The 144,179-nt window shown below is 40.1% G+C and overlaps 1 protein-coding gene across 2 annotated transcripts; it reads right to left on the bottom strand.

Moving 5' to 3' along the window:
• Nucleotides 1-81,875: 81,875 nt before the first annotated feature.
• Nucleotides 81,876-140,064, bottom strand: LOC136860905 (trypsin eta). 2 transcript variants are annotated; one of them, XM_067138786.2, is made up of 7 exons: nucleotides 139,960-140,064; nucleotides 135,106-135,182; nucleotides 126,008-126,114; nucleotides 112,308-112,473; nucleotides 102,025-102,141; nucleotides 98,193-98,339; nucleotides 81,876-82,298 (listed from the first exon to the last, which is right to left on the bottom strand). In XM_067138786.2, the coding sequence occupies exons 1-7, from the start codon at nucleotides 140,021-140,023 to the stop codon at nucleotides 82,131-82,133; spliced, it is 846 nt and encodes a 281-aa protein (XP_066994887.2). In that variant the 5' UTR covers nucleotides 140,024-140,064; the 3' UTR covers nucleotides 81,876-82,130. The 2 variants fall into 2 exon arrangements, with proteins under 2 accessions (XP_066994887.2, XP_066994889.2); XM_067138788.2 differs by lacking the exon at nucleotides 139,960-140,064 and adding an exon at nucleotides 133,958-134,012.
• Between the last annotated feature and the right edge of the window lie 4,115 nt (nucleotides 140,065-144,179).

The following is a 144,179-nucleotide window of genomic DNA, read 5'->3' as shown; positions in this document are numbered from 1 at the left end:
CCTTGAACTAATCTGTGGAGTTTATACAAAATAAAAACCGTGATTTTGCGCTCCCACAAAATATTTACAACCAGACTTAAAGTAAAACCACCTGCCTTAATGGAAATCAATTTCTAAACCATTTTTCTCATGTGCTTCATTTCGATCCGAGGATTAGTAAGGGAGACATCATTAACGGACCGTTTTATGGTACAAGTCCCACCGGACTTAACTCAAGGGCGGGTGCGTCTAAAGCGTATTTCTTATAACTTGAAAACTACTGAAGATATTTTAACCAAACTTCGTATTTAGCATCTACCTGTCCAAAGGTAGTATTTAAGGTCCGAACATTTCAAATTCGCGGAAAGGGGCGTGCGTTTGTAGGGAACCGGAACAGTGATTTTACTCTCTCACAATATATATAAAACCGGGCGAGTTGGCCGTGCGCGTAGAGGCACGCGGCTGTGAGCTTGCATCCGGGAGATAGTAGGTTCGAATCCCACTATCGGCAGCCCTGAAAATGGTTTTCCGTGGTTTCCCATTTTCACACCAGGCAAATGCTGGGGCTGTACCTTAATTAAGGCCACGGCCGCTTCCTTCCAACTCCTAAGCCTTTCCTACCCCATCGTCGCCATAAGACCTATCTGTGTCGGTGCGACGTAAAGCCCCTAGCAAAAATATATATATATTTATAAGAGACCAGCCTGACTGGAAATCGACCAACCTTGATGAAAATCAATTTCTAAAACATTTTTATGTAAATTTTTCGATAGGAGGATTAATGAGGGAGATATCATGAACGTTCGGTTTTGAAGGCTAAGTTCAGCGGACATAGCCCAAAAGGTGTTGTACTTGAAGCAGATTCCTTATCTACACTTGCAGTTTAAGAAAATCGTATTCACTGCATGTACAATAATTTACTTCGATGTCCGTATACAATGTAGAATACCGTAGCGAAGCACGGGTACATTTTCTAGTAAGGCCATATTTGGTTATATTTTTAGCATATTGTTTAAATTGAGGCGTCGTTTTTAACAATGTGCATGTTATCTGGGTTGATTTTTCAAACACAGAACTTCAAAATATTGCAGTAGATGTATTTTTCTTTCTTTTCGTGAAAGCAGGTGGCAGGTTTAGGGGGCATGATTCCGAGAATGAGATGCTGTACGAACGTACGCCGAAAGTTACCTGAAGGCATGCTATTACTTAATTTTTGGCATCCGGGAGATAGTGAATTCCAACCCCACTTTAGGCGGCCCTGAAGAGGTTTTTTTCGTAGTTTCCCAGCAAAATGTTGGTGCTGTACCTTAATTACTTAAATGGCCGCTTCTTTCCTACCTTTGACAAATTCCTACCTCATCGTCACCGTAAGACGTAGGTCTGTCGGTGTGACGTAAAGCAACTTGTAAAAATACTTCATTTTTGGTTATTTTTTAAGAAAACAGAATGAGAACTGCTACTCATTGGTATGATACTTAATGAAAGTATAATGTTTCAATTTACCTACTGGAGCTCTGTCAGTTTGCATGATTAAATGTGTCCGCTGTATTATCGCTTATAACTTTTTGACAGGTTTAATGTTAGTATCACTCTAAAGCTTGCTACCTATCCCTAAAATGCTTCTATCTGTTTAGGACATATTGTACCTCTTCCTTGGTCATATTTACCTAGCTTCGAGGGCATATTTACTCTTATAGTTTGCACTTCTTTAGGTCATGAACTTTAGAACCCAAATTATAATTTAACTTTTTAAAGCTAATGTATGATTTTGAAGTAATACAATGGAAAATAACCTTCAAGTATAACTTACGTTCGTATATTACAGAAGATAAATCCTGTACATGCATTTGGAACAAAAATGATAGCAAATAATATTGTATGTATGTTAAGTATTCAGCACGGAGGCTGGTTTGATCCTCAGCAGTGCGGTCTTGAACAAATCAATATCGACACATATATTGAATCGAAAATGCTCGAATGGAAAGTTATGTATCCGAAGAGGAAACATGCAGGTACATACATACTTACTGGTGATGGGAAGAATCGAATACTTCCCAGAATCGATTACTATGCATCCGAGAACATTTAAGAATCGAAACTTGCATTCGAAACCAAGTTGATCTCTTACTGAACAGAGAATGCATGTGTTTGACTTTGGCATCTCGGATCGCGAGTTTCGTTTTATTACGCAAAATGCGAAAGGTTTCAAAGTCTCCAGGTTTCCCGGTTTTGATGTGCTTTATTTTTGCATTTCCCCGCGCAGAGATTAATTTCCTAATTGTAGACATTAGCCACGGGTTAGTTGGTTGTTTGGCTCAAATTAATTTTAATGGGGCATGCATGTCGTACAACGCAAAAATTAAACCATTAAATTTGGTGACGATATTACGCTGAGAAAATACTTCATACCACGGAGCCAAAATTACGTCTTTTCGAAACTCTCTAGGATTAAAACTGCAGAAATCTCTAAATGTAATCCATTTTATTTCATACTTGCGTTTTGATATCGGGAAGACAGCGTAGAGCATATCATGTCCAAAAAATTCACTCGTTGGGGTCTGCCCAAAATTTTAGAAGGGTATCATTACAATTTGAAGCTATGGCATCGAGATTAGAATGACAATATGCAGTGTGGTATGTGCCATCAAATGGTATTCTAGTCAAATTGCACGAGTGAAGTGCATAATCGATTACTACAGTTACCGACGACCCTGATCCGATAAGTCCCTTCATATCACCTCCAAGTATAACATATTTATAATGAAAAACGTACTTATACATCGCCTCTACAAACGAATCCATGAAACCAATTTTGGCAGGTCGGTAGATGCATAAAAATAATATTTTACCCGCAGCTAATTCAAGCTTACGGGAATATTCTGCAGGGGAGGTGTGAACTATTTTACATTTTATGTTGATCTTCACGTACACAGCTACTCCTCCTCCTCTCTTGCCAAATCTATCGTTTCTACATAAATTAAAGCCCGGAATGCTGGTCTCCTGAGTCTGGTGTGGACTCCTTTAAAAATGATTCAATTACAGCAATAACATTAATATTTGAATCAGCAAAGCAGACAAAGAACTCATCGAAGTGTACCTGATCAACTAATGACTGTGCATTTAAGTGAATTATTTTAAAAACAGAGGGATGGATTTCTGATAGATTTTCAAAGATTTTGTGAATTTCAGAAGACGTAAGTTTAGAATAAAAGCATGAATTTGGATGGCTACAAATATTCCAGGAAAGTAGTATTCAATTATAGGTCCTAATAACATTACATGGTATTTTAGGTTACGTGAAGCGAAAGAAGAGAAGAGAATAGTGAATAGAACATACTGAACCCTTAAACTTACCATTCCATCGTTGGTCGGCCACGGCTGCTACAGTAGAACAATATAGAACTCTTAAATCATGGGTCGTTACGGGAATAAATTCGGTCACGATCTTAACCAAACGATGGGGTTCAGAAGAGAGCCTAACTACTTGAAATGAGGAGCAAATATGTGCTTTTATTAATTCTAGAAATGGCACGAAAACATTATTATTTTAATATAAATCCTTGAAAAAAAAAATAAAAAATCATTTTTTATTGAATGTTTCAAACGCAGTCACATCGCATAGCGTTGATTTATATCTCACAATATCGAAGAGTTGCTTCGGAGAAAGTAATAAATTAGTGGACAGCGAAACTGAAAAACTGAAAATGGGAAGACCTGAAAACCGGGCACCCATTACTCCAAACGAGAACTGAGAATTAATCCACACGATCCGTGGAAAATCTGACTTTCAACAAGTAGAACGCCTGATTTCCTCTCAATTAAGTTTATCCACCAGTCGAATACCCTTTACGGATACGGAACACCCGCCGAATGGACCCTTAATCGAACCAAATTGACTATCAGTTGCTTTGGATTGGTTGCGAAATATTATGGGAAAGCATCGTGTTCACTACGAGTTAACAGCGTCATTCACAATTGAAATAAAATTCCACCATGTATTTGTCATTCATGACACCCTTAAGTGATAAGGTAATCCCGATGCTAAATGTGCATCACCCAAACAACTGTTCGGAAGGAACAAACAACAACATGATCCACGAGGATCTTACGTTACGTCGTTCTGAAGGAACAAAAACTGCGAAATGCGGGAAACACTTAATCATCACGCATTTAGAAGAAATGCCAAACACTGAAGTTAATTAAAAAGTGGTAAATCACTTGAAAAGTATTATTATTGAACCGATTTTCAGGTTAGAAATGGTTATGTTACGCATAATAAAATTACCAGTCCACATTGAAAAATACAACAAAAGGAATTCTTTCCTTTCTCAAACAATGACTACCATTACAGATCCATCTACTTATTGTTTGTCCCAACACACTACCTATAAAGTGATCACTTAATCGAATTCAACTACGTATAAAAATGAAAGAACGACAAAGATTGAAAATAAAATAATAATACTGGCTGACGAATCGAAACCACATTCGCAGCTCAAGTCTCACACTAATACATTGAGTGTCAATATGCACACTATCAAAACGAAACGGACATCAGAACGACAAAACAATTAAATCCGTAAAATAAAATAACATATCGAAGTCATTTAAAACTCAACATGCATGGAGAATTACAGTAAAATATTTAATCTCCATCAGGTCGATATCCAAATGTTTGGGCAACCCTCATTCGCCGATCACGGTCCCGTTATCTTAAGGAGCACCTTCCAACTGTTTGGAGCTGCGCACAAGTTGGTCTCATTATTACCGATCTAACCCTCTTCATATTTCGTATTTTACTGTAGATGCTACCTTCGTCCAAGTCACTTCGCGAAAACAAAAGAAACATCTAATATGAGACTTGAGTAGTTACAGCTGACATCCCAGACCTATCGTCGGGCTCACTTAAAATCTGTACATCCTAACACTAATATCTATGTACACGATACCTTCCAAATTCTATCGTCGGGCGTGAACTAGGACGTCGCATCATCAGTAACTCCAAGGATAACATGTGACGTCCTAGATCTATGGTCGGGCGTAAAAATTGGTCGTACTATGCATTCCCTAGCATATCAGGCGAAATAGCAATTTCAAACAAACTCTGACATTTCAATTGTAAACCTGGTCAGACTAATAACACACACGGAACCACGTCTCTTACCATTAAACGAATGCAAGTGGGAAAGTGCAGTAAGTCTCTATCTCGTTACAGAACGTGAGCTCGAAAAATAAATATACGTGACGAACAATTCTCCAACTCAAACACAATCTCAGCCTGTGCAATGAAGTTTTTAGGGAAGAAATTATAATTCCCAACACACTACCTATAAAGTGGATGTATTCAAAATATTAATAATCACTACCGCATTAGAAACTCTCAAATCGCCTACCGTCAATTCCAAATATTTATATCAATGACATATCCAGTGAAACGAAATTCAATACAACACCAACCATGTATTCTAAATGCTCTTTTATCCTTGAGATCACATTATCTTAATATTCATACGGGCTTTACGTAACTAGTCACTTGACTTTTACTACCAAGATTTTGAACCTTTACTAGAGTCGTTTTCACTTGGGATCTTACTAGAAATCTACGGTGCCTCACACAGTAGTCGTCTCAAATTTCGGATTGGTAGCGGAAAACACTACAGCCTGCCACAATACAGCCTGTCTCACAACTCATTCTCCTCGCCTTATCCCAGCGGTATCACTTAAAATCCAGGCTCCCTTTCATCTTTAGTATTCCTATCCCTCTCATCTCCACATATATAAATTCTTCGCTCTCAATCCATTTTTCTTATATTTCCAAGACCCTTTTCATATTTCAATCCTCTTGTGAAAACAACAACCATTATAAAATACACCTCTTTACTTTACTGTTACTACAACTTTTGGACCTCGAGAATACAATAACACACCGCGATTTTTCGTATGATCGACATACATGATGTCACAAAATTTTTCTTCCCATGAATAAATATAACTCTATCGAATTTCACTGGAATTTTCAAAATGCCTGCGATCCTTGTAAAACATACTGGTTAAATGCACTTTTAACAGAGGACAATTTTATCCCGCGGTAGACATTATTATTATTATTATTATTATTATTATTATTATTATTATTATTATTATTATTATTATTATTATTATTATTATTATTATTATCAAACACTTCTGAATTCAACTGATATTTGAAATTAAGACATTCGCCACGACTACTTCACCATTATAGCTTTCCTGATTTTCCTCACTTTGGACAATCTCTCATAGAACATGAACACCAGATTTAAACGTCGCATTTTACAGTTTCTTGACGTGAAATTTTACAAACTAAAATTCTCACACGCTGACCAAAATTATAACACTTTTCGCCTGATAATTACAAATATCAACCCGACAATCATCTTGAAATTTTTGTTGGGACAGAAGATAAAATCTAACTACAACATAACACAAATATAGACAGACCTGCAAGTGGCGTCATCTCCAGTATTCTGGCTACATTGTCGGCAGCTGACCTCGTGCTTTTAGCCGCACATTGGTACAAATAACATCATCTTCTCCAACATATCAATCTTACAAACACTGCCTTTTCACACGATATTAAATTACAACACAAATCACGCACTTTCCTCGTTATAATTTGTACAACAAACCTCCCTCATTCTGCAGTCAACCGCGACTGTCTACCTTCTTCCCAGAGTCGTCTCTCTGTTTCACCCTAACACAACAGGTGTTCAACAGATAACGAAATCAGAACTACTCTGACTAGCTTCCCAACTCTCTTGACACTTTCAAACGCACATGAGGTGATACAATAAAATCTGCTGTGTACTTTAACAGACGCCTATGCTTTCACAGTTTGTCGGCAAAAGTTCAGAAAAATTTCTATCTCCTTCCCTTTCTAACAGATGTGGACCTCAGCCACGAACATGTACTAAGTTATTTGTAGATCAATCTCGTACAATTTTCTGCTGCTGACGAAGGACGTAAGCTGCCGCTGCTTCAAAAACCAGATCGACACTGAGAAAAATGCAGAGGGGGGTTTCTTTTATAGTCTTATGAGGGACGCTACACACACTACTAAGCTTGATTGCGTAATCTGCTAATTTCGCGTCCAATAGTCCGATTTTCATGAAACTTGTTCCAGAATTCCGGACAGACTTGTAATTATTTTAGATGTTAATCTCATAATTTTACCACACTCGCAACAGGTGAAATAAATTATTTCTGCCCGGGCGTTTCGCGGGTTTTCTTCATCCATTGACCTTGGCACGTGGAGCTAGTCCACTGATCTGACGCTGATATGTACTTAGGCTTAACTGCATTTATATTTTACCCTGGGGATTCTGTCTTCACGTAGGGTTTAATAATAATTTAGATTATTTATTTCTGTGTTTACTGTGTTGCCAAAATCTCTCGTTACGCATAATTCCGTGAATTTGAAGAATTATTATGTGCTCGAAGTCCGCCGAGGTGTCACGGTATTTCACGAACTTGCCGCGGGTGAGATCTTTCCCACGCGACAGCGAGGCTCTGGGAGCGCAACATGGCTGCCCTCAAAAATAAAAGTAGCTTGTTGATTTGAAATAAATATTGAGAAAAATAAAAAATATTTTTCTCATCGTAGAATTATAGGTTCAATACTAATTTTACTTCAACAAGGAGTGATCTTTTTAAGTTCAGCAGTATTTTTCACACGTTGTTTAAGAGCCCCTTGTAGAACGACAATTGTGTCATCAGAAGTCCACAGCTGCTTTTCTCCGAAGATGAAAATTGCCTGTTTCAAAAGGTGATGTCTGCTGGAGGTAAGATCTTCAGGAATTGTCACCTTGGATCCATGTAACCGCCTTTTTGCACGGAAACCTGCTTATCTCTTGGTGTAGTAGACAAATTTTCATATAATAGCCCTTCAATTCCCAGACCCAGGGGCTCCAACCCTAAGCGAGAGGTCAGTATCTTCCGCGCTTAAGTTGACCTTCAATTTTTGGGCCACATTGAGCACTAAATGAGTTGTATCTTCACCAGATTCTTCGGGCAATCCAAAAAATTCGAATACTATTTCGCCTTTGGCATTGTTCAATTTCGTGCATTTTATGATTTAATAAAGACTTCAACTCCATATTTTCACTTTCACGAGCTTTCAACTCATTTCCTAAATCGCTGATAACTTTAGAATTGAAGTCTGTTGTTTCTTTTAGTTCTTCACAAATGTTTTGTGCAAGAACTGTTACCAGGGGTTGAAGGAAGTCCCTATTTTGTAATAAGTTCTCCAGTATACCTTGCACCAAGGTCACAATCTTGTCCTCAGTTAAATTAGTGTTACCTGTGGAGCAGGAGGGCGCTGTGCTCAGCATATTGGTGTTGCCGCTACTTGGTGGTGTGAGGGAGAGCTGCTCACTAACAGTTGACGATCGTGAGGCACGGATCGAGCCAGATGGAAGAGAAGGCGCGGCTTCCTGCGAGGTGGTGGTGGGGGTGCCGTTAGTCTCCGAGGGACAGCGCTTGCAATCAGCCAAAGGTACAGTAGCAGAAGGGAGGAGAGTTGACCGTGTTTGTGAACGCTGTCTAGAAACAGTTGACAAGCGTGATGTAGTAGTCATAGCTGCACCCTGCCCCTGGACAGCTGAAGATCGCGCCACATTTCTTCTGTTTTTCTTACTTCCGGCCATACCTAACCTTACTTCTAAAATTCTTTTGATTTGAACGAAATAAATGCTATATTTCTACAACGAAATACACTGCTCTAACACATTCACACGTCACATTCACTTCACTAAATCAGTGCTTGGACACAAGACCGTACTGAGAGACCTAAGAGTACTATACACCTTCAATTCGCCTGGAATTATGAGCCGCAAAATACGCCACCATGAAACTACCAGAGTAGCACACCTAGGAAGCTACGTGTAGAACGAATGAGTGAATTACTTTTAGATAGAACAAGGGACCTGACATCAGACTGAACACAAAATAATTACAGGTCTTAGTTTTTGGTACCAGGAACATAAAATTACGGTAATTTACGTGCACAGAAATGAAGAGAGGCAAAAGAAAATTGGTTGCATGACGTATGCCTAAGCGTAGAGAATGATATGAAGGTTCGGAATGTTTAATGAGCTTACAGTCAAGTCAAATGACTACAATTCAAGGGTAGAACGAAATCCAGTCTAATGAAAGGAAAAGACGCAAATCTGTTAATGAATTGGAATGCTAGTTGCTTCACGTCGCACCGACACAGATAGGTCTTATGGCGACGATGGGAGAAGGAAGGGCTAAGATTTGGAAGGAAGCGGCCGTGGCATTAATTAAGGTACAGCCCCAGCATTTGCCTGGTGTGAAAATGGGAAACCACGGAAAACCATTTTCAGGGCTGCCGACATTGGGGTTCGAACCTACTATCTCCCGAATACTGGATACTGGCCGCAATGAAGCGACTGCAGCTATCGAGCTCGAGCTGTTAATGAAAGATGACGACTTAGTGAAGGGATAGAAATAATACCTCCAGGAGCTCCATAATTGTGTTGAGATTATTAACGTGGATGAGTACACAGAAAAATATGAACTAGTCCCAGGAGATGAACTAGATCCTCCTATCATGAGAAGTGAATTAGAATGAGCACTGAAAAAGCTGAGTAGCAACAAAGCACCATGACCTGATAAAATACCGTCCGAACTATGGCAAAACTCGGGAACGAACCTCAAAGGTGAATTTTCCCAGATCATAGGACAATGCTATCGAACTGGAAACTTGCCATATGATTTGTAGAAAGCAAAGCAGTGCTGTTGCACGAAATAGGAGATGCAACATAGTGCTAGAATTATATAATGTTATGTCTTATTTTACATGCTGCGAAAATATTCACATGCATAAAAGTACAGTATCAAGAGGAAAATAAGCAAAACTTGGAGGCTGACCAGTTTGGATTTAGGACAGGTGTAGGAACCAGGGAAGCCATCATTGCACTAAAAACTATCTTGGAGTGGGGATCCTAGGTGAACAGAAATACCAACATAGCTTTCATTGACGTAGAAAAGGGCTTTTGACAATATCCAATGGAAGAAGAAGTTCATCATTTTGAAACAGGTAAATTTGGACTGGAAAGACAGAAGAGCAACACTAAACCTCTACATTAACTAGAGGATAAATATTAAGAATGATGAAACGATTTGCAAAGTCAAAATCAGGAAAGGTGTGTGGCGGGCTGTTCCTTATCACAATTTCTGTTTAATCTATGCAATGAAGCTGCCATTAAAATAATAATAATAATAATAATAATAATAATAATAATAATAATAATAATAATAATAATAATAATAATAATAATAATCGTAAGGCCTCAGCAACCGTGTGCAGACATTTCAATTTGACGCCATCTGGCTGTTTGCTCATCAATTTCGACGTTCCGTTTTACTCTAGGCCCAGTAGATGGCATACCGAGTAAACCGAAACTCTCTTGGGAGTCTATGGCTGAGTTTTAGTTAATTTTGTCGGGTGAACAGCAAACGTGTCACCAGAGATCTTTTACATGCCGACATCGTACGACATGGAGTGTCGAATTGACTTTTTTCCGCCCTTCAAAAGTACGACTACCTCTGCTGGGTTTGAACCCGCTATCTTGGGATCCGGAGGCCGACAATCTACCACTGATCCACAGAGGCAGCTTCCATTAAAATATTTATAACGAACACCTGGAATAAAACTAAATCTAGAAACTATACATTGTATTAGATTTGCTGATGATATTGCACGTTTGGCTGACAGCCAAAATAATATGTAAATTATGCTGATAAACTAATAACCATCTCAAAAATGTTCTTATGAATGTTAACATGTTAACATTTAATGTTATGGGGTTGTAAGCAAATCAAAAGAAAAGACAATAACGTATCCAAAAATTGGCTAAAGCACAGTACAGCAAGTGTGTACGAGGTACGTTCTGCTAAATGGGATCAGTTATAATGGATGATAAAAGATGTACTGCAGAGATTAAAAGGACAATAGCATTGCGTAAAAAAGCCTCTCAAGACAAGAAGCAGCTGTTAGTGAATAAATTATTGAGAATTGACCAAAAGAAAGAGTTCATAAAGACACTCATTTAGAGCATGCTTCTCTGCGATGGTGAAACTAGACTTTCCTGAAGGAGGATGAGAAACAGCTACCGTTAGCTGGACCTATAGGAAAACCAATGAGGAAGTGCTTAAAGAAATACACACACCGAGGCTTCTTCTGGCAGCAGTAATGAAGAAGAAAATTCAGCAAAACTTGGAGGCATGGCATTTGCTCATTTGAAGGCAAGGTACAAGGTAAGAAGGGTAGAGACAAACCACTCAAGAAGGTTATAGAAGATGTGTTAGGTTATGTACATATGAAAATAATTTAGTAGGAGCTTCTTACAAACACCGCTGAAGTAATTTTAACACTACTTTTCTGTGTTAAAAATTCTCATTAGAATGACGTGTTCGTGCTCCTGTACAAAACTGTGCAAAAAACATTTCACTCCCAATTTGCATTTGAAAACGCGCGAAAACCAAAATCTTAAAAGTCTAAAAAGTGTTTTAATTTGTATTTGAAAAACATCTCCTCAATCACAGAGAGAAGAGATCAACGGTTACAGCGACAAGGCGTTGCCCATTAGAAAATGATGCTGCTGCTGCTGCTGCTGCTGCTGCTGCTGATTATAATAATGATGTGCTAATATTATTTTATTTATTTATTTGGGAAACCAAAACAGCGAGAAGCCGAATTACAGAATTCCGCAATTATTTGTGTAATTACAATGGAGTATCACAATGCAATAAACAGATACGCGGAATAACAATTAGGAAAATACATATAATTTTAAAAATAAAGAGAAAAATTAAAACTAACTAAATAACTGTAGAGACACAACAATTAACAACAAAACGTAAGGGCAAAAGAAACAACGAGGAAAATTGAAGATTGAAGGTAAAACGAAGAGAAGAACTTAAAACTAGACTCAATAAGATCAATACAGAAAATAACACATAAGTAACGGTGTAGTACAGTAAAAATAAATAAATAAATAAATAAATATTACGTTATTTAGAATAGAGGGGAAAGCAATTATAAGAGAAAAATAAATATGTAGAGAATGAGATGGGTTAAATTAAGGAAGAATCGATTAAACGAGGCATACGAAGATTAACAGTCCAAGTTCCTGCCATGAAATAAAGAGATAAGGAGGGTTGATACACGGATAAATTAAGTTTTTTGAAAAATAGAGAGGGGGGAATACGGAATATGAAGGCGAGGATTAATCCTGTTTTAGCGAGTTGGAACGTGTAGGGAAAAGAAGGATGCAGGTTCAGGAGAACGAAATAAACCGTTAACAGCGTTATATAAGAATCTAAGGTCGGCTACTTTCCTGCGACTAGATAACGGGCGAAGGTTTAACTTATTCAGTATCTGATTACTGCTTACGTTTCGACAATCAGATACTCTGGCTTTAACAATGGCACAGAAGAATGATTGCATGCGGTCAATGTGATTCAGATTAGAGGGAGGAGAGTTAGACCAAATGGGAGGAGCTAATTCAATAATCGGTAGGATGCAAGATACATAGTAGACTCTGCGGACGTGGATATCGGTGATATCAGAAAATCTATATAACAAACCGAGAAGTGACATTGTTCGTTAGGTTATCTTTTCTATATGAGGGAACGCTCCTAAGTCATTTTGTTCTGTTAGAGTTGGGAACGGGTTACCGACGAGGGCGAATTTACTAAGAATAGGGGATTAACGAAGCGTGAACGAAATAGAGGAACACTTGGTAGGATTAGGCTTAAGACGCCATGTACAGCACCATTCAGTGAGTGAGTTAAGCTCACTATGTAAGGTGTTTACGTTTGATGGATTAAGAACAAAAGGAAGAACAAAAATGTGATTATATAAATGTTTAATAGTGCTTTCTGAGGTGTTTAGTTTGTGACGACAAGTACTGATATATGTAATTACAGAGGTGCGAACTTCTCCTGAATAGGGAGTGAGCTTTCTAAGTCAGTCTGCCCTTCTCATTTTACGTGATATTTATTCTCAATTACTTCCAACTCCCTCGATAAAATATCTATCATATTTCAATTAGAGCGAGAGGAAGTGTGTAAAATACGCGCCGTGGTCAGAGGGTTGTTCCGGGGAGGCTTGTCGTTTATCTTACACCAGCTTTGGCTCTCTCATGACTAATGCCATCCTCAATAAGTGATGAGTACTCAATACCCATTACAGAGAACAAAATTAATTCTTGGTGTATTATGTCGGGGGCAAAACAAGCCATAAACTCCACTTTCACAATATTATTTTTATTTCTTTTTGTTATTTAGCAGCTATTAACGATATGTAGTCTCGTAATTCATTGCTCGCATTCCCAACTGTGAAACAAAACTTTCAATGAAACTATTCCTCGGCTAGAGATAATAGTACGGTCTGCGGATTCACAAATACGGCTCCTCTGTTAGCATCACAAATTAGAAAGGAGTGAACATGTTAAAAATGAATTACGGTCTGTTTCAGCTTTACATTCACAAAGGTAATAACGTTCTTTGGATTTCCAATAAAACGTTAAAGAACCTCAAAAGATAACCAACACAAAATCTGAATAATCTTACAATCGTATTGTATTGTACAGATGTACTAGCAGAAGTGCCCGTGCTTCACTACAGAATTCTATAGTACATTAAGTGGTATACAGAACTGTATATGAAGTAATCTACACATTGTAAGGTGTAATCAAATTGCACGGTCTTTTGCCTTACCAGAGAAATACCACAGGAAGGTCGACGTATGCCACTCCTCATGTGTAGTCCGGGTTGTGGAATTTTAATTATATTGGTAGGCCCCCTTGCCTACAGCCAGTCACAATCGACTTGGGACCGAGCGAGTTGGCCGTGCGGTTAAGGAGATAGCGGGACCGATCCTCACTGTTGGCAGCCCTGAAAATGGTTTTCCGTGGTTTTGTACTTTTACATCAGGTAAATGCTGGGACTGTAACTTGATTAAGGCCACGGCCGCTTCCTTCCCACTCCTAGCCTTTTGCTGTCCAATCATCACCATAAGACCTATCTCTGTCGATGCGAGGTAAAGTCAACTGCCAAAAATCCAGTTGGGGAGTTTTCATAATAATGTCACATCCCATTTCCTGCTGCCAGTCAGTATCGCGTTGGGATGTATTAATTTCACTATAATGGCAAGTACCCTTGCCAGCCGCCGGTCTCAAATCCAAGACGAAGAGATGAAGGATAAAGCATGCGCCAAAACCAGCAAAATATCTTTTCTCGAAAACTGTTAGAATACGAAGAACATTCATGTACATTTTTTTCTTGGAAATAGATTTCCACGTACTGTTGGTGCGCTCCCTTGTTCAATAGGATTAATACTCTTGGCAGCGTATTCAGTTTTACCGGTTCCAAGCGTACGTTATCCTCTGACTTGATTAACTTTTTTTCACTGCAATAGCCCACTTAAAAGGTAGTGTGATAGTAATAAGCCTGTCTTAACCAAAGGTAACGGCTATTAACTTAAACAGTTTGAACTCCATGAGTAATGCAGTTTTTACGTGAAAAGACACAGACAGGTAATCATGCAAACTTTTATATTTATCATTGCTACCATATTTCCTTAAATTACGGTTATCGCCAGAACCTTTTGATATTGCGAGATGATACATAGCCGGATTGGTATTATCGTTCAAATGCTAAGAGAAATTTGGAATTTACCGAGATCGATAGCTGCAGTCGCTTAAGTGCGGCCAGTATCCAGTAATCGGAGATAGTGGGTTCGAGCCCCACTGTCGGCAGCCCTGAAGATGGTTTTCCGTGGTTTCCCATTTTCATACCAGGCAAATGCCGGGGCTGTACCTTAATTAAGGCCACGGCCGCTTGCTTCCTATTCCCAGGCGTTTCCTATCCCATCGTCGCCATAAGACCTATCTTTGTCGGTGCGACGTAAAGCAAATAGCAAAAATAAATAAATAAATAAATAAATAAATAAATAAATAAATAAATAAATAAATAAATAAATAAATAAATAAATAAATAAATAAATAAATTGGAATTTGGTCTGATTTCTGAGATTACCCGTTATATATAAACAAATTCACAGTTCCCCTTTATATATTAGTATAAATATAGAAGGATAGATAGATATAGATATCGTATAATGCACCCATAAACCTTGAGAAGGGCACAATATTTTATTAAAGTTATGAATCTTGTGTTTACAGTGCACTATGTCTTCTGGTATAGGCTAGAGCGAACTTATTACTTTCATTGACCTGTCTCAGTCTTATCCTTGGCTTTGACAATATGAAAGTGGCTGAGGTATGAGCGATGCTAGTAATGCCATTCCTTATTCAGCCAGTCCCTGCTATGAATGGTGTGAAAAAGTTGCTCACAGAATGAGTTGGTTTATGCACTTCAGTGGGCTTGGCAGACTGAAATATAATAGCAACGTATGGCTCGGTGAGGAAAGCAATGGAAAACTACCTCTCTCCTCATTTCCCTATTACACCTCTTCGGTGATGCCTAGGCCATCTATGACTTCTGATGGCGGAGCTGTTAAGAATCCAACCAACCTTATTGCTGAGGACTGATCATGCATACATACATACATACATACACACATACATACATGAAGACACTGCCTGATAGCTTCGAAATTAAAATAAGATTCAGACAAGGTAATGGACTATCACCAGTGCTGTTCAACTTGCTTCTGGATGAAGTAGTGAAACAATGTAGGCAGTTGAACAAGACCATGGGTATCGAAGGTGTACAGATTGGATACACAATCAAACACAACGCCACAGTAGACTGCTTGGCCTTCGCAGATGCAATGGCATTGCTACGCGAGAAGGAAGAAGATGCTAAAATAGCCCTAGAAAACATGGCTTGGACTGCGGCGAAGGTTGGCCTGACGATAGCGTATAAGAAGACCAAGATACTGAATGCACAGTCCAACCGGAGAGTCCGATATCAGGTAGAAGGGAGAGTTGACAGTTTCCGGCACCCAGGTGAGAATGTAATAGGTAAACTACAGAATAAGAGTGTGGGAGACAAAGCACAACTCCTACAGAAAGTAGGATTCACGGCCAAGACTACTTATGTGAAGAAGAACCTACCGAGCAACGCCAAACTGCGACACTATACGATGACCATCCGGAACGCTGCATTGTACGCAGACAATGACATTAGGAAAACGAGCTCGAGTTCGATTGGAAAGGAAAGAAAAGAATATCCTGAGAGATATACGTGGGACCAAGAAATCAGGGTGAATTAATACGGGTTCAAATATCAAGATAGGAGGTGTAAGAGAAAGTAGAACCAATTTCAGGTGTGTTACGGAAAATAAGGTTAGTTTTGTGGGACATTTGACGAGGATGGATGACAACAGGTTAACAAAGAAGATGTGGAATGAGACATGCTTAACGGGAAATAACTTGATGAAGGAAGTTAGGAAGGACGTGAAGGCTATTGGCATAATAGGCAAATATTCACTAGCGACTGTGCAGGATAGATCTGATTTCAAAAAGCTCGTTGAAAGTCACAAATGAACCGATACTAAGATCAAGATCGAAATCGCAGAAGCGGGGAGAAATAGGAGCAGTGAAATAATGAAGAGGAATTTTGGAAGGAGGAAGGAGTGCTTAACAAGTCACTCGAGATCCTAAGGGTCAATACGAATAAAATAAGTACATAAAGTTATGAGGAAATATCATGTATTTTTTTCTCGTAAATTGAATTTTAAGTGCACTTGCTCTCCAGGCAGCTTATTCACTTTTAAGGGTCCCAGGCGTACGTTTATCTCTGACTTGTTTCACATTTATTTCTCTACATACCCCACTTTAAAGATGCGTTTTAGTAAGCACCATGCTTGCGAACCAAACCTATCCGCTTCGTAGATTAACACTAGCTAGGAGTTTAAAACATTTAAACAGACCTTGCCTACACTGATGCACGTGCTTGCTTCGAACACCCGGCCTGTATTCTGGAACCTTTGAGCTGACGTTGCCATGGTTACGGTCGATAATTTCCTAATCTAATTCCAACAGCGGGGGAGTGTGGTGCCAATATTAAAAAAACGGTTCATTTTAGGGCCTTAAAACCTGGCTTAACGTACATGATTTTGTTCTTCACCTCATGAGGCTTAAAATTACCTTTGTCTCATCCTTGAACGACAAATTCGACATTTTACCTGTACTACCCTATACTAACGTGCCAAATGACCTAAATCACTGTTCTCATAGGGACCTCTTGATATGTGATGTTGCCCGGGATGATGATATATTTCAAATGGTGAAAGAAATTTTCAGATCCATCCAGTAGTTTCTGAGATTACCCGTTACATAGGCACAGTCTACCTTTATATCTTGGTATGGATATATACGATAAACAATACAAAAGATGAAATATCTTAGGGTCGAGTTACCGTACATTATATTACAGGAACATCTCTCCGTGGCTCGACCCGCGTCTACGAGGGTTTTAGAATCCAAGTGACTCTGTCGTGTGAGTTTCATAAGATATCACGAACTGGAACACGAAGGTGTACCACTAGCCTTAGCTATTGCAGTGAAATGGATTTGATTGAAACCTTGAGTAAATCTTGACAGTCAGAGGTTATAAGAAAAATTCGAATTTCGAACAGTATTTGATTAGAACGTTAGATGTTAAGATTGTACTGTCAGCTCTAGAATACCAATCACGAAAAAAAAATTATTCCACTGTTAAGTGCAATATAGAAACTTTTATTATGTGTGACCTTTTATGAAATTGTGTGTGGTCCTGGGCTCGATTTATAAAACACCCGTCGTTGGCATATGTATGATTGCAATTTTTTCCACCCCTCATAGTATTTCCCACATTCTTAGTCACATAAGTGGCCATACCTCTCCCTTTTAGAGGCTTGTCGCTTCCTTGCTCTCTGTTGCTCTTTTAAGTTGCGTTATTGCTTACCATTTGAATTACTTTCTTAAGTGTTAAGGTCACATTCATTGGGCTCGGCTTCTTTACAGATAATTTTTAAATATGCTCCCTATTTTGATTTTCAGTTTGGAACTGTGAGTCTGTTTTAATTCTTCGACGGTAGCCTAACTTGTGGAGCGAAAGAGAATTCTAAAAATATATTTTCAAATAAATTCAAAAAATCTCCGTTTGGATCTGGAAGCCTGTCAATAAGAACTATCTCTTTACCAGATAACCGAGCGAGTTAGCCGTACGGTTAAGGGCGCGCAACTGCGAGCTTGTATTCAGGAGATAGTTGATTCGAACCCCACTGTCGGCAGCCCTGAAGATGGTTTTAAGTGGTTTTCCATTTTCACACCAGACAAATGCTGGGCTGTGCCTGAACTCCTTCCCACTCCTATACCTTTGCTGCTCCATCACCGTAAGATCTATCTGTCTCGATGCGACGTAAAGCCAATCGTAAAATTTACCAGATATTCACATAAATGTTTACAGCCTTCATTCTTCTGCGACATAAACACTCTTTTTAGTAGCCTAAATCAAAAGGAAACTAAGTAACCCTGCAGTTAATTAAGGGTAAACTGAAGGGGATGTAATTATGACAGCCAATGATCGATGTGAAAATTTCTATTCTGTGTGACTAAACTTTTTTCTCTTACAAGTGCTCGGGTAAGGCTTTAGTTTCCCAACGTCGAGAACTATAATTCGATCTGCCGTTATTGTAAGGATTTAATAATTTTCACCTAACCATACCGAGCTCGATAGCTGCAGTCGCTAAAGTGCGGCCAGTATCCAGTATTCGGGGCTGTACCTTAATTAAGGCCACGGCCGTTTCCTTCCCACTCCTAGCCCGTTCCTGTCCCATGGTCACCATAAGACCTATATGTGTCGGTGCGACGTAAAGCAATTAGCAAAAAAAAAAAAAGAAGAGTGGCCCCTGTCCTATTGAGGAAGTTATACTGTTTTAATATAATAATCCAGCACCATAGTGTCTCTTGGGGGTGTGTGAGGGGTTTACATTTATTTCGAAGCACGTTATTCATCTTATGTCCACAGACATGAAAGAGTATACTCCAAGAAGATTTCTATTTGTTTCAGTCAACGTACGTAAGTATTTTGTGTTTCTCGGTCTTCCACCAAATTCCTCAAACCCTAATATTGTCGCATGTGCAGAGAGTGTCGTCGTGTGGATCTGGTCTAGTTTTCTTTCCGGATGTCTATCTCGACACCAACCCTATGTAGAGAGATGTTTCCGTGGTGGTTGATAATATGGTATGTTTTGTGCATATATGTTGAGATAAACATAAAACCCAGTGATCGGGTCAGAGGAATCACACAGATGAAACTTAAATCCCCTATTTACCTAGAAATGGATTCTGGGTCCCTTTGAACCAAACGCTGCGACGTTCGCCACGCATCCAAGGAACGGGTCTGTGCAAGTATTTTACCTTTATGAATATCAGACTGTGAACTCGAGATCATCGCAAACGAATGTGGAATTTCATACTGTTTGGTTTTCCGATCATTCCAACTTCAATAGCTGTAGATACAAAACATCATATACGAAGAACTTTTTTTACAAGTTGCTTTACCTCGCACGGACACAGATAGGTGTTATGGCGACGATGGGATAGAAAAGAGCTAGGAGTGGAAAGGAAGCGGCCGTGGCCATAATTAATGTACAGGTGTGATAATGGGAAACGACTGAAACCATTTTCAGGGCTGCCAACTGTGGGGTTCGAATCCATTATCTCCCGAATGCGGGCTCACAGCAGCACGCCCCTAGCTACAGGGCCAATTCGCTCGGTACGAAGATTTTTAAGAGTAACTTCATTAATATCTGCATGAGAAAAGAAGGTTATTTTATAATCTTGAAAGCGTTTAATTTCGTCCATGATGGTGAGTAAAACTCATGGGGTCTCAAGTTTCAAGTTGGTGACAGAATTTGTTGCTCTCTGCGAACGCCCCTCAGGTAGCTCCAGCTGTAATCTGTTTTCGTTTGCTGCCAAGTGTCAATAGACTGGCAGCGTCTTGTTTACCATCACTAATGACCTAGCTTTAATGGATTTCGACAGGTGGAGTGGATGCTGCGCAACGCCACCAGCCATTTCACACGCCACTCTGCCATTCTTAACAGAAACAGTCTGTAATCAGGGAAGTAACGAGTGCAGATGTAATCATGTAGGGCACTGGCCAAGATATAGTCAACTATATTTGTCAATTCCATAACGATCTGACTTCTTTTACCCACACAGTCCGCGTTTTGGGGAAAGTATTTCGCTTTCGCGTTCGACGCTTCTTTCTATCATAACAAAGGAATGACAAGTTTAACGTTTACTGTGCGTCACAGTCCTTCTGTTCGGATGAAAACAACGTATAAAATTCTCTTATTTTTCTTCTTCTTTCGTTATGGCTTTTGTAGGTCCACGGGCAGCTTTGTCATGGTTAGAGATTTTTCTTCTGCTCCCAGAGCCTCTTCATGCTCTATCTCCTTCTCTTCCGTTCCTCGGCTGAGATTTTTAGTATCCTCTTATCTTGTCTTCCCCATTTGTGCTTCTGTATGTACCGGGCGAGTTGGCCGTGCGGTTAGGGCCGCACAGCTGTGAGCTTGCATTTGGGAGAGTGGTTTCGAACCCCACTGTAGGCAACCCTGAAAATGTTTTTCGGTCGTTTCCCATTTTCACACCTGTACCGTAATTATGGCCACGGACGCTTCCTTTCCACTCCTAAGCCTTTCCTATCCCATCGTCACCATACGACTTATCTGTGTCGGTGCGATGTAAGCCAATTGTAGAGAAAAGAAAAGCTTCTCTATTCTGTTCCTCTACCTTCGTCCGACATTGGCTCTGGCATATTGGTTCGTGAACATTTATTTCTGTTTCTGCCCCCTTGATCCCTATCACAGTCTCGCCCGTCCGATGTTCGACAACCCACTTACTTCCAGTCTTTCCCCTCGTCCTGCCCGTTGTCTCAAATATTCTTCTAGTCATTTTCTCCACGTCCATCTTGATCACATGTCCTGCAAATCTTGCTCTTTCGAGTCTTATTCCTTCTGAGGTCGTCATCACGTTTAGATGCACTTCGTCCCTTGACCTTCGTTCCCAGCTTCCACCTCCTTCTTTTGGCCAAGTATCTACCTCAGGATTGTTTTTCTCTCTTCCTTCTCTTGTTACCCTTCTCCATGCCATCCTAGTGCCATCATTTCGGCCTCGTACACTACTGAGTTCATCAATGTTCTCTTGTAGTGCCTGAGGTCTGCGCCCGTTCATGTGTTTCTTTAATTGTACACAACTCTAGTCGCAAGGTAGATAATAATCTTCTTATATTCCCTCGCTGCTCCTGTTCCTTTCTGTTACATTTCTCCAAGTTTCTATTAGGTAATAGTATTTCTTTTTGCAAGTTGCTTTACGTTGCACCGACACAGATAGGTATTATGGCGACAATGGGAGAGGAAAGGACCAGGAGTGGGGAGGAAGCGTCTGTGGCCTTAATTAAGGTACAACACCAGCATTTACTTGGTGTGAAAATGGGGGAAAAACGGAGTACCATCTTCAGGGGTGCCGACAATAGGGTTCGAACCCACTGTCTCCCGCATACTGGACACTGGCCGCACTTAAGCGACTGCAGCTATCGGGCTCGGTACGAACTAGTTGTATCAATCGTTGATGGGTTGTGTTTTATACTGTTGCAACAGTATTTCCATCCAGAGGAGATGAGTGGCAGCAGACGAAACAGAGCAAACGTCTACCAAGAAGTCAGTCAGTGCAATGCTATTTTTAGTTAGTTTTGGAAAATTGGAACATTTAGACCATCACACTACTTTCCTGTAGGTCGCCACTTATAAACTTCACTCCCTGTTCCATAGTGACTTTGACACAAAATTATTTAATTTCTTGCGGAATATCAATACATTGTCACTATTCTTGTTAAATAGGTACATATATTTTACAGGATATGTTTCAACACAGAAGCCTCGGTGGCTCAGGCGGCAGCGCGACGGGCTCTCACGGCCGGGTTCTATGCTTCAAGTCCCGGTCACTCCATGTGAGATTTGTACTGGACAAACCGTAGGCAGGGCAGGTTTTTCTCCAGGTACTCCGGTTTCTCCTGCCATCTTTCATTCCAGCAACACTCTAGATTATCATTTCATTTCATTCTCAATCATTAATCATTTCCCCAGCGCAGTGTGACAGGTTTTTCAGTAGCCTGCAAAGTTCCCATCCTCACCGCTTTGTTTCCTCCGGGATACATTCCATTCCTGACCCGGTTGAAAGGAAACAGGTTGTGGGTTTTCATTTGCATATTTAGAACCTATTAGGCCCTTTTCAGCTGAAAATTAAAAACTATGAATATATTTACATTTCTTGTTATTATATGTGGCACGTTAAAAAAACTGTAGGCCTATAAAGTTAAACATTATTTTTCTTCCTCTTAATCCGTTTACCCTCCAGTGTTGGCTTTTCCCTCGGACACAGCGAGGGATCCCAACTCTACCGCCTCAGTGGCAGTCCCATGGAGCGTGTGACACTCGGTCAGAGGATACAGCTGGGGAGGAGGAGCACTACCTCGCCCAGGCGGTCTCACCTGCTGTGCTGAACAGGGACCTTGTGGGAGGATGGGAAGATTGGAAGGGATAGACAAGGTAGAGGGAAGGAAGCGGGAAGAGAAGAGTTGGGAATCGAACCCGGTTCTCTGGGCGTGGCAGCTAATCATGCTCATCACTACACCACAGAGACGGACTGTAAAACATTAATACAGTTAAAATTACAGTGGGAATTTAGAATATGTATGTAAGTTTTGAAAGTCTCTCACAGATCACTTCATCCAAATCATTCCCTTGAGACAGCTAGGGTCTAAACTCGTAACTATTGTTCCTTACAATTCGTTGCACTGTCGACCGAATATTATTTCCGTCTCGCCTATGTCAGCCTTTCTAGGACTAGTAGTACATCCATTAATATCACCTTGTCATAGTTCTTAAGAGTAAATATGTGGGAGACATACGGGATCAAAAGGTGCATTTTCTGCTACCTAAGTTTTGTACAGATTTTCGACACTCCTTTCACACCTGACGCAGACGATGATGCGAGTCCATTTTTTTTAATGTGACCCGCTGACGAATCACTTCTGCCGCGTTAATGCGGGCAGTATTAATTGTGTGCGTCATATAGAGTGTGTATTTACACTCATGTTCATAAAAAAAAGACCACCTGGAATGACTAGAAATAGGAAGTTTATATTCACAGGTCATATTCATTAGTTCTGTACCCTGCGTAGGAATGAAGGAAAAAGCGCACGGGCCTGGGCCTGTTTCAAGCTAACATTCCCTTTAGCAAATAACCACATTTATTTTCAATACAAATCCCCTTAGTGGGTTTTCCTTTTAGCGTGTTAACACGTACAATATATTAATCTCAAGACAGCCTCAGGCTGTGAACTAAGTACATTCATACTGGGCATTGAGCCAGAACATTAAAAACAAACTTCAACCATTCAAACTGCCCTCCGTTCAAAAGCACTCAGTACATACAATAGCAAAGAATCTATTATCCTTAACCAATGACGATGGAGGTGGCAGCTAATATTCAAGGTGCCTGCCCGTATACAATAACATTGAAAGGCACTGGGTTACACTCATGTCGTTGGACTGAATATTTCGGAATCCCAATAGTGAGATCCTCCCTTCGTTCTACCCCGCGCTAGTACATCAGTTTTATCTAGTAGAAGAGCTTACCTCCACACTATGGACAAGACAGGGTTCGAAACCCAAACGGACTACCCGCCGCAACTCAAGGCACCGAGTACATCTGCTGCTGCTGGCTATAAGGCAAGTCAAGTTCCTCACCTCAGTCCGTAGCTCGACAAGCGAGCGGCGGACCGGAGGGAGGTGAGGAAGGCCAGCCCAATTGGCTGGAAGAGCGGGGAGGCATGTTGCCATAGTAGCGCGGCGGCAGGACGAAGGAAGAAAATCAACGTCGAAAGAAGGTGCTAGTTAGTGACATTTATAAATCATAACCCGTAAAAGGCCGTACACAGCTAATAATAATAATAAAAAATAAAGGGAATTGCCTAAAACACATGGCACAAGTACGATTAGCATTTCAGTCACCTAAGTTCAGCATGTGTCCTGTTGCCTAGTAGGCACTGTGTCCACCATGGGCACTGATAAGTTCTTCCATGCGTGATAGCATCGACGCGTATAAGGCGCGAATGCCGTTCTGGGGTATAGCCATCCATGCTTCATTCACCTGGTTCCACGGTTCATATTTGGTGGTTGGCACTAGGTCACAGCGCCGCACCCGTCGTTTCACCATATCCCACACAATTTCAATTGGCGACAAGTCCGGTAATTGGGTGAGCCAGGGCAACAGTCTGACATCCTGTGACATCCCCGGTGACGTTGTTCCATACACCATTGAACTCTAACATGTTTATGCACATTAGTCAAAGGTAGGCGGAGAGGTGGGCGACGTACCGGTATCCCAGACCGTAACAAACGGTGACGGACCGTCACACCTGATAGTGTACAACGTGTTCCACTTTACCACTGTTGCCCCAGAGACGAGAAGGACGCAAATCTCTCCTGAAATGCCATTCGGATGAGGTGTCTATTTTCTCGGGATGTGGTCTGGGTGGTATGACCAGACCCATCTCGTCGTGTTTTACGGCCTTCTATGAACAATTCTGTATACCTCCATTGCACTGCCGACACAATTTGTCCCACACGAGCAGCAATTTCCCGGTTGGTTGCATCACGTTCTCTCATGCCAATAATGCGCAATCTTTCAAACTCACTCATTTGACGGTATGGTTCTCGCATACTTCTGCGAGGCACCCTGCACGTCTGCTCAAGTCACGCTGATACATTACCTTCGGTTTATAGCAACAACGAGAGCCACAGGCGCATTTTACCAGTCGGTATCGATGTGGACCTTGAACCTGAAGGCTGACATACTTCAAATGCTGATCATTCCTTCAGAACATACAGTAGTAGGGGAACATTGAATATGTACTTCCTATCTCTAGTCTTTCAAGGTGTTCTGTGTTATTATGTACATGCGTTGTACCTAATTTCCTGCGGTCGTTTGTCACAGGTTCCAGGTCTAGAGTTCATCTTTGTAAAAGTTGAACCAAACCTGGCTGTTTAGAAATAATTGTTTTGAATGTTCCGAGCATGCGTGTAATGTTGAAAAATTACCCCGTAGAAACCTATTAAATTGAACATCTCACTGACTCTTTTTGAAATATATTGTTCCAATTTTGTTAAAATATGAACATTATATTACGTTGTCCTTATTTGGTGAATTCTTTCTAGGAAGTTGAAGTTGTTGTTTTGTTGCTGTTGTTTGGGTAATCAGTCCATAGATTGGTTTGATGCAGCCCACCATGTCATCCTATCCTGAGCTAATCGTTTCATTTCTACGTAACTACCACATCCGACATCTCGAATAAGTCATATTCATACCTTGGTCTACCCCTACCGTTCTTACCGCCTACACTTCCCTCAAAAACCAACTGAACAAGTCTTGGGTATCTTAAGATGTGTTATATCATTCTATCTCTTCTTCTGCTCAAATTTTGTCAAATTGTTCTCTTGTTACATATTCGATTTAGTACCTTTACATTCGTCATTCGATCTGTCCATCCCACCTTCAGCGACCTTCTGTAACACAACAAATCAAAATTTTCTATTCTCTTTCTTTCTGAGATAGTTATTTTCCAGGTTACACTTCCACACAGTGCCATGCTCCAGACGAAAGTCTTCAAACACATATTTCTAATTCCTTTATCATTGAACGATGTGAGCAAATTTCTTAATAAAGGCCTTGTTGCTTGTGCTAGTTTGCATTTAATGTCCTCCTTACTTCTGCCATCATTAATTATTATCCTAGTAACAATATTTATCTTCTTCCTTTAAGACTTCATTTCCTAATCTAATACGAGCCATTTCAAATACTGAATTTCTATAATTCTTTTACATCAAATAATGCGGAAACTTGCTTAAAAACAAGGCAGTATTTTACCAGTACGTTTTCATATCACGAAAAGTAGACTTCTTGTTATCGTGCTCTCTTTTTTACACTACGTATTCAGCCCACAAGTGTATTTACTAAAGAATTTTTCAGGTGAGATAGTGCTAAGGGAGAAATTTAATATTTCATTTTTTGCTCGGCATAAATGCAGACTGATATGTAATAGCAACTCTGGCTCGGTGAGGAAAGCAACGGGTAACTACCTCACTCCTCATTTCTCTAGTACGCCTCTTCAGTGATGCCTAGGCCATCTATGACAGCTGATTGCAGAACTGTTGAGGATCCCACCAGCGGCATCGCTGACGGGCTAAACACACATATACATACACTTCTTCCAGAAACAATATTGAACCTAAAATGTATAATACTCGTTGTGGGTATCAAAATATTTTGTATCTTCATGGAGTGTGATTTCTATATTCATTATAATTAACTCTGAAAATTATTAAATGAGTGGAAAATTATATAACATGCCCTCATTTTTGAGTGATTATACAAGCTAATTCTGAAGCCTGCATCTATATATATATGAATGTTTGTATGTATTGTCCCCTTCGAATTGGCGATCTCTAGAATATTTACGACAAGTTAACATTTTTGTTCGTCGGGAGCTGTATTTGTCATTTGGGAAGCAGTGAGAGAGCTCCAAATCCGTTTTTTTTCATTCAGAGGGGCGATGTATTGATCCATCTTCGACTGAGTGCAAGGTAGATCACATGACGAGCCTGTGTTTCTAGCCTGTCACGCGCGGACGACCTGCACTGCGAGCAAGCTTCGAGAACAGTCGTAGCCAATTATAAGAGACCCCTTGAATAATGATCGTCTTCAAAAAATACACACCTCCCCAGCCAAGACTATAAAAAGACATGTTCAAAGTAAATCATTCTCTACTCTACTCTGGTTTACTCTGCGCTACTCTACTGTTCATCGTAACGACGTGGAAGGAGTACCTTGCCGTGCAAGCAGACATCCGTTCTGCCGAATTTAGTGAAGTTTATTAACAACACCTTGCCGGCCCCGTGGTGTAGGAGTAGCGTGCCTGCCTCTTACCCGGAGGCTCCGGGTTCGATTCCCGGCCAGGACAGGGATTTTTACCTGGACCTGAGGGTTGGTTTGAGGTCCACTCAGCCTACGTGATTAGAATTGAGGAGCTATCTGACGGTGAGATAGCAGCCCCGGTCTAGAAAGCCAGGAATAACGGCCGAGAGGATTCGTCGTGCTGACCACACGACACCTCGTAATCTGCAGGCCTTCTGGTTGAGCAGCGGTCGCTTGGTAGGCCAAGGCCCTTGAAGGGCTGTAGTGCCATGGGGTTTGGTTTGGTTTGGTTTGGTTTGGTTTGGTTTGGTTTGGTTTGGTTTGGTTTGGTTTGGTTTGGTTTGGTTTGGTTTGGTTTGGATTGGTTTGGGTTGGTTTGGTTTGGTTTATTAACAACTCTTATGGAGTGAATTCCAACTTAAGAGATCCAAGTTAAGTGTATTTATCCAGGAGAACATTCAGTAATTCTGCGTGTGTGAGCATATCTTAATATTTGTCGTCTTAGTTACAGCCCACACTTCCGGAACGCGACGTAATTTATCCCAGTGATTGCTGTGTACATCAAGATGGATTACTCCTCTACTCTATTCCTTACTTAGAACTAAGGTTGATATGTTTATCCAAAATCTCCTGTGCTCTGCATACGATATTGTTGTACTTACTGAGACTTCTCTATCAAATAGTATATATGATAGTGAATTATTTGACAGTAGATATTTAGTGTTCAGAAATGACAGAGATCCTTTAGTATCTGGTAAGGAGCGGGGTGGGGGAGTTTTGATAGCCGTCAAAAAGAGTTTCAAGGCGAAACTATTATCCAAGTACTCTAAACAGTATTGTGAATCACTTACTATTTGTATCTCAAATAATAACAGGAAGTTATTCATAAATGTTGTATACATTACTCCAGCATCATCTTTAACAGTTTATCAGGACTACTTTGGTTATTTAGAAAGCACTGACAATCTTATGATTTCGGATTGCGTTATCGTGGATGATTTCAATCTTCCTGAAATTAATGGTACTGGTTATTCATTTACAGAAGGAGCTGTGACTAGTAAAAGATTGGGTCAATTGAGATCATATTTAGGTTTAACGTCGTACAATAATATTCTTAATTACAATTTTAGGACGCTGGATCTTGTACTGGCCAATTTCATAGTTGACGTGAAACGTGAGGAATTTGCTCTTGTGCCTGAAGATTTACATCATCCCCCACTATGTTTATCGTTACCTCCAGTAAAGAGGTGTTCATTACCAAAAAATATAAATCGAGAATACTATGATTTCAAGAAAGCGGATTTTCTACAACTGTATTACGAGTTAAGAGATATTGATTGGAACACGTTGTAAAAGTATCAGAATGTGGATGAGGCTGTGGATTTCCTTTACTCGTCAATATATAGATGTTGATATATTATATGTCAGCGAGATATCTGGTTGAAGAAGTGAAAAATGCTATTAATGGTAAACTAAAGCCTAAAAGATCGAGTGGTCCTGATGGCATACCTCCATATATAATTAGAGCTTGTGCCGATTTATTGGCTAATCAATTAACTTTCATTCTTAACCTTTCTATTCGCACTTCATCCTTTCCTCAAAAATGGAAAGTCGCTAAAGTTACGCCCATTTTTAAGACAGGCAGTTTTGTAACCATATCTAATTATCGTCCAATGTGTATTATTAATGCCGTAACTAAGGTGTATGAACATATATTGCACCATAAGATTTATAACCATGTTAAGATTGCTCTGTCAGAATTTCAACATGGATTTGTACCCAACAGATCAGTTATCACCAATCTTTTGGGCTATACTCAAAGTTTGTATGATACCATAAATAGCAACGGAAGGACTGATGTTGTTTAAATGGATTTGGAAAAAGCATTCGATAAAGTCGACCATGGAATTTTAATTACAAAAATGTATAAATTTGTTTTTTGTAAACAGTTGTTGCAGTTAATGTGTTCATATTTAAAAAACCGACAGCAGTTTGTTTATTTTAACAATGGAATTTCAGATAATTTTATCAGTCCTTATGGTGTTCCGCAAGGTTCAAATCTTGGACCTCTATTGTTTTTAATTCTAATTAATGATTTACCAGACAATATTTGCCAGTCTAACTGTTTACTTTTTGCAGATGATTTGAAACTTTACAAATACATTAGCGACCACCACGACCAAGACGAGTTGCAAAAGGACATTAATAATGTCATTTCTTGGTGTGACGTTAATAAGTTTTCTTTGAATGTTAGTAAATGTAAATACATGACCTTTACCAGGAGGAAGAAATTTGAAGTGTCAGCCTATCATATACAGGGGGAAAATTGGATAGGGTTTTAACGTTTAAGGATCTTGGTATAATTTTTGACAATAAGCTAACGCTCAATAATCATATCAATACAATAACAAAGAATGCTAACCGAATGCTAGGATTTTTGATAAGAACATCGAGATCATTTACTCAGCCCTCTGTACTGAATACATTCTATATTACCTTGGTACGGAGCATGCTGGAATATTCTGTAATAATCTGGAGCCCGTACACAAAGCAACAAGTGAAGGCTATTGAAATTGTACAAAACAATTTCCTACGTTACCTTTATTTCAAAACTTTTAATACTTTTTGCCATTTCGAAACATCAACCAATTTATTAAGGAATATATTTAAATTTACTTCATTGAAAACTAGACGGTCCCTAATTTCTATACAAATACTAAGAAAAATTGTAATAGGACGATTTTTAAAGGCAGTAAAAGCCTAATTTTGTTTGTTGATTTTCATTCCAGAGCAGTAATGCTGGAAGACGAGAAGTACATTTGGTTACAAAATGCTACTGGAGAATGAGATATTATGAAAGTTTGCTATAAGAAATCCAGCAAGGATATTTTATGTTATAAATGCTTGTGTTAATAAACGTAAGAGTGTTGTTTTTAAAAATTTATTTTATTTTGCTTGGTCGTCAACCCCTTTACCCTTATGTGCCTCTAGAAAACGGAAAGCCAGGAACGAACGGTCTACCTCGGGATCTTTCGCTCACTGCCTGGGAATAGCGAGGCAATATTGGGGGCAGTATGTATGTAAATGACACATCTCCTCCTAAACCACTCGAACAAAATCAAAGAAATTTGGTACACTCATAACTTACTATCTGGAGACGAGCACTGTGGGGGTAAGCCATCCCTAACTCCCTTAGGGGTGGGGGATCAGGGGGGTTATATATAAAATTAATAGAAAATAGTGTTGAATACATAGTTTCCGGGTTCGCTGGCATGAATAGTGACACGCCGGATTTTTTAAAAGTCCAAGTCAGCTCCCTTCGTGAAGGGGGTTGAAGGGGATTTATATATAAAAATAATCGATAATAGCGTCGAATCGATTGATTTGGGGGTCGCTGAGATAAATAGTAACACTCCGGAAATTTTTAAAGTCCAACTTCAGCCCCCTTTGGGGTGGGGGCGAGGTGTTAGTGATATATGAAAATCGAAAATTATTTCGAATCCATACTTTCCGGGCTTGCTGAGATAAATAGTGTCACTCAAGATATTTTAAAGTGGGGTGGGAGGCATACAAATATCACCTACTATCTGGAAAATATACTGTGGGGGCACGACGACCCTTAGGGAAGGGGTTCAAATATAACATATATTAATAAATGGAAGTCAGTTTGGAACGATCAATATACGTAGTACACTGTACTGTATATATAAGTTAAGGTATACAAATTAACATTGACGTGAATTAATGAGACACTTCTAGACATCCTAGAAACTTAAAACTTGGTACCAAAGAAGCTGATGACTTCAGGATCCCTAGAAAAATAGAAAATTTTCAAAATACTTTGAGGGGCCTCACTGGGAGTCTCAAATTTTGGGCTCATCAAAAGAACGCATTCGGATATATTTATCCTAAACGATAACCTATAGGTTTCATGGGTTTAAATGTTTCCTGAAAGTCCTAATTCTTATGTCACCATAGCAAGATGGCGGCATAATCTGCCAGACGAGCTAGAAAATTTAAATTTAGCTAAATTATAGCTTTTAGCCCGTAACCGACGGAAAAATTACGAGATGTTTAAAATATTTATTTTTTACCCCCTAAAATATCGAAATATGGAGGCAATTTTAAAGACGGTGCAGACCTTCCTTTTGAGGTATTTGGTGGCTAAACGGTAAGTCGTATCACAAAACGGATGGCACATTCTCGGTTCAATTTGGAGTGATCTACAACTTTGGTCCTACGCCTTTTTGTCGTATCTTTATCCCTTAAACGTTAAATTTGGCTCTATTTCTGGATTGTACGTATTTTTTGCAATGTTTAGACGTATAATTGGTAGTTTGATTCACTTATCCGAAAGATAGGATCATCAACTTCTACGTGAACCTTGGCCCACGCAGTAGCTATATGTGTACCAAATTCTATGTGTGTAGCTGTCATATATGTGTTCGAAAAGTAATTCACTGTGAGAAAACCTTACCAACCTTACCTCACTGTATTCAACCTTTCTAACTTAATCTTACCTACAAATACATGAGATACGAGAACATATCATAGGAACAGCCATTTAGACTGTTATGTATGGCGTCTTTTTGTAGCCCTACAGTCCTTTTGTCGATATGATGCACGGGTACATTTGGTAGTTTAATATAAACGTTGGTGTTATTGCTCACCCTTCTTAGTAAAATGAGAACTGAACTGAGAATACTTAGGCTAACCTTCAGTGTTGCTCTGCGCATTAGATATATTTCAAGAATGCAACGCACTTATGTGTTTGCGTTTGAAATGTCAAGAATAAACATTTTACACAACAATTCCACAACCAAAAGTTCTTACAACATGTTAAAGAATGAATAATAAAGTTCTTCAAGTGGTACTGAATGCTACGAGGAAAGTGGCCGGAGATAATTGAAGAAAATTTCAGAAAGTTTGTCTAAATGTTGCAATCAACTTTTCAACTTTCAAGATTTATTAATAGGAAACTGATTCAAAGACATTAAGGGGAGTCGGAAACTAAAAAATTCAAAAATGACTTTTTCAAAATGTTGCCTCAATCAATTATTTGGATTCTGCTTATTAAAATGGTGTATAATTTATTTTAATACGACACATGGAAGCATTTTTAAGAAACATTTTACAAATCAATGCAAAGTGTCAAATTGCGCAACTTAGACATGTTTCTTTTTGAAAATATAAATATCTGGAACCCTTTAATCTAGAAGGCTCTAGTTTTCAGTGTTCTATTCCTGAATGTTATGCGCAGAGGTTTCCGGTACTGCCATAACAAACTTTTCATTAGTTTAGATTAAATAGAGTTGGATTTTAGGCACTGTTGTGGGTAAATGTGTGAGTGAACATTTTGTTTTACTTTGAAATCATATTCTGGAAAATGTCTTTTCTCACATGTTTGACCCATTATCTCAGACACTACACTAGATAGGTAGTTCATTGTTTGCAGAGAGTCACCTTGCGCCATGATACAGCTACTGAACCAGATAAAAGCACTTCACGTATACAGTTTCTGATTTACCTACATTTTTAATGACATTTTTTGTTAAAATTTTGGAACTTATTAAACAGATTCATAACTTTACAATCGTTTGCTCGAACCATTCCATCCTAGTTCAGTTGTTATGAAAATGTTATAAATACATGTAGTAAAAATATCAAAGCTCTAAATTTAATGCTTTCTGAGATAACGGGGCATATTTTCTGTCAAATTAACATTATCAAGATAGAGCTTTCCAACTTCAATAACGTTTGTCTGTTGTAATACAGTAATTTACCACTGATCAGCGTTTTCTGCTCTAGTCTAAGTGGCAGATTTCACATAAATTGTTTATCTAATCTCTTCTTCAATGATTTCAGAGATTTATTGAACATCCTCCTTGGGAAATCATGTATATCCGTAAAATCCACTTCCTATAAACGAATAGTGTCCTCTTCAGTTTCAACTCTTCGTTCTTTTGCTATTTTTAAAAATCTAGCAAGCTTATTTGTCCATTCCACGCCATCTCACTGACAGCTCCAAGCCTACCACATAGTCGAGTTGTACGTCTTCTTACTCCCAGATCGTTCCAGCCCAATCAAAGTAACATTCTCGTAATGCTACTCTTTTGTCGCAAATCACACAGAACAAGTCGTGCTGACATCCGTAGGAACATTTCCAATTTCAGAATCAAGCAATCCTTGTGGAGGTCCCACACACTGGAACCATACTCTAATTCTTAGTATAACCGCTAAATAACCTACCCTCATAACCATACGAAGAAAAGTCTAACTCTAATTTACAACCCCGTTCGTGTGATTACACCAGTGAAGATTTTTCCTTATTTTGAAACCTAGACACTGATGTGACGACTGATTTTCGTCCCTCTGTTCTCTAACCCTTGTTATAAACGAACGACAGCGGTGCCTCGCCCAAGTAAAAGGGTATTTCCAATACGTAATACATAACGCTACGGCCTGAAGATAGTTAATCTACACCACAACATGCTTCATGACAGAGTGAAACGGAGATAGCGGAACAGCATAGCGGATTCTACACCACAAGACGGGAAAGACCTTAGTGACTATGGTGATTGTCCATTGATTGCTCTGACCCAACAATGACTGGAGACCTATCACGTATAAACAGTATCATCTCTACGTAATTTTTCTTTTTTTTGCAAGTTGCTTTACGTCGCACCGACATTGATAGGTCTTAAGGCGACGGTGAGACAGGAAGGAGTTATGAGTGGGAAGGAAGCGGCTGTGGCCTTAATTAAGGTACAACTCAAGCATTTGCCTCGTGTGAAAATTGGAAAAAAATGGAAAACCATCTTAAGGGCTTCCGGCAGTGGGGTTCGAACCCACTATCTCCCGAATACTGGATACCGGCCGCAATTAAGCGACTGCACCTGGGTACGTAATTATTACAGTTTACATCTACCTCCAAACAGTGTGCCATATTTACGTCTTGGCCGTACATTTCCTTCCAAAATTACATTATTTTCCGTATGAAACACAGCAGTTGATTTATTATACAAATGATATAAGCTTATTGGGGATTTGTCTTGTAAGGCAAACAAGGCGAAATTCTTTGTTTCGCGTATTCAGAAGAAAATCTCGACTGTTCACGAAGAAGACTTCTTCAAGTTATATCATGTCTACAATAACGAGCCGTGAAAATATCAATCTAAGAATTTTTGTTATTTATTTATTTATTTATTTATTTATTTATTTATTTATTTATTTATTTATTTATTTATTTATTTATTTATTTATTTATTTACCTCTATAAGATGCTGTCGAAAAAATCGCAGGTTTCCAGCGTGTTTTACGACACCGCGTAAACAGGCAACGTAATTACTTATTTCGTATATTTCTCGTTTTAAAAGAGACTATATAATAGTTTAAATAAAATGCGTACACCATCACAGTACAGTATTACATCTTCCTGGTATCCCGGCTGCGGTATTTGAATCACAATTTTTAAATATCGTGCTTAACGTAGACGATGGAATTCCTAATGTATCAAAGAGCTGTTTCTGGTTAATACTACCGACTTCGTCTTTCATTCGTAAAATTTCTGATTAATCCGAAAAGAAAAGTCCTTAACTTATCAGAATTACTCGATACGATTTAATTTCTAAAGGAGCATGATTTTGTTTTGGTGATTTACGGCAAAAGAGTGATGGCACGAAAATATTGCAAATTTTTCGCTGGGAGGACTTGGGAGTAAGGAGATAACGTATCCGACTAAACATTGTGTTCCAAGCTGTCAGTGGAGAGATGACTTGAAATGACATTAACAGATGAATAATCTTGAGTGGAGCTTTCAAATGTGGGAAATATTATGAAAAAAAATTGGAGTTCAAGAGGACAAATTGGGACAAATTCTCATTTATTGGAAGAAGAGAATGTATCAAGGAAAATGTTAGAAAAATTTCCACGTTCTCTGAAATCATTTAAGGAAGGACTAAGTTAACATCTGTCCGTCCCCGTGGTGTAGTGGGCAACGCGTCCGCCTCTCACCCAGCGGCTCCGGGTCCGATTTCCGGCCGGGTCAGGGGTTTTTAATTGTAAAATATTAATTTCCCTGGCCTGGGGACTGGGTCCTTAACGTTTATTTCCTCACATTCAACACTTTACACTTCCGCAATTACAATTACACGCAGGTTCATATCATATGCTGCAAGTAGTGGCAAAAGATCTATAGAGGTCGACGCCACGAACAAACTCATAGGGAATTTTCCCCCGGGGTGAAAGCCCTTAACGCAGATCAGTTATGATTTATTGATGACTTATTCCTTTTCACATTAAAATTCGCAGGTCAGCTTCAATACAATGAACACAATATTGGAAGGCAATCTTAGAACTGCCCAGGTAAACCATTAAGGCTTCTTCTCTCACTTCATTGTCCATGATTTTTACAATGGCATGCAACCATTTGTTTGTATTAAATCCTACATTGGCCTCGACTCGCCTCTACAGAATTAGTCCGTCAGTACAATTCACACTGATTGCAAGGTTGGACTGTCAACATTCTCTAAATAGCCTTAAGCTCCATGTAAAATTTACAGTTCTCTTCAGGTCTGTAAGGGAGTAGCATTTTCCATTTTTGTCTGAACTTTGCTAAAAGTTAACCGAATAATGTTCCCTGAAGGAGTATCTTAAACGGGAGTGAAGTGCATAGCAGAAGGCGATGGTACAGCAATCTGAAAATACTCCAACCTGTCAGGCACATGAGCATATGTAATTCTTCGTACTGAATTCCGAGCGTTCATATAGCAAACATTTTGGATTCCGGCTAATAGTTTGTTATTCCAGCAGACGCGCATTTCAGTTTCGCACAGATTGAAGACAGTCTGAAGAATTTGAGGATTGTTTGCTGGTTTCTACATTGAGCCTTATAAATGTACCGTATATATTTTCTGTTATTGTTGAAATATAAACATTGCTTGACCGTAGTATAATAATAAAAATCGTGTAATTAACATACGTAATCTCTTAAGTACTTGTAATAATTATAGTACCGTCGATTGACAACAATTCCACGATAAAAGTATACGTTCACTGCAAATGTAAGTATGCCTACAGTACTACGATAAATGTTTAATTACATGTTATGATAAGTTACTGGCACCAGTGCTTTTAAAAACATGAGTAGAATCACTCAAAAAAATTTGATATTATTCAGTAGCGTATGGTAATTAATATTTGAACAAACGCGGCAATGGATAAATACTATTTGCCGCAGGACTCAAATTGCCGCTTATGACCTCAACCAAACGCATCAAAGTATATTTGTGTAGCCTAAAATTATCTTTCAATTCACACTCATTATACGTCATGAGAGCATTAGGCCGACGATGATAATAATCATAGTTGTTCTGGAACGTTAACCATATCTAGAACTTTTTCGTAGAAAGATGATGGTAATTTAGGGCCCGGATGTTTATGCAGTAATAGGTTAGAATGCAAAATTACTGAAGCGAGTAATAAGTACAGTCTACGCGCACGACTGTAATGCTATGAGGTATGCATAAACATTAGGGGTTCGGCCCATTAGAACCCTTATAATTCATGTTACTCACACTACATTACATTAGAGCGGGCTAGTCGACATTTCCTACTAAGTAATTTTGTTACTAAGTAATTTTGTTAGTAGGAAATGTAGAAAAGCCCCCTCTAACGTAATGCAGTGGGAGTAACATAAACTCTAGGGGTTCTAATGGGCCGAACCCCTAATGTTTAGGCAAACCTCATAGCAATTTTGTCGTGCGGGTAGACACTAAATATTACTTGCTTCAGTAAGTTTGCATTCTAACTATTACTGTATAAACATCCGGGCCCTAAGATAATGCACAAAAACAATAATATTAACTGCCGATATATAGTACGGTACTGCGCATGCGCTCGCCAAAATAACAAATAGATATCTCTTGTTCAGGCCCTCTAATGAGGCAATAGCTTTTATCATTCTGCGCAGCCAAAAACCTTGAATGTGGAAGAGCGCCGTTGAACCTCTGGAAATAAACAGTAGATGGATATGTTTTAGAGTAAACTTTGAGCCCAGTCTCACGGACCCGATATTCCACTTACAGTCGCGGGTAAGTTTCAGCGATGGTCACTTAGTTATCCACTTACCACACAACAGAAACGTACTGAAAATTGAAACCAGCAAGTTATGGCAAGTAGCGGGTCACGTCCCAGCGGGTAATGGCTAACTACTCCAAATATTGTTGGTAATAGGGCAGGAAGTTAGTTATTCACAACTTGAGCAGCGGTCGTGACACACGCCTGGAGGACTCTCTAGGGAGCTACCAACATGACAGACTCGGAAATGTACCGAATGATAAGAGAAAGACTATATCATATACCGAGTAGAGCTACACTGCACAGTGTGACAAAGCCATCTCTAATTTTTGTCTTATCTTGAAATTCTACATCAAGCGGAGAAGACTAAATTGGTTTATCTGCGTGATAATATTGCATGATTTTTGGGACAGAGATAAGTTCAAAGACCGCAACTTGAAATGTTGCTTTGCTGCAATAATTTAAAGTAGCGACTTGGCTACTTTGTTGGCTAACATTTCGCAAAATGCTAAATAATCTCCTTCTTCTTCTTCTTCTCCTGCTTCTTCTGTTTCCTGTGCTACATCTGCTGAGTGATCGTTGGAGATCTTTCCCTACCGACTGATGCTCAAAAGAGCTCAGTTCGAAGGTAGATTTTCCATACCAGTTCCTCTGGTTTTTTATTCAGGACATTGTTTCTTTATTGGAACCTCGTTTGATTTGAATCTTACCTAGCATGATGATATGCAATAGACTGTATTTCTCTGGGTGGTACATGACGTGGACAAAGTATTCCTGCCACCCATTTTTCACATTCCTTACTATTTCTGTCGTCTTCTCTCGCAACAGCACTTCAACATTTCTCACATCAGCTTACGCTTACGCTTAATACTCATCAGTAATTCCTATATTCGTACGGAACAGTCAACATACAATACGTTTCAGAAAAACAAAAACGGTTATGTGATTACGTCGCGGAAAACGTTCAATGCGTTATTGTGAGGTTAAACCACTAGCAAAAAACAAAGCAAAAACAAAACCAACCAGATGTTCCTCCCCGTTTACCATCACACAAATTGCCTGTTGTCTGTCTCCCAAAAGTGTCGAGGTCTTTTTGTAGTCACTTACATTTTGTAACTCCTTTACTACTCTGCACAGTGTAGCATCATCCGCAAAATCCTTAATTGTGATTCTAGTTCCTTTTTCATATAATTTACAATCTGTATATAATAAAATATGAATTACTTATTTAGAGTATGATGCAATAACGAAAAGAATACAGATCCATAAGTACATCAACAGAAATGTTCTGTCTCACACAACTGAGAGATTAGATTTGTACAGCTAAACTCTTCATCCAATCCACCACTGCAGGAGTAGATGAGTTTAGGGCCTCTAGACTTACAGGGAAGGCACGGAGGGGACAATCCAGCACTACGTGTTCCATTGGTTGTGGAATGTATGCGCTCTCTATCCAACCCCACTTCGGAAGACCAGAACGTCCAATCTGCCTTGCGAAACACATCTCCTAATCGTTAGAAGATCAGAAAATTCTTAAAGTTTACTAATCCTCTGAGTTCGATCGTTGCCCTAGAACGACGGGGGTCGGTCACTTTGACAGCTAAGATAATTCTGGACACGATTTCCCTTAAATGGCTAATTCCAGTCGATTGAATATAATGACATTTCTGAAGTTTATTACTTTGTTAAGCACACAAAATACAGTATGTATTTTTAATGTTTTATTGCAACTAAATAAATTAACGTTTTGTTTACAGGGAAGGATACCCAACTGTTGTTTCGCACATTTTGAATATATACAGTGTGTTGAATAGACAATATCGAAATATGCATACCATGTAAATTACAGATGCTATGGGCAAGAAACAAACGAGCTACGAGCTGCCAGATACAGACTATGAGTACACATATAGACAGGAATCCTCGTGCAGATTAGTCCAAACGAGGATGAATATTGTAGATGGGTGAACGAATGCATTCAATAACGTTTATATAATGCAAATAAAATAAAATAAAATACATTACGCACCCATTGCAGTTCAAGTTCAGTATACACGAAGGTAATCCGTAGTCTAGACATAAACATCTTTCACAGTGAGTACATAGAATGAAGGCAAGCTGAACACAATCAAGTTTGAAACAATTTTTTTTTTCCAAACCACTCTCCAAACAGTATTCGGAAGGTGTCTGAAATGATCCTGGATGTTCATCGATGTAACCATATCTGAAGAAAACAAATCGGATCAATTGTTTGAACCTATTTGCAGGAAATTGGAAGTGCACACAAAAATGAATGCGAAAAAATTGTTCTCCTTGCCACAATTTAACTGTGGAATATAACACTATCGGATCAGTGGTGAACTGTATCATACTTTTCAATGTACGGAAAATCAAAACGTCCACTTTTTGTAACAATCCAGTACATTACGAAGGGATCAGCTTCTTGTGAAGTTGAACATTTTCTGGAACTGTCTCATAGTATAGAGCTGTCCATGAATCAACCAAAAGAAAAATTCCACCTCTGCCGTGTAAATCCGGCCATAACACCTGTTCCAGGGACACTTTCAAATCCCGTTTTGTCTTGGTTGGTGATTGCTAGCACTTGCTTTCACATTGGGAAGTTCAAGCGCCATGCTTGCTGGAAATTTCGCACTAGGTTCCGAGACAAGAACACTCATACGTGGAAGAAGGGTGCCATCCATTACAATAACAGGCATTATCATATATGAATGGATCGTTGCTGCATCTGAACCCACGGTAGCATGAGTCGTCTTTGCTTCCTTAACGGAAAGAGTTCTTCCAGATCGGAACTCTTTACAAGATCTTGACTGATCTGCATTAATCATCTGCTCTGGTGTAAAATTATACTCATCAATGAAACCCCTTACTTCCATAACAAAACCTAGTAGCTTTCTCTTTTACATCAGCGGAATCCGCAACAAATCTGCTACCAACTTCATGCGTGATCTTGAGAGAAACAATATTGTTTTTCCTCTTCAACCACTGCAGCCATTATTTGGAAGCTTTGAATGTTAAGGTGTTCTTTGGATCAATTTTGTGCTTTACAATCGCCCAGATTCGTAGCGTTCGGTTCTGCTTAATTCCATGTTGATTTCGCATTGCAATGAATTATTCACTTACCTCGTTATGTACTATTTCATGTAGCATCTTCCTGTTTCTACCATGTCATATCAGCCTATTTTCGAAGTTCTGCAAAATTGTCTTGTTTTTATTTGTCTTTTTCTGCCATTACGGTAGTGAATTTGACTCTAAGAGACATGTCTAGGGCTACTCCAGGAGGTCACCATTGTGAATGATCATTTCCTCTTGGCTTTTTCATCCAGATATTTGTAGCTATCAGCCAAGTAACCTTCAGGAAATTTTGTTCTATTCTTCTTTGGTGGTGATGGGTAATACGAGGAACCACTGCTCTTGTCACTGCCACATAATGCTGGACCACTTCCTCAAGTCGTCTCAACTCCTAGCAGTATTGCGGGAACAAAATCACTTTCAATATCATCTTCATTTAACATGAGAATTCTTTACTCTTCAACAAGAACGCCTACATCAAGTAGCTGTATTCTAATCTGTTTGGAAACTATGTGATCTACCCTAGTTGTCTTTCCCTCCGAAATACCGAAGAAATCCACTAAGAATTTAACGACCATAGCTGATTTCATTTTGTAACAGCCTTTGCATACGATAGGTCACATTCTCCTCTAATACACAACTATCAGACCAGTTCTGCGTCAAATCGTTTCTTTGCGCTCCATACTACCCCCCCCCCCCCGCCTGCTCCCACTTCCGTGTTCCATAGCACGTCAAATTGTTCCAAGTTGCAGCTCTTATTGTTTTAGTGTACGCAAGAGGAACCGAGCACTGATCTTCGTTAGATGTGAACGACGTGTGGTCAAAGGCCTCAAGTATTTGCCAAAACCATGCCGTGTGACCATTTCAGGGAAATTTTTAGATTCCCCCAGTTTGACAGAGGAACAACGCATTAAACTCGGCGTACCAACGATAAATTTGCCCTAGCTTTTGATTTATGGTTTCCTTTTTGTTGAGGACTCTCAGCTGTGCTCTACAGGTGGTGAATACATCACAACTGATGAACAACTCTTACCATGTAAAGGGCGTTGTAAGTTCATCCAATACACGGTGAAAAAGCCTGATCATTTCGGAGTGAATGTCTGGTTTTCTGTATATATTCAAACAATATTTCTTGAATGGTTTCATGTACTTGGGAAAAGATGATTTAAGGGACACAAGTACCTAAGAAACTTAGCGAGTATGTGGTTTTGAAGTTCATCGATCCGTTTCTTTGTAAACAGAGACCAATGTGTCACCTATCGTTGGTACCATGCAACCAAATCACCGAGAACTTCCTCTAATGCGCAAAGACACAAGTGGGGAACACATTTTGTTAATGATATTATTCAACTAACAAAAACTCTTTATATTCAACGATAAGAACAAAAGAAAAAATGTTTGCATCCTTAGCACGATACACAAGGACTTTGAAGTGGCTGACAGAGACAAAAACATCTAGTAACTGCGATATTTTACTACTCCACAAAGTGCGGAGTGGATATTCTTGACCAGATTAGCTACTTCTACACGACTCGATCTGCATGAGGACGAGCAGCATGTCATCATGTCGTGGCTTCAGCGACTGGGCGCAGATTTCATTCTTGCCTTGGTGTACTGTTGGAACAAGTGTTTGGCAAAGAACAGTTCCCTATTATTGTGTATTCTTATATCTCCCTGTAACGTTTGTCAAGAAGTTTTTCATTGTCGACTCAGTAAATGTAACCTTAAAGACTGTCAGTCTGCCGAAAACACATATAACATTATAACAAACATTATAACACTATACCATAACTGCAAAAAAGCATACTATTAAACAAAGAATGGCATGTTTAGTTCTACAATAACATCCTCAGATTCTGAGTGTTATATTCAGTGTTTTCGATACTTTTCGACCACAAGTAAGAAAAGTTTCACCGCACGAGGTCTTGTTACCTTATTTTCAACATGGATAATTTTTTCCGCTGAAGACTTATCTTAAATTAGCGTGGACAGTTTTGGGAAAATACACTATACAGAATAGGTGACACTTTGCGAGATATCGCAAAACATTGATTGACAACACACCTGGCTGGACGGCCTTGAAACTGTACATAGTAGTACACAATACACCATTAATTATGCCGAAAGTGTCAGGTTCCAAGTCGCCTTTAACTCAAAATTGGTTACAGAATTTTCCCGATTTCACATCAGATGATAAAAGTATATTATAAGGCCGTTTGCAACAAGAGGTGAGTGAAACATTTTTATATTTATCCCTAACGAGTTATTATGAATTTTTCAACATAAACATTGTATTTTAATTGATGCATATTTAAATACGTAAATTTGAAGGTACCTAAAAGTATTTTAGAACCTATTTGAGAGCCTATTTTAGGCAGCTAAATGTCATTTAAGCACCTAAAAATTCGAGGTCCAGTTATCATTATTGCATGTTTCTGTTGTAGTCGGAAGTGTAATGTGTTGTCTGAATATGAAGAGAAACGTGTTGGAACAAACAGAAACACTCAGTCCGCAAGCCATAAGAATTAATTAGACTCGACTAAAATCCCCAATCCGGCCGGGAATCGAATCCGGAACCTTCTGAACCGAAGGTCTCAACGCTGACCATTCAGCCAACGATTCAAACAAAACGAAATAGGCTCATTATTGAGTTTCATTATTTATATCAATTTTAACATGCAACATTTGTAGTGTCAGTCTCGCCGCTTGATGTTTGAAGTCGGGTGCGCCACTGTCAGAATGTCACTTAGTTTAACACAGGAGAATACGGAAGTGTCCGGTATCGTCTATAGTGTATTTGTTTTAGGTCGACAAAAAACGGACACCGTAACCTGGCAACCAGTATGCGTCGTATGGATGAAATAACGACGCCGTTTTTTTTGGACGGAAAGACATGTTTTGGAAGATGTTGCTATTGGACGCATTAGACTTATAAAGAAAGGCTTTTTATGAATTATTTTAACGGAGAAACAAAATATTAAAATTCTGAACTGAAGGAGAAAAAAATATTTATTGGACATAACATCATGCTCCCTGGACCAGTAGCACTTTCTATTATATTTTCTCGTAATGGCACATTTATTTCTTATTCGTTGCACTACCGTGACTTCGTGATTCCGGCCACCAAAATGGTTTCGTTTTATCATCCATTGTCTATCATTGTTTATGTTTTATTTTGTGCCCTAGGTTAGTGAAACCATGAATTTATAAGAAAATAATACTAAAGCGCAGTACTAGAAGTAGGTAATGGTCTCCGAGCAGTACGCAATAGTAATACATATTATACGCTATAAGATAAATATTTCTCAAAGAAACTACTAGAATTCAAAAGGAAGAGATGCTAAAGTGCAGTGCTAGAACTAGTTAATGATCCCATAAGTAACAAACTTTCGTATAGAATCATCAGTTTTTAGACAACTTGAGACTGATTGAAACCGTTTCGTCTTCTAAGCTTAAAACTTTAGCATGATTTAATGTTTCTCTGTATATCTAAAAAAAAAGTACATTTTGAATATACTATGTTCTTCTGAGTTGAATTGCTGGCCATGAGAACCCTAAAGTAAGCTGAAGATATAAATATGACTAGTTGATTTAATAGCTATGTAGAAATGTGACGTTCGGTCCACATTAAACTAATTTATTGCTACTTTTCTCTCTATCATATCTCCTACAGGAGTGGGTAAACGCACCCTTTATGTACTTATGGACGTAATGAAAAATAAACAGTTATGCTAAACGTGACCTGACTTCTAACCGCCTCCTACAGTACTGTATAGAATAATAAAACTAGGCTAGAATGCGTTGTATGAGTCAAACATAACATTTAACGTTAATTGGTTTTCATGTGAGACAAAAGTGCGCTGCTTAGCGCCCCATATCCATGCTAATGTAATTGGCTTCAACTCATCTGCCAAATTACTGTACCTTCTACTTGACTTCCACTCCACTGAAAGGTAAACCTTCTGAATCTTAGTATGGCTGTGAAGACGTAAAACAATGTGAGGTATCGGTGACACTCCTGAAACGTAATTTCGAAATGCTTAACAAGTACATGTATCTATATATTGTGTGAGACATACAGTATATATGAATTAAATTCAAATATTAAATGGCGTACTATATTTTGTAGCTTAGGAGCTGCTTGGTCGAGCTGATTAAGGCGTGCTTGGTTCACCCGGAAGGACGTGCTTTCGATTCCCCGTCAGGAAGTCGGAAAATTTAAGAAACGAGATTTCCACCAATCGTTGCAGGGTGTTTTATCTTTACAGTTTCTCGCCTGAAATGTGAATTATGTCTGTTTGATGAAGCAGAAAATGTGACTAGCCGGGAAGTACAAATCTTCTCCAATTGAACGAGTTTCATCTCCGACAGCACCGTGCTGATAGAAGCGTTCTCTGTCGATGCACCTCAGTAAATAGTGACCTGATATTTACTTCGGAGTCCCATACACAGTAGGGCTCACATTAAATTGACTGCTAGCTCCTGATTCATTATGATGGTGTAGTACTTCACTGTGATATGTCAGCCAGTCATCACGCACCTTCGTAAACTCAATTCACCTCTCACATCAGTCGGCTGCGGTACCGCAAAGACGTTGGTTCTCTTCAACGGGGCCATTTGTCCATTCACGATACTCCACCAGCACAGCAGTACGTGACATTTCGTAAACTGAGCTGTCTTAAGAACATTTCCACCTTAGCTCGAAAGCCGATATTTATTCCTTTCTTGTATTTCCAGGACCTGTGACGATAACAGGTGGTATTTGTGCTGACGTCCTATCGCATACCTTACGTACTCACCACTTCAGCTCATGATACGTTGTTATAATGCAACTTGATCCCCCTGTGGGTGTGGGTGGTAGAATAACAGCCATGGTATCCCATGCCTATCGTAAGAGACAGGGGCTATCAAATTGGGAGCCTGGCAACAACGGGGCCCTTAGCTGAGGCCTGGCATTGCTTCCACGTACTTATGCCAGGCTCCTCACTATCATGTCCGACCTCCTTTGGTCAACTCTTGTTCTTTTCCGACCCCGACGGTATTAGAGTACCCGACTCCTAGGGAGTCTTTCATTTTCACGTCCTGCGTGGCCCATTTCTTCCTTTGTCCGATACCTTCATGTTTCGAAGTGCCAGATACCTTCAATTTTTCTCTCTGATTAGTGTTATATAGAGGATGGTTGCCTGGTTGTACTTCTTCTTAAATCAATAATCACCACCACGGCCACCCAACGGTGAAACTTCGTTCAATATATTAGTATTTCGCTCAAAGTAAAGTATGTATCCAGTAGCGGTATGGACATTGGAAGACACTTAACAGATTAAGATCTGGAGTGACACGTTGTAAAACCAACCTGAAAAGATTTGTGTGAGTGTGGTGAAAAGCAAGATGAAGGACACCTTCTCATCTGTAGAAATCTGCCTAAACCATGTAGTATGAAGGATTTGGTGGAAGCCAATGAATGTGCCATCTCGGCGGTTGAATACTGGAAAAACAAAGTGTAAATAGAGTAGTTGTAAATATATTGTAGTAATTTCGGACACGGATAAATAAAAAGTAGCGGTACATGAGTTGCCAACTTTATTTGTTGATTTCCTCTCGTACTTTCTACGATAAAGGCTCAACGATTTGGCTTCACGGTGAATCGGCCAATGAATACCATTATATATTTACCAAGCTTGAAACCCAGCACAACCGCGGGTCTTATTGACATCAGAGCTGAGCAGTTATAGAACTTCGGTCCTAAAGCTTCTGAATGGTTGCTATTTCGTTTCAACGCCTAGGTTAATACTCGTACATTGAAGATCCCTAACTATGGAGGAAAGTTCGTGTCGTCGCTCAGTTAAAATTAGGGAAGAAGACCAACAATCCAAAGAATTATCGACCTATATCACTCTTCTGCAGTACCTTAAAGCTCCTTAAAACAATGAAAATAAATATAATCTATAGTCACATTCATTAAAAACTTATTCCTCAACAAGCTGACTTTAGATATGGGAAATTCTCCTGTGGTTAAATATTAAACCCTGTCCAACACAATAGAAGACTTTTTTTTTGAGTAAGGAAAGATTAGAGGCCTTGTTCTTGCTGAATTAACCGCTGCCTGCGAAACAGTTAACAAACTAAACTACTGCAGAAGACAATGAGTTGATATCTACAATTGGCACGTTTCTCCAGAATCTCATATTATACGCCAATCTCTTTGAGAAAAACAAAAGGTGTCGTTTGAAGAAGAATGGAGTCAGGTTACGAGTTTCGCAAATAGTAAAAGTCCTCTCAATTTTAATTACTGAGTTAATAGGGTGAAGGTTCCTTATGGGATCCATCGTAAGTACCTAGGTGTTATTATCAGGAAAGATCTTCAGTGGGGAATCACATAAATGGGATTGTACATAAAGGGTACAGATCTCTGCACATAGTTATGAGGGTACTTAGAGGTTGTAGAAAGTACGTAAAGAAGAGGGAATATAAATCTCTGGCAAGCCCCCAACTAGAGTATTGTTTCCTTATATCGGACAATCACTAGGATTACTTGATTCCAGCTGGAAGAAATTCAAAGAAGAGTAGCTAGATTTATTCTGGGTGATTGCCGACAAAGGAATAGCGTTAAAAATATGTTGCAAAGATTGGGCTGGGAAGACTTGGGAGAAAGAAGACGAGTTGCTCGACTAAGTGGTATGTTCCTAGCTGTCAGTGGAAATATGGCGTGGAATTACATTGATAGACGAATAAGTTTGGGTGGTGTCTTTAAAAGTAGAGAGCCGGGCTGAGTGGCTCAGAGGGTTGAGGCGCTGGCCTTCTGACCCCAACGTGGCAGGTTCGATCCTAGCTTAGTCCGGTGGTATTTGAAGGTGCTCAAATACGTCAGCCTCGTGTCTGTATATATACTGGCACGTAAAAGATCTCCTGTGGGACTTAATTCCGGCACCTCGGAGTCTCCGAAGACCGTAAAAGTAGTTAGTGGGACGTAAAGCAATATAACATTATTATTATTATTATTATTATTATTATTATTATTATTATTATTATTATTATTATTATTATTATTATTATTATTATTATTATTATTATTATTATTATTATTATTATTATTATTATTATTTGTATCAATTTAGGAAGGCTCGGCTTGTGCCGGTAACATAATGGGCTGACTCGGCCTAAGCAAGGAGTCACCCTCTTGATTATGAAACTACAGGTACATATATGTACAAATATTTACAACAGAAATATTACAACATATACATTTATACAATAAATACAAACAACTTCAGACTTCTTATGTCCCCGTTTTGGGAATCTGTTCTTCAGTGTTACTGGAACTGCGACCTGGAACTTCATGTTGTTTATTATTATTATTATTATTATTATTATTATTATTATTATTATTATTATTATTATTATTATTAAAAGTAGAAAAGATCACAAAATGAAGATAAAGTTGGAATTCAAGAGGAAGAATTGTGGCAAATATTCATTTATAGGGCGGAGAATCAGGTATTGGTATAACTTACCAAGGGAGATGTTCAATAAATTTCCAATTTCTTTGCAATCTTTTAAGGAAAGGCTAGGAAAACAACTGATGGGTAATCTGCCACCTAGGTGACTGCCCTAAATGGAGATCATTATTGATTGATTTGATTTTTACTCCCTCAGGAGAATGTTCTAGTCTCTTTGTTTTATAATGACTATACAAACGGTTAACCGCTACGTCAAACAACGAGGCATTTTATCTATGCAGATGATACAGCTTTTGCTGCACAAGGGAAGAGATTGGAAGAGGTAGGAAAGACATTGACATTGGCTCTGGACAAACTGTCAAGCTACTTTGTTGAAATGTTTAATGATAATTAGAGGAATTGGATAAATATCTAACAGCCCGTCAGCACTGACACTGAGTTAAAAATGTATTCCACAAGAGGAATTGCAATAAGTGAAGTACTGAATTACCATTAATCAAAAGCTGAAGTCTGATATAAATATTTACAATAATATGCATTATTAAATGATAGTGCGTAGGATACCGTGACAATGTCATTATGTAAAGAATATGATTTACAGTTCCACGAACTGTTAAACATTGATATACTTTTATGTGGTTACCATCAAACACAAATGAATTCTACAAGTGATATCGTAACAAATTCTTTTGGATGTCTAAAGTTTTGATTCATCTTACCATATCGAAGGGCACGTGAAGTTGAAAGAGTCGGCAACTGATGGATGACCCATGCATATTCACAAACATTTCTATTGAAATAGAATATTACTCGCGTTAGAACAAAGTATTAATACTGTTACGTGCCAGGTTTGTCGTGGCCCTCTGCGGTACTTCCTGCAAGGGATAAGTGAATCAATCCGGTGAAACTTCAGCCGGTCTGGAGGGCATGACCGGCCTCCCATTGCATCGTTCTCTTCGTCTGTGCTCCTCGCGGGGCCTTCTGGAACGGGAAAAGAGAACATTTCCTCCCTCGCCGCACCACGAAGATTCTAGTTTTCCATCATCAGGATATAAAAGGTAGGCGAGCCACGAACTGTCAGTTGTCAGGTCAGGTAACGATCATTATTGACATACTCTAAAGCCCGCTTTACATTTACGAGTAACTCTTATACGAGTAGGCTACTCGGACTGACTCGGATAAGAAATCGTAAATGTAAACGATGACTCGTACGTACTCGTAGCTCGTATACGAATAATAATCAACGTAGAGAGGCTTCCGACTTGCATCCGAGTTAGACTGTTTTAAAAATGGCGGAGACTAAATACGGCAGGATGTCTCGTGAAAATCTGGAGGAGTTCATTAATTTATACTACAGAGCGGAGTGCCTGTGGAATGTTAAGTGTTCTCAATATCGGGACATCAATGCGAGAAATAAGGCCTATGAAGTTAAACATAACTACGGATCTAGTTAAAAAGGAAATCAACAACTTTTGGAATGAACAAGGAAATAGTTGAGGCTGATATACGCGTCAAGAATTCTAATGATTTGAAGCTATCTCCAGTAGCTAAAAATCTGAGTCATTGCCAGTTGCAGCTGAGAATTCATACAACTTCTCATCTGAGTGTTTTCTTTGGGGATATGAGGGGCAACCTAGAAAAAATTATTACTAATAATATGCCAGTATTTAGCATATCGGTACCGGTATTATAAAATTCATTTCGTCCACTTACCAAAAGGTACAACATTTCAAATGTACTGAAATGAAATGTCGTATGCCTTTTGGTGCCGGGATATCCCAGGACGGGTTCGGCTCGCCAGGTGCAGGTCTTTCTATTTGACTCCCGTAGGCGACCTGCGCGTCGTGATGAGAATGAAATGATGATGAAGACAACACATACACCCAGCCCCCGTGTCATTGGAATTAACCAATTAATGTTAAAATAGCCGACCCGGCCGGGAATCGAACCCGGGGCCCTATGAACCGAAGGCCAGTACGCTGACCGTTCAGCCAACGAGTCGGACAATGTACTGTAATCCATCCTTAAGAAGTCTCTATAACCATCTCCTCCCTCGTTTAATACATCAACTAGTAAATGTTCCTGTATTCTAAAAACGGGTCTTTTCTTCAAGGATTCTTTAACCCAAAAGCTCCTGACTTTTTTCGCTTCATTCTGTTGTCTTGTTTTAAAACACAACAGCAAGATACCAGCCATAGCAAGACGTTTTCGTCTGCTTGGAGCCATATTGGAAACTGTACTGTTATACGAGTAAGCACCATAAATGTAAACGCGTTTCTTACTCGTATACGAGCGCTCGTATACGAGTTACTCGTAAATGTAAAGCCGGCTTAACACACCTGTTTTAATTAAATAGACTGCACCATTGAGAGCATTATATTAATTACGAAGAAATGTTCATGGATGTGGAGTTCGTTCTGATCGTAGGTCAATTGTCGCTAAAGAGTTCGCTTCAAAGTTAAGAAAATCGTGTTTAACAATTTGCGTCAATAGACTACGGAAACATTACTATTTCCTCAATAGGATTGTCATAATGGCAACCTATATATTGGAAAGTAATTAAATTTCATTAAATTTCTGATTTAACTTACGTGTCTATTCTCCAACGTTAAAGAAGCCGTGTCTTCGTATATTAGAACAGCCTATGAACTGAACTGTCCTCTGTTGAAATATTAATTAAAATGGCAATACCCTAGCTTTTTGAATTATCAGAGTGTAGTACATTAACACATGTGAATACTACCAAGATTACTGCAACTGTAGAGAAATTTGTAGATCTTAAATTGCCAATGTTTACTCCTTTACTCTTTGGGTTGATTATTCTGTGGACTGGTGTTATCAACTTCTATTATGAATAAAACTTGTTTATGAATATTGAAAACTGAATACCTTGTTATAAAATAATGTGTATTTACGACCTAATCAACATATGGCGAGCGTGACAGGACTCAACGTTGAATTATAATTTGATGATAACGAGTATAACTGTGTCTGTATATCCAGTATACCGTATCCTGTTCTTTACATTAATACATCGTAATTATGGCATCTAGACAAATAACTAAGAAAAGAGCGGTTGTCCGCACATTGTTCACGAAAGCTCGCAATGCTATAGATGAACTAGTGACAGAGAGGGATGCAGATTTACAATTAATACGTGGGCGTTTACTAGTACTCGAAGAGAGAAGAAACGAGTTATTGGAACTGGACAGTCAGTTTTGTGAAAACATATGTGCTGAAACAAAGAAAGTGGAGATTGAAACTGATGGCAGAAATTGAGAAAGCACAGCATTAAAGGTAAGGCCTCCGATTTGATCACAATGAATAGCGCTGTTCATACTTAATCTAGTAGTGTTGGTGATCGTTCGAGAAACGAAATATGTCTTCGTCTACCGAAATTGCAATTAAGTAAGTATGACTGGGAAATAGCCGGTTGGATATCATTCTGGTCACAGTTCTCACGAATTGACGAGAGTCAGTCGTTAATTTGGGAGGAAAAACTTCAGCATTTGATTCAAACCACGAAAGAGAATTCAAGAGCACGCGCAGTTGTGAGTTTTCCTCCCTCAGGTGAAAATTACGGAAAGGCCATTCAAGCACTTAAGAATAGATTTGGACGTATTGATCTCCTTATCGAGTATTATATTCGGGAGCTACTGAGTTTGGTTTAGGAGAATAAGACAGTCAAGATCAGCATTTTGTATGACAAACTAAAACTCCATTAGGACACTGCATGCATTAAATGCCTTCTCGGATAATTATGCCGCATAATTGTTTCCGCTAATAGAATCGTGCCTGCCCACAGACATATTGAAGGTGTGACAACGTTCCAATGAACTCAATAGGACCCTACAGGAGCAAGGGAATAACTTAATCCTGTTTTTGGAAAGGGAGGAGAGAGTCGCAATGGCACATAATCAGTCTCTTTCCTATAGCCAGGCTGAGAATCTTGAGAAACGCATGATAAGGGCAAACATAACTTTGCCTCTGCTTTCGATCCTGAAACTCTCGAAATTGAATCTGACTCCCAGAAGTGTGTACTTTGTAAATAGCGAATCATTATTGAACAGAATGCCTCCATGCACAAAATATGTCACTTAAATACAGAAAAGGGGTTTTGTTTAAAGTTAGGCGCTGTTTTTCTTGTACCAAAGCGGGCCATGCGGAGCACGATGTGTTGTTTATTCGTGGACGACATGTACCATTATTATGCCCATCTGTTGAGAGGTACCAAGCAGAAGAGAAAGATTGTGTTGAGGGGTGGCGTCCTGAGAACGAACGAGAAGAGGTTCAATACTTCATCTATTGATAGCAATTTGTCAATTAGCTCCCAAACGAAGGTCTATCTGTAGACTCTGCTAGTTTATGTAAAGAATTGTGACTAAATCAGGAATGCCAGGTTACTGATAGACAGTGTTTCTCAAAGTTCGTGTATTTCTAGTAGTTTGGCCGAAGAAATGAACTACTTTCCGATTGGGGAAGAAAACATTATCCACTCTCCTTTTGGTGGTAAGCCAACAGGGGTAGTTAAGCACAGATGCTATAAAGTGCCCTTACTCAGCTTAAGTGAAGACTTTGCATGCAATTTCATAGCGTTAGACCAGAGGGCAATTACGGCAGCGATTCCATCAGTAGAAGTCAGGGTGGAAGCGAGGGAAGAATTACTGACAGGACACATTCAAATGTGCAGACATTCTAGGGCTCCAGATGACATCTTGATCGGTTCTGATATCACGGGAAAGGTGTAGGCGGGTAAAATAAAGACTCAATATTCTGGACTGGTAGCTATTGAAACCTGTTTAGAATGAACGGTAGCAGGGAAGAAGAAGGATGTATGCACCATAGAAAAGAACGATCTAGCCAAGCATACAAGTATTGCGAATGCAGTCACTGCACTCAGTATCACTCAGCTACCTGTATCTGATCTGTGTAAAATGGAGACCATTGGGATAACCGACCCTGTAGAGAATGCAACAAAGGAGGAGAAGAGGATGCGGGACTGAAGTATTTAAAAAAATACGGTTAATTTTGTAGATGGCAGGTATGGGGTACCTCTTCCATGTAGGAGAGACGCTCCAGACCTTCCAACCAATCGAGATATTGCAGAAGGCAGATTAATTCGAATCACCCAAAAATTAAAGGCAAAGCGTGCTTCCAACCAATCGAGAGATTGCAGAGTGCAGATTAATTCGAATGACCCCAAAAATCAAAGGCAACGCGTGGACTCTACGAATAACATGATACCAGTTTACGAGACTGGGTGAAAGAAGGCATTATCGCTACTGCTTTTTTTTTTTTTTTTTGCTACTTGCTTTACGTCGTACCGGCACAGACAGGTCTTATGGCGACGATGGGACGGGGAAGGGCTAGGAGTGGGAAGGAAGCGGCCGTGGCCTTAATTAAGGTACAGCCCCAGCATTTGCCTGGTGTGAAAATGGGAAACCACGGAAAACCATCTTCAGGGTTGCCGACAGTGGGATTCGAACCTACTATCTCCCGAATACGGGATACTGGCCGCACTTAAGCGACTGCAGCTATCGAGCTCGGTAAGGCATTATCGAAAGTGCAATGGATATGCCTAAAAGACACTACCTTCGTCACTGCCCGGTCCTGAAAAGCATTAGTCCAACTATGAAAGTGCGTCCCGTGTTCGACGCATCGGCAAAAGAGAGAGGTTTCCCATCACTGAACGACTGTCTTTAAGAAGGACCGAACCTCGTTGAAATCATATCAGAATTGCTCTTGAGGTTTCGACAATGTACGATTGGTATCATAGCTGATATCCAAGAGGCATTTTTGCAGATAAGAATACACCCAAAGGAGAGATACTACCTGAAGGTCTTGTGGTATGAAAATAATTAAAAAGGCCTACGAGTCCTTCGTCATGCCAGAGTGGTATTCGGTGTTACCAGTAGTCGTTTTCTTCTTGGAGCAGTTATTGCGTACCACCTAGAAAATGTATGGAATCAACTGATCCAAAGGAGGCTAAAATCACGGCATCATTGGAAAATAATATTTACGTTAAAAATCTAGTGACGAGCCTCGACCGAAGCAGAAGAAGTAGAGAAATGTGTTTACATTTCAAAGACCATCACGGCGAAGGTCGGGTTCGTCCTTTGAGGGTGGGAGTGGGTCGGAGACAACTAGCCCCAGGAGTCTACACTGCTTATAGGTGGAATCATCGAGACTAAATTTTGAAGATCAATATGGATTGGTGGGAGAAATCGGGGGAGATGGAAAATCTGACAAAAAAGGACTGTTCTTTCAATAATTCACTGAATTTTTGATCCGATTGGACTAACCGTTCCAGTAACGATTAGGTTGAAATTGATAATTCTAGAGTTATGGACCAGAGAATTGGGATGAGACGACCTTATTGACGAAGATACCCGACGACAGTTTGAGAGGTGGTTGAAGGACTTGCCTCACTTGAGAGAAATCGAGATGATGCGCCACGTCGGCAGGGAAGAGAATATACCACTGCACGTATTCTGTGATGTAAGTCAGAACGCATATACAGCTGTTGTCTTTATCAGGAGTGGTTACCAGGGAGATGTACATATTCGGTTAGCGGTAACTAAAGCAAGAGTAACACCGCTTAAGCGCCTGACCATTTCTCAACTGGAATTATTAGGAACTCTCATTGGAGCTCGTCTGCTGAAATCGGTTCAAGAAAGCCTAGGTTGAATGCAGTCCCTGTTCATTGTTGGACCGAGAGCACTATGCTAACCTGGATTCTTGGCAATGAAGACATGACTTTGTGTGTCAGGAATCGAATGAAGGAGATAAGGGAACTCGCTGATGCACGAAGATGGAGACCCATACCAGGCGATTTGAACCCCGCAGACCTACCCTCAAGAGGATGTACTGTCGCACAATTGCTCGAATCCAAATGGTGGAAAGGGCTAAGTGGCTTGCTGAAGGAGAAAAAAATTGGCCTGAAGCTCACATAAGCTATGAAGTGGCAAACGAATATAAACTTATTGCAATCACTCACAATACGACGTGACTGTATCACTAGTTCAGCAAATCTGAACAAATTGTGTGGATGGTGGGATGGATCTTCAGATTTATCAACAACTCTCGACATAATGACATTAAATAAAAGAAGAGGCCCGTTATCGACAAGTGAGGTAGCTTCAGCTGAAGATAAGATTGTTCTGCTCATTCAGGCAGAGTCCTTAGAATTCCCAGATGATCAGAACTTTAAGAATTTTCAAGTATTCCAAGATCAAAAGGGCATAATTAAACTCAAGACAAGGATAGTCGAACGTGTGGAGAAGGCCCCCTTCAGTCTACCAGCCTTGCTGCCTGCCGAACATACGGTGGTCAAAAGGTATGCGGAAGATGTACATCGTAAAAAATTATCATTCCGGTCTTGCAACTCTTCTAGGTGTGTTACGGGAGAGGTTCTGGATCCTTAATGGACGCCAGTTTGCGAGAGGAACTGTCAAGAAATGTGTTATTTGCCGGCGTTGTCAAACAAAAATCTTTGACACTCACACTCCTCCTTTGCTTCACCTTCGAGTTAAGGATGCAGCATTATTCGAAGTCATTGGATTAGATTTTTCAGGACCTTTGAATCTTCGTGATTCGTCAAAGACCTGGATTTCCCTATTCACGTGTGCTTGCTATCGGACTGTCCATCTGGAACTAGTTCCGTGGGAGTATGTCGAGAAATTTGTAGATGTTAAGGTTGGCAATATTTACTCCTTTACTATTTGGGTTGACTGTTCTGTGAACTGGTGTTAACATTTTTGGACTGTGAATAAAAAATTCCTTATGAATATTGAAAGCTGAATAATTTGTTAAAAAACTATGTGTATTTACGACCTAATCAACAGCAACTTTACAAATACCTTTTTAATTTATGAGTTTCAACAAACGATGATAGGAATTACTCGAATATTTGCACTGCTTACAGTAACTCTGTTCTGGAGATAAATTATGTTACGACATAGGACCAAACGTAGGTTATTTCTACAGTGAAATTACTGATATTTAATGAGATAATAAATAAGGAAGTAAATAAATAATTTAAGTCAGGAAATAAATAATAATTTAATGATGTCAATGGGCTTCTGAACTTGTTTGCGCTAACGGTACTCCCCTTTCTCCCTCCAAAATCTAAAATATAATAATAACAATAATAATGTCCGCCTCTTTGGTGTAGTGGTTAGTGTGATTAGCTGTCACCCCCGGAAGTCCGGGTTCGATTCCCGGTTCTGAAATGAAATTTGAAAAATTGGTACGAGGGCTGGAACGGGGTCCACTCAGCCTCGGGAGGTCAAGTGAGTAGAGGGGGTTCGATTCCCACCTCAGCCATCCCGGAAGTGGTATTCCGTGGTTTCCCACTTCTCCTCCAGGCAAATGCCGGGATGGTACCTAACTTAACGCTAAGGCCGCCTCCTTCCCTCTTCCTTGTCTATCCCTTCCAATCTTCCCATCCCCCCGCAAGGCCCCTGTTCAGCATAGCTGGTGAGGCCGCCTGGACGAGGTACTGGTCATCCTCCCAAGTTTTATCCCCGACCCAATGTCTCAAGCCCCAGGACACTGCCCTCAAGGCGGTAGAGGAGGGATCCCTCGCTGAGTCCGAGGGAAAACTAACCCTGGAGTGTAAGCAGATTAAGAAAAAGATAATAATAATAATAATAATAATAATAATAATAATAATAATAATAATAATAATAAATAATTGTACGTCTCAGCTACCGTTTGTAGGCATTTCAATTTGACGCCATCTGGATGTCTGCTGATCAATTTCGACATTCTGTTTTACTCTAGGCCTACTAGATGGCAGGCAGAATAACCCGAATCTCTATTGAGCGTCTGTGGCCGAGATTTAATGATTTTTTTTCGATTAAACACCGAATGTGTCACCAGAGGTATTTTACATGGCGACATATACGATATGGAGTGTCGAATGGACTCTTATCCGCCCTTCTAAAATCTGACTACATCTGCCGAGTTTTAACCCGCTGTCATGTGAACCGCAGGCTGAAATTCTACCACTGATCCATAGAGGCAACTATCTGAAATGTAATGACATGTAATGACAGGTCCTAGCCATTAATTTAGATTATTCGGATGTCGTGAGCCTGACTTCGTACAGTCGGTTTTCTTGTTATTTAATGTCAATTGATCACTTCATCATCACTACCTTATGGAAGTTGAAATAATACAAATACTTGACTTTTTTGGATGGATACAATACTGTTTGAGATTGTACCACAATACATGGCCAGGATATGTATAGTATACAAGTCCCAACGGATTTCAAGTGTTCGTTGTTTGTTGGAACACAAACTCACTTACCACTCGCAACAAAATGTCGAGTGGCCTCTCGAGCTAGAAAGCGCTATACTTCGCTGATGGCGAGGGCTTTCCGACCGCCTGGAATCTCGTGTGCCAATAAACTGGAAAGCGCTAAAATTTTCCCCGCTATCTATCATAAATACAACATTCATATGAGAGGTTAGAAAATGAGGACAGGGAGGTTAGCTCTCTTGCTAGTTCAAGGGGCAACGCGCAATGAGGATAGCAGTCGTAAAGACTGAAGAATAATGGAGAAGAATAACCTTACAAAGAATGAGGAATTTGGGGGAAGAAATGTAAAATTAATAAAAGGCTGTAACATGAAATAGCCGGCCCATGGCGTAGAGGTAGCGTGCCTGCCACTTACCTGGAGGCCGCAGGTTCTATTTTCGGCCAGTTCAGGGATTTTTACCTGGATCTGAGGGCTGGTTCGAGGTCCACTCAGCCTACGTGGTTATAATTGAGGATCTATCTGAAGGTGAGATAGCGGCCCCGGTCTAGAAAGCCAAGAATAAAGGCCGAGAGGATACGTCATGCTGACCACATGACACCTCGTAATCTGCAATCTTTCGGGCTGAGCACCGATCGCTTGGAAGACCAAGGCCCTTTAGGTCTGTAGTGCCATAGAGTTAGGTTTTCGTAACATGAAATAAAAAACAAGAAAGCCTGTAAGTAGTTTACTGTGACTGTAATATCGCGATCACAACCATCCGATCACCCTGACTACATGAAATTTGAACCAAAAGGATGTTACTTTTTAATCTGAAAGTACTGCCGTGCATTGGCGAGGATCTTAAACACTTCGTTTGGGTAAGAAACCATTGAATAAAGCACTCAACTGTAGTGCCCTCAATAATTATAATGTTGGTGATTGTTCTTTTTGGTGTACATATTGCACCCATAAGCGAATTTGCCTAATTTAATTCACAATTAAATTGAATATTTCGCATATGAGATACCACAGTGAGGCTGTGAATCTAGCAGTCACAAAGGAACTTTCTGGCGCCAGCCTGACGGCAAGTAAAATCCATGAAACTCTTCTCTAAGCATGACCAACTTGTAAACCATCCTTCCAATAAATTTTATGACACCGCATAGGAGCGGCGACTTGCTGTCCGTTCTCACGAGAAAAGCACGCGTTGAAGCCTGACCTACTTGGCTCGGACAATAGAGGACAACGACCATAACCGCCAATTCTTGGGAGGAAGCGGATGCACCCACGTTTGGAAGGGCGCGAAAGTCTCAGCCAATCAGAAAATTCTAAATTTGAATGAGCTGTCATGCCGGGAAATCTACAGTCAGTATCTCGCGATCTGGAGCCCGGTGTGGTAGTGAAAAACAGTGTCCTGACTTCTTTATAATATTTGGTGAATTATCTGTGCCAATCTGTGGTTAATTAGTGCCTAATTGATAAAATTTAACTTCACACGGAGGGGTAATAGGACTCAGAAGATGGAGCTATCATGGCGGAATGAGGCCATCCACCGGAAGAAAATAACACCAGTGACGCGCGACGTCGTGTGGATTATCCTGTGATCATTTCCCGCGGCGCAATATCACATGTGAGTCAGACAAAATTTAGGAAGTTTTGCACATAAATTTTGAAAACTATAACCTACGGATGTACGATAAAGCGCTCCCGAGGACTAGATCATTACGCCACATCCCTTCCACGGAACTATTTTCCAGGTGGTGGGAGAAGTCTTTACAAAAACCCAGCGACCAGAGGGTTGAATTCTCAGTTATCAGTTGTTTTGAGTACTCTCGATGTGTCTTCAGAATTCTCAGTTGTTTAGTCTTGGCAGTGATTCTGCTTGTCTTAGTGTTACTTCAGTATTCTCAGTGAATCTTCGTTTGACAGAGTGACAGAGTGAGTCAGCTAATTCATTTAGTCAGCTTTATTTTGGCTGGTAAGAAAGCGATTAGACACTTGTAGGCATTTTAGAAAGCCTTGTATTATTTACTTGGGAGAATAGCATTTCAGAAAATGAACACTTTCACAGACTTTTACTGTAAATTCAGGGAGAGTAGGCAAGAGCTACACTTTCAACTTAAATGAACTCACATTGCTAGTCGAGGGAAACAAGTCCATGTTTTCAGCATATTTACATACAAACATTTCTAACCAGCGGGGAGTGTTACATGTGAGATCAGTATAAAATTTTCTCCACAACATAAACTGTATTTTAGCTTGTTTCTACCATTCTATAAACTGTTTTGGCAAGCGAGATGTTTATGGGCAGAAACTAGTAAAGACAGACAGGAAGGAGATTGACTTTCTTCAATGAAGGCCGCAGTAGCAAACCTTGAGGAAACAGTTATGTCCCAGTAGGGTTAATGTACTGTAAGCTGTAGTGTAAACAAAGCTGAGGGATCGGCGAGCAGGCCAGCAGGTGTTTCCAGGTAAATAGCGAGGCGACCGTCCATCTACACAACAGGCAGGAGTCTGCAGTGGCATCTTCTAACTTTCACTGGAGTGAAAGAAAAATGCGAGTGTTTTATGCTAAAGTAAACGTGTGTCACGGCATGGCAAGAATGTGTCAAATTTGCGTGTGTAAAAATCTGGAATACCACATCAGCTTGAAGATGGCATTCTAATTTCCACCATGACCGGGGCCGGTGGGTGAACCGACCTGCCTCCATCACCACAGGTATGAGCATCATTAAAATATGTAAATAAATATGTAGGACCGTGGCAAAATCGATGATCAATGTAGTTTAGAGTACTAAGTAGGGTGGTAAATAATTCACAGTTTTATTATACTGATTATAATAATAATAATAATAATAATAATAATAATAATAATAATAATAATAATAATAATAATAATAATAATAATAATTATTATAATAATAATAATATAATAATAATGTTTATGTTGCACTTTCAGCTAGGATCATTTGTGCATTTTGTTAGATAGATGTTTGTTTGCGTGTTGTTTTATGGTTGATTTTCTGTAGCATGTCATTTTGACAGTTAGGCAGCTTTGATTTTTGATCTACGAGTGTAATGCCGTTTTATTATTATTTTTCATCATGTTCTTTAGATCGATGGTTTTTGAGTCATATTTTTGTTGGAGTTATGATGTTGTAGACGCCACCGCGATGATTTCAATGTTTATTTCACTATTTTGCGCATTTCAGCTTGTTTTATGTTGCGGAATCATCCTTCAGATGACCGGTTTTGATTGTACCGACCCCGCGTGTGTTTTGCGACGATTTTTGGTAGACGCGTATATTTATTTCTGCGTAGTTGCGGTCACGCATGTTTCAACATCTGTGTTTTGAGAGGCAATCTCGTCATTTTTATTATTTTAGAAACAGTGAGCGCCGTTGACGAGTCAGCTCTGAGATTTTTGTGATATGTTCAGCAGTGAATGATCGAGAGATCGAGCTAGATGATTAATATCCCTGATGATCTACGTTGATGATGGAAATATGATTTGGACCATGTCATGGTATTGTCGTAAGAAGCCGTAATGTGCACGACAGATATTTTTGCCCGCCGGATACGAGCGAGGCTGTATTGTGAGAGTAATGAATAATAATGACGTCGAGAATTAAAGAGTAAATAGAGTTGTGAAATGAAGAATTTAGCCACGAGGGTAAAATGTGTTACGACATGGGTTATGATACTACAGGCAGGAGCCTGTGTTTGTTTAAATAATTCCAGGGAGAGTAGATGCTCGAAAGATAATGCTAGCCAGTGTACAATGTGAACAGAGCGACGAGTCAATGTGTTTTGAATAATTATGTAGAGTCACGGATGACGTGAAGTAACAGTAATTTGTCCATCAAGGTTAAATTATATCATGTCCAGACATTTACCGTCTGAAATTTGAGATTGCCGTCAAATTCGCAATATTTTGCTACTCGCAGCGGGGTATCTACTTTCTGGAGACTCCGAGTTTGTTTTGCGCATTCTATCCTTATTAATTTCCAGTAGGCCGCGATGGTGGGATCCAGTTTTGCTTATTTGTCCTTCTTTCTGTTTGTACCTTTTACCGTGTAATTTGTAGGACGTAAGCGTATGTGAATTATTTATATTTGTTGTTGTTGTAAATAGATAGGCAGATAGGCTAGTTCTTTTGATTTCTGTATTCTCTTTGTCGGAGCAGTGTTTCTCCGTTAATTAATGTAATGTTGTAAATAAGATTTCAGATGTTAGGTTTATGAATCATCGATTATGTCACAGTCGAAATAGTAGTGGTATGCTCATACCAGGCATTTAAGTAATTACCAAACTTTCTTTTAAAATCCACTACATTTTATTTTGAAATGAAGCGATCTTTGAATAAACCAATTGTATAAAACTGCCGCAATGAATGGTAAATAAGATGGCATCTGCCTCCATCTAGTGGTAGTACCACAAAATCTATGAATTGATAATGAAATGCAGTTAGCGGCAAAGTCAATAGAAATTTTAATGTACAAGGATCGCTATCATTCGATAATGTTAACATCAGGCACTTGGCCTAAATTTTGGTTTATTCTTAAGAAGTCCAGTCTATCACAGACATGCAAATGAAGTTTAACATTTAGATGAGTGGTTGGATACACTCAGAGTGATGTTTCAATAATTTATTTTGTTTAATCAGGAGGTATTTGAATAAGACAACAGTTATGTAGGAATGAAGTGTGATGTTCATGGTTGTTCTGTTTTTCTTCGAATTATTCCTTAAGTGATACACTTGTTTCGTACAGTTCATGATTATTTAAATTTGGGTACTTTACCAAATGAACTACATGTGCTTAAACATTTAATAACTCTTATAAGTCAGTGGATTGATTGACGTAACAGAATTTAATTTACTTTATTGTGAGTCAACTGTTTTAAATGTATTTTGAGAGATAGTTTCTCCGTAATATATATTCTGTATTCCAAGAAGGTGGTCTTTCTGACCAGAGTCTTAAACTGAGTCATTTTATTAACTTGAGGCCAATGTCAAGAGAGTCTGGTATATCTTAATTAAGGTGTTTTGACCTTCGGTCAGTTTATTAGGCAGATTATGATTGTTTTGTAAAGCAGATCTTCAATCTTTTATGTATTTTATTAGTCACATTTATTTCATTTGTTTACATTTCTCACTAGTTCAGTTTACGTTCATTTTTTAGCATTTTTTTTGCATTTTATTTTAATAAATTAGTCTTTTATTTTAAATTTTAATTCAGTCTTGGGTACCGTCATTTTTAGTTAGTTTACCCCCTTCTTGTCATTCCCTCACTCCTTGATCAGCGGGTGGCCTCTCCGGGGATAACGGACGGGCACGACTGAGGAACAAGAGTCTACATGCAGCGGTGAGTATGATTTATATGTCATTTATTACAGGAGCAGCCGGCGCACAGAAGATAGAAGAGATCACCGCAGTTATTGCCTTGAAAAGGGCACAATATATAGGTCATCGGCACTGGAAATTAAATAGTCTATCATAATATCTTTGAAGGGTTGTGTCATCGATGCATATTTTGAAGCATAACGTCTCATGTACACAACCTTTCATGCGAAAACTACTTTTTCAAAGTCTTATATTGCCGATCATCCGCTATGGTTCAGTCGTATACAACGACTTATCTGAAACTTTGAACATAAAACTACAGAGGGCACAAACGCGCGTGTTTGTTACGTGACAAGTGCCAGGCGTTATGAACGCACAACACCCTATTACATACAACTGCAATGGTTGAAACTTCATGAACCTCAGGAAATCTCAGTAGCTGTTGGTACGCACAAAATTCTAAAAATAAAGACCCCGTCCTAAATATATAATCATTTAAACTCGTGGAGTCAGTTCATAAGAGAGACAATACGTTTACGAAAACTACCCTTCAAATTCCCCTCCATCGTACCACTAAATTTAACAAATCCTTTGTTTGCACTGCATCACTAATCCTTCATCTTCACCGTTTTGCAAATATCACTAACTGTGCACAGCTCTTCCTGGAGGAGTACGCAAGGGGCTGAGATCACGCATTATTGTGTCTGATAATAAAAAATATGTATATTTTTTGAAAAACTGTTTTATTCTACCTTTTAGCTTTATATTCTTGTAGTCTAAAATAATAAATCGGCTTAATGGTTTACTTTCTTATTATTATATAATTCCTCTTTTTCTTCATCTGTTTACCCTCCAGGGTCGGTTTTTCCTTCGGAATCAGCGAGGGATCCCACCTCTACCGCCTCAAGGGCAGTGTCCTGAAGCTTCAGACTCTGGGTCGGGGGATGAAACTGGGGAGGATGACCAGTACCTATCCCAGGCGGCTTCAGCTGCTATGCTGAACAGGGGCCTTGTTAGGGATGGGAAGATGGAAGAGGGAAGGAAGATGGCCGTGGCCTTAAGGTAGGTACTATCCCGGCATTTGCCTGGAGGAGAAGTGGGAAACTACGGAAAACCACTTCCAGCATGGCTGAGGTGGGAATCGAACCCCCTCTACTCAGTTGACCTCCCGAGGCTGAGTGGACCACGTTCCAGCCCTCGTACCACTTTTCGAATTGCGTGGCAGAGGCGGGAATCGAACCCGGGCCTCCGGGGGTAACAGCTAATTACACTAACCACTACACCACACAGGCATATAATTTATAACTTAAATTATTATATAAGATCTCGTTGGTAATTGTGGCTACGGAGCAGGGCAACCCACTCCGCATTTCGAAGATGCGTGGGTTCAAAACCCTCATAAAAATGCTTTTCTGTGATTTCCCATTTTCACTTCCAGTCAATTGCCAGGCAGTTCCTATTCATAGGCCACATCCGATTCCTCCCACCTCCTAACCAATTTCATTTGTCATAATTCATTTCATTTTCATTAGCTACTCAACTGGGCTTGGCGCCAGGAAGGACATCCGGCCGTAAAAATAACCTCGGCTTATCCCCGACCCCACATCAAGAAACGGAACCAAGGTTTGAACATTCAATATTGCTGATTTACTTATAGGGCTTGCAGCTGACTGTTTTTATTTTGCTTTAGCCGAGCTGATTGGCTCAGATGGTTGAGGGGCTAGCCTTGTGTCCCCAACTTGCCAGGTTCGATCCTCGCTCACTGCAGTGGTACTTGAAGGTGCTCAATTACGTCAGATTTACAGGCACGTAAAATAACCCCTGGGGGACAAAATTCGGGCACCTAGGCGCCTCCGAAAACCATAAAGTAGTTGCAATACTACTATTATTATTATTATTATTATTATTATTATTATTATTATTATTATTATTATTATATTTAAGAATGCAAATAAGGCATTTTACTCTATGAGCCCTATATCAGGCTACAAGTTTTAACAAGGAATGCAAAAATGCTTATCTACAACACAATCATTCGACCACTACTTTTGTATGACATTGAGTATAACCAAGATAGAGCAGCAGCAGTTGCAAGTCTTTGAGAATAAAGTTTAGAGAAAAATATTTGGCCTGTGGTTCGATCCTGTATCTGAAAGCTGACAAGAAATATCTAATTATGAGATTTACGCCCTCTCTCAACAACACACTATAATGAGTGTGATAGAAACCAAGAGACTGCGCTGGCCTGGATATGTACCGAAATGTCGTGTGGCCTCCGGAGAGGCCTGGTGCAGGTCTTTGGATTTGACTCCCGTAGGCGACCTGCGTGTGGTGATGAGGATGAAATGATGATGAAGATGGCACATACACCCAGGCTCGTGTCAGGGAAGTTAACCAATTATGCTTAAAATTCCCAACCCTGCCGGGAATCGAACACGGGACCCCTCTGACCCAAGACCAGCACGCTAACCATTTAACCAAGGAGCCGGATTGTATATGTACAGAGGATGCTGTATAACAGAGCACCAGTCGATCTATACAAGGGATCTCTGAATGGGAAAAGACCTTCAGGAAGGCCCCTAAGCACCTGGAAGTAGGAGATCAACAAGGTATGCCGGACCCACCAAATTGATAACTGCGAAGTGCAGGCTCAAGATCCAAAAGGATAGAAGAGGACTGTGAGATCGGCACGGGAACTTCACGTCCGTCAGGAGCCTACGGAGTGAGTGTATTATTATTATTATTATTATTATTATTATTATTATTATTATTATTATTATTATTGGTTCCTTTCAGCATCTCCTACCCTGAACGTCTGAGATTGCTTGAGTCCTACGTAACTTATAGTCATCCATTCGCTTCAAATGACCCTACTGTCGTACCTCCGGTGTTCTTTCTTTACTTAGCACTTATTTCCTTTTTGTGAATACCACCCTACTATTTTCTTTGCTTTACGTCGCACCGACACAGATATGTCTTATGGCGAAGATGGGATAGGAAAGGCCTAGGAAGCGGCCGTGGCCCTAATAAAGGTACAGTCCCGGCATTTGCCTGGTGTGAAAATGGGAAACCACGGAAAACCATCTTCTGGGCTGCCGACAGTGGGGCTCGAACCTACTATCTCCTGATTACTGGATACTGGCCACACTTAAGCGACTGCAGCTCTCGAGCTCGATCTACTATTGTTCACACCTCGTTTCATTATCATACCCATTACATACAGCAAATAAATGAGATGTCTTTATTCCACCGTGAATTAACTTCGATTCAGAAAATTTGTTCTGAAAACAGTATGATCTAAAGATACAATTTTTATGGGAGCTCGGATTTTGCTGTAGAATTCCGTGGATTGCAACTCCCACGTCACGATATTAGCTTTACTAGACATTCAATGGATTTCACTAACTACACTAATGTCATGGTGTAATATTCCGTAAATAGGTGGTTATCATACTGGCCTTAGGAAAAGGGGCCTCGGGTTTGATTCAAAGCCAGGTAGGGAAGTTTAAACTTCAATGATTAATTCCTCTGGTTCGGTGACTATGTGTTTCCGCTGTCTTCAGCATTAGATTTCATCCTACGTAGGACCCATCCCTACAGACGTGCAGGTCGCCCTTGCGCGTCAAGTCGAAAGATCTGCACCAAAACTCTCCGGAGGAGACAAGCTATTATTATTCTTTGTTTGTATCAGACTAATAAGAACCACGTTATTTCAGCTGTCTTCTCTGGGATTTGATCTCCGACCAGTGGTCCTGTATTCGTTGCCGGTGTTGCCATTTTCTTTCCTCCGTCTATGTCTTTCCCGTCTTCAACTTCGACCTCCCTTGAAAACCCTGAGGGTCCTTTAGTTTCCTCAGTAGTGGGTTGCGTTCTTGCATATCTTCATTAGTGATTACGATCTCCTGTAGGTTCCTTTCCACATCCTTGTACCAAGTTGACTGGGTGTTCTTATATTTTAAATAGGCAAAGATCCGGTTCGACAATCGTGTGGATTTCATTTTGAGCAAGTGGCCATAAAATTTAATTACTCTCTCCGCATGACATCAGAGATCTTCTGGACATGATTAAAATTTCATGATTATGCCGAATTCTATATTCGTCTCTGTCTTTAATTGGACCAAGAATCCTTAAGATCGTTCCTTTTTAAATTTCCAATTTTTCTATCAGGCCTTTCTTGTTCATAGTATGACATTCCGCGGCATGCAAAGAATCTGGTCTTATGTCAGTGCAATAATGTTTTGGTTTTGCGTTCTAGGATAATGGATTTATTGTTGTAAACGTCTTTTGTGACTTGATAAGCTATTTGGATTTTATTCATGCGCGACGCGAGAGATTATTTTCAGAGATGTTTTGTTCTATCCACTCGCCAAGATATTTAAAATTATCTGTCCGTTTTATTGCCCCCTTGTTTACTTTTAGCTTTCTTGGTGGAGGCTTGATGTTAGTTACGAATTGAATTTTCTCCAGAGAGATCTGGAGGCCTGCTTTTTCCACCTTTGTCGTGAGGTGATTAATTTGCTTCCTAGCCACGTCTAATGAATCAGAGAACATTTCTAGGTCATCTGCAAAAGCTGGGCAAACAATTGGAAGGTTCCTGTTCTTGTAACCCAATCTCACACCATTCTGGAGCCCATCGTTGTTAACTTCTTTGCGTCACTCATGGATGACTTTTTCAAGGACGCAATTGAAGAGCAGGGATGAGAGCCCATCTCCTTACCTAACTTTTGTCTTTAACTTGAATGCGTCTGAAATTTCTACTCTGAACTTAATTCTGGAGGTTCTGTTCGATGATTTCACTGCTTTTGTTATCCAAGCCAAATTCCTTTAGTACTTGATTAAGGGTGATTCTAGCAATCGAGTCATACGCCTTCTTGAAGTCGACGAAGGTTACCAGGAATTTCTTGTTCCTTAGTTTCACATATTAGAGGATAGATTTCAGATTCATAAATTACTCGGCACATGAGCACTCTTCCCTAAACCCTTCTTGGTATTCTTCCAGTTGTGGACCAAGTTGTTGTTCTGCTCTTATATGCAGAGCTTTTGAGAGAATTCTGTAAGATACCAATAGGAGGGAAATGCCATGGTAATTGTTAAAGCCCGTTTTGTACCCTTTCTTATGGAGCGGGTGAATCAAGACAGTCCAGTTTATCGGTTTCCCAAACTTGTCGATGATGACAGTCAATTTATCAAACAATTTGTCACCAGCATTTTTCCCCAATTCAGCAGTTATCGAGTCGTCACCTGGTACCTTGTTATTCTTAATGGACTGGATAATATGTTAAATTCCATCTTTCGTTGGAGGGGATGAATCTATGTGGACGTGTATGTTATCTTCAAATGAGAAAGTGGATATTGGAATTTCACAATTGAGAAGAGATTCAAAGTACTTCGCTCTAATCTGGCAAATACCTTTGTCATTGTAAGATAGTTATCTATCCGAGTTTTTGAACTGTAATCCTGTTGGATTCTACTTGCTTAGATTGCGTTTGAAGGTTCTGTAAAGGTCCCGGGTGTTGTTCTTCTGGATGTCTTGTTCAATCTGTGTTAGATGATTCTCGTTGTAGGCTCGTTTTACATTGCGAATATTTTTTGCCGCCTATTGCCCCTGGTTCACGAAGTGTTCCCAGTTCTCTTAGTTTTTTTTTTGAATTCCATTCTTGTCTTTGTTTTACTGCTGAGTCACATTCATCATTCCACCAAGCATGTCTTTCTTTTACTTTATCAGTGGGACTATTTACTTGCTGTTGTAGCGAAGGTCCGTTGTAGCTCTTCCCAGTTCTGAGAATTCTGGGATTCTAGTTTCTTCGTAAATTCAGGACATTAACGTAGTTTTTCAGTATCATATCGATTGATCATATTCAAGTGGACCTATCTGGAGTTTCTCGGAATCAGTTTCAATTTGATTTTGGATAGATAGCGATCCGAATCTAGACTGGCATTCCTTAGAAACTTCACATTACGTATCTATCTTTGAGCTTTACGGGAGACTGCTATGTGGTCAACTTGAAAGTTCTTGCTTCCTGGGCATGTTTGAAAGCTGTAGACTTCATAACCAACTTGAAGGCCTTACAGAGCTCCAGGAGCCTCTCTCCGTTGCTCTCTGATGTGCTGAATAGTTTCCGATAAAATTTTGGAAGTTTTTCTCTTTACCCAGATATGAATTGAAATCTCCAAGAAGTATAGTCGTGTGTTTGTCTGGGATCTTACGAAAAACGTATTCAATATCTTCCCAGAATATATCTATTCCTTTTGGGTCTCTCTTATTCGCTTGATTGATTTGCGCATGACATTCTTAATAGTGTAAACATTGTTTGTGCTCCGGAAGGAGAGTTTTGAAACTTTGCTACTAGGTGAAGTGAAGTTAATGAATGAATCCAAAATCTTCGTACTGGGTATGAAACCTGTTCCAAGAAGGGGAACCGGTTTTAGAACACGTTTACCAGTTTTTCCTTTAAAGACTCCGTAACTCTCTGACTCAAAGAATTTTTATCAGTGAATCTTGTTTCTTGGATCGCTGCAATCAATATTTGATGGTGGGATAAAGTATCAGTTAGTTGTTTCAGTTGTTTCCGAAGGGAATTCGTGTTAAAGGTAGGAAAGAAATTCCGGCGTTTGTGTTGGATCTTTCCTAGAGTCTCCGATACCTCCATGAATGTCAGTGCAAGTACCCAGAATCGGAAGGCCTGCATGCTTTGCTCAAGATGAAGGTCAATTGGATACCACCTGGTGTAGTAGCTTCTGCTGAACTTTCCTCCATACCTTGGACAGTAGAAGAACTGTAGATTGGTGTCAGTGATATTCCGCACTGACCAAGATACTACCGAGGTTGTGAGCCTTTGAGAACCCCACGATATTTCTGCCTAAGAGCAGGCATTCCCTCTACTCTAAATAGGTATGGTATTCCCGCCAATATTCGGGTGGCTGATTGCAGTGGTTACCCACTGGGCGATGGGGTCGCCACATACCTACCCCATTTGACAATCTATTTTCCTTCTTCTTATTCTTCTTATTATTCCGGAGGTACACCTTCTACATTCAATTGAACTATGCGCCTTCTAGAAGGCTCTCTGTGATGTAAACTCTGAACTGTGTATCGAATGAAGTTTTGACCTTTAGTCTTTAGATGTCTCTACTATCGACTTATGTGCGGGAGGACGGACAATTATTTTCGGGGAATTTTCTATTGTATAAGTTGGTAAAGCTTCAATGTTTGTAGATCTGAAGTTCTCAGCATTACCTTGTTTTCCTTCTTCCTTATGGACCAATGAGAAATTTTTATGTATATTTTTGTAGCCAATTAAAATTGGGGGGTGTGTACAGGCATTCTGCTAGGTCAAGAGAGTTCGAGAAACTACTCCCTGAATTGCTATATTAGCTGGGCACTTTTGGGTCATTTTGTCATCTTCTACGCACCGTTCTTATAGTGCATAAGGTGTGAGTGGAAGCAGGGGAAACCTTGCCCGTCGTCGGAAGGTCCACCAGCTCAAAGTAATGGCAGACACCTTTTAAATATTTCATAGCTACAGAAAGTTAACTTAGGGGAAGGATTAAAAATTCTTTATTAATATACATTTCTGTAGTTTAATATCTCCTTTTAAATGTACATTTTCAGGCAAGACTAAGGGCTCTATTCAAATCCCTGCTGGAAATATGCAACTTATGAAGTAGATAATGTTCGTCCTCTTTTAATTCCCATTCAACTTGGTATGGGGGTGACTAAGATTTTCTAAAACTCTAAATTCTTTAAACCATTTTGGGAACTTAAAATTTCGCCATCCAGTTACCCTCTGTAGTATACGCTTAGACTCTGTAACTTGGGGCCGTAAGCTCATATGGGATTTCAAGTGAATTTCAAAAGGAGTGTTAGTGTTTCGCCTTCTAGCATTTTGTTCACGGCCGATTTCTTAAAACTTTTATTTCGCACACTAAGGCCAATTAGAATGGGCATTTATTGCCTCTGTTTAAAGTGCCATTAATTATGGATGAGTGTGTCGAGCAGATATGACAGAAAACATTGTTTTGAAGTTTACCTAGTTTAAACTTTGACAGAACGATTGGTGCCTCGAAAAGGCTGGATTTTATTAACGTTTAAAGCTCAAATGACTATACGCTGTAAGTGCTCTTTGAAATAATGTAACGTTAGAGCTGCCATGCTCATTTATTTATAAAATATTGTATTAAAAAAACCTTCTCCACTGTACCTAATTGTTGACTTTAAATCATTGTTGTGGTCAGAGCTGAAGAAAAGGCAAGAAATAACATTTCAAAATTAAGTGCTTTAAATTATGTTTGATCTTTTCTCTGTCCGCCCATTGACAGTAGCACCTTCTTACACCTCGGCGTTCCACCAAATCCCCGGAAAATTATGATGATGATGATTATTATTAATAACAATATTACGCGTCCTAAGTGCTAAAAACATTTGTCAAAATCAATGCCTTTAATCATATAACATTTCCAGAATGGCCAGCAGATTTTTCCCTTGGTACTTTGTCATATGCCTTCTCTAGATCTATAGAACAATAGGATAAAATTACCTTCCTCTCGTTGCCTCTTCTGATTAGTTGATAAGTGCTGATAGCCCCCCCGTGATCTGAACTCGCAGCGGTTTTCACTCAGCTTACTCCCCATCATTGAGCTCGTCCTTCTATTCTAGAAAACTTGTGAAAACCTGCAAGCTTTGTTCATCAACGAAATATTATTCTTCATGTTTCTGACCTTCTTCTTGTTTTATTCACATTGTTGTTCGTGTTCGTATTCTTATAATTGTCCTTATTCCTATTATTTTCTTAACCTTATTATTATTCTTGATTTTTTCCTTATTCATGATCTTGTTTCGTTTTTATTCTTTTTTATCCTTACTTTTATTAATTTATTCCCATTTTTATTCTTGCTCCTTTCCTTTTCTTTTCACAGTCATGATCTTGTTATTATTCTTGGTCTTTGTTTTATTTTTTTTGTACTAATGTTTGATCTTGCTCATGTTTCTATTCCTGTTCTAATCCTTGCTCTCGTTCTCGGTTACAAGGTTACAGGGATAATGTCCAGATAGAGGAGCAGACTAACACCAAAGAAGTATAAAAATGTACATATGATAACAATGACATTTACAATAAGATACAAAAGTTGAAAACTAGAAAAGCGGCTGGAATTGATCAGATTTCTGGGGATTTACTAAAGACAATGGGTATGGGTTGGGATATAGTACCATATCTGAAGTACTTATTTGATTATTGTTTGGTCAGACGAGCTATACCAGATGAATGGAGAGTTGCTGTGATAGACACAAAGCTGAAAATTACAGGCCAGTAAGTTTGAAGTGCATTGTATGTAAGCTTTGGAAAGGCATTATTTCTGATTATATTAGACTTGTTTATGAAATGTTTGTGAAATTAATAACTTGTTCGATAGAAGGCAGTTCGGTTTTAGGAAAGGTTATTCCACTGAAGCTCAACTTGTAGGATTCCAGCAAGATATAGCAGATATCTTGGATTCTGGAGGTCAAATGGACTGTATCGCGATTGACCTGTCTAAAGCATTTGATAGGGTGGATCATGGGAGACTACTGGCAAAAATGAGTGCATATGGACTAGACAAAAGAGTGACTGGATGGGTTGCTATATTTCTAGAAAATAGATCTCAGAGAATTAGAGTAGGTGGAGCTTTATCTGTCCCTGTAATAATTAAGAGGGGAATTCCTCAAGGCAGTATTATCGGACCTTTATGTTTTCTTATATATATAAATGATATGAGTAAAGGAGTGAAATAGGAGGTAAGGCTTTTTGCGGATGATGTTATTCTCTATAGAGTAATAAATAAGGAACAAGATTGTGAGCAACTGCAACGTGACCTCCAAATTGTTGTAATATGGACAGCAGGCAATGGTATGTTGATAAACGGGGTTAAAAGTCAGGTTGTGAGTTTCACAAATAGGGAAAGTCCTCTAAGTTGTAATTACTGTGTTGATGGGGTAAAAGTTCCTTTTGGGGATCATTGTAAGTACATAGGTGTTACTATAAGGAGAGAACTTCATTGGGGTAATCATATAAATGGGATTGAAATAAAGGGTACAGATCTCTGCACATGGTTATGAGGGTGTTTAGGGGTTGTAGTAAGGATGTAAAGGAGAGGGCATATAAGTCTCTGGTAAGACCCCAACTAGAATATGGTTCCATTGTATGGGACCCTCACCAGGATTACCTGATTCAAGAACTGGAAAAAATCCGAAGAAAAGCAGCTCGATTTGTTCTGGGTGATTTCCGACAGAAGTGTAGCGTTACAAAAATGTTGCAAAGTTTGGGTTGGGAGGAACTGAGATAAAGAAGAAGAGCTGCTCGACTAAGCGGTCAGTGGAGAGATGGCGTGGAATGACATTAGTAGACGAATAAGTTTGAGTGGTGTTTACAAAAGTAGGAAAGATGACAATATGAAGATAAAGTTGGAATTCAAGAGGACAAATAGGGGCATATATTCATTTATAGGAAGGGGAGTTAGGGATTGGAATAACTTACCAGGGGAGACGTTCAATAAATTTCCAATTTCTTTGAAATAATTTAGGAAAAGGCTAGGAAAACAACGGATAGGGAATCTGCCACCTGGGCGACTGCCTTAAATGCAGATCAGTATTGACTGATTGAACTTGCGGAATTCTAGTACAGGGATTAGTAGACACTTCCTCGACCTTTTCTAAATTGCACCGTTCGTGTCTGCCCCTTGTGTCTGCTATGTTTTGACGCATCAACGATGCAGCCTTACCAAATTCGTTCATAGTTTATTCCCTCAAATCCGAAGGTGCATTCCTCACACTCAAAAAGTGAGAATAGCTGTAGTAGATGGTGTACGGTAACTTGTACTTCAGTGTCCACAGGAAGGTACTGTCTAACCAGTGAGTAACTTCAAACCCGCTGTTCCGTTTGAAAGGCGATTTGAGGAAGTAGCTCGTATGCCAGTGAAGAGTTCATCACGTCCTTGAGCTCAGTGTAGCACAATAAATAATCCAGGCTGCAGTAAATGGATTTAGAGAACCTGTGTATATTTTCCATTTTGTCTCAGTCAGGCCAAGAACTGCTTTCATTCATATCACACCAAGTAAAATATGGGGTGAGCAGTATAAAATGGAACCATCCCGTAGTGCTGCAGCGCAGCCGGCATACGGGAACTGAGTGCGTGACAGAAAGTCCGCAGTAAATACATTGTCGCGTAAGCTATTACTAACAAACAAACAAACAGACAAACCAAGAACAAAAACTTCACAAAAAAATTAAAGCACTCACATATATCACGCCAGGAGATGTTGAGACTGCTTCCCTTCGTTGTTCAAGCATTTCTGGCACCTGCTTAGGATATTGTTCATTACTATTCAGTAACTTTGTGTCCTTTCGAACAGAACCATAGGAAATTTTCATTTCCTGAGCAAGTCGTCGAAGTGATTTTGCAGGGTTACCAATGTCACGTACAGTTCCTTGTGTGAGTACTGTACGTGATTTATTACTTTTCTTATCATGAAGACTTCCCGCCTTACGTAAGTGATATACTAATCCATGAATCGAATCCGACCTGGAATTTAAACATCAGGAAACTTCTCTTGAACTTACTGAACCCATAATTCTACGCTGCTAAATATTGCAACTAGAAAATTGCAACTACAATACTTTATTGCCATAATACCATAATACTTTATTGCAAGCTTATCTCACGTTCGTGGCATCACAAGCGGCCCACCCAGTCAAACGAGCTCGGAACACTTCGGCTGACCTCAGATAATTAATACTGAGCTTTTACATAACAACCCTTAATACGAGAGATTCGGCAATATCATTAACCAAGAAATATGAAATAGAGAATTTTAAGAAATATTTCTTAAAGATAAAGTCCAAAGTGTGGAAATATATTTTATTAGGCCTCGAAAAAAGTTGGCATCTATACTTTCAGAGTAGAAACACGTGTCAAGGCCATGCAAACAAAATGCGCGCGAAATCACCGGCACGAAATTAATTAATTGCTCCCATTAAAGGAACTGGAAAAATAATCATACAACACCAACTTCAAAATTATGAGGATTTTTTGGGGTGAGTTTCAAAGAAATCGGTACTGTGGTTATCAGATTGTATGATTTCTCCACAATATATCACGACCAGGAAAGTGTCCCCAAGAAGTCTTTAAAAGCCCCAGCTCAAGACAGCAGCTCACTCACTCACTTTGTAATAGTTCGCGAGGGTGAACATGCGTCGCGCAACATCAAGTAGAGGTCATGAGTTGTTCCTTCAATAGACTTGTAATAGTTATTGAGTTAGTTGGCTCGAGATAGAATATTTTACCAATTGGTATAAATGGCAAAATAAAAGTAATAATTGAATCAGTATAGAACTCCTGAACTTCCGAAATGGAACAGCGAATTCATAGATAGCTTTCGTGAATTACTGTGTATTTTCGTAATCGGTAAGGAAGCTGTAGACTGGCCGAGATAAGCTTCAGGTTTCATATCTTTTAACCACCTGGCTAAAGGAGTGTTGGAAGCTTCCACAAGCAAGAGCTGAGTCCTCGGCACGAAAGAAGACGGTTGTACATACTGTGTGTATCTATAATTATTTGTTATTTATCTGTGTTGGATCAATTAAAGTGTATAATCTGTGTAATCATAAGCCATATAACAAGAGAATAATGTTTCTTCGACCATGAAGGGCTAAGTGAGGCGAGCTGTCCAAAAATGTAGCCAGGATAGCCCATGTCTACGACGCAGTTAAAAGGTCTGTTTAATCTAAATATCATGTTCTGTAGTTAGAAATTGTGCATGCTTGTCCCGTTAAATGTGTAAAATGTGTAAAATTTAAGTGTATTGCAATGTTGAAGCGAAGTGTCTATTATTCATGTCAGTGCGCGAAACTTTAAAATGCGTTGAAATTTCTTTTAGAGAAATATAATAGGTGAAGTTATAAATATTGTATGAAACTCAATGAAATAATGTTCGGGCCGATAAAAGTTACAATACTGATAACGTAGTGAGCGTGATAAAGTCAAATATCTAAACATCCAAACTAATAATAATAATAATAATCACGTCGGGATAAATTTGAGATGATAAATTATGTGTTCATCAGTAATGTCAAGTGGGATTTGCGATTTATACCGAAATCCGGTGAAGTCTGATAAAGTTGGCATATTTTTCTAAAAACTTAAATTTTGTGACGCCTTGTATTTGTGATATAGAAAATCACGGTATGCTATTTTGCTCTTGAGGTCAGAAAAACATAAAGTAGTTAATTGTGAGATCCTTATAAAGTTGTCGGTCATGTGATTACCTGTATTTGAAAAAGTTCGAACAGAAGGAAATGCATTGTAATGGAAATGAAATATTAATAGTTAGGAAGATGTTAAAGGCAAAGTAAGCCTGTATTTTATGATTGCTGTATAATGAACAGCGGGCTGAGAACAAGAGGCCCTGTGTTTCGAAGGAGAGGACATTTTTTGTGACAGGGTGTATGTTAAGATGTAATATTTCCAAGACAGCCTGTGCAAGGTGATATCCTGTAAGCAATCCAAGACAGTTGACGAATTTAAAGGTGGTCAAACCAAGTGAGCGCGTTGTAACACCTAATTTTAATTACAAGTTGTGTTCTCCTATGATTACTATTTTATATGAGACTTGGCAATTAAGTCCAAGTGACGATTCTATGTGGTACTAGCAAAGTCGATTTTTTCGATAACCGACCTCACGAACAAAGTACATTCTGAAACACGGCCAAGGCAATACTTCATTATTGTAAATGGAATTCTAACAAAATTATCGCTGACTGGGAACATTGCGAGTGTAAAAAATTAATGTTATTAGAATAAGAGTTCTGCCTGAGTAGATTGATGGAAAGTTACTTCACTGGACAGTTCACGGCAATGGATATTTGGAACGTTGAGATGATAGGCCATTTTGAGCCTCACACTTGACATATGCTGTGGATCTCGTGATGGTAGTGATTACTGTTTTACGTCATTTTACGTAAAATCAAACGAGAGTTGAATTTGTTTTTATTTAGCGAACTTCACTGCAGGTGTTGAGATTGTAATGAGGAAAGGTTAAACTATTCGGACATGATGTTTAATTTCGATTTCACGCTTTATTGTAAGAAATGGACCGTTATGATTCCAGGTTCGAGTTCATTCTGTAGCGAGTTTCATTTCACTGTGTTAGAATTTCAGCGAGGATTAGATTTAAATATCCGGAATTGTGTTTGATGTTTCGATTATGCCTGACAGTGAAAATGATGTGTAGATACCATAACGTTGGCTCAACGATAGATTTAGGATGCTGCGTGTATTATAAAATTTAAGGATTCTTAGACTCTACGTAGGCTAAACGACAGGATTAGGACATGGTCTGTATATAGTCAAGTCATAGGTTAATCATTTTTGCGAATCGACTTGAACGATGTTACTGTTTGCAGTAGTGAATACGAATGTGAAACGTATTAGCAGGAACTATTCAGGCCATGTTTCGGCATAATTCTTACTAGCCAGAAGGTGCTCCCGTAATAGCGTTGCATTAGTAGTGGCATGAATGTGAGGGGTGACCCACGTGGAAACTTAGCTAACGGAGACTGATCATTATTGTTTAGCCGCACGTGTGCAAGTAAGACGAACTTTCGTTTTTCTATTTTATTTGTTCGGATGTGCGGTATATATTGACAGTACCGTGTGTTGACACTTAGTTCATTTATGTAGGATTTACACTACGAATGCGGTTTCGATTCGTCAGCTGTTAATGTATATTTTATTTTCATTTTTGGTTACTCACTTTATTTTATGCGTGATCTACCGATCACTTGTAGTTTAGTTTAATGGGACAAGTGTGCGTATACAGATTTGTAATGGTATACGTAGCCTAGTTATACCATATTGGAAAGTTTTCTTTTAGGTGTTTTATAGTGTGGACTTGTAATTCAACAAACTTAACTATACAATCGTTTTATGACCTGAAAGGTGGTTTAGTAAGTATATCTTCAATGACTTACCACTTTCCTGTAACTTCAGTGTTTGACATTTCTTCTAAATGCATAATGAATGAATGTTTTCCTGCATTTCAGAGTTTTGTTCCTTCAGGACGACGTAGCGTAAGATCCCCTCGATCAAGTTTTTGTTGGTTTCTTTGAACATCTGTTTGGGGTGATGCGTGTTTCAGCATCGAGATTCTTCTGTGACTTAAGGGTGTCACGAGATGGCAATACATGGTGAATTTTTTTTTGATCGTGACAGTTGTTAACTTGTAATGAGCACCATGCTTTCTAGTAATATTTCGCAACCTATTCAAAGCAACTGATAGTCGATTTGGTTCGATTAGGGGTCCATTCTGCGGATGTTCCAATATCCGATAGAATAGTAGACTGGAGGATAACCTTAATTAAATGTAAATCTAGAATTCTATTTTTTGAAGGTCAGATTTTCTGCGGATCGTGCGGATTAACTCTCAGTTATCGTTTGGATCAATGGTGCCCGATTTTCAGGTTTTATTCTGGTTTTCTGGATTTTGCTGTCCACGAATTTAATACTTTTTTCAGTCTCTGAAATATAATGTTAAACAATAAGAAGAAGATAACACTCACGTTATGTAATGTGACTGCGTTTAAACGTTGAAAAATCATTAACTGATTTTTATGGCTAATTAAATAAATATTTTTGTAGTGATTCAATTTTAATACACATTTTAATAAGCACATGTTTGCTCCTCATTTAAAGTAGTTAGGCTTTCTTCTGAACCCCATCGTTTGGCCAATGCAATGACAGGAAAAAACCCGCTACGATACCAAGATCTGAGAGTTCAATATTGTTGTATTGAAGCAGCTGAAGCCGACGACCAACGATGGAGAGGTAAGTTCAAGTGTTCATTACGGCCGTCACACTACCTGTACGGACGTATGAATCATAAATGAATACTCTTTGGAGAACACAATACCCAACTTGAGCTACCTGAGCCATTTCACTGAATTCTCACCCTGTATTAATATCACCAACGAAACACGTGTCAAGTTTGCAAACGTTCAACAAAGTCTGAAACCTGGCGTGGTAGCGCTGCCTTGAGTACACCGGGCACCGGCCGATTCACTCACTCAGGTATTCCCGCGCACAGGATGTAGCGGTTCCGCTTTATTCTGCTCACCCCGCAGACACGAAAATAGCAGGACGAGACTGATTTATATTTTTGGTCTCATTATCCCCAAGAAAACACTAATCATTATGTTGGCTAACGAGAAGCATTGTTGTGTACGGAGTCTTGTTTGGAGTCTTCAGTACGTAGACTGGTTTGATGGAGTTCTCCACCCCACACTACCCTGTGCTGACCTTCTCATTTCTACGTGTCTACTACATCTTAGATCTGCTACATCCCACCGACACAGAAAGGTCTTATGGCGACGATGGGATAGGAAAAGGCTATGATTGGGAAGGAAGCGGCCGTGGCCTTATTTAAGGCCTGGTATGAAAATGGGGAACTATGGATAAGTATCTTCAGGGCTGCCGACAGTGGGCTTCAAACCCACTATTTCCCGAATGACAGCTCACAGCTTCACGTCTCCAATCGCACGGCCTAATCGCTTGGTTTTTAATATTCATACTTTGGTTTACCTCTACCATTCTTACTGCCTACACTTCCCACAAAAGCTAACTGAACAAGTTCTGGTTGTCTCAAGATCTGTCCTATAATTTTGTTCTTGTGGTCAAATTTAGCCAAATCGATCTCCTCTCACCAGTTCGATACGCGACATAACAGCAAAAATAAACCCACATCATTGTTAGAATATAATCATATAAATAAAATGAGCACAATCAAATACATAACAATGGTGAATGCATTATAATCTGACATGCGTGAAAAGTTCCCCTACTGATAGAAGTTACCTTGAAACCACCAATGTTGAGGACTTCTTCTCTTCTTCTGCTTCTTCTTTATCTTTTTACCCTCCAGGGTCGGTTTGCCCCTCGGACTCAGCGAGGGATCCCACCTCTACCGTTTCAAGGGCAGTATCATGGAGCGTGAGACTCTGGGTAGGGAATACACCTGGGGAGGATGAAGGTTACCTCACACAGACGGCCTCACCTGCTTTGGTGAACAGGGGCCTTGGTGGGAGATTGGAAGGGATAGACAAGGAAGAGGGAAGGAAGAGGCCGTGGCCTTAAGTTAGGTACCATCCCGGCTTTTGACTGGAGGAGAAGTGGAAAACCACGGAAAACCACTTCCAGGATGGCTGAGGTGGGAATCGAACTCACTTCTACTCATTCGACCTTGCGAGGCTGAGTGGACTCCGTTCCAGCCCTCGTACCAATTTTCAAATTTCGTGGCAGAGCCGGGAATCGAACCCTGGCCTCCTGGAGAGGCAGCTAATCACACTAACTACTACACCACAGAGGCGGATATTCTGAGATCTCATTGCTCCATTTTTTACAGAAGTTGGTTAAGTTTGGTGGTTTCTTGTGTATGAGAGGCCCTGCTTTTGCTGACAAATAAGTTTCATGTTCTCAATCCAAAATGCCTGCTTCAAGGGGTTAAATGGAACGCGCGGTGTTTTAGGAAGGGGTTGTAGTTTATCGCGGGGGCGACCCTTACAGAGTACGCACATTGTGTACTCGAACAGACCGTGATGGACCTGTATTGTGATGTTAAGCTCAAGCGTAGGACGTGGAATAGAAGCGCAAGAGCTTGTCTAACACGTCTGTTCTGGTTCCTGCTGGCCTGAATCACCACATTGTCATACCGATTATAGAAGATTACACACGGAGCTTATAGGCTAAACGGTCACAGGTAATCTGTTCATCCTCTTACGTTACACGGTTATGTTGCGCCGATTATTTGTTTCATACTTCTACTCTATCACTTGTGTTTCACTGATACATAGCTAGAATTACTTTAACATTAAATAGAATAATCTTGAAGGGATAACTGCCTCGTGACTAGAATTACGATGGGGTAACAGCCCCATAATGAATTCACAAAGGGAAGAATATATAGTTATTAATTCTGTATTGCTAGTAGTGGCATGTCGGTCGTTTCTGCTGCCCTTGGTTCTTGTGTCGAAATTGCTGGCTACATCGTATACGTGGTTAATAAATCCTTGTAAGTCATAAAGAGGATTGAAAAATCACGTACAGACTGTTTCAAATGTTGCCGGGCGTTAAAAGTACGCGGAAAGTAATCAGTAATGACGGAAATGAACGGACCTACACAAGAGATCTGCGAAAATTAGGGAAATATGAGGGCGAAGTAATAGAAGGTATACCATGGAATTTGGAAGCTAACTTTCGAATTAAATTAACTGCACCGACTGCTTTGAAGCTAACCGTAAATATTTTGATAGTGTTGTGTTCGAAGAGCCGGCCCCGTTGTGTAGGGGTAGCGTGCCTGCCTCTCACCCGAAGGCCCCGGGTTCGATTCCCGGCCAGGTCAGGGATTTTTACCTGGAACTGAGGGCTGGCTCGAGGTCCACTCAGCCTACGTGATTAGAATTGAGGAGCTATTTGACGGTGAGATAGCGGCCCCGGTCTAGAAAGCCAACAATAACGGCCTAGAGGATTCGTCCTGCTGACCACACGACACCTCGTAATCTGCAGGCCTTCGGCCTGAGCGGTCGCTTGGTAGGCCTTCAAGGGCTGTAGTCTTATTTACTCATAACCGCTGGCCACGCGCTCACCCGATATTGAATCGATACACGCTGGATTTCCATTCCTAATTTGCTCCTTGACATTTACTAGTATTGAACTAGTGGATATATCTTCATATTCTTAGACATTCTTATACAAGATCTTAATGTAATATATGTATGTTCAGTCCACAGCCCTAAGGCTGGTTGGATCCTCAACAGCTCCACCATCAGCTGTCATAGATGGCCTAGGCATCACTGAAGAGGCGTAATAGGGAAATGAGGAGTGAGTTAGTTTCCAGTTGCTTTCCTCGCCGAGCCAGACGTTGCAATTACATATCTGTCTGCCAAGCCCACATAAATGCATGCACCAACCGACCCTATGAGCAACATTTTCACACTATTCATAGCAGGGACTGGCTGCATAAGGAAAGACATTACTAGCATCGCTCATACCTCAGTCACTTTCATATTGTCAAAGCCAAGGACAAGACAGAGAAAAATCAATGAAAGTAACAACATTGCTCTAGCCCTCACCAGAAGACATAGTGCACTGTAAACACTAGGTCCTGCCAGCAAAGGCATAATGTAATGTATCATTAGCAAACCACGGATCCCATTAACGATATTTCCACTGTCTTGTGGTGAATGTAATTGGTAGACTTTCCTGAAATACTGTTATTGAATTGAATCATGAATATTTAATGTGAAGCAATAATTATTTCCTTGTCACGAATAATAAAACTTAAGTCTCTGATTTGTGCTTGTGAGTTACAATTTTCTTCTCTCAATCTTACCTCATTCCTCTTATATTTACTTAAGATAAATGTTAGCAAAAGTTTCGGTATCTGATAATAAGCATATACGTTTATTAGACATACAATTTGCAGATTTCAGATTACAACATGTACACAGTGCGAAAAGTAAAAAAACGGCTGATCTAGCTGGTTTAACCTAAATTATATCAAGCGCTGCATCATAGGAACCGCAGTAGAATGGATGAAAATAAATACTGGAAGTTCACATTTCAGCCTTACAAGATCACTTCTTTGAAAACTGTGAAAATCAGGAAGGATTGAATGATCAGTCATTATTTTAGGCTATATCAAAGAAACAACCAGAATACTTTAGAAGAAGAGTTTATTTAATCTAACTTGTTGCTTCCCTAAGCAGATGAGAATGTACCTTGCTATTCATTGACCATATCAGATACAGATAAGATTGTTTTGTAACACTGACACAGCAGCAAGTGGAAGTTCAGAGACCACCGTCCTCGGTGCTCCTAGCGAGAGTTTTTCGAATCCACTCATTGTAGTACGCTACGTCTGCGTACACTGCTGGGTAGGTACCATTAATGCAGTCTCCACTCCACGATACAACACCAGTCAGCTGACTTCCACACACCAGAGGGCCACCTGAGTCACCCTGTGGGACAAATGTATACAGATTTAGTAATTTATATTTGGAATTCAATACAATATATAGCCACGATTAACCTGGCTGTTCAGAATGTGATGACCGATTTTGAGAAGTATCTTATAATATTCTGGTTTTTACAGTTCATTAATTGTGGTTATTAATTGAATGAGGCTATAAGTAATTTATTGCATGGCATTTGGGAAATTCAAGGGATATATATTACGATATGTTTTTATTTCTACGTCTACAAGTGGCTACTTTAATGGATGTTCCCGTTATTCTGAAGGGCTGACGAATGTTGTTTGTTGTTGGGTATTCAGCCCGAAGGCTGGTTGGATCCTCAAGAGGTTCACCATTAGCTGTCATAGATGGCCTAGGTGTCACTGAAGAGGCGTACTAGGGAAATGAGGAGTGAGGTAGTTTCCCGTTGCTTTCCTCACCGAGCCAGAAGTTGCTATTGCACATCAGTCTGCCAAGCCCACTGAAATGCCTGCACCAACCGACCCTATGAGCGACATTTTCACACCATTCATAGCAGGGACTGGCTGCATAAGGAATGGCATTACTAGCATCACTCATACCTCAGCCACTTTCATATTGTCAAAGCCAAGGAAGAGACTGAGACAGGTCAATGAAAGTAACAATTTTATTCTAGCCCATACCAGAAGACATAGCGCACTGTAAACACTACATCTTGCCAGCAAAGGCAAAGGCTGACGAATATGGATTTGATATCATGCTTCATCGAAGAAGCCACTAAATTAATTTTCTGGATGAAGAAATGTTCCTATAGAAATATATGTTCCATTGTACTAGGTACTAAAAGGCTCGCAAAATATTCTGGTGGTTCATGGTGGGGGTTACGGTAGTCACGTCCAAATGCGTGAACCAAGGTCAACGGTTGCGTGACCGTGAAAGTGGTCTTATCCGACCTCCCATAAACACCTCTTGATCTCTTCGAGATATCGAAAGTTATCAGTCTTGTTAGGCCAAGGGACAGGCTAGGTCAAGCAGCAAGGAAAACTTTCCGGACGGAAAGATTCAAAGGAAGAGAGGAGGAAAGGAAATAAACTGTGCTTTGGTTAATGCAGGTGAACTTGTAATAGATCCCAGGGTACCATTGCACAGGTGGAGGGAATAATTTGAAAATCTTCTCAACGTAAAAGGAAATGTTCGTGATGGTGTGACGAAAACCGAGCTCATGCTGAGGAGGACGGTGGATGTTGGTCAAATTGCCCTTGAGAAAGTGGAAAGGATAGTAAATAAACACCATTGACATAAAGCAGCAGGAATAGATGAAATTCGACCTGAAATAGTGAAGTACAGTGGGAAGGCAGGGATGAAATGGCTTCATAGAGTACCTAGTAAGATTACATTGGAGTGTTTGTAAGGAACCTTGAGATTGGATAAAAGCAGTATTTTCACTTATATACAAGGGAACAGGAGGGATTGCAACGAGGTATCTCAATGATTAGTAGACCAGGCAAAGTATTCACTGGCATCTTGGAAGGGAGGATGGGATAAGTTGGATGAAGACCAGTGTTGTTTCAGGATACAGAGGGGCAGTAAGGATCAGATTTTAAGTATGCGCCAGGTAATTGAAAAATGCCACGAGAGGAATAGACAGTTATATTTATGTTTTGTAAATGTAGAGAAAACATATGACAGGGTCTATAGGGAAAAGAAGTTCGCCATATTGGGGGACTCTTTGATTAACGATAGATTATTAAAAATCAAACAAATAGATTTATGTTGACAATTGGGCTGTAGTGAGAATTGATGGTAGAATGAGTTCTTGGTTCAGGGTACTTACAGGGGTTAGACAAGGCTGTAATATTTCACCTTTGTTGTTCGTAGTTTACATGGATCGTCCGCTGTAAGGTATAAAATGGCAGGGAGGTATTCAGTTAGATGGAAATGTAGTAAGCAGTCTGGCCTTTGCTGACGACTTGGTATTAATGGCAGATTGTGCAGAAAGCCTGCAGTCTAATATCTTGGAACTTGGAAATTGGTGCGGACAATATGGTTTGAAAATTAACATTTCCAATACTAAATTGCTGTCAGTAGGTAAGAAACCTAACATAATTGAATATCAGTTGCGATACAAACCTAGAACAGATATAATTTCAAGTATTTAGGATGTTTGTTCTCCTAGGATGGTAATATAGTGAGATTGAATCAAGGTGCAGTAAAGCTAAAGCAGTGAGCTCGCAGTTGCGAAGAACAGTATTCTGTAAGAAGGAAGTCAGCTACCGAACGAAACTATCATTACATCGGTCTGTTTTCAGACCAACTTTGCTTTACGAGAGTGAAAGTTGGTTGGAGTCAGGATATCTTATTCATAATTTAGAAGTAACATACATGAAAGTAGCAAGAATGATTGCTGGTACAAACTGGTAGGAAAAAAGGCAGGAGGGTACTCGGAATGAGAAGATACTGGACAAGTTAGGAATGAAACCTATAGATGAAGCTGTACGCATAAAGTGGCTTCGGTGATGGAGTCATGTCAGGCGAATGGAGGAGGATATGTTACCTAAGACACACGGTCCTTATGCTTGCTTGGCAAGGACTTTTTCGCTTGACCTTGGCCGCCGGTGACGGTTCAGTTGCCGGCTACCGCGCGTGCTTATGCATGGCAGAATACGATGCTCAAAATCATTATCATGCATTATCTTCCATTTATCAAGCATTTTACTCACCATTCTTACAGCTTATGCTGAAAATGTTCCCCATGCGCTGCTAAACATAATCGGAATCTCCTAATGAAATTTTCGGTTACTCTACCAAGTTCTTCAGCACTGATGGATGCAATTGCAGCTCTTATATTGTCTTTAAGTTCATCTATTATGTGAGGGTTGTTCCCATAAACTAAATTTTTCAACATTCCCCACAATTAAATATCACATGCCATTAAATCTGGGCTACAAGGGGGCCACAGATTTTTACTTACGATCTTCGTACCAAACACGCTTCAGTAAGGAGATAACGACCTTTACGTCTATTTTTATTGTTTACTGAACCTGTACATTCGAATCTTTTGGCCAGTTGTTTTATTTTCTGATTGATAGGAATGGGTCTCCCTGAAAATTTCGCTCGAAACTTTTGTTTTGTCCTAGCGCACGATTGCCTGCACTTAATATAAGTATTGTGCAGATATACGCGTTCACGTAACGAATATTTCACATACATTACAGCACTATACACAATCACAATAAAACACTATACAATACGACATACAGTACGCAGTAGCTTCCTTAAACACCCTACTATCTCGGAGCTCAACTCGCAGCAACTGCAGACGTGCCGGGAAGCGCGCGCGCCAGCGGCCGGTAGCGGCCTGTCATCGCTGGCCAAAGTGGAGCGAGAAAGTCCTTGCCAAGCATAAATAATGACCCTGTATTAATATACTCTGTTATGGGGGGTAAGATGCGTTGAGGGAGAGCAAGTCGACGACGGTTAGACTCAGTTTATAACGATTTAAAGATAAGCTGTATAGAAATAAACGAGCCCACAGCACTTGTTGCAAACAGAGGATTGTGGCCACGTTTAATAAATTCACAGAGACGTGCAGACTGAACGCTGAAGGACATGACGGTCTATAACAATGATGCATATATGTATGTGTGTATGATGTGGGCAGCTTCCAGTAATACAGTCTTCAACCACAGTATAATTAAAATACCATACAGCTGACTAACCTCCACACACTAGGGGGCTGAATACTAGAATCAAAAACATTTTGGAATTTGTTAATAGCACAAAATATAAATTACTCTGTATTCAATTATACAATGCGCGCCTCCATGGTCGAATGGTCATGAAAAAGGGCTTTTCGATTCCTGTCGGGGTCGGTGATTTCAATTGCGTATAGTGAATTCCTTCTGATCGCTTTCTGAGCATTTAAGTACGTCTTTGAATAACACTCAAATATACGAACCATCATAGGAAATACATCCCTCCATATCAGGTCGCCGTCAAGAAGGGCATCCGGCCGTGAGGTTGGACCAAATTTAATATAAAGTGTAAACCCGAACTACTTGAAGAGTAGGCAAAGAATAAGAGGGAGAATATTGATAATAATATTTATTTGGATGCAATTTTCTTCAAAACAGCTCCTATGCGATGTGACACATTCCTGGCAACGATTGTTAAGTGTTTGGAAGTTTTGTGAAACCACTCTCGTTAGTGACTTCTTCAGCTCTCATGATTCGTTGACCTTGCAGATGACTTCCTATCTCTATAAATATTGTTCAGTCAGGTGATGACGGATCTGAAAAGTATGGGGGATTCCCCAAAGCCGTTAAATTTTGCCTATTAAGGTATTCTTTTATCGAGACTGACCGATGTGCAGGTGCAATGCTGTGCAAAAGAAACCAGCTTTCCCGAACAATTCCTTCCCTCAGTGTTCACAAGGTGATAGAGGATGCGTACGTTCATCGCTTTCCTTATATTACGACTGTTAGGAATGAGTCAATCACCATTGATCTGCGTTTAGGTCTGTTGCCCAGGTGGCAGATTCCCCATCATTTGTTTAGCTAGACTCTTCTGAAGTAATAGCATGGAATTTGGAAATTTATTGAACTCTTCCCTTTGTAAATTATTCATCTCCCTAATATTTCTTCCTATAAAAGAGTATTTGCCTCACTTTGTCCCCTTGAATTCAACTTCATCTTAATTTTACTATCTTTAATAAGTTTATTAATTCCAGTCTAGCTTATTCATCTACTCATGTCATTCCAAGACAAACTACCACTGAGAGCTCTAAATATTCCACTTAGTCGAGCAGCTCGTCCCCTTTCTCAAAGTCTCCTCAGCCAACCATTTCGCAACGAATCGTGTTGCTATTCTTTGAATCTCTTCCAGAACTTGCATCAAGAATTTTTTGTGAAGGTCAAAGGCATCGTCTACATATATAACACTTACCACAAGCTCAACCTAACACAACAGCAAATATACTTCATACTAGAACGATATCCTAATTCAGGCATTACCAGTGACATTTATGCCCTCTCCTTTACATTCTATATCATATCATATCATATCATATCATATCATATCATATCATATCATATCATATCATATCATATCATATCATATCATATCATATCATATCATATCATATCATATCATATCATATCATATCATATCATATCATATCATATCATATCATATCATATCATATCATATCATATCATATCATATCATATCATATCATATCATATCATATCATATCATATTGTCCCCGTTAAAATTGGCGATATTACGAATATGTTAACAAGTGGAAAGTGAAAATTTTATTGTCTGCCTGTAACTGCAGCATATCATTTGGGGAGTTGTGGCGAGCTGAGAACGAGTTTTTTTCATCGTTCAGAGGGGTGACACACCGGCAAGACTGTGCCAAGGTCAGAGCAAACCACGTGACTGCCTTCGCACGCGCGCAACCCAGCTTGTTTCTGGAATAGTCTGAGCCAATTAAATGAGACCATCAGCCAATTACCGTTCTCGCTGAAGATCACACCTCCCAGGCTAATTAGATAAAAGGCCTTGTTTCGAGTAAATCGCTCTCTTGATGTTCTTAATGTTCTTGAAACTCTTACTCTGAAGTTCTGAATCTCATACTCTGAATATCCTTCGTCGTGTTATCGGACCACGTGGAGAAGTAATTTCAATTCAAGTCGACGCCGTTCTGCTAGAATTTAGAGAAACCATTAGTGAATTCTATGGAATAAGGACGCCTAGGAGCCAAGTTAAGTGTGACAGTGTAGACGAGCTATTTATATTCGGCGTGTGCTTGTGCAAAATACTTAATTTTGTCATCTCAGTTACAGCTTGTGACCGGCACTCTACGGAAGTCGTCTTAGAATTGAACATCTCAAGATGGATAATTCCGCAACCATCGACAACATCGTTTCATCGAGGGACACCTGTTGCAGAGCCTCCATGGAGCTGTAAAATGTGAGGCGTATCTGGTAATTGGAAGGAGACTGACCGGAGGAGTATGCTGGAATAACTGACTGTCGACGGGAATCGAACCCCATCAAAAACTTGAGTACCTTTTTAATTTAATTTATCTGTCGTACCTTTTGTACAACTAGAGGTCTTTCTTCTTAAGTCGTAGATCTATTAGTTTGTTGTAGTTAGAAATATTTCATTTTTCCACTTCTTAAGGTGTCGTGGTAGACTAGGTACGTGTGAATGAAATTTTGGAATCTATTAGAGTAGACATGTAGGTTGTCTTTGAATGATTTCCCATGCTTAAGGAGCTTTATATTTAATAATCACTGACCACACGATAAATCTACTTTCCTTGTAATGTTGAAAGTTACTGGATGGAAATTTGCGTGTACATTTTGAGTGAATAGGGTCGAACCTAGTGTCTTTCAAGATCACTTGTTGTATTTATGATGAAGTCATCTAATTTTACGATATTCCATGAGGATCAGTAGATGTAATAATCACTTAAAATAATAATAATATTAACTAAAGATCGGGTAAAACAGAAGTAAACGCTCGTGAGCCATAAAATTACTGTAGAGTCCTTATATGTGAGAATGAATGTGCTCTGTTCATGAAGGGTCTGGAATATGACCAATCCTGAGGGATACTTGTTGTATAATTGTGCAGTTGAGGACTTAATGATGATATTTGACTTATTCTTGTGTATTGGGAGCGCAAGATGGATTATAATTATTGGAGCACGTGTTGCGAGTGTATTTCACAGGTAGGAAATAAAAGTAATACAAGTAAGGCTCACGCTTGCGGTAATTTCAACCTGTAGCCCAAATGATGGTAGTGCTTATGGATTTTACTAGAATCTTCCATTATAATTTCATGAGTTAGATGAACTTACTTTGATATGTGAAATGTGTTTCTACCAAGTGATACCCATGACTTCGATTACTAGCCACTATAAATGAAGGATAATTTCAGTACACAGATTATTTCTGCTAGATATTACGCGACCTGTCCAACTCTAAAAATCATAAATAAACTTGCCAAAACAGGATACGATGTAAATAATGTACATAAAAACGTGTTTCCCTAGTGTGATTGTGTGTGTGTGTGTGTGTGTGTGTGTGTAAATATGTATATTTCTCTTGTGTCATGTTGGTTTCATTTAATTTTTATCTGGTCACGCACTCGCTGTGACGCAGATTACACTCATCGTTGTGTGTTGCCTTAAGAAATAATTTTCATGCCCTTAAGGGAAAGTTTGGTTAAGTTAAGTCGAGGAAGACTAGGAAGAATTTATTTTCTTAATTAGCGAGATTTAAAAGGAAAGATCATCTCGTTACTTTATGAAGGCACTCGATTTGTAAATAAAATTTATTTAAATAGCTCACACGTTGGTAATTTAAATTTCTAAAATTTGACATACTTTAAGATTAATTTGAATAGAAATGAAATACAAAGATCAGAGGTAGAAATTTGTTAGCCGCATGATTAATTGGAGTTATGGTGAAAATAAGTCATTAATAAGTAATTCAAAATAATTATTCTGAAATGCTAATGACGATCATTAGGTAAATAATGCAGTGGAAAATTAATAAGAACACGATCGTGTGACAATGAAACATGGGCTAATTAAATGATGAGAAATTAATAATAATAATAACAATCAGAATAATAATTAATTAATTTTGAGAATTTTGAAATCAATTGTCATTTTCTACTAAAGTTCATGTTGGAGTCATTGACTATTATTAAATACTGTAAATGACAAATTCAGTTGAGTACATCTTAAAACCACGTGTTGAGACTACTTTGAGTTGGTAAAGCTTTGAACACATTTATTTCAAAACCCTCGTTAGCAAGACAGCTGTTTATGATTTTATGAACTTCTGTGTTAACATATTTAATTCTTTCAGTCAAATATTTTGATTTGAAAAGGCAAGAGGCCTAATTTTTCTTTGGTTTCATTACAGCACAGTAAGGCTGGAGATTAAGAACACGTGTCACTCTAAATCGAGGAAGAAATGCAATATTATGAAAGTTCTATTTTTGTAAAACACATCAGCAAGAGTATTTCATTTGTTTGTTTGCTTATGTGAATAAATGTCAGAGTGTTGTTTTAACATTTCTTTTTATCCTGCTTGGTCATCAATCCCTAACATCCCTTAAATGCCTCTAGAAAGTGATAGCCAACGATCGAACGGTCCACCTTGGGATCTCTCGCTCGATGGCTGGGCTTAGCTCGGGAAAAATGGGGGCAATATCATATCATATCATATCATATCATATCATATCATATCATATCATATCATATCATATCATATCATATCATATCATATCATATCATATCATATCATATCATATCATATCATATCATATCATATCATATCATATCATATCATATCATATCATATCATATCATATCATATCATATCATATCATATCATATCATATCATATCATATCATATCATATCATATCATATCATATCATATCATATCATATCATATCATATCATATCATATCATATCATATCGTATCGTATCGTATCGTATCGTATCGTATCGTATCGTATCGTATCATATCATATCATATCATATCATATCATATCAACCATGTGACCTTGCCGCGGTGGGGAGGCTTGCGTGTCCCAATGATGCAGATAGCCGAGCCGCAGGTGCAACCATAACGGATGGGTATCTGTTGAGAGACCAGACTAACGAATGGTTCATCGAAAGGGGGGTAGCAGCCTTTCGGTAGGCGGCAGTCTAGTTGATTGACTGATACGGCCTTGTAATAATACTCAACATGGCTTAGCTGTGTTGATACTGCTACACGGCTGAAAGCAACGGGAAACTACAGCCGTAACTACCTCTCGAGGACATGAAGCTCTCTCTGTATGAATGATGTACTGATGATGGCTTCCTCCCGGGTAAAATATTCCGGAGGTAAACTAGTCCCCCATTCGGATCTCCGGGTGGGGACTACACGAGAAGGGGCGATCATCAGGAAGATGGATATTGACATTCTGCGAGTCGGAGCGTGGAATGTTAGAAGTTTGAATCGTTGTGGTAGGTTAGAGAATCTGAAAAGGGAGATGGATAGGCTAAAGTTAGATGTAGTTGGTATAAGTGAAGTACATTGGCAGAAAGAAAAGGATTTTTGGTCAGGCGACTACCGAATTATCAACACGAAATCAAACAGGGGAAATGCAGGAGTTGGTTTAATAATGAATAAGAAAATAGGGCAGTGGATAAGCTACTACGACCAGCATAGTGAAAGAATTATTGTCGTCAAGATAGACACCAAACCAATGCCCACCACAATAGTGCAGGTCTATATGCCTACTAGTTCAGCGGATGATGAAGAAATTGAAAGAATATATGCGGAGATAGAAGATTTAATACAATATGTAAAAGGTGACGAGAATCTAATTGTGATGGGAGACTGGAATGAAGTGGTAGGCCAAGGAGGAGAAGGTAGTACAGTAGGAGAATTTGGATTGGGACAAAGGAACGAAAGAGGAAGTCGGCTGGTTGAATTCTGCACTGATAATAATTTAGTCCTTGCCAATACTTGCTTCAAACACCACAAACGACGGCTGTATACGTGGACGAGACCTGGAGACACTGGAAGGTATCAAATAGATTCATTATGATTAGGCAGAGATTCAGAAACCAAGTGTTGGATTGCAAAACTTTCCCAGGAGCAGATGTGGACTCTGACCACAACTTGTTGGTCATGAAATGCCATCTGAAGTTGAAGAAATTGAAGAAAGGAGAGAATGCAAAAAGATGGGATCTAGAAAAGTTGAAAGAAAAGAGTGTGAGTGATTGTTTCAAGGAACATGTTGCACAAGGACTAAATGAAAAGGCTGAAGGAAACACTATAGAGGAAGAGTGGAGAGTCATGAAAAATGAAGTCAGTAGGGCTGCTGAAAAAATGTTAGGAAGGAAGAAAAGATCAACTAAGAATCAGTGGATAACTCAGGAGATACTAGACCTGATTGATGAACGACGAAAATACAAGAATGCTAGAAATGAAGAAGGCAGAAAAAAATACAGGCGATTAAAGAATCAAGTGGATAGAAGAAAGTGCAAGATAGCTAAGGAAGAATGGCTGAAGGAGAAGTGCAAGGATGTCGAAGGCTGTATGGTCCTGGGAAAGGTAGATGCTGCATACAGGAAAATCAAGGAAACCTTCGGAGAAAGGAAATCTAGGTGCATGAATATTAAGAGCTAAGATGGAAAGCCACTTCCAGGGAAAGAAGACAAAGCAGAAAGATGGCAGGAGCATATCCAACAGTTGTATCAAGGTAACGATGTAGATAATTTGGTTCTGGAACATGAAGAGGTTGTTGATGCTGATGAAAAGGGAGACCCAATTTTGAGGTCAGAGTTTGACAGAGCTGTGAGTGACCTAAATAGGAACAAGGCACCTGGAATTGATGATATTTCCTCTGAATTACTGACTGCCTTAGGAGAAACCAGCATGGTAAGATTATTTCATTTAGTGTGCAGGATGTATGAGACAGCAGAAGTCCCATCCGATTTCGGCAGAATGTTGTTATACCTATTCCCAAGAAAGGCGGTGCTGACAGGTGTGAAAACTACCGCACCATTAGTTTAGTATCTCATGCCTGCAAAATTTTAACACGTATTATTTACAGAAGAATGGAAAAACAAGTTGAAGCTGAGTTGGGAGATCAATTTGGCTTCAGAAGAAATGAAGGAAAAAGGGAAAAAATCCTGACTTTACGTCTGATCTTAGAGGATAGAATCAAGAAGTACAAGCCCACGTACATGGCATTCGTAGATCTAGAAAAGACATTCGATAATGTTGATTGGAACAAGCTATTTGTGATTCTGAAGATGATAGGGATCAGATACCGAGAACGAAGAATTATCTACAACCTGTATAAAAATCAGTCTGCAGTGATAAGAATCGAGGGCTTTGAAAAAGAAGCAGCAATCCAGAAAGGAGCGAGGCAAGGCTGCAGTTTGTCCCCTCTCCTTTTCAATGTTTACATAGAACAGGCAGTAAAGGAAATCAAAGAGGAATTTGGAAAGGGAATCACAGTCCAAGGGGACGAAATCAAAACCTTGAGATTTGCCGATGATATTGTTATTTTATCTGAGACTGCAGAAGATCTCAAGAAGTTGCTGAATGGTATGGATGAAGTCTTGGGTAAGGACTACAAGATGAAAATAAAAAAGTCCAAAACAAAAGTAATGGAGTGCAGTCGAACGAAGGCAGGAGATGTAGGAAATATTAGATTAGGAAACGAAGTCTTAAAGGAAGTAGATGGATATTGTTACTTGGGTAGTAAAATAACTAACGATGGCAGAAGTAAGGAGGACATAAAATGCAGACTAGCACAAGCAAGGAAGTGCTTTCTTAAGAAAAGAAATTTGCTCACTTCAAACAAAGAATTAGAAAGATGTTTTTGAAGACTTTCGTGTGGAGCGTGGCATTGTATGGAAGTGAAACATGGACAATAACTAGCTCAGAAAGAAAGAGAATAGAAGCTTTTGAAATGAGGTGTTACAGAAGAATGCTGAAGGTGAGATGGATAGATCGAATCACGAATGAAGAGATACTGAATCGAATTGGTGAGAGGAGATCGATTTGGCTAAATTTGACGAGAAGAAGAGAAAGAATGATAGGACACATCTTAAGACACCCAGGACTTGTTCAGTTGGTTTTAGAAGGAAGTGTAGGTGGTAAGAACGGTAGGGGTAGACCAAGGTATGAATATGACAAACAGATCAGAGCAGATGTAGGATGCAATAGTTACGTAGAAATGAAAAGGTTAGCACAGGATAGGGTGGCATGGAGACTGCATCAAACCAGTCTATGGACTGATGACTCAAACACAAAAAACACATATCATATCATATCATATCATATCATATCATATCATATCATATCATATCATATCATATCATATCATATCATATCATATCATATCATATCATATCATATCATATCATATCATATCATATCATATCATATCATATCATATCATATCATATCATATCATATCATATCATACACCTTTATTCCCTCCTACAACACTACAGAGATTTCAATTAGCTAGGTGAAGTGAACACTTAAAGGTAACGCGTGTCGAGTCCATGACCATTGTACTTGAGCTGAGTTACGCGATGTTCCCTCTCTTGGATCGTCCCCCTACCACCACCCATCGACTATCCTGTTGTTACTGTAGACGTAGTTCCCTTTCTTTCCTCCCTTTTCCCTCTCCATTCACCGAATCGTTTGCATTCCAAACAAAGCCATATGACGGGATCTCAACCGGTAAACTTTATTTACAATCCTGTTTATGTGGTCCCCCAATGAAGATCATTCCGTATATTAACACCTAGGTAGTTACAGTGAACCCCATGAATTACTGTCATCACATCAACACAGTAACTAAAACTGGAAGGACGACCCTTCCTTGTGAAATTTTAACCTGACTTTTCACTTCACCCGTTTACCATCATAACATTGTCTGCTCTGCAGGACAAAAGCCTGATCATGAGGGAAAGTTTCCAGCATTACTTTGCCGTTGCTAGTGTTCTTAAGTAAATAATATGACATGAGAGGGACAGCTCAGTCTGAAAATAATATAACCAACTAGGGCAGGGTCTCTCAGGGCACATTCGCCGGAGCATTGCACGCCGCAAGGTTCAAAAGACGACTTCGCTAAATTGACCAGATTGCAACTCCTACTCCTCGATTTTGAGCATTAAAGCTATCCCTCTACTTTCAAAGCCTGTCTCTCTCGTTCCGTCTGTCTGTCTCTTCCTCACTTGCCCTGCAGCGCTCAACCATCCGAAAGGAATTGAGCCGAGCTTACCCAAGTCGCCCCGAGACAAAACGCTAGTCCGTACCGAGCCGAATCGGACCGATGCACGGTGCACAGAACATCTGCACCTCGGTTTGCATGCGTGATATTTGGAGCGTTTGAGAAGCCCTGAAGTATAGGAAAGAATATTCCGGGCATTGTACTAATACAGCCAGATGAGCTGTAGGGCTCTATAGACAAACTGAAGTAATAGACGCTGTTAGTGACCATGAAGCTCTTTTGACCGTAGTTAAAGATAAATGTGATGGAAAGGAGGTTGTAAAAGTAGGACTATTAGGTACTACCATATATGGTGGATAAGACACGCTTGAGAGAGTTTTATAAAGTAATGTTTATTCCCGGCATTTTAAAAATTATCAAACCGAACTGATCGTACTATAACTGAAACAAATTTTGTCTTCTGAGCTTAACTACAAAATCGGCGTCGCTATATCACTGTAGCGAATCATGTTTAAACTTAACGACATAAATTTCTATGAATAAGAAAACCTTCGGGAAAACTGTGCATTTACCCGGAATAAGAAACTCCTCATTTATGAGGATATTAAGAGATGTGCTTCAACAAGGCTAAAGTCTCGCCTATCTGTCTGGAGAACTACCATGAGGATTTTATCCAGTGGTGTCACCTCAAAGGTTGTTTGGAGGACAAAGTGAGGGTCATTAATGCCTCAAGAATTAATGCAAGTTACTAATCACACTGACTGTCTCCGAGTTTCCATTTTCCTCGTACCACACGGCAAAATATTGATTTTATCAAGTGCGGGACGAGAAAAACTGCTTCTACTCTGAACGTTTGGGCGTTGAAGGATACTCCTAACTGTGGGTGCGGTGAAGTAGCACAGCCTGTTCAGCGTGCCGTCAGGAATGCCCACTGTATGCTTTCTCAGGATTCCAGAACGACTGCCCTTAAGATCTGGTTTTGCTTTAAAATGCGGACATTGACCTGAAAACGGAAACGGTCCCATTGGATGTTCACATCTCGATGTATTGTTGCAACCTGAGCCTCCGCTGGGTGCTTCCAAAGATCTATAGTGCGTCTCGATTTTTGATATCCATAGAATATTATCTAGCCATTTCTGCCCATACAATTCCTTAAAGGCCTCTCACAGCTCACAAATAACTTCAATCAATCAATCAATCAATCAATCAATCAATCAATCAATCAATCAATCAATTAATTAATCAATCAATATTGATCTGTATTTAAGGCAGTCGCTCAGGTAGCAGATTTCCTATCTGCTGTTTTCCTAGCCTTTTCTTAAATGAGTTCATAGAAATTGGAAATGTATTGTACATCTCCCTTAGTAAGTTGTTGCAATCCCTAACTCCCCTTCCTATAAGTGAATATTTGCCCCTATTTTTCCTCTTGAATTCCAACTTTATTTTCATATTGTGATCTTTCATTTTAAAGATGCCACTCAAACTTATTCGGCTACTAATGTCGTTCCAGACTATCTCTCCGCTCACAGTTCGGAACATACCACTTAGTTGAGCAGCTTGTCTTCTTTCTCCCGATTCCTCCCTGCCTAAACTTTGCAAAATTTTTGAAACGAGACTCTTTTGACGGAAATCGCCCAGAACAAATCGAGGTGCTTTTCTTTGGAATTTGTTCAGTTCTTGAATCAAGTAATCGTGGTGAGGGTCCCATGCAGTGGAACCATACTCTAGTTGGTGTCTTACCAGAGACTTACATGCCCTCTCCTTTACATCCTTACTACAGCCCCTGAACGCCCTCCTAACAATGTTCAGAGATCCGTACCCTTTATTTACAATCCAATTTTTGTGATTACCCCATTCAAGGTCTTTCCTTATATTAACCCCTAGATACTTACAATGATCCCCAAAAGGAACTTTCACTCCATCAACGCAGTAATACAACTGAGAGAATGTTTTGCTATTTGTAAAATTCACAACCTGACTTTTAACCCCGTTTATCATCATACCATTGTCTGCTTCCCATGTCACAACATTACCAAGGTCATGTTGCAGTTGCTCACAATCTTGTAACTTATTTATTACTGTATACAGAACAACATCATCCGCAAAAAGCCTTACCCCTTTTCACTGATATATATATATATATATATATATATATATATATATATATATATATATATATATATATAAAAGAAAATACAGTATATAGGTCCAATAATATTTCATTAATTATTACAGAGTCAGATAAAGCTTCACCTACTCTAATTCTCTGAGACCTATTTTCTCGAAATATAGCAACCCATTCAGTCACTCTTTTGTCTGGTGTAATTGCACTCATTTTTGTTAGTATACCTGTGGTAAACACCAAGCAGTGGTTTGAAGCGGGCATGAACTTTCCTGCACTTAGTTCTATGTCAGCCTGTTAAAGGAGGTGGGAAGTAACGTTATTAACCTGGAAAATACCACCCTTATAAAGAAGGAAGTGAACAGTGAGTCAAAGACTTCCTTCCCGTACCAGTGACACTACACCCTACCCACTCATGTTAAACTGTTAGCAACAACAGTTCTTCGTGGTACTTTATTGTCTTCTTCTCGATGGGAGAAATCCGGACTTACCGACGTCCAGCACCATACATGTTAGTTTTGAGAGAGTTTCGGAGCAGTGCAGCTTGGAGGCTCCAGTACTAGCAAGTATTAGAGAAGGAAGATTAACGTGGTTTGCGTGCGGAATGCGGAGAGGTGGGGAAGAGCCTAGACAAAGAAAGCGTGCAGGATGCCCGTGGAAAGTGAAACGTCCAGACAATGGTAGAGGATAATGTGTGGAGATATTGCTGAGGCAGACCTCATGAATAAATAGTACCAAAAGAGGATACTGCGGACGAAAAATGTCGAGGATATCCATCAAGCCAGCCGACCTGCAATGATTGAAAATGGTGCTGAAGAATACTAGGGAGGTGGTGAAGAAAAAGGGGGAGGATATGAAAAAGAATACATTTCGATTCATATTCCAGAAATAATCAGTTCTATAGGCGACGTCGAAACACATTTCCACTTATGAAAATTGGACGGAAAATCCTAGTCTTTAACAATAATAATAAGACGACGAAATGTACTGCACCTCCATTTGGATAGACTACTTACGTTACAAGCAGTAGGACCTCCTTCTAGGAAGCCGGAACAGAGCATGCCTGGCAAGACATGTATAACGAAGTCTTCATAGGCCCCTACGCAATCTTCTTGAGAGATAAGAGGTTCATCCAACTCCTGGAGAACGTCGGATCTGACGGGCTGCGAAAAAGAAAAAAAATACTATTCTGTTTAAAATATATCACTTACAGAGAACAGATTTAAGAGAATGAACAATATGAAACCAGGCCAGCCCGGGAATACGTGTACGTTATCATCAGAAGGCCTAAGTCCTGGCAAGGTGGTATGCGTTCTGATCTAGACAACCACGGAGAGGTGGTCTGCTTTCATCTGAGATACTGTCAGGTATAATCTGGAAGACCAGGAGGTCTGTCGTGGAAAGGAAGTAAGTAGATTATTTGGAAGAGAGTAATAGTATAGAGTAAGATGAGACAGACTGAAGAACTGCATCTGATCGGAATGAGGACCGATAACACAAAATAATCTTGTAACAGACTTTTCATTTACGTCCTTCCTATCCGACCTTTCTTGGTGAACTCCGGTTCACTTCCTAGTATGACACTTGCGAATTATGGGGTGTCTTTCATTTCAATGCTCTTCCTGGCCCTACTCTTCCTTTTATAAAAAATGTTCATTCTTCAAAGCGTCGGACCTCTTCAGTGTTTCTTCTGATTATTGTTGAGCGACTTTATTTTACCAGATGCATTTCCTCCAGGAGAAATAATTACCACCGCCTTCCCCTACAGTTATAAACGGTTTTGTTCTATATGTCTTTTCGCGAGAGTTTAATCGTGATGTAAACATGATATGTCCATTCCTCCGCCAAAGGAATAGTTGTGATTCGTTAAACGTGTAGTACCGACCTCCACCCGTTCAACGTCTCATGCTTGGTCGTACAAGGCTGCGCATCGCATACGACAACAGTGCGAAGATCTGAACTTTTGAATAAAAGTTTAAACCTTGATTCTGTTCATTTACTTTTTGTGAACGCATTCACAATGCACTACCTATGGTCACTTCTGAGCGTTTTTCCTCTTTTGTGCTTCACTACTGGGGATGGTCCTGCCTCTTGCTCCATTTCTCTTACTATGAATACTCGCTGACTGCTGCTGCAGGATGCAACACCTATCTCTACGCTGTACAGCATGGGACTTTCCCCTACTGCGGGAAGACGTCCTGCATTACACCACGCCTTGTGCCTTCATTTCACGTTATTTTATCACTACTTTATTTAAAATAAAGCATATATATACAGGTATACATGGCAACCACATTTAAATTTCATTACGTACTCTTCCAAACTCTCTAAATGTAATAAACTAAAATAAAATTAATGCGATGTACTACTTTTCTTCGAGTGAGTGCGACGGTTGCTTCTCCAATCATGTATGTCCACGTGCAAAAGCAAGATGCTCCGCCTATTTGTTTACATCAAGATTAAACTCTCGTGAAAGGCCATATCCCTTTACGTCCATTCATTCCTCAGAACATCCCCCACGTCTCTCAACAATCTTAGCTTTGGTCGCCCAACAGCCCCATTTCTCTCTGATTTTGTGTTTTGATGTGACAACGTCCTCAACGAAGTAGTGTATGTCCTGCAACAATGAAACACTGTCTGCTTTATAAATCTAAGTTTAAGTAAGATGACCCAATTAGTACACACACATATAGGATGGTCGGAAACAACGTCACCAGGTATGTCACCGTTAGAGGGCTCTTCATACTGATAACTAATTTGAAAGAAATAATTCGATGTATCGCTCCGTTGCCATTTTAACCGCTGCACTAGTTATCCAATGAGATCGCTTCGCGGGTGAATTCAAAAGGGCTTTGCGAGGCGAGGTTGCCAAACCTCTATGTGGTCTAAGACCAGCATGAGAGCACCTGTCGAAGATTAGAACTTCGCCAGGTGAGGAGTTTGAATAAAGACTTCCGAACCTGAGAATATCGCACCAAAGCAAGTACGCTACGGTGGCACTGGCTGAAAGCAACGGAGTGTTTGTGTTTGATGCTGATTCCTCGACTTGAGTATCAAGCCTTCCTTAAGTCACGTGCAGATTTAGCATCTGATTGGCTAAGTTCGACAGCTGATAAAATGACAACGTTGCGAGATATCGAATTGTTTATTTTAGATTATGTATCAGTATGACCAACCCTCTAACGCCAATATACCCGGTTCACGTTGTTTCCGACCACCCTGTATATACAGGATGAAACATCTACAATTTTGCACCATTTCTTCGGTACCTGCAACACAAATATTTTCAATCCTACCAACATTCTGAATGTTTTTCCTCTTTCTTATCAACTTTACCCTCCAGGGTTGCTTTTTCCCTTTGACTCAGCGAGGGATCCCACCTCTACCACCTCAAAGGCAGTGCCCTGGAGCATGGGACTTTGGGGTCGGGGTATACAACTGAGAAGGAGTACCAGTACCTACTTGTGGGCCTTGTGGGGGATATAAAGATCGGAAGGGAAAGACAAGGAAGAGGGAGGAAATCGGCCGTGGCCTTAAGTTAGATATCATCGCGGCATTTGCCTGAAGGAGGAGTGGGAATCCCCGGAAAACCATTTCGAGTGTTGCTGAGATGGAAATTGAACCCCTCCCCTTACTAATTTGATCTCTTGAGGCAGACCGCACTCAGTTCCAGCCCCCGTATGATTTTTCAAATTTTGTGGCAGAGCCTGGAAACTAACCCCGGTCTCTGGGTATGGTAGCTAATCACACTCACCTCCACACAATAGAGGCGGACATGCAATCTCCATTCTCCTGGAAAATGTTATTTTTTTATTTGGCACCTTTACCTAGCGTTTATCTAGTGCGTTTGCCGTGTGGTTGAGTAAGTGCAGCCACCAGCTTGCATTCGAGAGATATTGCCCCACCGCCGACAGCCTTTCATAGTGCACCTCTTAGGCAAACGATGAACCTATGTTCCTAATTTCAGCTTTCTAGGTCTTTTGGATCTGGAGATACAGTGATCAGTGAGTGGTATTTGGCTTTTATTACCTATGTAGAAGATTGCTGAAAATTATGTTTTAATTATATTTAATAACATTAATTTGGATTATTATCAATGTTTTATATCAGAAAAAACTCGGGTTTCATGTATTAGAAATGATTCTCCCAAAGATAATTTGGGCTTTGCTGTTTCTTCGTTTTTTTTCTAAAACATAATAAATACAAGAATTGTTTAGAAATATCTAAATCTAAATTGCGGTCCATGTCAGTACAAGATTATTTCTTTAAATTATTTTCCAATCCCATGTTCTCAGAGTGTTGGGTCGAAGTTTCACTACCGTGCACACTGATATTATTTAAAAAAAATGTAACTGGACTTCATGGGGGCACAGCCTTCCTCGTACACCGAGGCCGCGGTTTCGATTGGCTAGTTATGCAGGCTATCTCGAAGTCAACTCATCTTACATGATAACAACCTTTTGGTCCTGTCTGTCGGTGAGACAGCAGCATTTGTCTAAAATGAGACCGAGAATTTTCATCAAGTTGAACGCACATCAGCTCTTCATCTGCAGGCCTCCTGGTTGAGCAAAGGTCGCTTGGTAGGCCAATGATTTCAGAGCTGTAGCAGCATGTGTTACGGTTTTCATAAACGGGACCTTAAAAAAACATCGTTTGACTGATGCTAAACTCTCTTTCACTTCCAACGTGACGTCATTGCTGTTGGCAACTGGTGAGTCAAATTACACAAAGCATATTGAGGATACAACACCATACAGTGTGAATGTGCAGTGTTTCGTACAGATAATGTAGTTTGCCAGCAGCAAGACAAGCATAGCCCGCTGCGGGCAGTCAGAAGTATCTACTTACTTTGGGAGAAAATTGACCCCAGCCTGAGACAGTGCATTCGGCCGGTGGATTCAGTGTGACATTACGTAAAGGAATGGCGCTGATCACTTTTCCATCCAGAGGGAACTCTCCACCCACCTGAAATTAGAAAATTGTTATGAAAACTAAAGGTTGAAATATTCATCACAAGTTCTGGTATATCTCCTGGAAAATAAAACAAAAATATGCCTATACAATACAACTTCTGATATCCGTACTACTCTGGCGACGGGTGGTCCGGATAACACAAAATCCGTACATCAGAATGTAAGAATAAAATTCAGCAGAATTCATGCAAAGAATCTACAAAGCTTTATTTTGTAAGTAATTTTGCCTATAATAATATTACGCAATATATATATTTATTTAATCTCTTTACCCTCGAAGGTTGGTTTTTCCCCGGATCCCACCCTACGAGATCATGGGCGGTGTCCTGGAGAGTGAGACGTTTGATCGGGGATACAACTGAGTATGAAGACCAGTACCTCGCCCAGGCGGGCTCACCTGCTATGCTGAACAGGGGCCGTACGGAGTACGGGAAGTTTGGAAGGGACAGGCAAGTAAGAAGGAAGGAAGGAAACCACGGAAAACTACTTCGAGGATGGCTGATATGGGAATCGAAACTCGTCTTCTCAGTTGACCGCATGAGGTGAGTGGACCCCGTTCCAGTCTTCCTACCACTTTGTAGAGTACTCATGACTTAGCTGGGAATCGAACCCGGGTCTTCGGGAGTGGCAGCTAATCGCAGTTCATATAATATATCCTATATATATAAATATCAATTCGGATACAGTATAAAATATAAGTAAAATATAAAAAGACACATAAAATTCACGGCAAATATAAAGTTAAGTTCATGTTCCTTTTACTCAGTTTTAACTTTCCAGAATGTTGTTATCGTAGCCTATTTAACTCGCTGCAGTCATTTTCCGGCCATTCTTCTATAGTAACACTAATTTCCTCCCTGCGTTCCGTTTTATGCTACAAACCAACTTAGTAGAGTAGTTCATTGCATCCCGCCCCGGAAATATTAAATTATCTTATTCATACCTGCATACGTAGGCTACATCATCATTATAGATCGTTATGCCTTTCGGTGTCCGGCTCCATGGCTAAATTGTTAGCGTGCTGGCCTTTGGTCACAGGGGTCCCGGGTTCGATTCCCGGCAGTGTCGGGAATTTCAACCATAATTGGTTAATTTCGCTGGCACGGGGGCTGAGTACATGTGTCGGCTTCGTCATCATTTCAATCTCAGCACGACGCGCAGGTCGCCTACAGGCGTCAATTCACAAAGACCTGCATCTGGCGAGTCGAACTTGTCCTCCGACACTTCCTGCACTAAAAGCCATACGCCATATTATTTTTTGTCATGCCTTTCGGCGTTCATTCTGCAAACCTCTGTGAATTTACTAAACGCCTCCCCAATCCTCTGTTTGTAACTAGTTCTGTGGCCTCGTTTAGTTCTATACATCTTATATTTAAATCGTTAGAAACTGTCTTGGTCGCTCTCTACTTCTATTCCCTCCAAAACAGAGTTTATTACCCTGCTAAGTAACCTGTCCTCCTCCATTCGCCTCACATGATCCCACAACCGAAACCGGTTCATGCGTAAAACTTAATCAATCGAGTTCTTTCCTAACTTAGCCCTTATCTCCTCATTCCGAGTCTTCTTCTGCCATTCTTTTCACACCTGTTTGTACAAGCAATCATTCTCGTTACTTTCATGTGTGTTACTTCTAACTTGTGAATAAGATATCGTGAGTCCACCCAGCTTTCTCTCCCGTAAAGCAAAGTTGATCCAAAGAAACAGACCGATGTAAAGATAGTTTCGTTCGGGAGCTGACTTCCTTCTTACAGAATACTGTTGATTGCAACTGCATTAGCTTTACAGCACCTTGATTCAATCTCATTTACAAAATTTCAATCCTGAGAGGACGCACATCCTGAATACTTAAAATTATCGACTTGTTCCAGCTTTGTATCACCAATCTGACATTCAGTTCTGTTGAATTTCTTACTTACTGACATCAATTAAGTCTTCGAAAGGCTAATTTTCATACCATTCTCATTGCACTTATTTTCAAGTTCCAAGAAATTAGACTGCAGGCTTTCGGAACAATCTGCAATTAAGACTAAGTCGTCAGCATAGGGCAGACCACTTACTACACTTCCATGTAAGTGAATACCTCCCTGCCACTTTAAAACTTTCAGCAGATGATCCATGTAAACTACCAACAGCAAAGGTGAAAAATTACAGCCTTGTTGAACCGAAATAAATTAATCTCTGGAAAACAGCCCGGATAACAGAGAGTTTGGATATCAGAGGGCGTATATAAGACGTGGTACTGTACTTACAGGGAGGGTAAAATAAAACTGGCCTTGAAAATATGTATAGGACTGACCCAGAATTAACCCTTGTTATTAAACAGAAGAGTTCACATTCACAGGCAATACTGGAAACCGTGATTTCGAAGCAACAATCGGTTGTTCCCACATGGCGGAACGTGCGCATCTCCCGAGAACGTCGCTGCTACTGTGCGTGTGAGTGAGTGAGAGAAGCAAGCGTGTTTAATGACCATTTGAACGGTGCTCACGATAAACAAGCGCGTGTTCATTGTCGACTGTTACGCGAAGCATGATTCGTAGGAAACCTGTGAGGAATTGTTTGAGCAAGTGTTTAAGCATAAAGAATAGAAGGAGAAGTGTTATCCCTTCTCCCTCAATAACATGCATGTATTGAATACGGATTGGGCTGGCATTCTCCGCTATGCAGCGCTCCAGTCGACATTGGCTACATGATTTCCATGTGTGTTTATGTGCGATATCTGAAGATTTTTTGTCGGTTGGAGATTTTTGGCGGTGTTCTGTGCAGACGTTTATTGATATACAAGTGCTTACACTATCATTTCTTAATATTAATACCAGAAATGCTACTCTAGGAAGAATTAAGCGAAAGGGAATTGAATTTCTTGCCTGTGTTGAGGTTATTTTCGTGCTATAATTTTCTTGATATTTAATGCAAGTAAACAGCAGTTTAGCTATTACATTTTCCTGAGTGTTTAATGTGAATAGTGAAGATGTCTTTCTGTTTTGTACCAGGAAATAATTCAGGCTATAGGGACTGTAAAGAGGTAAGACGGTTTTTCAAACAATATCAAGATAAGGAACATTTTATGAGGCGGAAAAAGGAACGTTAGGGAACTTACTGAAAAGTCCAACTTCTGTGAAGCTCGCTTTTCAGAATATTTAATATTTCATATTTTTGATGGAAGTAAAGGAAGTACATCTCCCAAGGACCAACTGGCGATTGAAAGACTATACTGCCCCACACATATTTCCTAATAAGCCTAAGTATTTTTCTAGTATTATAACTGAAAGGAAATACCCCCACCAACAAAAGAAAATCGTCTGATATTCTTCTGGCAAAGACATTCCTAAATGTTCGAAATTTCTTGATTCTGAATCCCCTTGTGATATCAGCAATATCCAGTTCACCAACACGCCTAAATCCGATTATTCTAAATATGAAGTGTTAAAATTAAAACAACAATTAAGAAACCTAAAACGGAGCTTGGCTAGGGCAACAATTGTAAATATTTTCCGGGTGAGTTTTATTTTGTCCACCCGGTAAATGAATTATTTTTTCTTCTTATTTGCTTTACGTCGCACCGACACAGATAGGTCTTATGGCGACGATGGGACAGGGAAGGGCTAGGAGTGGGAAGGAAGTGGCCGTGGCCGTGGCCTTAATTAAGGTACAGCCCCAGCATTTGCCTGGTGTGAAAATGGGAAACCACGGAAAACCATCTTCAGGGCTGCCGACAGTGGTGTTCGAACCCACGATCTCCCGAATACTGGATACTGGCCACAATTAAGCAACTGCAGCTATCGAGCTCGGTGTACATGAATTCAGTGAGGTTTATAATACTTTATGGAGATGGGAAAGTTTCAGGATAAGTCGTACACGAAGGAAAGGGGAGTGTTTATGAACTCACATTAAAGTTCTTCAAAGATAAATGTCACCTGGAGTGAACTGAGCTTTACGGTCTTCTTCCAGGAGCTAGAGGTGGTATACCGAGATTTTTTTTTAAGATTTTAGGGAGAGACATAGCTTACCACACCACCCCACCCTTGGAGATGAGATTGAAGTGACGGTCCTGGAGAAATGATGCATAATTTTAAATCATCACTTCTATCAGAAGATTGTATTCGATTTGTTAAGGAAATGAAGAAGAATCGTATGATTTCAGTTGCCGTGAGCAGGCATATGATGCCAGTTAAGATACTACAACGTCAATTTTCCTCTGCCATGGTAGAAAAGACGTAATTTTATTTGCCAGAGATCATTCAAATGCCGAATTCGCAGGAAATATATATAGCCTAATAAACATACATCCTCTCTACAAAGACCATCTAATTCTGAAGAGCCTACCCCAAGAAACTGTTTATCAAATAAATTATCAGCGTGCTTCTCAAGTCGTAAATATATCAGCAGTACAATGAAATTCAGTGCTGGAATGAGAGCGTTGTTATGGGCTAGATCGGCACTGCTACTACACAGCTGAACAAGCTGTCGAATTATGGACGCACAACGTGGGTAAGAAACAGGATTTTTACGTAGACATCATCAGATTCCTGAAATAATATATTTCTAAAGTAGACAGGTCTATACAGTCCTGCTTCTCGGTTGAATTGTCAGCGTCGAGGCATTCTATTCAGAGGATTCCAGGTTCGATTCTTGGTGATACTGAAGAGAAAATACCGGTATTCTATACACTCCAACCTATACCATCACATAAGTAATCGGAAAAATGCTGAATTCTTAGTACCAGACATAGCATTAATACTTAAGCTACTTGTAAAACCCACTTAATAGTTAATACACTGACTGACAGAGCAAATGCAACACCAAGAAGGAGTGGTTCGAAAGGGATGAAAGTTGGGGAAAAAACAGAGACGGCACGGACGAATAATTGATGTTTATTTCAAACCGATATGCAGGTTACACAATGCGCGCGGCATCGACTCAGTAGGATGTAGGACCACCGCGAGTGGCGATGCACGCAGAAACACGTCGAGGTACAGAGTCAATAAGAGTGCGGATGGTGTCCTGAGGGATGGTTCTCCATTCTCTGTCAACCATTTGCCACAGTTGGTCGTCCGTACGAGGCTGGGGCAGAGTTTGCAAACGGCGTCCAATGAGATCCCACACGTGTTCGATTGGTGAGAGATCCGGAGAGTACGCTGGCCACGGAAGCATCTGTACACCTCGTAGAGCCTGTTGGGAGATGCGAGCAGTGTGTGGGCGGGCATTATCCTGCTGAAACAGAGCATTGGGCAGCCCCTGCAGGTACGGGAGTGCCACCGGCCGCAGCACATGCTGCACGTAGCGGTGGGCATTTAACCATTTAACGTGCCTTGAATACGCACTAGAGGTGACGTGGAATCATACGCAATAGCGCCCCAAACCATGATGCCGCGTTGTCTAGCGGTAGGGCGCTCCACAGTCACTGCCAGATTTGACCTTTCTCCACGCCGACGCCACACTCGTCTGCGGTGACTATCACTGACAGAACAGAAGCGTGACTCATCGGAGAACACGACGTTCCGCCATTCCCTCATCCAAGTCGCTCTAGCCCGGCACCATGCCAGGCGTGCACGTCTATGCTGTGGAGTCAATGGTAGTCTTCTGAGCGGACGCCGGGAGTGCAGGCCTCCTTCAACCAATCGACGGGAAATTGTTGTGGTCGATATTGGAACAGCCAGGGTGTCTTGCACATGCTGAAGAATGGCGGTTGACGTGGCGTGCGGGGCTGCCACCGCTTGGCGGCGGATGCGCCGATCCTCGCGTGCTGACGTCACTCGGGCTGCGCCTGGACCCCTCGCACGTGCCACATGTCCCTGCGCCAACCATCTTCGCCACAGGCGCTGCACCGTGGACACATCCCTATGGGTATCGGCTGCGATTTGACGAAGCGACCAACCTGCCCTTCTCAGCCTGATCACCATACCCCTCGTAAAGTCGTCTGCCTGCCGGAAATGCCTCCGTTGACGGCGGCCTGGCATTCTTAGCTATACACGTATCCTGTGGCACACGACAACACTTTCTAAAATGACTGTCAGCTGAGCAATCATGGTACGAAGTGGGCCATTCGCCAACGCCGTGTCCCATTTATCGTTCGCTACGTGCGCAGCACAGCAGCGCATTTCACATCATGAGCATACCTCAGTGACGTCAGTCTACCCTGCAATTGGCATAAAGTTCTGACCACTCCTTCTTGGTGTTGCATTTGCTCTGTCAGTCAGTGTATTAACAGTAGATTGAATACTCTACCAATAGATAACAACTGCACAGTCGGAGACACCCAAAATGTAGACTTCTAACAATAGCTGCTGCGTTACCCCCTGAGTCACTGGCTTGAATTACCTGTTGATACACGTGATACACCTAAAACAAGCTCCAGGTTGTGTTTCTTTTTAAATATTGAACCATTCTGTTGATGGACCATTAGATATGATCTGCATGTATTTAGATGAGACCACACAGGAATGGTAAAATGGGAAACATTATTGCGCAACACAACACAACATTGCGCGCTTTCGAAGGCATCCTAGCGTTGGTATTAGTGTGTAGTTCACAGCCTGAACAAAGGGGAGATGAAGCCACGCCAACTACTTTACTTGACGGCTTCTGATGCCAGCATCTCTGCAAGAAAAGCGGAAGAATTCAGGCTGGAGGGAAATAAAACTCGACGGATATCTCTGGCCACAGGAGGAATATAGAGATTATAAAACCAAAGTAGGAACGAGGGCAATTTTCTGAGCAATGTGATATGCCGCATGGAGATATTCATAATCTCCGTGAATAAATGGGTATTTTCCTCATGTACCGTGAGAACATTTCCATTCCGGGAGAGGAGTTCAAGTGGACCACCCAGGGAGAATCTCGCGTGCGTGGGTAACACTCTTCAATAAATACTGCATGCTTGGGACGCGGAGATCATTCTCTGTACGCAACGTTGCCTGTGAGGTGTACCTCGTTTGTCAGAAGCTCATCGATAGAAGGAAGCATTCATCTTGATGATTTGCAGTTAGAGAGACTTCGTTGTCCGAGTGTAAATTGCCTAACATCAAGAATTCGCCCGCCAGTGCTAATTCATCACGGTCTGTGCCTGCGGAACGTGCAAGTCAACGTGGACATCCTTCGCAGCAGGGAGACAACGATCCAGGACAGGCTGGTGGTGGTCATCACGTCCAGTCAAGATGTCATAAGCAGCTAGAAGACAGCAATCGAGTTTTGAGTGTGGTTGGTCAGTACGGTCAATCCAGTCATCAGTACGAGGTTCCAGTGAAGAATGAAGACGTTGGTGATGTCGCTGAGAACGATCCCAGGACGGCTACCTTTTGCTACCAGTAGTAACATGGGTTACTAATTTGATGTCCGAAATGGACAGCCGCTAAGTGTAACCACAGATGCAGGTCAGACAAATTCTAACTTATAAGCATGGGCCAGAATAGGGTGGCTTCGCAAATTTGTAAATAGAATGTAACGCCCGTCAGACGTATATGTAAAAATCCTTTGATGCTCATCAGGTACCTGCAAATAAATTATACTCAGGACAAATCATGCATGATTAAAGTAGATTAGTGTTTGCTTGTTATATTCTTGAATTACAGTTTCATCTGTGTCTTATTTTGTTGGACATTTTCATTGATTTATAGAAGGGTTTGTTATTAGATCATCCATTGAAGGACTTGCGCAGTCTAAGAATTTTTATAGGTAGACTTTGTGTCTTAGGGCCTAGTTGGAAATGCATGAGGCATGTTTAGACCTAAGTTTCCTTTGGTTGTCAGCTGAAAAGCTGTAAGATCCTCGCAATACTTCCTTTAACGCAACTCGGGACCTTGCACGGGAATCGAGCTACCATGCAATCGCGCAGAAAATAAATCACAGGCGAGAGGTATTTGTGTAATAAGACCAGGGATGATAAGAGGTAGCAGAGCCCTAAGTTGCGCGAATAACGCAAATAGAATCGTTCATATGATATGGAATTGCTGATAGTAAGCCGCGTTAATGAAAATATGTGCGTGCAGGAAAATGCACGGGTAATAATGGTAGGGATGCTCTGAGTCGAGCTCTATTTAGGAATTACTTGGGGTGCTGGAATTCGCACCATACGTAATAAGAATACGTGTGATAGTTTCACGTCCGTGATGTAAATGAAAGGGCATATTAATTAGGTTCCCTTTTAATATGGCCTGTATTTATGAATGAAGTCTCGACGTTACCTCCTTCACTACTCCCTTGCGGGGTTGTAAATCACTTGAGGAATGCAAGATGGCGCTCGGCGACCGCTGCAGACTCCCTGGTCTTGGAAAAAAGAGAAGTTCTGTCCTTGACTGACCTGACAAAGAGGTCATTGTCGCCAAGATGAAGTTTAACCTGATTTCAACATGCTTTAAAAGTGGAACATACACACAGTTTGTTGTACTTTGTCAATTGATTGTTTTCGTATTTTAATGTAATTTGAGATATCGCATGCCTTTCCGAGGAGTCATAGGTTAATGTCTCCGACATCATGCTGCGTTTGTTGCAAGTCTAGTGTTAAGTTCGTGTGTTGTAGTTTTAATTGTCGTGCAGTGTAACGTAAAGATGTTTAGTTATCGGGATTTATTAGGGTAATATGTGCGAAGCAAGTCCCTCTCTGATCCATATTTTCTTATGTTGAAGTGGAGACTTGACTGTGTTAGAAGATGTCTGCACTTCGCCAAGATATGGAAAAAGTACATAATAACAGATCGGAGGACGAAGATATAGGATTATCCCCTCTGAAACTTGGGAAAAGAGCGGGGATGCCACTTATTGGCTTGGTAATTGATTTGATATAAAATTGAACTAACGTAAATTTTTCACCAATTTTAATATGTAAAATCCATCTCTCAGTTTGTAATAAATTTTGTTATTTGATTTGGAATTTCTGGCAACTCACCGATATTTTATTTTAAATTTAGTGTGAGGTAGTTTTAACCTCAACTACCCTTTCCTCTTGTATTTACTTCTTCGACGCCCTATTTCACCCACGTGTTTCAACAACGACTGAGCTAACTGGAGCCGCAGAAGTGGAATTTCGGAGTTCAGGTAAGGTATGTGCCAGGGTTTACATACCGTGTGGTGAGTATGTTTTCCCACCACAGCACATCTGGTCGGTTCTCAGCGTCAGCTTGATAGCGATCAGATTGCTGTAGGGCACAATATTAATGAAAATAATTATAACTCGTTTGTAGCGTTGCTGCAAAATGTCCTAAAGAGACGTCAGCCGGTGAGTGATTAATCTCGAGGAATGAATAATCCCTTACAACCACGTTTTTTTCAATAGGTGGACATTGGAGTTAACACTAAGTAATCAAGAATTTTATGAGCAGGAGAAAGACTTCGTTGCAATACAGTGCTCGTCAGTCAGTTCAAGGGGTTCAGTTTGTGGAAAGAGTATTCAAAACCTTGCTTCCGTCTGTGAGACCTGTGATAAAGAAGAGTGCTTGAATTCAAGGGGATAATTCACACGGAGATGCGTCCCCAGGAAAATTTATATATTTTTGTCATGGAAAGGAAGAGTAGGCCTCTCTCGATATTAAAGTTTACTCTGTTAAAATGAACGCAATTCGTTGGCATGCTATTGGCTATTAAATTCGTAACGACTACCAGATCATGGACAAACTGTTGAAATCCTTAAAAGAAACAAATCTACAAACGTGTGGATATTCTGCTTAAGCCAATCAGCTGTTCTTATGGTTCGGTCATCAGGGCACCATCGCAAGAGCCGTGGGCACAACACTAGGTCCTTTCGTGGAGACGGATATAGTCCAGATTTCAATCCTACGGCTTAGTTTCTCATGACCATACGATGATACCATTAGAAATGATAAACACCGTAAGGAACGAAGTGAATCCTCTTTCCCAAAGACAAGTAGCTGATAGAATAGACAAACGGAGAGGATTCATCCAATTGGTTGCGACAGTAAATCGAGGCATACAATACGTTAACTACTTATCTCAATTGAGGTAAAATTCCAAAATTTGAATGAAAGTAATCCAACTCACAACAGAAAGTTTGTATGTATTCTTTCAACAGTTATTGTAAAATTTCTGTTACAAAGTGATGCAATAAGAAGGACATAAAATGATAGAATAATTATAAACATTCCCCGTCTTGTATCCTTAAATTTTAGTGCCAACAGAGCAGAGATAAATTAGAATTATACGTACTCGAATAAGAGTGACATCATTCTGTATGGTGAACACACTGTAGTCTTCATGTATGTACAGCTGTTCAATGGGTCGCTCAACTCTAGTTTTCTCGGTAGGATCGGACACGTTCAGAGCGCCAGCAACCACAACTGAATCCCATCCGTACCATATACCATTTTTAAAACTGTAAAAAGAAAATTGGATATACACTGTGTGAATAAAATACCAACTTAAAACTTTTCATAATATTTTAGAACCGAACATCCTAAATTAACGACGGTCATCCCTCATGCTGGTATATTATAGCTGGGAATAAGCAAAATACGAGAAAATTTGTGCAGAACTTGTACATATTAAAATAAATTTCAAAGTGGTAATTATAAATTTTACTACTTATATGTAAAAACTCTACTGGACGGTTTGAAGCATGTTTAGATTATAATTTGTAAGCTCTTATAGGTTTTCTCTGTGCTTAATGACTGAACGATGTCCAGTGGTGCATGACTTTCTAGTTGACGTCCATAGTGAACTGCGTGTCTCATTTTGAGATTATGATGAGGACCATAACAATTAGGACAGGATGAAACGCTGTGTCAGCACACAGCCTACTTATGTCTGCTTAACGTGTACGTCAAATCACTATCAATATACCCTCATCCCATGGGAACACTTTGGAGAGATTTGAAATTGAATCTAGTCATTCGACAGGCATTCAACACTTCAGTGATGAATATTTCTTCTACCAGTGGGACTCGAACGGACCAATCAAGGTGTCAGATTTTCCAGACTCGACCTCTTAACTAAGATGGCCATCAGGTGGGCTACACTTCATAATACGATAAAAATGGAATTCAATAAATAGCAATAATTTTCTAGTTCTTACTCTGAAAGTCTCTGGCCACATCAACTGAACTTAACACCAGTTGAAAACGCTACAAGTAGCTTTACAACATTTATCAGTTTTGTCCGGAAGTACTGTTTAAAACGAAGAAGTGGGCCTAGATCTCTCCTCATCGCATGATGAAATGGGAGCTTACACGTGACATACTATATTTGGTAGCTTAATATTTGCTGATGTTCCACTGCTCTTAGCTTCTAGCAACTTGCAACTTGATAGAACTGTCTCATTATATTAAATAAAAATACCTCTTCGTTACTAATGGAAACGGTATGCGACAAAGGAAAAGGACACTGAATTTATTGGTCACCTATTTTCGACATTTCAGTAACAACTTACTAGAGGTTGTGAAGCCTGCTATGCTGCCAGACCATGTCCTATTACGTACATAAAGTTCAACAACATATTACACACACAAACACACACACACACACACACTATAATACCATACTGTACATACAATACACTTGCAGAAAAAAGAATCCGAACACCAAGAAGGGGTTCTTCTAGATTAACGAACGTTGGTAAGCGTGTTTATACATCTGAAAGATGCCATTGGTTCACATTTCCCGCAGATCACATTAGCGTGTCGCTAGTAGCGGCCCCATGACTTTCCACATCAGGTTTGCTTTACATACGGCCTGTACTGTGGGAGAGCGTTAGTTAGCTGTGAGATTGGACGGAGTGACTGTGAGTGGGTCAAGAATACATTTACGATGACAAGGTGGCCGGTAATAACAGGTCACTGCGCTTGAATGAGGCCGTGGGCTACGTGAAGGTGGATTTTCCTTCCGGGCTATTGCAGAACGACTTGGCAGGAATGTCTCCAGGGTGCATAGGCGCTGGCAGCAGTGGCCACGATAAGAAACGTTTGCAAGAAGACCGGGCTCCGGACGTTCCCGTGGCACCACTGAGCCGCCGTATTGGGTGTACGGCTGTGCCGCAGCGGACTGTGTCTGCAGCAGCAATTCAAGCGGCAGTTGGCACCACAGTGACATAACGACCTTTTCGAATTCGGTTACTTGAATGACAGCTCCGACGCCCTGCTGCATGCATCCCACTTACCCCAAACTACCACCGTCTGCGAATTCAGTGGTGTCAAGTGAGAGCTCGTTGGTGGATGGAGTGGAGGTCTGTTGTGCTTTCCGATGAAAGGCGGTTCTGTCTTCTTGCCAGTGATGGTCGTGTGTTGATTAGAAGGACGCCAGATGAGCGCCTGCATTCCATCTGTCTGCGGCGTCGACACACTGGACCTACACCAGTTCTGTTGCCGGGAGCAATTTCCTATGACAGCAGGAGCACATTCGTGGTTATGCCTGAGTGCAGATTTGTAAGTCAGTCTGGTGTTTCGATCTGTTGTGCTGCTATTCATGAACAGCATTCCTGGGGATATTTTCTAACAGGAAAATTCACTCCCCCATGCCGCTGTTGTAACTCAACGTGCTCTACAGAGTGTCGACGTTTTGCCTTGGCCTGCTTCTTCCTCCGAAGAGGACATCATTGGACAACTCCAGCGTCATCCACAACCGGCATTAACTGTCCCTGTATTAACCTACCAAATCCAAGAGGCATGGAACTCCATCACACAAGCTGACATCCGGAAACTTTACGACACAATGCATGCACGTTTGCATGCCTGCATTTAACAGGCATGCGATTACACCGGTTATTAGTGGACCAACATGACACACTTGCGATGGCTTTTATCGTGATGATATTAACCTGTAGTCTTGTACCTTTAATAAATTTAATATGTTACCTAGACCAATATGCCTTTTCTGGCGGGACCTAGTGTTTACAGTGCACTAAGTCTCCTGGTATGGGCTAGAGCAATTTTGTTACTTTCATTGATCTGTCTCTGTCTTATCCTTGGCTTTGACAAAGTGAGAGTGACTGAGGTATGAGCGATGCTAGTAATGCCATTCCTTACGCAACCAGTCCCTGCTATGAATGGTGTGAAAATATTGATCATGGGGTCGGTTGGTGCATGCATTTCAGTGGGCTTGGCAGACTGATATGTAATAGCAACTTCTGGCTCCGTGAGGAAAGCAACAGGAAACTACCTCACTCCTCATTTCCCTAGTACGCCTCTTCAGTGATGCCTAGGCCATCTATGACAGCTAATGGCGGAACTGTTGAGGATCCAACCAGCCTTCGGGCTGATGACTAAACAACATGCCTAGACAAATATATTGCCACAATTTCCGTATTCTATATTCCGTACTTCATTGTGTTTGGATATATTTTCCGCCAGTGTGAAAACACGTTAAAAAAATAAAAGGAAACCAGAATATAAAATGTCCTAATACATCAATTAAAACAAATTTAGTAAAACTTAGTGACACGATGGGTGAAATAACAAGACAGGAAAGGAGAATTCATGTATTTAAACTCGACTGGATGTGTCCAACTACCGCTGCCAACATTTGATTTTAAGACCGCTTCAGGTAGGGTGTTTGTTAGATCACTGGGCAATGAATTCCATGTTCGAATTGTATGAACAACAAAAGAATTATTGCAGAGTGTGGATCTGTGATTTAGTATTTTGAGGGTTACGTGAACTTCAGATCTGGTAAGGATATTATGAAATGTTGAGAGCAACTGGAAATAATCTGTTAGATAAGAGGTTGTCTGCTTGTATGTATTATTTTTTGGAGTGAAGCAATGAAAGATAGCAACGACGCTGATTTAGATTAATCCAATTTAACTCATGGAATGCAGGAGTTATACGATGAAATTTTCGAATGTTCATTATAAAGCGGACACAAGCTCTCTGTAGTCTATTAGAGAGGGCGCCATAAGTGCATAAGTATGCTCTACATGTCACAGTAGTCAAACAAAAGCATTTTAGCTGTTGAACTAACAGCTTTCTGACCTTGAAGTGAAGTTAATCTTTCATTCCCTTAAGTGAGGGAAGGGAGAAGAATACTCTTTGGTAATAGAAAGCGGTTTGGTGTTCTGTCCAGTCAAGATGTTTGTCCAGTATTAATCCTAAATATTTTTACTTTGTTTTCATAAGGGATAATGGTTCCATTTAATGTTATTGTTGGAAAAATACGTCCGTTAAGTGATGATGCGTCTCGTAAATACCTATCATTATAACCTGAGATTTCACGGGGTTCATTCTGAGTCTGTTTAGTCTAGTCCACATTTCGACACGCGCCATGTCAGGATTAATTTTACATCCAGCTTCGTGAATATCGGATACATTCGTGTGAGAATAGACATGAAAATCATCGCCGTATAGATGATATTTTTCGCTCGAGATGTTGAGTGACTTGACGAGTTTCTCCGGTGCATCCCTCATACAGGCAATTTTATTTCTAAGGATTGTTCTTCTCTGTATATCTCCCTCCTGGATTCAAATTTATTCCGAGTCCTTGTGAACATCCTTGAGCCATAATATAATTTTGTGAATTCGGCGTTCTCAGAAGAGAAGATATGGTTATAGTGGATCAATAATTTCAGTCATACAGAGTGCGACAACAGAATAGCTCGAGTGTGCTTCAAGTTAAATAACAGTGCGAAGAGCGATTTAATTGGAAACAAAGGAACAATGTCAGTTGTCGTTGACATGTTCTGTCATAAGGGATCAGTTTAACGTCAGCGAAAGTAGGCAACAGGGCGTTCAAGGACCGTCATGGCAAATGAGAATCATTGACGACTTCTCCAACAGGATCTACAGTCCCCAAACTGTCATGGAATATCAGGCGCTTATTTAGTCAATGATGCTGCACAGAATACAAAAGCCAGTAGACAAAATAGTCTACAGATATCTCATTATCACGCATATTCGTGTACTTTAATGATAATGATAGGTAAGGTAAGGGTTATTCTGCCCGCAGGCAGGTCCGAACCTCCACAGAGGTGTTCCTGAGACGGAGTTTATGTGCGGTAGGGTGGCCAGTTCCTTTCCGCTCCTCCATTCCCTTACCCCCCACCAACAGCGCGTGGCAACCCAGCCAACTCCTGACCACGCCCAATGTTGCTTAACTTCGGAGATCTCACGGGATCCGGTGTTTCAACACGGCTACGGCCGTTGGCATGGTAATGATAAATGTAATAATATTAATATTAATAATAATCGTATGGCTGCAGCTACTGTGTGCAGACATTTTAATTTGACGCCATCTGGCTGTCCGCTCGTCAAAACCCACGTTCCATTTCACTCCGAGCCTACTAGACGGCAGAGTAAACCGAATCTCTCTTGGGCGTCTATGACAGAGTATTAATGAATTTTGTCGGGTGAACGCCAAATGTGTCATCAGAGAGATATATTTTACACGCCAACATCGTACGCCATGGAGTGTAAAATGGACTTACATTCGCCCTTCAAAATCTGACTACCTCTGCCGGGTTTGAACGCGCTATCTTGGGAACGGGAGGCCGACACCTCTACCACTAATCCACATAACATGGTAACAGCACCAACTCAACTAAACAGCGGACCAACACTTAACAATCCACTCAACACTCCAACGCTACTGAAGGACGTGAACAATAACACTAAACTTCAACAACACTACTCTGACACTCCACAGCGATGACATTCTCTCAACACACACTACTCAACAATGACAATATCACTGTTCACGTGAGCCTGCTTTTACACACCTGCTGAAAAATTCCTAGTGTCTTCGTTGTGCATCTGGAATAAGAAAATTCTAGTTTCGCCTTTCAGAATACCTACGGAGACACCGGACGAAAAGCTAAATAAAAGGATAGGCCATCACATGCCCTCAAACCAGTGAGGAAGTCTCCAGTCTGACTCACTCATATGTTCTAGGCACTAGCGAAAGAGATTCTATGGGGATTTCAGTCTCCTAAGCAAATGACAGTATTAAGAAGGTGAAAATTGCCAAGACTACAGCTTGAGGAATAAACCGAATACGGCTAAAATTGACAAACTGGCTGGGATTAAAACCCGGGACCCTACAAACAAGAAGTCACCTATACAGAAATTCAGCAGAAAGGCTGAACTTTGTATTTGAAATAACCAGTTTGCAAAATTCTAAAATATTAAGTAAGAGCATCCGCCCATGCGTAACATATTGTTCTGACTTTTATTTTATCATAATTTCGACTTTATCAACAGAAATTTCACTGCCTGAGAAACAAAGTTAAACACCCAGAAGGTTTGGTCCCATATTATCCCGTTTCGGTATACTTGCCTACCATTGATGTGTGAGTAAATGATTAGATTTACAAGGATCTGTAATGTGTAGAACGAACACCAGAGTGCATTCATGATGGCACGTTCCTGTTATAGATAAGTAGTTACCAGTCAACTGCTGCGAATAAGACGTTAAGCAAGACGTGGAGAGAGGACTACGTACAGTACTAAGCAGCAGCGATGCTTCTCAGACTCGTTAAACGGCCCATCGACCAATCGAAAGCATTTGACTGGCCACACTGTGGGACTGCAAGAGTCTAGTTGGTCGTATCTTGCAATTGGTAGGCATGTGGGCTATTCATATGGTACAGTGGTCCAATGTTGGACTCAATGGGTACATGAGGGCACCCAGTCCCGTCGTACAGGTTCGAATCGACCAAGAAACACCACTCGGAGGGAGGACCGTCGTATGGTGCGCCAAGAATTGCAGAATCCCATAACTCCGGCACCCGCCATCCACTAACAAGTACTGGAGACTCTACAACATACTGTGAGTTCCCGTACGGTGCTTTGACGACTTGGATCCACCTTATTATGGTCCTACCGCCCCATGCGTCGGTTTCCATTGGCATCAGAATACCAACGCCTCCGTTTGGAGTGGTATCTTACCTGGGAGACATTGACGGAGGACGACTAACGTCGAATCATGTTCAGTGATGAGTCCCGCTTCTCCATAACCTCCGATAACCATCGTGCGCAGGTTTCGCGGCGTCGAGGGCAGAGTACATTTCCTGCCCATAATGTGGAAAGACATACAGGTGTAATCCTTGGCATTATGGTGTGGGGAGCCATATGATATGCGTTGAGGTCGCCTCTATTAGTGCTTCGGCAGACTTCAATCAATCAATCAATCAATCAATCAATCAATCAATCAATCAATCAATCAATCAATCAATCAATCAATCAATCAATCAATCAATCAATCAATCAATCAATCAATCAATCAATCAATCAATCAATCAATCAATACTCATCTGCATTTAGGGCAGTCGCCCAGGTGGCAGATTTCCTATCTGTTGCTTTCCTAGCCTTTTCTGAAATGATTTCAAAGAAATTGGAAATTTATTGAACGCCTCCCTTGGTAAGTTATTCCAATCCCTAACTCCCCTTCCTATAAATGAATATTTGCCCCAGTTTGTCATCTTGAATTCCAACTGTATCTTCATATTGTGATCTTTCCTACTTTTATAAACGCCATTCAAACTTATTCGTCTACTAATGTCATTCCACGCCATCTCTCCGCTGACAGCTCGGAACATACCACTTAGTTGAGCAGCTCTTATTCTTTCTCTCAATTCTTCCCAACCCAAACATTGTAACATTTTTGTAACGCTACTCTTTTGTCGGAAACCACTCAGAACAAATCGAGCTGCTTTTCTTTGGATATTTTCCAGTTCTTGAATCAGGTAATCCTGGTGAGGGTCCCATACACTGGAACCATACTCTAGTTGGGGTCTTACCAGAGAATTATATGCCCTCTCCTTTACATCCTTACTACAATCCCTAAACACCCTCATAACCATGTGCAGAGATCTGTACCCTTTATTTGCAATCTCATTTATGTGATTACCCCAATGAAGATCTTTCCTTATATTAACACCTAGTTACTTACAATGATCCCCAAAAGGAACTTTCACCCCATCAACGCAGTAATTAAAACTGAGAGGACTTTTCCTATTTGTGAAACTCACAACCTGACTTTTAACCCCGTTTATCAACATACCATTGCCTGCTGTCCATCTCACAACATTTTTGAGGTCACATTGCAGTTGCTCACAATCTTGTAACTTATTTATCACTCTATAGAGAATAACATCATCCGCAAAAATCCTTACCTCCGATTCCACTCCTTTACTCATATCATTTATATATATAAGAAAACATAAAGGTCCGATAACACTGCCCTGAGGAACTCCCCGCTCAACTATTACAGGATCAGACAAAACTTCACCTACTCTAACTCTCTGAGATCTATTTTCTAGAAATATAGCAACCCATTCAGTCACTCTTTTGTCTAGTCCAACTGCACTCATTTTTGCCAGTAGTCTCCAATGATCCACCCTATCAAATGCTTTAGACAGGTCAATCTCTTATACAGTCCATTTGACCTCCAGAATCCAAGATATCTGCTATATCTTGCTGGAATCCTACAAGTTGAGCTTCAGTTGAATAATCTTTCCTAAAACCGAATTGCCTTCTATCAAACCAGTTATTAATTTCACAAACATGTCTAATATAATCAGAAAGAATGCCTTCCCAAAGCTTACATACAATGCATGTCAAACTTACTGGCCTGTCATTTTCAGCTTTATGTCTATCACCCTTTCCTTTATACACAGGGGCTACTATAGCATCTCCCCATTCATTTGGTATAGCTCCTCCGACCAAACAATAATCAAATAAGTACTTCAGATATGGTACTATATCCCAACCCATTGTCTTTAGTATATCCCCAGAAATCTGATCAATTCCAGCCGCTTTTCTAGTTTTCAACTTTTGTATCTTATTTTAAATGTCATTTTTATTATATGTAAATGTTATTACTTCTTTGGCCTTAGTCTCCTCCTCTATCTCGACATTATCCTTGTAACCAACTATCTTTACATACTGCTGACTGAATACTTCTGCCTTTTGAAGATCTTCACATACACACTCCCCTTGTTCATCAATTATTCCTGTAATGTCCTTCTTGGAACCTGTTTCTGCCTTAAAATACCTATACATACTCTTCCATTTTTCGCTAAAATTTGTATGACTGCCAATTATGCTTGCCATCGTGTTATCCTTAGCTGCCTTCTTTGCTAGATTCAATTTTCTAGTATGTTCCTTCAATTTCTCCTTACTTTCACAGCCATTTCTAACTCTATTTCTTTCCAGTCTGCACCTCCTTCTTAGTCTCTTTATTTCTCTATTATAATAAGGTGGGTCTTTACCATTCCTTACCACCCTTAAAGGTACAAACCTGTTTTCGCATTCCTCAACAATTTCTTTAAACCCATCCCAGAGTCTGTTTACATTCTTATTTACCGTTTTCCACCGATCATAATTACTTTTTAGGAACTGCCTCATGCCTGCTTTATCAGCCATATGGTACTGCCTAACAGTCCTACTTTTAAGACCTTCCTTTCTATCACATTTATTTTTAACTACCACAAAAACAGCTTCATGATCACTAACACCATCTATTACTTCAGTTTCCCTATAGAGCTCATCTGGTTTTATCAAGCACGACATCCAGGATATTTTTCCCTCTGGTTGGTTCTCTCACTTTCTGAATCAGCTGTCCTTCCCATATTAACTTATTTGCCATTTGTTGGTCATGCTTCCTGTCGTTCGCATTTCCTTCCCAATTGACATCTGGCAAATTCAGATCTCCAACTACAATCACATTTCTTTCCATGTCGTTTCCCACATAGCTGACTATCCTATCAAATAATTCCGAATCCTCGTCAGTGCTACCCTTTCCCGATCTGTACACTCCAAATATATTAAGTTGCCTATTATCACAGCGATACGTAGCAAATATTATGCATCCACTCGTCCTACTCTTTATGGCACAGCACTCTGGGAGAGGGTTCCAATAATATAATACACGCCCACACGCTTCACGTGTGCCTATGGACTCGCACAATGAGGTCTTCCCGTGGCCAGCAAGATTCTCGGACCTCTCCATCATTGAACATGTATGGATGACACTGGAAGGGGACTGCACCCCAGTAACAGGTGCAACAACTGTGGAGAAGCTTGCCTACGGGGAGGATCCAAAGACTGTTTGACACCATTCCGAATCGAATAAAGGCATGCGTTGTGGCCGAGTGGGTGCGACACTCTACTGATCTGACACCAACATTCCACCTGTGACGGCAACGGCCAGGTCTCTTTCATCACATATTGCAATCTATAAAGGCACTAGTTCTTTCAGTACATGTAGTTTTATTCACTTTCAACCACTCCTTCTGGGCGCTTAACTCTTTTGTCAGCCAGTGTATTTCAACTCTAAATATGGTAGATAGACTGTATAAGGTCATAATCATAATAATATATCTGAGAAAAAGAACATCATGGTTAAAAGAAGGTAGGAGTCGACATGGTAGACAATGTAGAGGATACCGTATGTGGTGTGAAACCTTCTGGTTGATTAAACTATCTTCTAAATTAACAGTATTTAAAAAGGTGAATTGTGGATATATATTGAACCCATGACCTTTGTGCCCTAAGAACATTATGCATTATATAACAATTAAATTAAAAGTTGGATTCTTGATAGCATGGATTTGACACGTGACGAGGGGGTGATTACCTTCGGTCCCACGCTCTGGGGTACGTGACGTCAACCACACGTGTCGACGGCGGAAGAATCTCAAGTCATTTTTATGAACTATTTCAAAGCGCGTGTACACGGCGTGACCACGCCAAGTCAAAAAATATAGTGCCTATCAAAGGAGGTCAATCATCTCACAAATCGAACCCGTAAAATTTTTAAATGTCCATGAACACTACCGCCAGAAATGTAGCAAGCATGTAGTCACTTTCAAAACTCTTGAAATTACAGTTTAGGTAAGTCAGAAAATTTATAAAATTTTTCTTGGCGGCAAAGGGAGAGATCCGAAGAGAGGGGGTAACTGCTATAAATATGAAGGGACGCCATGACGAAGCTTCCTTCTCCGGCATTTGTGATACAAAGCGGACGAAAAATTGTTGAGCTGCTCTGCGAAATCAAACCAACGAAAGTAGACTGAGTTCGACTGCAGATTTTAGCCATTGCGGCTAAGTCTTGACTCCACGAGGAGATAGTTTTCTTGAGTGAAATAACTGTACCAGATAGGACGGTCAAAGTACTGAAATATTCTAATGTGATTAAGTAATTCGTGTGCGGGAATAATTACAATCCATCGTGTGCGCTCCGCAAACAAGTGAAGGGTATTTCTTTTTTTTATGCTTTATTCCAGGAAACCTGAAGAAACATAATGAGATGTACAGCCATGAATGTAAAGATGGCTAAATAAAATGCCAGGGTCACAGGTGAGCCCTAAGATGAATACTGGCGTGACGACATGAGGTAGGTGACTTCCCATCTTACTACCTCTTATATCTCGTATCGTGATTTCTAAAAGTGTATTTGAATGGGGATATACGACGCAGTGGTCGCCCTACTAAGTTTTGTAAGTGTGAGAGTACGACTAAAAGAGTCATTTGTTTTATTTTCCACTTGGATAAAATTTTGAAGTCTTGCGAGTGCCATATAATGTTGTAAAAAGTTATTGAATAGGGTTCCGTAGTGATATCACGTCCAATGTAGATCGTCATCCGTGTGAGTGTACTGCCTATATTTTGTGATGTCAAAGTAAGATGTTCATTCGACGTAAAATTCTTCTGACTGCAATTTGACGTTAATAATAATAATCCATGGTTACTCATTTTCAATCGAGAGGAAGAGCGCTGTCGGGTGAGAGCCAAGAGAGATGAATTTGGTCACGGAGAGAAACGTTTTTCTATGCCCATTTTAAACTGTGTCTGACTGACAATAAAAAAGATCTAGTAGAATGTTTCAGTCATTTCTCGTAAAAATCAAGTTATTAAATACGATATCATTTATGCGAAGTTATTCATGAGTAATGCATTGTGCGATATTAGATGTCGGAATTTCTAGTGAGGATTTTATTCCAGTTCTTTGTCAATGATAATTGTGGAGCTGGGAACAGAGGTTAGTATTGCGAAACAGGTTGGACCTGTCATTGAAGCCGAGACCCGGAAGCCCGAGGAATGTTTTGTATGAGTTGAAATGAGATGTGCGAATCAAGTTAAAGTCCTGTCATTGAAGCCGGGATATGATAGCCCGAGGAATATTTTATAATGTTGAGAATGGAAAGAAATTCATAGAAATCCATAGCGGTATAATTGGCGACGCGTATAATTAGTGTGGGCATCTTGAAGCATATCTGTGCATTTTGTTGGTTAGAATATCGTATTTGTTGAATCATGTCGGCAGAGTTTAAAGGGAGCATTTTGAGAAGTCAGTCATCTGTGAATAAACCAGGTGGTTCCTGTAACTGCCAAGCGAACATGGGGTGAGAGACCTAAGCGGACAGCGGGGATAATAACGGGAATAGGAGTGGAGCCGAGATTGTACTGCAATTCTCGACCAGGGAAAACGTTAAAAAGCTGGATTTAGTTGAAAATTCATAGCCGGTAATGATCTAAGTATTGTGAAATACTGTAATTGGGGACGGAATGAACATTTGAAACCATGAACTTTGAGTATAAGGAACAGAGTAACCCAATTTCAGGGTTGTCCAAAATATAGAGCGATGGTCGTGATGATCGATTTGTCTGTGAGGGGTGTGCAAAATTCATAATGGTAATGACGAGATATGACATCGTAATTATATGGCGAGTTGTTTGGTTTGTACGTAGATTATTAGGATATCCAAGTGTTAATAACGGTTAGGATTAGATTAGATTTTAAAGTGTGATATCACGATACGAGATATATAGCTGGACATGAATGATGTAACAAATTCTTTTCCAGCCAGATAAACATCGCAATATTGAATTCACATCACAGCTGCGTAGAAAGTTGTGAAGAAACCAGAGTCCGCGGAGATAAAATTTACTGTTCTTTAACATTTCGATAAATCATTTAAATTTATTAAATTATTAAATTCAGTGAAACCGCATTTTGAAATAACTTTAATCAAGCGAATAACTTGGAGGTGCATTCTGGAAATTTTAATTTGTTGTCTGGGGAATATTAAAAAAATAAAGTAAAGATAAAGGGAACATATCCGAAGGAAATGGATTTTTCTGCCACAAAGTTTGTGAGCATTGTTGTTGTTGTAATTATTGAACTTTGATTGACTGAGCAGTGAATGTGCTGGGGATAGTAAAGTGGAACTTTGGTCATCAACCGATGTAACTTAATTGTGTTTAGCCTTCAGCTTAGAAACTTGGATGGTCAGGGGGTCATCAACCTCAGTGACTTAGATTAGGGCCATATGCCATTGTAGCATCATTTCCTTGCGGTCATCATCCACAATGACTTTAAAGTAACTTAGAAGATTAGATGTCGGTCCATGACATAGACGCAGGTCACATCGATTCAATTAAGGGTCCATGCCGTAGAACCACTGTGTGGCACACACCGATTGGACGGCCTTAATTATACTCAGAGTCCAGAGTTCGTGTTACGAGGGCTGGACCATAACGAATCACTATGATGGTACATGTGGTCTCACATGGAAGCCGAATTTAAGGATTTCCAGACTTTCCTTTCTTAAATGATTAATAATTGAGATAATGGTTTCTAGTAAGATTGCCCATCAGGCAGTTACGTTAAAGTCTCACACCAGTGTTCTGACATTTATGTAAAAATGATTGTGGTGTCCAGTGGACACAATTGACTACGACATCGTTGACATAGTAAATTACTTCATTTCCCTGAATAAATAGGAATCTTTTCAATAGACCTTTCATTCCAGTAGATAGATTAGAATTAATGAACCCTACCTTTACCTCAGCAAGTGACGAAGAACCCGAAACGACCCAAGAGACAGATCTCATGAACTTTGCTGATAGGTAAGGAAGGTAGGTATCCCTCAATATGGACCTAAAGGGTTCAATATATATCATATCATATTTATCACTTACAACACGCCGCAATGTCCTGCCGTCAGTACGTGGTGTTTGTCCAATATGCTTCCACCGCAGACATGCTCGTAAACTTTGGTTTCAGGATCGTAATGTCCTAATGAAACCTGCAAAGGAAAAAGAATGTACAATATGATTTAAAATGTTTTCATCAGTAGTCCAGATCATTTAAAGCCTGTTGGGACTCGTGAAGTTTGGTGATGTAGCTTTCCACATTTAATCTAAAAAATATAACATAATAATTTCAGATCACCCCCGATCCCATATAAAGAAACGTGTATAATACTGTTATTATAAGGAAATATCTTCATTACTGTAATATAAAAGTATTATATATAAAGGGTACAGGTCTCTGCACATGCCTATGAGGTATTTAGCGGTTGTAGTAGGGATATAAGCCTCTGGTAAGAGCCAAACTAGAATATGGTTCCCGTGTATGGACCCTCACTAGATTACATGATTCAAGATCTGGAAACAATCCAAAGGTAAGCAGCTCGATTTGTTCTGCGTGATTTCCGACAAAGGAGTAGTATTACGAAAATGTTGCAAATTTTGGGCTTGAAAGACTTGGGACAAAGGAGACGAGCTGCTCGACAAAGTGGTATGTTCCGAGCTGTCAGTGGAGAGATGATGTTGAATGACATTTGCAGATGGAGAAGTTTGAGCGGTCTTTAAATAAGTGGGAATGATCACAAAATGAAGATAAAGTTTTAATTCAAAAGGATAGCTTGGGGCAAATATTCGTTTATAGGAAGAGGAGTTAGGGATTGGAATAATTTTCCTTTCGAGTTTTTTTAATACTTTCCAACTTCTTTGCTGTTATTTAACACCGGGTAAACAACTGATAGGAAATATTCCACCTGAACGACTGACTTATATGCACATCAGTGGAGATTGATTGATATATTATAGCGTTTCTTCTCCATGGACATCAATTCTCTTCGAGATAAAATACACATGATATCACGCCACATGGATAAAATAAACACATAATTAAGACAAAAAATAGAAGTGAGCTATATTACTGCTTCTAGCGGAAATACTGCATACTTACAGACCGATTAACCGGTACAAATTTTCCCCTGAGAAATGTTTGAAAGTGGAAGCAACATTCCCTGAGCCTGGATTTCAAGTGTTATTTCTATTCTAAGACTTGAAATTGTATTTCTGGAGAACACTAACGCACGTTTTACACTGTTACTGCAACAAACATATTCACAGTAGATTCCTTTTATGAATTCGTTTCGTATCCTCGTGCCACAGGACTGCGAAGTGCCGAACAGAGTATGGAATAACTGGAATTAATAGGTCATTCTATGTACTGTCACTCGTATAGGTTTTTACCGCATTCTGAAAGACATGTCGTCGTGTTCTAGAGAACACTAGCACCAAAATGTCACGTCAATCTCCATAAGTGGGTCAGTTCATGGGAACACGCCACTGGTCTGCAGTCCACTGTCTATACATCTGTCGGGTCTTCCCATATACGTAGAGGTTTACATCCACGTAAGATTGTCGTGTCAGCTTAATTAATAAATTATACATCCAATAGTACGCAAGCCTATCTTCGACAGTCGATAACTATCTATTAAGTAATTGGAAATTCTAAATGGACTACTAATATACTTTAATGTATAAATGTCACACTTTGCAGGGTTTTATACGGCGTATGAATGTAATAAAATCTATCATAGTATTTCGTTACAAACCATAGGAGTGCAGTTGTAGCTTGGAGCTGTACTTCTTCGTCTATGGATATGAATACTCTTCAAGAAGCTACTGTATATAAAACTGTCCAAAACACTGGGGAGAGTCATCCCAAATTATTAAGGTTTATCCAGGTGGCTTATTCATTATGACATACATACATACATACATACATACATACATACATACATACATACATACATACATACATACATTATCATTATAGACCGTTATGCCTTTCAGCGTTCAGTCTGCAAGCCTCTGAGAATTTACTAAATGTCGCCACAATCCTCGATTTGCAACTAGTGTTGTGGCCTCATTTAGTTCTATACCTCTTATCTTTCAATCGTTAGAAACCGGGTCTAACCATCGTCGTCTTGGTCTACCTCTACTTCTCTTACCTTCCATAGCAGAGTCCATTATTCTCCTAGGTAACCTATCCTCCTCCATTCGCCTCACATGATCCCACCACCGAAGCCAGTTTATGCGTACAGCTTCATCAATCGAGTTCATTCCTAAATTAGCCTTTATCTCCTCATTCCGAGTACCCTCTGCCATTGTTCCCACCTGTTTGTACCAGCAATCATTCTTGCTACATTCATATCTGTTACTTCTAACATACGAATAAGATATCCTGAATCCACCCAGCTTTCACTCCCGTAAAGCAATGTTGGTCTGAAAGCAGACCGAAGTAAAGATAGTTTCGTCTGGGAGCTGACTTCCTTCTTACAGAATACTGCTGATCGCAACTGCGAGCACAATGCATTAGCTTTACTACACCTTGATTCAATCTCACTTACTATATTACCATCCTGGGAGAACACACAACCTAAATACTTGAGATTATTGACCTGTTATAGCTTTGTGTCACCAATCTGACATTCAATTCTGTTGAATTTCTTACCTACTGACATCAATTCAGTCTTCGAGAGGCTAATTTTCATACCATATTCATTGCACCTATTTTCAAGTTCCAAGATATTAGACTGCAGGCTTTCGGCACAGTCTGCCATTAAGACCAAGTCGTCAGCATAGGCCAGACTGCTTACTACATTTCCACCTAACCGAATCCCTCCCTGCCATTTTATACCTTTCAGCAGATGATCCATGTAAACTACGAACAGCAAAGGTGAAAGATTACAGCCTTGTCTAACCCCTGTAAGTACCCTGAACCAAGAACTCAATCTACCATCAATTCTCACTGAAACCCAATTGTCAATATAAATGCCTTTGATTTATTTTAATAATCTACCTTTAATTCCATAGTCCCCCAGTATAGTGAACATCTTTTCCCTCGGTACCCTGTCGTATGCTTTCTCTAGATCTACGAAACATAAACACAACTGCCTATTCCTCTCGTAGCATTTTTCAGTTACCTGGCGCATACTGAAAATCTGATCCTGATAGCCTCTCTGTGGTCTGAAACCACACTGGTTTTCATCCAACTTCCTCTCAACGATTGATCGCACCCTCCCTTCCAAGATAACAGTGAATACTTTGCCTGGTATACTAATCAATGAAATACCTCGATAATTGTTGCAATCCTTCCTATTCCCTTGCTTATAGATAGGTGCAATTACTGCTTTTGTTCAATCTGAAGGTACCTTACCAACACTCCATGCTAATTGTACTACTCTATGAAGCCATTTCATCCCTGCCTTCCCACTATACTTCACCATTTCAGGTCAAATTTCATCTATTCCTGCTGCCTTATGACAATGGAGTTTTCTTACCATCCTTTCCACTTCCTCAAGCATAATTTCACCAACATCATTTTCCTCCTCTCCATGAACTTGGCTGTTTGCAACACCACCAGAATGATTTCCTTTTACATTGAGAAGATGTTCAAAATATTCCCTCCATCTCTCCAGTGATTCCCTGCGATCTATTACGTGTTCACCTGAACTACGCAAAACACTGTTCATTTCCTTTTTGCCTCCATTCTTAAGATTCTTTATTACTGTCCAGAAATGTTTCCCTGCTGCTTGACCTAGCTTTTCCAGGTTATTACCAAAATCATCCAATGACTTCTTTTTGAATTCAACAACTATTTGTTTCGCTCTCTTTCTTTCATCTACGTACAAATCCCTGTCTGCCTCGGCCCTTGTTTGGAGCCATTTCTGGTAAGCCTTCTTTTTACGTTTACAGGCTTCCCTCACTTCATCATTCCACCAAGATGTTCACCTTTTCCCATCTTTACACACAGTTGTTCCGAGGCATTCTCTTGCTGTTTCTACTACAGCATCCCTGTATGCCACCCATTCACTTTCTATATCCTGAACCTGCTTACTGTCTACTGTTTGAAACTTCTCACTAATCATATCCATCTACTTCTGTCTAATTTCCTCGTCCTGGAGATTTTCTACCCTTATTCGTTTGCAGACAGATTTCACTTTCTCTACCCTAGGCCTAGAGATACCTAGTTCACTACAGATCAGATAGTGATCTGTATCATCGAAAAATCCGTGAAAAACTCGTGCATTCCTAGCAGCGTTCCTGAATTCAAAGTCTGTTAAGATATAGTCTATTATGGATCTGGTTCATTATGACAGGGAAGGCTAAATTTTGAAGAAATTGCCTTTACTTATGAACGAATGCTATTCCCGGATTTACAGTTGCTAAATTTATTCTTGGAATAAAACTTTTTCATCCTGAAGCTGAGCCAGTCTGAACTTCTGCACGAACGATATATTTGTCTAGCTTCCATAGATTAAATGTCGTTCCATTGCACAAACCGGTTTTGTTAACTTCATTAACATTATGGCACACTATGGACTCAGTGGTAATGTACGTTTCTTTGTCATCTTTAAAGATGCTCAGAACCTGTTGGTTGATGATATTAGCTTGTACGTTTGCTAGGGAAAAACTGCTACTTTGGAAATTGTACTCTCACCTGGATGAAAAGAACAACTAAACGAATCTCGTAAGTTATTTTTTGAAATCCGGTTTTGTTGAATCACGAAGGTACCACTATGCCTAGTTCTCCTTATATGCAACAAAATGACAACCGCACCTCTTTGAATGAGAGGTACTTTATCGAGAAAGAACCAAGCATACGAAATCCCATCTCAGCCGAACAATGTCTCTACCATAGAAACACCTACAACGAAGCATCCAAGATCAACAGTTGTTAAGAGACATTTCTCAAAACCATGTATATCCAACCCATGCAGGATCGGGTATGAAATGAGATGAATCTTGGTTGCGAGGTTTTGCGGCCGGATGCCCTACCGGCCGTCAACCTCATCAGAGGAGTTAATGAGATAAAATGAATGACGTAATATATGATAGTGGGAAGGGAGAGGGTGAAACCTCTGCCGACACATAACCTACTCCTGTCTAATAGCACCTAAGATTCTGTTCATCAGAATAGTTCTGACCGCCGAATTTCCTGTCATTAACTTATGACGCTAGTTGACTGCTAACGGGCCGTACCTTATGCCTCCACTGTTCTCCCCAGCTCCCGCTATTTATTTATTCATATTTTCCTAGCAGCCTACTTAATTACTCACAGAATCTGAGACTTTTGCCATGGCTCGATTGGCTATTGTTGAAGTTTCCTAATTTACAGTTCACAAGATGCACAAGATTCACAAGATACGATCGCGATGGACAATAACTTCGTCCTTTGTTAGCAGTCGCGAGGCTGTCTAGGGTTGGCCAGTGGCCTTCTTCATATTTCCAACTGACTTGCACATAGTGTTGGAGAATCTGTTAAGCTTAATTAAAGAAATCGGCTCCGTTAATACCGTAATTGCAGTTCAAAACCTTTAAAGGGTGCATATTATAGATCTTCTTCTTTCACATGGACTAATTGCGACCGCAGATCTATAGGTATTTTTTATGTAATGAAGCTCCCTTCTTTAATTACAGTACACGCGTCCCTTGGTGGGTGGAGTTAATTTTTGGGCGCAATTCTCGGCATCTAGACGCTTTGCATTCACATCTGTTTTCCATTCATTACTCCTGGACAGCTCACGACCTCGATTCCCCCCTTAAGTAAAGTATTCCGTATTTTCAGCCTGGAATAAACGAACATTCAGGTCTGTTCATTGATGTGCCCTACTTATTTTTTCCTATGTCTAGATCAGAATACCGCATAACTTTTCGGGAAAGAAATGACATTACCACTCGTGAAATGTGGAGGAAAAACGGGAAATAGCTTCCGGTATTGTGGAATCCCGTAATTATCTCTGCCTCTGGGCTTTTTAGACTAGTTGTAGCGTCGCGTCTTATTCCTCACTCTGAGAAGAGAGAGCAGTTTTTCGGATCGGACTGGCTTCACCTCTGCCGAGTCCTCTTTTGTAGGTCTGGTTCTGGCCACCCGCCGATCTAGTCCGGGGGCCGTTCCTTTTGCCAAACCTGCTATAAAAACGCGACTTCTGAAACTATCTTAATGAGATAGAAAGATGCATACAGTATACTGCCAATGAGCCGTAAAGACACTGTACGGTTTCCATATAATACGCGACACTAAATGCGGGCTCCAACACTAGTTTTCACGAGTTAACAGAAATTGGCACCGCAGGAGAGCAATCTTTTAACGACTAGTATGAGGGCATCGTCGTTAATGGGATCACAATAAATAATCTGCGATATGCAGATGGTACTGTTCTGCTTGCAAAAAGTGCTGAAGACCTGCAAACATTAATAATCTGTGTGGTTGAACACAGTTCTTCAGCAAGTCTGCATTTAAACACGAGAAAATATCGAAGTAATGGTAATAAGCAAACATGTCATTCAACCTTTCAACTTGACAATCTCTGGAGCAAGTCCAATGTTTTAAGCGTCTCGGCAGCATACTTGGTCACACCTAGAACAATGCTGTTGAAATTCAGCAAACGTCTCTGTAAGCGGGACTTAAAGATCAATCTCCGTCTCCTTTTATTCGATCTTTGAGATGTGGTGCTACCGCCGCCTGCTCAGAATATCATGGGTTTACAGAATAATTAACAATGAAGTACTCCAACACCTGAAAAGAGAGCTAGAGTTCATGCACAGCATCAGAAAGAAGAAATTGTAGTACTTTTGCCGTATCATTCGAAATTATAAATACAGAAACCTTCATCTTATATTACAATATAAAATAGAAGGAAGGAGAAGTAGGGGAATGAGAAGAATATCTTGGCTAAGGAATCTACGAGAATGGTATGGGCTCAGTACCCTCACGTTTTTCCGAGTTGCTGAGAGCAAGAAGCAGACCGCCCTGATGACAGCAGACACCCAATAAGGATATTGTACAAGAAGAAGCAGAACAAGTATGAATCTGCTGGTTCCAGGCAGGTTTAGGTTGGTAAAATAATCTGAGTGTGAGAATGAAGGATAGTGGGAGTGGCAGAGAAAGGTAGTGTTGTGACAGAGATGATAAAAGAAAAAGCCACAACTTCCTCTGACGATTTCGGTAATTCTTTTGAAACACGCTTCCCCTATACCTCTCAATACTAGTACCCCACCTAGGGATAATTTGACAGAATGAACCGTCTGGTTTGGCTGGACAGAGCTTGCCTTTGATTTCAGCTAATAAAGCCGAATAACCGGCAATGTCCCCACTGATTTTATCCTCAGGGAAATAATACCACTTGCAACAAAACCAACAAAAAGTACATACATGCTCTAAACATAGATATACGTCATTATGACATAAACATTATTAGGTGTATCATCTGTGAATGATTTCAGCTTGTCCCACATGCAGAAGTATTGGGGCGTCCATACGGTAGTTCCGTTTATATGGAAACTACGAGATTTCCATTGTGTTGTGGCGGTAGTGGTTTTTATATATTAACTGGAAGTACAAATGCGCAACTATTCTCCAACTGTAATCTGAAATGAAAATGCAAGTGGTCCGTAGTTATCGGCAAAGGAAAAGCAAGGGTCACTAAGGGAGGTGAAAATGAGAGTTTACCTTGGCCTCGTAAAACAGATAACTTTCGGGATCGGGTGTTCATGTGAGATCGGATTAGAAAGCTGAAGTTGAGGAGCCAGATATAAGTGGAAACAATGCCCGATTCAGGTAGAGGATCCGCAGTCACCATTCCAAACTTCCAAATCGAGACACCATGCTCCTCTTACAACTGTCATTCAATAACTTCCCCACCCACAAGTGGTTTCCATAGTGTTGTACAAGAACAAGTGACTCTAGCTCACCTTGCCTTATCTATTGTCGTTTCAGTGAATTCTGGCGTCATTCAGAAGTGTTTGATGTTATGGAAATGCTTATAACATCAGTAAATTATGTCTTACCGTATATCGTAACCAGGAAATTAACTGGCCTGTAAGCGGCATGTGTTCATCGAGCCTGTGAACGGAAGGAGAAACGTATCATTGCTCACAGAAATTAGCAACTGTTAAATATTTAGTCTTTATCACCACATTTTAATTCAAAAAGCCATTCAAGGTATTTGGTCGCGTTCATACAGTGCATGCAAATGAGAGGTTCAGTGTAAAACAAAAATGGCCAACCGGACACCAGTGAGGATCGAACCCATATTAGACCATTATTCTATTTCAAATTAGATTTACGCCACACCGACACACATAGGTTTTATGGTGGAGATGGGACAGGAAAGGAGTTAGGAGTGGGAAGGAAGCGAACATGGCATTAATCAAGGCACAGTTTGGTGTGAAATTCGGAAACCTCAGAAAACCGTCTTCATGGCTGTTGACAGTGAGGTTCGAATCCACTCCCTTCCGGAGGCAAGCTGATAGTTACGTGATCTATATCGCTCAATCTCTTGCTCTGTGCACCTGGACAGAAGTATGTTCTTCTTTTAAGTATACGTCGAAATTTGTGGCTTGCACCTGGACACAGCTCGATTGGAATTTCTTTTGATGGTATAAAGTTCTGAGTTGTGTCCTCTTCTAATTTTCAAATCAATTGCTGAGTGGAGAACTTAAAACTGTCAAGAGGAAAAGGGAATCACGTTATCTCCTGATCTTGACAGGTTCAAATCCCCATAGCTGTTGCCATTCAATTCCATAGGAGGGCTTTGTGACGGGTATCATTATGCGAGGAAAGTCGGCCAATGGGGGCCGTGCCTTTTGTAATGAATCTGAGCGTAGGCAATTTCTTGTAAACACTTGCTAAAATTTATCGCTCAGCATGTATGTCGTACGCATGTATGTCTAAGCAATAACGAAAATACAGATATTCCGTGCAGAAGGAAGCAATCTCCATTCGTTTTTTGCTAATGTATTAAAGAACAACTCTTTTAAATAGCTGCATTTCACTTCCTTGAACTACGCTTCATTATCCTCAATATACTGAGAATGTTACTCCAACACATAGCTACTTAATAACTAATTCCCTCATTACCTTGTTGAATGATTTTTGTCTGAAAAAATCTCTTTGCATCTATATTCTGTAGGACTATTTATGAATTTGTACTCACCTGAAAGGGAAATTCGCCGGGCAATGCGTCCCTTCCTCCAATTATTCTCCCGTCATTTCGTGCGATTGTGCGTCCCTCTGTACAAAACAAAATAGACAACAGGAATGTTATGTACAAATTCCGACGTTATACACCTTCTGATATAGTTACTGCTTTATAACTTGCAGTTAAGGTTAACAAGAAGGGATATCTGTTAAACTTTCTTCATATCTTTATTGTGATATTTCCTCGAGGGAGCAAATTAAAAGAAGTGAATAAAGACAAATTGTTGAAGTGGAAATTAGTTATATTTTCTCACCATCAATCCAAAATATATTGGACGATTAGAGGAAGAGAGTCATGGGAATTGTCCGCCTTCCTGTCTAAACGAATCCTCTCACGCGGTTGCTCCGGCCACCAACCAGACCTGGGCACACCCCATCGGATCGACGTCACCGAGAGACGACCGCCGCCGTCCTCACGGCAAATTGGTCATCAGTGAGATGCGTCACTTCGATGATGATCACCTGATTGTGTTCACAGTGAGTGCCGTGGCGCGCTACTCACTGAACAGCGACTGCGGCCTTGTCCTGCATAGTGTACAATCTCTTTTGTCTCTGTACCTTGACTTTGTGATTAAAGGAATTGAGGCAGGGATTACCGTCTCGTGGCAGCCCATCCCCTCTGCCGCCCACCTGGCAGAGGGCCCGTACCGCTAAGTTATGAATTCAGTGCACACGAGCTTTCAGTCCCTATAAATAGGAGGCTCACACCGAGAGGGGCGTCAGTCTGCAAGGTAGCAGAGCCCACGTACTGATACAATGACTCCTTGATCAGTCCTTTCCACCGGACGCGCAGGGGCCCGTGGTCGGAGGGGCGGAGGCCAGGATGAGTCGGATACAGCGGTCGTTCTTGCGTACGCGTCGGCACCTTCGATCACTGATTGCCTTCGAGGCTATTGGGTTAAGTGGATCCCTATGCATTGGACGACGTTTCTGTAGCTCCCACAGCGATGGATCACATATATCCCGCTGACGACCTTCGCTTTAGCTGGGCTCCATGGGACATATTGGACGACGAACTCTCCCGCCCGAGCACACCCGCCTCATCGGCCGGCACCCCCAACCTCGACCAGGACGTTACCGACTGGAACGACTACGATCCGCCCAGCCTTCCCTGGCGGAACCCACGACCTTCCCCGAAGCCAGATACCAGGCCACATCAACCAACTGAGCTTCATCACCACTGCCCTGAGTGCTACGAGTCCGTCGCCGTTTAGACTCCACACCCTGTGCCCTACTTGGACACCGCCTGCGGCTGCTAGGCCACCGACATCATGAACCGGAGTGAGGGAGAGGGGGGGAGAAATCGACCTCGCCAAACCATCTGGTGCTCCAACCCAGTTGCGGACTATGTGACCATCCGCCATGATGGACAGGGCCATCTACAACTTGGTGTCTTCCGGGATCATCGAGCAGGGAGAGATCACGTGGGTTTTCGATCTCTTCGTTCGTGTTTCTGTCAACATCTATTCTCCAGTAAGTTGACCTAGAACTTTGGCCTTGTGGTGCCATTATCTCGAGAATGGTTAGTTATAAACAAGAAGTGGATTTTGGTATCCTGACCGAGATTTCTTCCTCGCGTCGTAAGAATTAAAATGAGCTTTCTCTCGTCCTTGTATAAGAAATTACATTTTCACCTGTATTATTATACTAGGAAATGTACCTGTGCATCGCTACGATATTCTACATTGTATACGGATATCGAAGAAAATTACTGTAAATGCAGTGAATATTAAACTTTTAAATTGCATATCCCTTAGCGTTATCGAGAAAGAGCAGGGGGATTACCTTTGGACAGGTGTATGCTAATCATGAAGTTTGGTTGAAATATCTCCAGTAGTTTACAAGTTATAAGAATTAAGCTTTAAAAGCACCCGCTCTTTGGTTACGTTTGGTGGCACTTATACCAAAAAGAGGTCCGTTAATGATACCACCCTGATTATTCCTCTTATCGAAAGGATGCACATGAGAAAAAAAATAGAAATTAATTTCTCTTAAGGCAGGGAGGTTTCTATTAAATTTGATTGTGTATAATGTTTGGAGTGCAAAATCGCGGTTTCGGCTTGGTATAGACCCCCAGTTAATTCAGGGATTAATGAACAATATTAGTCCGAAAACGTACCCAAGAAGAGGTAGATTATAAATGTGAAGTTTGGTAGAAATATATCTGGTAGTTTTCAAGTTATGTGAACTCAGACAAACGGACACCAAAGCTAAAGAATATGCAGATTGTTATTTTTACACCTGAAACGGATAACTGATTGAAAATTTCCCCCAAATAGTCAATGTGCAGACACACGGTCGTTCGATTTTATTTATATAATAAATAGATGAGGAATCTGCTCCACGTACAACACCTTTTGGGCTATCCGCTGGTCTTAGCCTTAAAAACATACACTTTATGATATCTCTCTTATTAATCAATCAATCAATCAATCAATCAATCAATCAATCAATCAATCAATCAATCAATACTGATCTGCATTTAGGGCAGTCGCTCAGGTGGCATATTCCATATCTGTTGCTTTCCTAGCCTTTTCCTAAATGATTTCAAAGAAATTGGAAATTTATTGAACGTCTCCCTTGGTAAGTTATTCCAATCCCTAACTCCCCTTCCTATAAATGAATATTTGCCCCAGTTTGTCCTCTTGAATTCCAACTTTATCTTCATATTGTGATCTTTCCTACTTTTATAAACGCCATTCAAACTTATTCGTCTACTAATGTCATTCCACGCCAACTCTCCGCTGACAGCTCGGAACATACAACTTAGTCGAGCAGCTCTTCTTCTTTCTCTCAATTCTTCCCAACCCAAACATTGCAACATTTTTGTAACGCTACTCTTTTGTCGGAAATCACTCAGAACAAATCGAGCTGCTTTTCTTTGGATTTTTTCCAGTTCTTGAATCAGGTAATCCTGGTTAGGGTCCCATACACTGGAACCATACTCTAGTTGGGGTCTTACCAGAGACTTATATGCCCTCTCCTTTACATCCTTACTACAACCCCTGAACACCCTCATAACCATGTGCAGAGATCGGTACCCTTTATTTACAATCCCATTTATGTGATTACCCCAATGAAGATCTTTCCTTATATTAACACCTAGATACTTACAATGATCCCCAAAAGGAACTTTCACCCCATCAACGCAGTAATTAAAACTGAGAGGACTTTTCCTATTTGTGAAACTCACACAACCTGACTAGCTAAAGAATTAACAAATAGATTTCCATCAAGGATGGTCGACTTCGAGTCACGTTGGTCTTGTATACTGTATATTCTGGGAGAGAAAAATCACAGTTCCTTTTCCCTATAAACCCCCAGTCCATTCCTGGAATTTGTCATGGTACTGACCTGAACGCCTACCTTAGGACAGGTGGATGGTAAACAGGAAGTTTGATTGAAATATATACAATAGTTTTCAAGTTAAAGAAAGTCAGACAAACAGGAAAACAAAAAGACACCTAATGTTAAAAACACGCGGATGTTCATTATTACACAAGAAACGGGTAACTGAATGAAAATTTCGCTCAATTATTCAATGTACGGACACACGGTCGTTACATTTTATTTATATAGATAGATAATATTGTGGCTAATGTAAGGTAGAAGCTGAATATTGAAAAATACATTCCTGGTGCACCTTCAGGGCAAGAGATTAACAAAAAGTCATAATTTCAGCTTCATTGGTCTTTGTTACCTGGATATTTCATGATCAGTGAATTTATATTTGGCTTGTATATGTGAGGGATCTAGAACCAAAACTGGCCATGTCCAATCAACCCAATTTTACATGAAAGGCGTTAGAACTATCTAAGATAGGAGATATTTGCATGGAAGTATTACATAACATAACCGTTCTACTCATAAACATTCTAAAATACAGCATAACTTAATATCTGCGATGAACGTTGAGCAGTGGCGTTTTTAAAATTGCAGACTGAAAGTCTGGCAAGTGAAGGTTGGAGATTTTCACCTGTGTGTCAGTCATTCTTAGAAGATTGCCAAAATTGCAAGTGAGTTAACAGAAAATCATGATCAAAAAAGACTTCAGCGTATATTAACTGTATTTAATCACAGACATAAAACATCAAAACCATCAAATCATCGTTTTTATGAAACTTCCGCTCCTTTAACTACTTCTACCTCATTCTCTTTCACATTATTCCTCATTATTTCTAGCAAATTTGGGTAACATTTGAGGTTGTCAAACGTTTTCCACTGATTACCGTGATGTTTAGTCAACAATCTCGCAATTTCAAAGTATTCACATTAACACGTCTATCACTTACAGTGGCCTCAATCAGTCTTATACTTTCGCAGGTTTTACAAACACTTTTAGCTACCGCAAGGTCACTTCGAAAATAAGACTCTCCTCGCACTATAATATTGTTCAGTGGATTTGTTGTTGGAACAAAACGCTTGGTAACATTCAATTTGAAAAAATCACGTGACACCTAGCTCACTTTAGATTGGCCAACATAGACATTGCCATTCTCGCAATACAACGCTACATGGATATTGCCAAATTTGCAACTAACCGCAGTGTTTAAAGTTAAAATTCGAGGAGGGTTTTGTCCGATACGTAAATGAACAATTTTTTCATAGATGGCAGTTACCTCGCAGAATGTTATCCATGCCCTAAATCATTTCTGCCAATAAAGTGGAGATAGCCTGTTTCAATTCTAGACACCCCATATTAGGATTACCTCCAAAGAACACGCCAACTTGTTTATTCAGTATGAAAAGTCAATGCTTCATAAGGTTGACCAACAGTCAAAAGAAAAAAGAGATACATTTTCGTACTCACCAACAAGATATGCCTGCAATAGCCATAATATAAAAAAGTCAGCGGCTAACTTCACGCTCCCCATTATCGTTTCTGCTCTAGCGGCCCGTGTTGACTGGATGTGAATATACAAGACAGTACTATACAGATTGTAAGATAATCTTGAGAGTACTTCTACCTTTATCAACGCTCACAAGTGTTTTTTTTTTTTTTCAAGGATGTGTTTTAATTTCTTATAGACGGAAACTGATTGTTGGTAAGTGATATGGGCCGATGACCTTCGATGTTAGGCCCGTTAAAACAACAAGCATCATCAGCAACAAGCAGGGTGATACATAGGTGTGTCGTAACAGACATATCACACTTCGTGGAACAATAGTATCTTACCTTCTATTGAATGTTTCTACGAAACATAAGTTACGGTAAACAACTTCTAATAGGTGATGTGGATGTTATAGATTCTATGCTCCATCCACTTACTTAAATCAATTAATGCCATTTATCTGCTGCTTGTTTGAAACTACGTATTGTTCTCTCTATATTATTAATAGATATATTACTTTCTAATCTGTATTCTAATTGGATTAGGTATTAAATTTATATTATGTGATATTATTTGTCGGTTTGGCAACCTCAGTAATTTAGTAAGAATATATATTTTATTTTTAGGTGGTTATTATTCAATGTGCAGTACAGCGAGATAATTATCCCTTTAGAAGGAGTAATCATGAGAGAGAAAGGAAGGGATATGACCATTTTTCTAATTATGGTATCTGAAAGAATAATCTGTAATCCAGGAAAAATTCGAGAGTCTAGATGTAAGGTTCTTCTCTAAATATAATAAGCAACGTGATGTCTTTCGAGTGTACAGATCTGGAAAGGGTAGCACTGACGATGATTAGGAACTTTTCGATAAGGTAATCAGATATATGGGACACAGTATGGGAATGAACGTAATTGTAGCGAGTTTTATCAATTTACCAAATGTCAATTGGAAGGTAATAACAACGACACAAAACATGACCAACATATGGAAAATAAATTAATATGGGAAGGACAGCTGATTCAGAAAGTGATGGAACAAACTAGAGGGTAGACTATCCTGTACGAGGTATTGGTAAACCCAGACGAGCTCTATAGAGAAACCGAAATAATATATGGTATTAGTGATCACGAATCTGTTTTTGTTTTAATTACAAATAAATTTGAGAGAAATGAAGGTCTTTTAAATAGAACTATTAGGCAGTACGATCATGACTTCTGCCTTCGGCATCTCTCCGGTCGATGAGGTGTAAATGACACTGCCCTTGAGGTCATCTCTACAATAAAGAGCCAAACCTCCACCCCTCTTATTGGTACGGTCATGACGTCGGAGATTATAGCTACCAAGGTGAACCATACTATTTCGAACTGAGGGAGACAACCAACTTTCACTGATACCTATCACACGGACGCATTTTCCTTTAAATATACCCTTTATTTCGTCCAAGAGTGCGAGTAAGCTGTCTCATCAATGGGCTGGGATGGAGTGCTATTGCTCAAGCTACAGTTAGTGTCAGAGCGTGGTCCCATAATTAGGTGGCTAACGGACATCCTTAATCTAAGACAGAAATCTTACCTGGATATCCTTATGAAGTGGACCGCTGACCGGTTAACACACGGACACACACATACACAGAAACACACACGTAATGAACCTAATAAAAACTATAATATTGTGAAGACAAATAGCAAACGGTTTCTTCACTCCGATAATCCACTTAGTCCCCTGATGTGCGAATTCAGTTCACAAGGTGAATTAAACTTCAGCTCCTTTCCATCATCTACATGATCAAAAATGCGGCCATCCTGGCTCAAATTCTGGTCCATACCACGGAAGTCCCGTGTTTAATTTAGTAGTTCCTTTCGTGTGGACGTTAGGGATTCCGTGATGAGTAGCTTAGTTCCCTTCAGCCCTCGCTTGGTATGCCAGATATGGTCTCTTTCAAGATACATGAGGAATTTAATTATAATAGGTCTAGTCACCACCTCAGTCTCCGTCGTCTTCATACGGCCTAGTCTGAGACACCGATCTGTGCTGTCCATAGACAATCGAATGATCCGTTTACTTTTCAAAGTATCTAACACCACAGCATAGACATCCTCGCCGGAGGTTTCACTTACGCCGTGAAGGAGTAGGCAGTTTATTAATTTAAGTCGATTTGTAGCGATCTAGAAATTGGTGTGTCTTACATTGTAATTAATACTTTACAAATCAATAGTGGCTGTCAGCAGGAGGGCGTCTGCTGTTGTAATCAGTACACCCCACATCGACTTTAACTAGCAATAGGAATGGGGTCCTTCTACAACGCCTGTGTACCATTGTAATGTATAATTCCCTTCTTGATATGACTAGCAGAAGGCAAGGGAGCGTGCATTTTTTTTTTAAACTCTTTTACCTGATTCTCTTTATCATTAGGTATAGGTGGCCCCGATTTTAAACACATTTACCCATCAAAATGTGACTGACGTTACGCATAGTGAATTGCGGCCGACAAGTGGACCTGTCGTTATCATCACAACTCTGCAACTCGCACTTCACATTGGAAACAACGTCTGCGGACCTCCCTATGCTTTTTCTAGGATAACGCCAAGAGACATGAAATTAAAAGATTTTTATTCACTTCATGTACAGCAATTTACTTCGATATCCGTATACATTGTAGAATACCGTAGCTAAGCACGGGTACATTTGCTAGTACTATATACAAAAATGGATGTATGTGTGTATGTGTGTAAATGACACATCTCCTCCTAAACCACTCGAGCAATTTCAACCAAACTTAGTACACTTATGATTTACTATTCGGAGACGAGCACTGTGGGGGTAAGCCATCCGTAGCTCCCTTAGGAGTGGGGGTCAGGGGGGCAAGGTATAAAAAAAATGGAAAAAGGTGTCGAATCCACAGTTTTCGGGGTCACTGTGATAAATAGTGACATTCCCGATTTTTTAAAGTCAAAATTCAGCTCCCTTTTGGGTAGTGGGCGAGGGGGGAGTGATATATAAAATTAAACGAAAGTGTCGAATAAATAGTTTTCGGGGTCGCCGAGGTTGAATTGTACACTCCGAATTTTTAGTACCAGGAGACAAACCACGTGGGGGTAAGACAGCCCAGGAACCCTTACGGGTGAGGGGAGCGAGGGGGTTAGATATACAAATTAACGAAACTAGTGTCGAATCCATACTTTTCGGGTCGCTGAGATGAATAGTGACACTCTGGATTTTTTTAAAGTCCATGTTCAGCCCCCGCTGGAGTGGGGGGCGAAGGGTGAGTGATATATGAAATTAAACGAAAATAGTGTCGAATACATTGTTTTCGGGATCGCCGAGGTTGAATTGTACACTCCAAATGTTTAGTATCAAGAGACAAACCACGTGGGGGTAGGACACCCCAGGAACCCTTAGGGGCAGGGGGTGGCGAGGGGGCTGAGATATAAAAATCTTGAAATTAGTGTCGAATCCATACTTTTCGGGGTCGCTGAGATGAATAGTGACACTCCGGATTCTTTTAAAAGTCCATATTCAGCCCCCTTTGGGGTGGGGGCGACGGGGGGTGTGATATATAAAATTAAACGAAAATAGTGTCGAATACATAGTTTTCGGGGTCGCCGAGGTGAATTGTACACTCCGAATTTTTAGTATCACGAGACAAACCACGTGAGGGTAAGACAGCCCAGGAACCCTTAGGGGCAGGGGGGCGAGGGGCTGAGATATTAAAATCGTCGAAAGTAGTGTCGAATTCATACTTTTCGGGCTCGATGAAATAAATAGTGACACTCTGGAATTTTTTAATTTCCAAGTTCTGCCCCCTTCGGGGTGAGGGCGATGGGGGTAATATATAAAAATAATAGAAAATAGTGTCGAATCCATAGTTTTCGGAGTCACTGCGATGAATAGTAACACAACCGATTTTTAGTATCAGGAGACAAACCACGTGGGGATAATACACCCCAAGAACCCTTAGAGTCAGGGGGCGAGGAGGCTGATATATAAAAATCATCGAAAGTAGTGTCAAATCAATACTTTTCGAGCTCGCTGAAAAGAATAGTGACACTCCGAAATTTTTTAACGTCCAAGTTCAGCCCCCTTCGGGGTGGGGGTGATGGGGGTAATATATAAAAATAATAGAAAATAGTGTCGAGTCCATAGTTTTCTGGGTCGCTGCGATGAGTAGTGACACAACAGATTTTTAGTATCAGGA

The sequence above is a fragment of the Anabrus simplex genome, chromosome 1, assembly GCF_040414725.1.
Source record: "Anabrus simplex isolate iqAnaSimp1 chromosome 1, ASM4041472v1, whole genome shotgun sequence".
In the NCBI taxonomy this organism is placed as follows: domain Eukaryota; kingdom Metazoa; phylum Arthropoda; class Insecta; order Orthoptera; family Tettigoniidae; genus Anabrus; species Anabrus simplex.
The sequence above is the reverse complement of the archived record's forward strand: the minus strand, read 5'-3'. Positions and strand labels throughout refer to the sequence as shown.

Coding starts and splice junctions, on each gene's coding strand:
- LOC136860905 (XM_067138786.2), bottom strand. CDS start 140,023: ATGGGGAGCGTGAAGTTAGCCGCTGACTTTTTTATATTATGGCTATTG. Junction 126,115..135,105: donor CCGGCGAATTTCCCTTTCAG/GTGAGTACAAAT, acceptor TTTCCTTTGCAG/GTTTCATTAGGACATTACGA. Junction 82,299..98,192: donor GAGGTCCTACTGCTTGTAAC/GTAAGTAGTCTA, acceptor TTTGTCCCACAG/GGTGACTCAGGTGGCCCTCT.